Source organism: Vicugna pacos, chromosome 20 (genome assembly GCF_048564905.1).
Source record: "Vicugna pacos chromosome 20, VicPac4, whole genome shotgun sequence".
NCBI classification, from domain to species: Eukaryota; Metazoa; Chordata; class Mammalia; order Artiodactyla; family Camelidae; genus Vicugna; species Vicugna pacos.
Genome location: NC_133006.1, coordinates 7,440,928 through 7,585,106, shown reverse-complemented (window position 1 = coordinate 7,585,106; position 144,179 = coordinate 7,440,928). Strand labels below are relative to the sequence as shown.

The following is a 144,179-nucleotide window of genomic DNA, read 5'->3' as shown; positions in this document are numbered from 1 at the left end:
CTGTGTTTACTATCAAACATCCTGAGACTAAGTCACTGTAGGTGGACCCTTGGCAGGGGCTGGATCCAGTCTGTCTTTGTATCTGTAGGTTCTGAATCTGCAGATTCAACCAAGCACTGATGGTGCAGACCTGCAGATAACCGAGGGTGTCCTATGGGACTTGAGCATCCGCAAACTTTGGTATCTGTGGCGGGTCCCGGAACCAATCCCCTGCAGATGCGGAGGGAGGACTGAACATTGTTTGATCTGAGAGGGTTAAGTCCTGCTGCCAGAAATACCTCTACAGTAGCAGAATTGCTAGCATTCAGGTCACCCATTTGGATCAAGCACTGCTTCCAACTGGCTGCTAATAAAAGGCATGCAGGTTGGAACGGGGAGATGGAGGGGTTCTGGAGAAAGGGCTCTCATTAGCACACTTGGAGCACAACTTTGAAAGAAGAGCAGAGCTCTGTGACTGAGACGCAGGAGGACAGTTGGATGGCCCAGTACACAGAACCGTATTTGTAGAAGGCTAGAGACACCGTAGAGCTCGGCCATGCCGGCAGGAGGGTAACCTGGAGATTATGGGAGGGAGACAGAGCCAGCCATTCAGAGAGGGCACTGGAAAGGGAATTCCTTCGAAAATCACCAGAGAATTATGGCCAACTCACAATCCCATATCTGTGTCAAATTCCCACTTTCCAAAGGGTGTAGATCTCATCTGGAGGCAATCCCTTAATTAGAATGGGGGTGATTAAATTCTAACAAAGAAAGAGGGACATTTGAATAGGAATCGGTGGGAACTGACATTGAGGCGCTAATGTCACCGTGTCCCCTGAGTTCGTTCAGGCTTTTAAAATAGCCTTGACTTTTGCATACTTCAACTTCATATGTAAGTATCAACATGAGGCTGATTTGCTTGGAACTACTACTGTACGAGTTAAACATGATGTTTGCCAAGCATAGCGAAGTGAAAGAATAATACAAGTCAGTGCGTGAGTCAGGGCCAAGCAGATGTAGAAGTAAGGTGACCTGGGCTTAAGGAATCAGGTAGACCAGAGGCTGAATCCTAATTCCACCCCTCAGTAGCTTTGTCAATATCCGCAAGTTGTTTAGCCTGTTTGAGTCTCAGTTTCCTTGTCTGTAAAACAGGTAAAATTGGATCTACTCGCAGGGTCAAAATACCTATGAATTGCCCAGAAGAGTGCTCAGTAAAATGGCAACTGTTCTTAAATAATGGAAACAATATTGATACTATAAAATAATATTGATAATATTTAATCGTCATAATAATGGATTATTATTTTTGTTGCAACTGCCACTATAGACAGTAGAGGCAACAGGTGTTGCAAGAAAGTATAAAGTTCTGGGAACTTCCGCACTCTGGGACACTTTCACAAAAAACACAAGGTTTGTGCTGACTTCTGAAGGTTGAGTGGGTTACATGTAAGCAGACAGGGTTCTGTGAACGGGGTTGGGTGGTGGGGAGCATCATTCCACTCAAGGGAGAGCGGTGTGAGTGTCGTGCAGACAGAAGCATCTCCGGTGTGATTGAGAGATGGGGAGCACACTGATGTCGTAAGGACTCCATTTTAGGGAGACCTGGGTAATAAAGGAGGAAAAGGTAAAGGGGGACCTAATTGAAGGTGATCTTGTGGATCTGCCAGCCCTTGGGCGTTTCTCTGTGGGTAACTGATAAATGGGCTGAATTATAAATAGTGAACCAGTGTCAACCAGAAGAGAGATGCATGGTCAGAATCTGGAGGGTTGTCCCCATGGCTGACATTTTAAACAGGCCCTCAAGGACGTAGCCTACATAATTAGGCAAAGCGTCTCTCTGGAGCAAGAGAATGGAGAGTTTTCTATTCCTCACTAAGCAGACCACACTTGAAGTAGGGGGGCACGTCCTCAAAAGAGTGAACATAATGACTTATCATAACCCAGAAGGGAAACGAATCTGGAGAAGATTATACATATATGCATACGTATAACTGAATCACATTGCTGTACACCTGAAACTAGAACAACACTGTAAACCAACTATACTTCAATTTAAAAAAAAAAGAGTGAACATAATAACTAAAAAGTTAGAAACTTTTGTCATTAATGAAAAAGTCTGGGTACTGCCAAAGAAAAAGCTCATAGACACTTCTGATAGCTGAGTGAAGCCTTTTTTCTTTTTCTTCTTATAATCATATAGCAAAATGCAAGGGAGTCCAGCTTTGAGACTAAACAGGGTCTCAAAATAAAAAAGAGAAATATTTAAAATATTTTTACTGTATTATATAACATCAATATTCTATTCTATATTGACTATAGCTTATGGTGTAGTGTATCATAGTACTTCAGCTCTGTGTTTATTCTTCAAATGACTATTTAAAGTTAAAACAAAAATCCAGTTAGACAATGTTTTAGTTGTTTTGATGTAGGCCAGGCATTCCTGTGTTTGGGAACAAGCAAGAGGAATTTTCTGGCAACATGGTCCAAAGCTATCTGAGTCTGTTTGTAAACTCTGTCCTTCAAGAATGCAAGGCATTTAGAAACGTGGATCTTTCTGATCTGTGGAATGTGACAAGCTCTCTGTCCTGCTAGGGATGAGCTAAGCCAATCGCAAAACATCAGTTTTACATATTTTTTTAATTCTATATTTAGAAAAAGATTTTGGCGGGGGTGGGGGAGAAGGTAATTAGGTTTATTTGCTTATCTATTTATTTTAATGGCGGTCCTGGGGATGGAACCCAGGACCTTGTGCGCGCTAGGCACCCACTCCACCACTGAGCTAGACCCTTCCCCCAGTGCTGTATGTTTAGTTTGGGGCAAAGAACACTCAGGAAGACCATGTTAGCACATGTTCAAGTAATTAACAAGCAGTCATGTGGAAAAGGAGAAACTTACTCTTTGTGGTGTCACAGGGCAGAACTAGTTCTGTGGGTTAAAGATAAACAAAAGCCAATTTTACCTTTACCTGAGAAATATTTGATAGCGTTGGCTGAAAATAGCTTAGCTTACTTCATGAAGACGGAAATACTCAAGCGCTCTGTGGACGATCAGGAGTTCGTGAGGCAAGAAGATAACCATTAACTCAGGGATTTTCATTCAGTCTTTACATTACCATCCCTGAGGATTTTTTTAAAGCTACACTGACACCAGAATCCTACCCCAGATCAATTTACCAGAAACTCTGGTGGTAAAGCATGGAAGCAGCAGGGCTGTGAATCACTACATTAGCTGAGTCCCAATGGTCCCTACCCTGCCTGTGAAATTAATTAGGAGAGCGCCATGAAGAATGGTTGTCAGCATGGCCAGTCTTGGGATGGTATGTGGAATGGATTGAGGATAGTCCAGTTTAGAAGCAAGCAAGACAAGGAGGGGCTGCGATGAGACCAGCTGCGAGGTAATAAAACTTCTACAATAAACATTCAGTGCTTTTATAATCAGAAAAGCAAGTTATTTTGAATTAGCAATAATATTTTTTAAAAAATGAAAATTTGAGAGTTTTCCAGCCTCATATTCAGCCCCTCCTGTGCCCCAGCTCTACCCCCCATATATGTATATATATTTCTCTTCAGGCTGCTATCAATTTCCTCAGGTTTCCAGGAACATGTTAAATAGTGACCTATCTGCACAATTTTCAGTCCTTGAGGACTTGAAATCAATCTGTTAGAATAACTTTCCTCTCTTCTTTGCTGAGTGAAATCACGCTTACCTCCAAGACCTTGCTCAAGCATCCCCTCCTCAGATTTTTCTGAATTCCTCCCAATTCATTCTCTATTCTATTTCTATAATATTTTGAACATTGTCCAAAAGCTGCATTTATCACGTTGCATTTTAGTTACTTTTGGTTATGTTCTCTCCCTAAATTTTTCTGCCGGCTCCTCTGAGCAGTGGAGAGATTTAAAAGGTGGAATCGAAACTCAGCTCTCACCTGGACAGAGGCTACACTACTTCGAAAATAATATTAATGTGGCCTTATTCATTTCTACCGGTTGGTAAGGAGACGCTTACATACATACAGTAAATTCTACTGAACATACAATGGTTATCAATCTCTAGTGCTTCCCTGTAAGAACCCAAGAAAGGTCCCACCTAAAGTGATAGTCACGGCCAACACAATGTTCCAGACGTCTCATATAATTCTTGTTCTGTGCCGCTCGGGCTATTCAAGGTATGTCAGTGCTCTCTTTTCAGACCTTTATGTCTGCATTTAAAAATAGACTTATTCAAACTGATGGTTGTCGGAGGGGAAGGGAGGTAGGGAGCGATAAATTAGGAGTTTGGGATTAACAGGTACACACTACTGTATATAAAATAGATAAACAACAAGGAGCTACTGACTTTATTATTTTTGTAGCTTTTGTGGTAAGAGCACTTAACATGAGATCTGCCCTCTTGACACTGTTATTAACTACAGACAAAGTGTTATAATGTACGTCTCTAGAACTGTTTTATGTTTGCTTCTTTTGTGTTATTAGGTTGCAGTAAAATATGATTGAAAGTGAAATAACATTTTTCATCCATCAGATTTGGCGAGAATTGTAAAGACTGATAATATCCATCATGGATAACGGTGAGGGGAAATTTGTATTATCATACACTCTAGGGGACAGTGATTTTTAAAAAATGTAGTCCTGTAGCCTGAATTGCTCACATGGGGCTGTCACAGGAATCCCAAGGGCGTCCCACCTCAGTTTTCAGTCTGCTTTGGTCCTCTCCCATCTGCGCTGGCAAATCTCAGAAAGAGGAATTCCTTCCCTAGGTGATTCCTTGGTAAAGACTCAGTGTGTGAGGGAACATGGTTTCCAAGTGAGCATCTGACTGGCTCACCTTCCTTCCTCCAGGCCCGCATTGCCCTGCATCTGTTAGAAACGTGGTAAGAACTGTCAGGGGTGTCCCCTCTCTCTTGCTTAATGCAACACTCCCATTTTCTTGACATTTTTTCCATTGACCTTGAATTATATTCATAGAAGTGAAACCAGCTTGACACTGATTTTGCCTCCGCTGAATGAGAGAGGCCTCTCTTTGCACTGATGTGTTTTCATGTGTTAAGTGAGAGGCACAACAGGGTCCACATGACCCAGTATCCTCATTGACCCAATCCAGCTGTGATCCTGAGTGTCAATTTCACTTCCCACATTCTTTGAAGTTTCATTATTACCAATACAATAGTTTAGTTTACTTACATAATGAGATTAACACTGCGGTAATGATTCTGAGCAAAATAAATATAAAAAATTACAGAGCGTTCTTTTTTGGTTTATAAAATTCAATTTTATCTAAAAATAGACCCTGCACAGTGCAAAAATCACATTATTCTAACTTTTATCCTCTGGCTACTGTTTGCATGGGATAGCTTTTTCCCATCCTAGCCCTTTCAGACTCTCTGTGTCTTTGTGTCTAAAGTGAGTCTCTTATCAGGTAAAAGATAGACTCAAAGATGTATTGTACAACATCAGGTATATCGCCAATATTTTGTCAATGGAAAGTAACCTTTAAAAATTGTATAAAGCTTATTTTTTTAAATGTTACAAATAAAAAATAAAGTGAGTTCTCAGAGACAGCTTAAAGATGAATTATGAGAGGTTTTTCTTTTGTGAGCTAGTCTTCCTGTCTGTACCTTTTTATTGGCGTATTTAATCCATTTACAGTTAAAGTAAATATCGACAAGGAAGGATTTACAGTTGCAAAAAATAATACTACATTGCAGGTTTTATATTTTGGGCCTCATTTACATATTTGTTGTCAGTCTTTGAAATTTGCCTGGTTAACTCTCACAAAATTTTTGATGGGATGACTATTTAAAAATTTTTTTTGTTTTTAATTTTTGAGAAATATATAAAAGATCCTAATTATTTTATGTAACTGAAATGTTAAACCCATTCAAAACAACACCTTGCTTTCCCCTCCTCTCAGACCCTGGTAACCACTATTCCACTCTCTGCTACTGTATGTTTGACCATTTTATTATACTTCTCATATGTATGGAATCATGCAGTATTTATCCTTCTGTGACTGACTTACCACACTTAACATAATATCCTCAGTATTCATCCATGTTGTCACATAGGGCAAGATTTCCTTCCTTTTTAAGGCTAAATAATGTTCCACTGTATGTTTATACCACATTTTCTTTATCCTTTAATCTGTTGATTGGATATTTAGATTATTTCTACATCTTGGCTATCGTGAGCAATTCTGCAAAAAATACGCGAATGCAATTTCTTTTCAAGGTCCTGATTTCAATTGCTTTGGGTAAATACCCAGAAATAGGATTGCTGGATCATATTTTTAATTTGAAGGGGAGACTTTTTATTATTTTCCATAGTGACTGCTCCATTTTACACTCCCCAAAACCATTTTACATTCCCAACAATACTGTACTGGGCTCCAACTTCTCCACAACTTCACCAATATTTGTTTACCTTTTGCTTTTTTTCATAATAGCCAATCTGATAAATGTGAGGTGATATTGTGGTTTTGACTTGTGTTTCCCTCATGATTAGTGATGTTGAATTTCTTTTCATATGCCTGCTGGCCATTTGTATGTCTTCTTTGGAGAAACATCTAGCCAGCAATCAGGCATGAAAAAGAAAGAAAAGTGACACTCTTTTAATCCTTGATGCTACCCATTTTTAATTTATTGATTAATTTTTTGCTATTGTTTTGAAAGAGTTTTTTTATACATTTTAGATATTAACCCCTTATATGGTTAATATACCAGATCATATACTATATATACACCAGATTATGGTTTGCAAGTGTTTTCTTCTGTTCTGTAAATTATCTTTTCACTCTGCAATTGCTTCTTTTGCTGGGCAGGAGCTTTTTCATTTGACGTAGTCTCATTTCTCTATTTTTTTTTTTTTGCCATCGTTTCCCATGCTTTTGATGTTATAGCCAATAAATCCAAGACTAATATTATGATTCATATGCTTCTCCTAGGAGTTTTCAGTTTTAAATATTGACTTTAAGTCTTTAATCCACTTTGAGTTGATTTTTATGTATCATGTCAGATCAAATTTCAATGACTCATTTGCATGTGGATATTAATTTTTCCCATCACCAGTTTTTGGAAGGGGCTATCCTTTCTCCACTGTATATTCTTGTCACCTTTGTTGAAGATCAGTTCAGTGTATATACTTGCTTTATTTTGGGCTCTCTGTTCTATTGTATTGGTTTCTGTCTTTATATTAACGCTATACTGTTTTAATTACCATAACTTTATCATAGGTTTTGAAATGAGGAAGTGTGAGGCCTCCAGCTTTGTTCTTCTCTCTCAAAGTTGTTTTGATTATTCAGGGTAATCTGTAGTTCCATAGAAGTTTCAGAATTACTTTTTCTGTTTCTGAGAAAAATGCCATTAGGTGTTTGATAGAGTTTGCACTGAACCTGTACATATCTTTGTGTAGTAGGGCCATCTTAAGAATTTCATGAACACAGGGTGTCTTTCCATCGAATTGTGCTTTCTTTAATTTCGCTCATCAATATTTTGTAGTTTTTAGTGTACATGTCTTTCATCTTCTTTCATCTTAAATTTATTCCCAAGTATTTCATTCTTTCGATGCTTTGTAGACGGGACTTTTTAATTGCCTTTTCAGATAATTCATTGTTAGTGTATAGAAACAACTGATTTTTTATGTTGATATTTATCCTGCAACTTTATAGAACTCAGTTATTAGTTCTAATAGGTTTTTTTTTTTTCTATTTTTGGATCATGTCATCTACAGAGATAATGTTACACGTTCCTATTTGATTTAGATGCCTTTTATTTCTTTTTCTTGCCTAACTGCTCTAGCAAATCGGGGATATCAGCTCTAATGAATTACTAATGTGGTAATGAATTCAATAGTACATTAAAAAGGATCATACACCATGGCAAGTTTAATTTATCCCTGATATAAAAGGATGGTTCAACATGTGAAAATCAATTAATGTGATATACCTCATTAACAGAATGAAGGATAAAAAACATGATTATCTCAATAGTAAAAGCATTTGGCAAAGTTTGACAAACTTTTGTGATAAAGGGCCTCTTATCTTGACATAATAAAAGCTATGTATGAAAGACTGTATATGAGTATATATCAGACTCAATGGTGAAAAACTGAAATCTTTTCCTCTAAGATCTGGAGCAAAAAAGTATGCTCACTCTTGCCACTTCTGTTCAGAAAAGTATTGGAAGTCCTAGTCAGGGTAATCAGGCAAGAAAAAGAAAGAAAAATGACACTCTTTTGCACCTTGAGCATGGTATGATGAAGGAAATGATATCTGTTATACTAAAAATATTATCATGTCAGCAATAATTCAGAACATTTAAAAATTTATTTTGCTCAATAATGAGCATGTTAGACTTTTATTTTAAACTATGTGTTCTACTGAGTTTGATGTATGTACAAAATACCAATGTAGATAACTAAATTATGATGTGATAATTCTGGCAATTCAGTTTGGCAGTGGATTTTACACCCATTGGTTTTATGATATTATTTGAAACTACATCCCCGAGATTTTTGTTGTACATGTTAGAAATACATTATTTAAGGTTCGATTGTATCAAAAATATTCTTATGACAATGAACTAACTTAGAATTCCTTTATGTGGAAATATTTTGATGTGATTGGCAATACAATGGATGGATAGAAAATATATTTACCTCACTGCGTAAATGTTTTAATGATTTTTTTCCAAGTTTTATTAGTCTGAAAATTTTTATTAGATTATCCCACTTATTCGTCCTGATGTTGCAGTGCAATTATATTTCTTTCTTTGCTTCCACCAAGGATACTGCAAAAGATTCCCCTCGATTAAATATTTATTAGTCATTGGTTTCTTTGCTGTTGGGTGTTTGCACCACGTGTCCCTCTGAAATAAGACACCACTAACTTCATTGGCAGTTTGGCCAAGCTTTTACTGCAGCTTTTATGCAACAGCCAAAAATTCTCTTCAATTAATTGCAGTTCTTAAAAGGAGTTTTAATTGCTGTATATAATCCATGCATTGTCTACTGTGAGAGCCCTGCACAAATTTAGCAAAGCTAATGTGACTAATGACACACATTAAAAGCTTTCTCTTTATGACATGCTTAGTTCTGGGAGCCATAATCCTGGAAATGTTACAGAGATGAGTAAGCCTTTCCACGTCATGTTAACCACAGGCTAGGCTCTCTTGAACATTTTTAACATGGGATAGTTTTAGGACATGGGATAGTATTGATTTTGTTGGTAATAAATATTATATCCTATGTGTAGTGTTATAATCTACTTATTATATATCTGTTGCCAGTGTCATAAAATAGAGATTAAAATGCCTGAGAGAGTTTACCCACCACTGAGTAATTTATGGCTTTCTTTAATCTAGTTAATCCCTTCTGCCTTCTTTCCCCTTGTAAATTTGAGATAATAATACTCATTAATGCTTACAGACTGTGCTTTGGGACACTCAAACGAAAGAGGTTATTAAATGTATAGACTATTTTACAGACATAATTTAATTAACCATCACTTCACTTCTTGGGTTAAGTGTCTCTAATGATTTCTTTGTGAATGTGGAATCTAAGAAATGAAGAGGGTAAGTGATGTGCTGAAAATAATATTGTAAATTAGGAATGTGCTGGAAATATAGGTTAACGATTATAAAACCAACTAATCTAAATCCGAATGGAATCAAATTCAAACCAGAGAAATTCCCTATGTGACAGATTTGGTAAATCTGATAAAGAATGCCACTTTAATGCATTAAACAAGAGTATTATAAAACATTTTTTCTGAAGTTTCCGTACTTGATATTCACTGCTATTGTGGGTGTGCTAAAATCTATGAAAATTCTAGAGCTAGAATGAGACAGTGATTGGAGTATGGCGTTAAAATGAAAATGCTGTAGGTGCTAATTTGAGCCGTGAGTATTAAGACCCAATGTCAGTTCCTTTGGTGAGAGATACTAGTTTTATAAATCCTGAGTGAAAACATTTGTTCGCTAGAATTTTCATCCCCTGCACTTCTTGAGAGTCCAGAACTCTTTCTCTAACTTTATTTGGTACATATTTTGCAGTATCTCTTAGGTGTGATGTTAGTTCTCTATTGCTATTGTAACAAATTTTCACAAACTCTGGCTTAAAGGAACACAACCTTACTGCCTTACGTGTCTGGGGCTCAGGAGTCCAAAATGGATCTCACTGGCCTAAAATCAAGGTGTCAGCTGGTTCCTTCTGGAGGTTCTAAGGGGAGAATCCTATTTTCTTGCCTTTTCCAGCTTCTAGAAGCTACCTACTTTCATTGGTCTGTGGTCTACTTCCATCTTCAAGTCCAGCCATAGCCAGTCTAGTCTTTCTTATGCTGCCATCTCTCTGGTTCTTCTGATCTTGTCTCCCTCTTAGACCTATTGTAACCCTGTGATCACCCCCCCTTATATCTAGGATATATCTCTGCATCTCAAGCCCAGATGATTATCAACCTTGGTCCCATTCGATACCTTCATGCTTCTTTGTCATGTCATGTAGCGTATTTCCTGGTTCTGGGAATTAGAACACAGACGTTTTTGGAAGGCCACTATTCTACCTACCAGAGATGTTAAGAATGAAAGTTTCTCAAATGAGTAGTGGGTATAGGAAAAATTGCCATAAATGACCATATTCACCCCAAATTCTAACTTCTTTTTAGTATACCCAAATATCATCTTAATTACTTCCACAACCTTTTTTTTTTTAATAAAAGCTTTTGTATCTGAAGTATCTTTTTCTTACGGTTAATGAAAATGGAAATATTCCTGGTTGATAATTATGTGAAAACATACAATAAATTAAATCATGTAACTGTATGTGACTAGTAACAATGTAAACACACAGAATTTGGAATGCAGGGCAATGAGAACAGACATTCAATCCAGGAGAAATGCTTCTGGGCATTTAAAAAAGAAAACACAGCCTTATCATAATGGTAAATAGTCCCTTTTTCATAAATTCATATTTGAATGTGTTCACACCTTGTTTATGCTCCTTGAAGATTTTGTTCTTCTTTTTTTCTCCTAATCAAGAAATCTCTTCATTAAAGCGAGAGAGAATCTTTGTGGCAGGCAATTATATGATCATTTTCATTGTAAATATCATTTGTATCCGATGGCTATTCAAAAATATTGACTTAAATACATGCATTTCCAAAGGAATTTGCCAACTTCTTCTTGAAATACGGGTTCTTTCCTTATTGTTTGTTGAAGACACCATTCTTCCCCCAGTCGCTCAACATTATCATTTAAAATTTAATTTCCTTTTTCCAGATATCAAATTCTGCTGTTTTTCTTCAGAAATAATATTCTCATTGTTGCCTACGAGAAATCCTGATCAATCCATACTAAGCTTACTGTAAGAACATATTTTAAGGATTAGTCCACATTGATTTTTTTTTTTGAAAGTTAAAGAAAAAAAAATCAGCTCACATTTACTTTCCAAATGCTTTGAAATGTAAAACTCATTTAGTTCCCACCTTGACCCTATGAGTACTATTTTAACCTCATTTCACAAGTGTAAAAACTGAAACACGTGGAAGGTAAATAACTTGCCCAGGTTTGGTGAAATGTAAGCAGTAAAGCCATAATTCACAATCACACAGCCTGGGCTGAGAGCTTCCTCCAGCCGGCTCACTTTGCTGCCGGGAAAGTTTTATGAGAGGCAGATCGACTCCATTTGTGCCTGGGGGGAAGGGTGGGGAGTGGTTTGCATGACCCACCCTGCTAATTCTAAGGTGCTCTCACTCTGACAGATTCCACAGGGAACTGGAGGGCATGTCTGACAGCCAAGGGCGTGAGAGCCTCCATTCCCAAAGGAGGAAAGAGGAGGAACAAGTCTTCCCACCCTCAGGCAGAAACTCCCTGAGTCCTGTTTCTTGAGTCCTGCTGAGCTAGACAACGCAGGCCAGGTGCCCCGACAGCACCTCTCACATCGTGCTGTTCTCCAGCCTGAGCAACTAAAGCGACTTTGTCACGCTTGCAGGAACAAGCCCAAACCACTCCATCTGGCACTGAAGCTCTTTTTGTTCAGCTTCACTGTGTCCATCTCATCTTCCGTGTCTTCCAAATACACATTTTCTAATCCTGAAATCTCAGACTCATCCTTGACGCCTTTCTCTAACTTTTTTTTAATTGAAGTACAGTCAGTTACAATGTGTCAATTTATGGTGTGCAGCATCATGTCCCAGTCATATATAGAGATATGTATATTCGTTTTCATGTTCTTTTTCATGAAAGGTTATTACAAGATACTGAATATCGTTCCCTGTGCTGTTCAGGAGAAATTGGTTTTTTATCTATTTTTATATGTAGTAGTTAATATTTGCAAATCTCGAACTCCCAAATTTGCTCTAACATGTTATAGCTAATCTTTGAGCAAATCCCACTGACTCTGACTTCAAACCTTATCCCAAATCCAATTATTTCTCAACACCTTCCCTGCCACTACCCTCGACCACACAACTAGCCTGCCTTGTCTGGACCACTGACGTAGCCGTCTAACTGGTCTAGCTGCTTCCGCCCTTACCTTTCTACAGAACCTTCCAAACGCTGCAGTCCAAACATCCCTTTAATATAAACTACTCCTCTGCTAAACTCCCTCTGTTATCTCTTTTTATCACATTGGATAAAAATCCAAAGGCTTTACCAGAATGTGCAAAGCCTTATGTTATCTGGCTCCAGAAATTTCTCTGACTTTATCTCTTTCCTCTCTCACACTTGATCACTTTGTATTAGCCACTTGGGACCTAGAATTGTTAGTAGATGTGCATTTTGAGTAACTTCTGAAAATTCAGTATCACTCCTTGGAGCATTAAGATCACATAAGATGGAAACCTTGGATTTTATATAAAAATATTGGTTGCAATTCCTGGGTAAAAACAATCGTCATTATAGTTGAAGTTGCAGTCTTTGAAGAAATGCATTTTTTTTATGCACTTGTCTGTTTGAAAAACAAAATAAAAGGGATTAAAATCACTCTTATATTCTCTTACGGGTTTTCAAAAAATTAACTTTAGCTAGATATAACGTTCCACTAATAAAGACCATAACACGAGAGATGTAACTAACTTGACATTTTCTAAAGGGAGAGAATTTACGGACATAAGATCTGGCCCTGATTTATCTTTTAATATACTTATCCAATTCCAATTTTGATAATACCTAGCAAAAAGCAGACCTGCAAGGTAAGTCCTCCTTTTCCCTTTTTGAAGTAATAAGAGCAGATTTTACTTTACCTTCTATTCAAACACACATTTCAGGAAAGTCTCCACAATGAAATTTTTATGAGTATTTAAAAGCTAAATTTGATTTTCATGTTAAACAAACTAGCATAAAACTGAATAAATAAGTGTCTTCCGATAAACTTTTCTTATTTAAAATTGGCTGGGTTCTTGCCACCAGTATCTAATATAAAACTGAAACTATAGAAGTATTAAATGATAAGCTGGGATAATTTTTTAAAATTACGGTACAATATACATAATAGAAATGTTACCATTTTAACCATTTTTAAGTGGACAATTTAGTGGAAATAAAGGCATTCACATTGTTGTGAAACCCACGCCACTATCCATTTCCAGAGTTTTTTTATTATCTCAAACTGAAACTCTGTACCCACTAGAGAGGAACTCCCCACCGGGCCTCCCCAAGCCACTGGCAACCACTGTTCTATTTTCTGTCTCTATGAATTTCACTGTTCTAGGAACCACAGACAAAGAGAATATTATGTAATATTTGCCCTTTTGTGTCTGGCTTATTTCACTTAGCACAATGTTGTCAGGGTTCATCTGTGTGGTACCAGGTACCAGGAATTCATTACATTTTTATGCTGAATGGTTCCATTATATGTATACCACACTTGGTTTATCCATTTATCTGTTGGAAGACATTCGAGTTTTCTCCACTGTTTGGCTATTGTGACTAATATTCCCTGCTTTCAGTTCCTTTGTGTATACCCCTAGAAGCGGGGTTGCTGGATTTTTACGGTAATTCTCTGTTTTGTTTTTAAAGAACCTTCCTTCCTGGTTCCTACAGCAGCTGCATCATTTTATATTCCCACCAACAATGCACAGTGGTTCCAGTTTCTTCGCATTCTCTCTAACACTTCTTATTTTCTGAGTTTTTTTTTTTTCTTTTCAGTCGTCATCCTAATTGGCCTGGGAATAATTCTTTCTTAATCTCAGAAATGAAGTGGCCCTTTCCAAATATGATACAAAAACAAGACAAAACAAAAAGAGAAGTCAGGAAATAATATACTGATGAATTGGACCACTCAAAAATAAAAAATTTTTAAATTCCAACATGGCCGAAATCACCGTAAGAAAAATCAGCCTAAAGATGAACTAGAAAATAAGTGCAAATTTCAGGCAAAGAGTTAATTCCCCTGATATAGAAAAAAAAGCCCCTTCAACTAATTAAGAAAATAATTAACAACCAATGAAAAAGTGGACGAAGGAGATAATTAAAAATTATCAGAATAAGAAAATGCAGATAGATCTTAAATATATGAAAAGACCGTATGAGTCTTAGATTATCATCTTCAAGATGGACTGATGGTATCTCCTGCATTGGGCTAAAGATTCAATAGTAAGTACTCAATAAATAAATTTCATATATTTTAATTAATAATCCAATCTAAAAGGAGAGCAAAAAAAGTCCACTTAGGACTGAGACATAAGGGAAAGTAGTTTTTAACTCTGAATTCAGCTAAGAAATTTAATTTCTTTAGACCCAAGATCTAACAGACAACCAACCAGCCTAAGGTATGAAAATAGAAGCCAAGTATTGAATTAGATTAAGTCAAGTTAGTCTCAGTATAGTAGTCATTTATGAAGAGACACTTCAAAAAGAATACAGGGGAGTTTTTCAACCAAACATCTATGTTTGAGGAGAAATCATGAAACTTTTTGGGTACTCGTAATAGAAAATTGTCAAAGGCAGTACTATAAAAATCTCTTTCAATGCCCTCATCAAAGGTTGAAGTCACCAATCACATTATTTATATACCTGAAGATTTCTAAAAGTCTTCATTCACTCTGAAAAATGTGGCTTTAGTGAGTCTATTTGTGTGTAACTCTAAGATGCCTCATTAAATTTGAGAACGATTCTTCCTTGAGCAATACTCCTCGACAAGGAAAATCTATTTAAAGTTCATGAACATTTGAAATGGGAGGTATTTAGTTGTCATGTTTCATACCAGGAGACTGAATGATCAAGAGAATTTATGTAGCAGCCCTTCGAATCTTACCCCTCAAGCTGTCGGCGAGGAAGAAATTTCCCTCTATCCTTCTACGTTCTTTTGACAGATGCAAGAATGAAATTGACATGAGACGTTAACAACGGAAAATCAAAGAGAAGTTTAGTAACATGTATACATGGGACAGAGCAGGAAGACGAGCTCTCCAAAATGAACTAAAACCTTCACCTACATGTCATCTTCAGCTAAAGACAAAAGAGGATGTTGGGGGTAATGTTTGGGGACTTCAAAGGGGAGGGAGGCAATTCACACAGAGATAAAATGTTTCCTAAACAAATGTTTGCTGGGCCAGGCAGGGCTAATCGGGTGCAGAGTGGACTCTGATCTTCGAGTCCTGCCAAGTTTCTCTCACCACGCCTAGCCCATGCTCTTTCCAGATAGCTCTGGTAGTAAGTCTATTCTGGAAACCGGCACTTTATCTAAATTCTTTTATGCAGTTAAGGGGGAGGGGACTAGAAAAATGTCCTGAGTCTTGTTTTTTAAAACAGCCTAAATTAATCCTCATGCCAAAGAGACACATTTTGGGGAGGCGGATTTTCCTTCCATATAGAAACATTATTTAATGAGTAATTAATATTCATCTAAAGGTATGCAGAAAACTAAAGTTAATGAACTCAAAAAATTCTTTTCTACAGTGGATATTAACTTTGTCCCAACTTCTATTAATAAATGTAATTTACTCCCTATTATATATTGAACGTCTTCCGGGTACCAAATGCAGTTCTTGGTGTTTTGAGATAGAATAGTGAACAAATGTGAAGAAATCCCTGCCCTTGAAAAGGCTACGTGATAATGGGAAGAGACCACAAAAAATCATAAAAACAATTAAACAAAAATATAACACAATATGTAAATGAACAACAAATAAAAGGGTAAAAGGGACTAGATAGTCACCGGGGGACGTTCTCTTGTGTAGAGCATTTGCAAAAGACCTCACTAAGGAATTCATGCGTCGTAAACCACATGGACGCTGAGAAAAGGATGTTCCAGCCGGACGGAGTGGTGAGTGCTGTGGCCCTTCAGTGGGTCTGTGTGTGACATCTATGAGTAACAGCAGGGAGGACCTTGTGTGTGTAGAACAGTGAGCAAGCGGGGAAAGTCAATGGCAATGAGATCAGGGAGGTAGCCAGAGGGAAATCTGTGCAGGACTTTGCAGGTTGTTGTAAGGATTTTGGATGCTACTCTGAGTAGGATTGTTACCGAATTACTCAGGTCCCAGCCCAGGCTGAGACCCCCTGTCCCGGGTCAGGGAGGCTCTTTTTCCGACTGGATTTGGAAATAATGAAACCAACTGCAGAGACCGTACCAGTACAAGCTTTATTCAATGGCCAGAGAATGCAGAAGCAGGAACTTAGTCTGCAAATTAACTTGGCAACCCAATCTGAGCAGAGACACCAGAAGAGGGTTGAGGTACAGGGAGGGAACTGGGAAGAGTGGGAGGAATATTCATGAGTTACTGAGAACAGGGATGTGGTGTGGACCCAGAACTGATGCAACTCTCCTTTTCCATCCTTGTAAGGGCTTTTCCAGTTGTCATGGCAATCGTCAACTGTCATGGCGCTGGTGGGTGTGTCATTTGCCACTGTAGATTACCGTGGGTGTTTAAATAGTTTCAAGGTCTACTGGAAGTCAAATCCTCCGCCATCTTGGGCCTAGTTGGTTCTAACCAATTAGGTTAGATTTTTGTTTTTCTCTTTGCTGCTGCCTCCTGAAACTTGGGTAAGAGTAATTGGCTTCTAATGAAGGAAGAGGCAGGGGTACAACCCTGGGGCAACCGCCCTGGAAACATGATGAGATGTCATTGGATAGTTTTATGGTGAAGAATGATAATGTCAGATATATTTTTGAAATTTCACTCTGGCTGCTCTGTAAGAATAGACATCTGGGGGCCAAGGTAAGGAGAACAAACAAGAGGCTCTTCCAAGAATGAAGGTGATGGTCTCTTTCTCCTCATACAGCCATTAGATGCCTGGATGGTCATTCTTGCTGAAAACAATTGCAGCTGCTGAAGAACACACAATGTGAAAATGTGACAGAAACTGCTGGATATCTCCTAATATTTACTATCTTCTTTTCTGGTAACAGAACCCTGGTTATTAGTTCGACACATTGATGAGGAGATCCTATACCTCCCCACTTCTCGTAGTCAGGCCAAGTCACAAAGTTCTGGGTAATAATAAGTCAGTCGAAATTTCATGTGAAAACTCCCAGTGAAACTCCTTGAAGGAAGGGAGCGACCTCTTTGCTATGCTATCTTCTCTCCGTGCTCCACAAAGTGCAGACAGGTGCCTGGGGTTGGAGCAGATTTCTTAGATTAGTACCAGGAACAGCGGGATGGAAGGCAGCAGGTCCCAGATGACTACAGAACCTCCTGGAAGTTTCTATCTTGTTCATGTCATTGCTTGTGTATTCCTATTAAATAAAGCAGAAGCTAAGCTTAGCAAACATAGGAGCAAAGGGGAGAGCAGATTAATGAGTTTTGGAGGCTTCTGCAATAGACCAAGTAAGAAATGACCAGGATTCAGCAGGAGTTGAAAAATAATAGGTAGTGAGATTCAGGATAGATAAAGGATGATCCAATAGGATTTGTTGGTGGATTGAATGCAGGTTGTTATTATAAAGGAAGACATCAAGCATGCATCTGTATTTTTAGCTGAAATAAAAAGGAATGGAATCAGTATTTACGGATTTGGGAAAGATTGCAAGTGGGACAAGGTGTTTTGTTTTGTTGTGTTTTTGAAGGGCAAACCTAACCAAGACTTAATTCGGGGGATGTTCGTTTTAGATACTATCATATTTCCAAATTGAAATATGGCAGGGGCATCCGATAAATGATTCTGCAGTTCAGGGAAAAGGACTGGGTTGGAGATAAAATTACGGACTCATCAGAGATCACCTAAGGAATATATACGGATAAAGAAGAGGTAGAAAGACTAGGTGATGAGCAACGATGTTTATAAATCCAAGAGATGAGGATGATCCAGCAAAGAAAACTCAGAAGGAACAGCCAATGAGGTGTCTTGGAGGCCAAAGGGAGTGGGGTAAGGGGTCGTGTTTCAAGAACAGAGTGATCAGCTGTGACAAACACTGCTGATGGATCCCACTGAATGCAAATCAAGAAGTGACCACTGGACTCGGTGACATGAGTGCCATGCAAGATTTTGAAAGAGCTGTTCATGTTAAGTGGGTGGGGATGGAGAAGACCTCACCAGAATGGAGTCAAGAAAGGGTGAGAAGTTAGACATTAGAGACTTCCTGTATAAATAACTCTTTTTAGAAGCTTTGTTGTAAAGAAGAGCAGAAAAGTGAGAAAGTAGCTTTTAATTTTTTTTTCATTTTCTTTTAGGTGAGAAATACTATAACATGTTCATACATTCATGGGAAAGATGCAATAGAGAGAATTAGTGAAATGGAGAAGCAAAAGAGAGGAAGCCATGTCCTGCCGTGGAGCAGGTGATGGGGAACGGAGTCTGGTGCACACGTGGAAGGACTGGCCTTTCCCAGGAGTCAGGTTAGAGCGTGATTTCCTGTTTAGGTTTTTATATGTGGTTGCTGGAATGTCAGGACATTTTCTTCTGATTTCTTCAGTTTTCTCAGTAAAGCAGAAGACAAAGTCTTTAGCTGAGAGTGATGTTAGGAGCTTGGGGACAGAAGAGAAGATGGGAAAGAGTCAGGAAGAACAGGGGAAGAGGGAATTGAACAGGGGAAGGGCAGTAGGAGGGAGCCGCTGGAAGTCAGTGACATAAATGGAAACTGGGTCCAGTCAGCATGGTGGTGAGTTTTTCTCCAGCCATAGTCTCTCCGCCGGTGTAAGTGCAGAAGAGATAGAGGGCTATATTCACCCAGGACTGGGCACTTGGCTAGGAGAATACACTGGAGGGAAAGAGGGTCATGGAAATCAAGAGTTTATATAAGGGGATGGTCGTCATGATGAACCTTGAATCCAAGTCAGGTAGGAGAGGGGTGAACTGCAGGAGGCAAAGAGGAGGGAGAAGATGTTAGAGCTGGTGAACTGAAGGCCCATGGGTGTAAGGTTTTAGATATCCAAAGTCTAGTAGGAACAAACAGAAGAATGAAGGCAGTGATCGGAGTGTGATATTTGAAATTAACATTACAGAGAGGCTGTCACCGTGGGTAATGGCAAAGTCTACGGTATGACCATGGGCGCGGTTCTTGATGTAGGTTGCAGGCTAAGATTATTGGAGGGGAGATTAAAAAACAAAAACAACAACAATGACAACAAAAACTAGTGACCAGGGTATGTTGGGAAGGTGACCTATGCGGGCACCACACTCACCAGGACTCGGAGAGCTAACCGTATTAAGGATTCTCTAGAGCTTAACATCTCCAGACTTCCTAGGCACCCGGATTCCTTGAAGACTCTAGGAAAGATTTGGATGAGAGCAGCAAAGAGAGAGATAATAGGTGGCCAGACTACTCCTGTACCCTGTCAGCTGAGCTGTGTCTTAGCTATGTGAGTGTCCCAGAACCCTGGATGATCCTCTGTTGGGTATAATATTGATATATATTTTACCCTTTTTTATTAAGTGCTCACCAGGCACCAGGCACCAGGCACCAAAGAAAGAAAGGTGACTAAGGATGGCACAGTTTCTGGTATTAAGGAAATCCGTCTAATGGGGGGCCAGACATGAAAACAATTGGTAATGCAGTGAAAAGGCATTTCAGCCACCCGTGGCATAGTGACAGCAAGAAACTAGGATAGGGGTAGGTTTCTGAAATGAAATCATTCTGAATCATACACAAGTCATCCCTGGATGCAGTTCAACACTGGATCCAGCCTACTTTGATTGTCTCAAAAATAGCTAATGAGTACTGCATAAAAGCGCACAAAGTGCAGAGAAGATACAATGGTATCAGGTTGAAATCTTGGCTTTATATTGAATTATATTGTGGGAGCTCATGTCATAGGTGACATTCCCTATCGTTAATTTTTTTTTTTCTCCCAGACATTTAATTTAGGTAGCCCACGGAAGTTCTGTTTCGCTAGGGGCAAAGTTGTTCTTTCATGTTACATCAAATTGTCTGAGTCATGTAAGCATTTGTTTAAAATATAAAACCAGAGCTTCAAGTAAGAAAAATACCAGAGGAAAACAAAACCGGGTACTGAAGTCACAACACACCAAGTGTTATCTCTCCGAACATATTCACAGAATTTTCTATGAGAACTTTAAACAGGCTCAGTGTCAGCGGGATAGCATGTTCTTTGTTGTTTTGGGAGACTTTTTCAATCAAATAATAGTCTTTATCAAAATGACTTATAATGCCACCTGATGGTTGGAACTTACTTCTTAATAATTATCATCCCATGCTAGTGAGTAACCAATACAAAAAAAAAAAAACTGTATAAAAAAAGAACTTACTCTGCCCCTGGGGTTATGCTTCACTTTTCTGTCGGACGTTTAATACAATATCATAGCTTATTGAAAGGAAAACCAGTATTTTTTAGTTCTTTAATTTATAGTAATAATTTGCCTGAATAATTCTTCAGCCAAAGAGGTAACAATGTATGTCAACATTCACTTCATCATATTTAAATTGAGACTAAAAATAGTATTTATCTCATGAGGTAATAGTGAAGATTATATAATACGTTGTAGAAAGGTATGAAAAATGCTCGATAAATGTTTGCTAACATTATTACTACCCTTGCCATCCAAATTATTGTACTGATGACACAGCTATTTTATTTTGAATCATTACAGTTACAAGTGAACAGAACCCAAGCAATGGCTGGATAAACACACAGTGACGTTTAATTGAATTTACAGAGTGGGAGGAGTAACATAAGGGCTGGAAAGGCGTTGAGCTGCAGAAGACAATGAGATGAAGCCCAGGAGAGCCATCAAAATTCTCTTTCCATTACTCTTGTTTATTTCTGCACATCTGCATCAGTTTTCCATTTCCGCATGATGGCTTTCTCTGCTTCTCCTCTTTAACAGGAAATGGCGTTGCCACAGCCCCCGAGTTTCCATGTGGCGGTTCCAGTCCCACACTCTGACTAACTAGCAACTCTCAAGACCATTTCTAAATAGGAGAGAAAGTGTGATCAGTCCAGCCTGGTTCAGTAAACTCTTCCTGACCTTGTCAGCATCGAGGACCTGACACAATTCCAAGATGGCTGTCTCCTCACCCCCAGGATGCTTGGCAAGTTTCCAGAGGAAGGACCATTACTGTTAGCAATGCCAAAAAGTCATGCTGTGTCCTACTCTTGATTTCTGAGCCAGTATGTGTCTTCCTTGCCATATATCCAAAGATGTCCCACCCCCAAGTCAACTGTCTGATGCATAACGACCAACACTTGACTACTCCATAGCTGGGGAAAACCTGAAGTCACACTTGTCCCTTCACCCAGACGCACACCCTCGGGACTGTATCAGGAGTCTTTAGGACAGAACCAACTCAGACTAACTTAAAACTAAAAGGGAAATTTATTAGATCAAGTTATTTGTTCTAGACTCTAGATTCAGACTCAACACACTTCAGAGTTTAAACAATTTTCCAGTACGTCTATCTCTACGTTTACTGCTTCCCTCCAAATGTAACCTTGGTATCCCCTACTATAGTTGGATTTCCTTCGTGTGTCTGGGGAAGATGAGTCACTGTTAGATTCTTAGTGTATTTCCTAGTTTTCTCTCCATTATTTAAATATAGAATCCAAGGGGAGACTCATGAATGATCTTGTTCTTGTCATAAGCTCACCCAGGACCAGTTGGTCTATTTAAGGAAAATGGAGTTCAGCCCATGGCCAAGCCTGCATCACATGTTTAGTTCTGAGCCTGGGCATACAGGTGAGGGGAGGGACATACTCTATGACTGACAGTTCTCCCCGGAACCTCAAGTGTGGGGGAAAAATGGCTCCACAAAGGCAGATATGCTGATAAGATATTTTCCAATCCATTCATATATTCCAACCTTAGCTGCCCATCATTCACATTATGACCAAGTATTAAACATCTTCACCTAACGTGCTGTAATTATTTCAAATGTCACACTAGGGGGAGAGTGAGGAGGTGCTGGGGTTCTCCATCCCATGAGGTCCAAAAGGGCTAGGAAAAATACAGGTTTCCAAAAAACGGGGTGCTGGTTGGACCAAAACATCTGAAGGACTTTCAATAAATTAAATTTGTCTCAGTGAAACTCATTCTTTCTCTAGTTCATTTTCAATCTGTCCAGGGATGGATTCTCACCCCCTGGTATACTGTGACCTGAAGTTACAGCCTTCATCATGGCCAGCGTTTCTGGTAAACAATGGTGGGGGAAAAACAGAAGGGATCTTTCATGAAATAAATGTTGATCTTTTCCTTGTGCAGTGCTCTTTGAGTCCTCCCCAAGAGGAGCACGAGGAAGGCTCCCCTGTGTGGGGGTGTGTGTGGCCACACACGTAGGTATGCAATCACCACTTCCTTCCTAGCTCTGAGAGTCACTCAAGTGATACTTGTTTTTATGGGTCACTGTTCCTCAGAGTTTCACCCTCCCATTGCCCTGAAACTTCCTGGGCTGTCTTTTGACTTCATTCTGGGGGATGGGGTGGGGGCGCTCAAATTGCTAAGAAACATTCCCACAAGACACTGCCAATCAGGACACTCTCCAAACCCTATTTTTACCATGAATGCTCCCCGCCTGTGATTATGAGCTGGGACCAGTGCTCGGCACCCCCAGCACCCCTTTTCTCTGCTGGCTGAGCTCAGCCACAGACCATGGGTGGGTAACAGAGGGATGAGGTAGGAGCATTTCTTACCGTGACCCGGTCCTGACCCTTCCTCCTGACTGCCTAATGTAGTGATGGAATGAGATGTAGTGATTACAATGAAATGCAAAGATTATTACTTCCGGGAACAAATGATTACTTCCGAGAACAAATATTAGAAGACTGCTTTAAAAACATGGGGAGTGGGGAGGGGCAGATTTGATATATAGACACCCAATATTTCAATTCTGTACTTTTTAAATCATTGCATCAATTTTACCCGTAGGACCTGGTGTTTCCACCTCCTGCAGCTCATGTGATTCATGATTAATTTTTTTTGTCACGATCTCAAATATTTTAAATCATTGACCCAGGTTTTCTTCATGCGCTTATAGGTGAATGGAGGTCTGGAGCGTATCCTGTGTTAAAACTAAACATCTCAAAGTGCAAACAACACACTTTCACGTATGTTGTTATATGCTACTGTTTCCACTAACATTCCATCTTTGATAAGCTTTCAGCCCAAGAGCCAACAGATAATAGCTCAGTCAAATGCTTCATTGTAATGGTGTGGACCATCATGTTCTCCCTTTGGGATGGGAACCCCCCCCAACCCCCCGCCGGGACATGACCCTTTCCTGACAGCAAGTTCCACTCTCTATGAGGGTCTATTATTCTCAGCCCTTCACCTGATACTAAAATAGATCTTTGGTTAGAATTCTGTAGATGGCAAGTAACCAGCTTGCATTTACAAATGGAGGAGGGGGAGGTACAGTATGAGGGTGGGTGGGATCTCTCGCAAGCCCAGGGACAGGACGGCACTGCAGCCCACAACAGAATCTGGACCTCGGAAGTGGAAAGCCGCGAAGACTCACTTCCCCCTTTTGTCTGTACTCTGCCCTGTGCTTCCGTGTCCTCATCCTCTTTGCAAGCTCATTCTCTTTGTTTTCACGTGACTAAGTATGGCTACACACAGACTGATTTTACAGCTCCGGACACATGCTGGAGTTGTCTCTAAGTTTGAAGAGAAGCTCAGATTGGCTTAATTTAGGACAAACGCCTTCCCCTAGTCCACAGGTCGGGCTAGCTGGAAACCTAATGGAGGAGGGGGATGTGTATTTTGAAACATCAGACGATCTTTCCAGGATGCGGTCCTAAAGGTGAACCATCAGAATGGAATTTCGCCATGTGGCGAATAAGCCCATGTTTTTATCCTAATTCATCTGCGAGCTTGTCTGGACTTTGATGTTTGAAATAGGTGTGGAATGTCTGGGGTAATGATAACCATAGCAGTATCAGACTTTTGTATGATAATTGCAGGCTTTCTAAGCTACCTAACATCTCTTTGAGGTTGGTCAGTATCATTATAATTATGCCAGATTTAGGGGTGTGAATTTGGAGACACAGGAATTTAAGATGCCATGCTGAGGGGTCAGGACAAACCCAGGATGTGAATGAAAATCAGAAGGCGCTATAACTTGGGCTCGTAAACTTCGGTAATGTTACTGGATTTCAATCTCTGTTCCATCTGGATTTCTGTTTTCTTTTCACCATTTCTCATTCCCGGTGCTCTCATGTCCCAGTTGATTTTCATAATAGATTTTTTTTTAAATTAAAAAACCTATTCTTTGTGCAATAACAAATAGCAATGTCGTCTGTCTACAGCAATAGTATCCTATATGGTTTTGCAATTTTTTTTCTTGGGTGAACATTGACCCTTGACTCCTTTTTTTCCAACTAATAATCATAATGATGGTGGGTTTTATTTTGCTTATGTTTGTAAGCAGGATTGGAGCCTGCAGGGATATCTGCTTAAATGAAGTGTAGTCTATTTAAAATAGCTTTCTGTTTAACCCCCACTGGGGAAATATATTTTCTGTTGGAGTATGGTGGGTGGCGAAGGCAGAACATGACACTGTTCAAAAACATGTCTGTTTGTGTTTAAATACGAGTAACTCCACTCTAATGAGGAGAGCAGGGGTCAAAAGATCAGTTTTGGTATTTGAAGTTTAATACTGAGCCATAGAGAAGTCAGGTCCTTGAAGCTCGCAGTCTCTTCCATGTGTCCTTTTAAAATCTGTATCAGCTGAATTTTTAGAAGAGGGAACGTCAGCTATAGAAGTGGGTAAGAGACAAAAGGCAGAGCGTGCAGGCATCACTTGGAAGAGTTAAAGGGAGGATGCTGCCAGGTGTAATACTGCATCCATTCTCTCCTTCATCCTTTGTATGTTTTTTTGCGACCCTACCAAGCACTAGGGCTGCAGGGATGTACTGAAACCGTTGGATGCTTGTCCTCTGGGAAATAGAGGAATTGAGCTTTTGCATAAATAAACTTAAAATTATAATTATGATCATTTTTAGGAAGAAGAACCACATGAAGATTGATCAACCTAGAACTGATCTGGTCTGAGAAGCCAGGAAAGTTTCCCTGTGGAAGGAAGGGCTGCATTTAACTCTGGAGGAAGCGTTCATAGTAGACTCTTCATCCATGCACGAGGATGCTTATTGCAAAATGGTGAAGGGTGGAAAAATATGGTACTTCAGGTATAAATTCTCATCAGTAGGGAAATGCCACATCTGTAATATAGGATTACCCCGCTCACAAAGGGATATCATGCACCCACTAAAAGAATCAGTGAGAGCTTTGCTTTTGGACGTAGAGGGATTTCCATGAAGTAATATTGAGCCAGGATAACAAACGAACAAACATGCATTAAAAAACAAAACAAAACAAAACAAAACACTGGAGTCATTCTAGAGAGTGATTTCATCAAGGGAAGCAGAGGGGAAGTCAGGGGAAGACACTGAGCTTTCTAGGCAGAAGGATCAGCATGTGCAAATGCCCTGAGGAAGAAGAGAATCTGGGGAAACAGATGTCTGACAGGAGGTTGATGGGGCTGGAGCTCAGAAAGTGAGGGCAGGGGGTGCAGGATGAAGGGAGGTGAAGATGCCAGATGTTTAGAGAAGTAGACAGGCCAGACCACGCAACAGACCATGTTAAGGACTTCGTTGTTATCATTCAGTACCTGGTTTACACCTTGGAACTATTCTGTCATCACACAGTGGTTTCAGCCATCGCTGGGCTGGTTCTGCATTGCTATGTACACATTAGAATCTAAGACACCATGCCTGCTACAAGGAATTACTCATTACAACCTGGTTTTCCAATTCACGTACCCCTCCTGACCACCCTGCTTTTTCCATGAAAGGGTATAATCTGGTTCTGTACAGCTCAACTCTTAGACTCAATATCCCTCTATGTTTTTGAACAAATAAGGTTAATAAGGTTAATATCTCCTCCTTATACTAATATAAATGGAAAATTATTGACAAAATAACTTATTATATATACGTATTTTTAAAAAGTAATGTCATGCCCTAATTTATAATCTAAGTACAAGCAATTCTTTAAAAAAATACTGCTTTAGTATGTAAATATTCATCTGTAAATATTCGCACACAATTCTACGAGGAAACATGAAAAAGCTATCAGACATTGGACCTGCGGTGGCCAAGGAAGGTGGGTATGTTTTATCGGTAACTTGGATGCGGTTTTGCCAGTTCTGCGATGTACAAAATAAAGAATAATTCTTGGCATATATCTCCATTAAGCAAAATACATTGTCACTAGAGTCCTACAGTGCAATGTATACTAAAACTGTATTTTTAGTTTAAAAAAAATTAGAAGTAGAAAAAATTAACTTACTTGCAAAAAATTCTTGTATGCGTATGTGGAAGAGAGAAACTCTAGTCTTACATAATTATTAATGGGTTTTTCACCCTCATGTCTGCCAAGACTGCTGTTACTTGCACAAGACAGGGGGTAATTTTCCATTGTGCAGGACACGTTACAGGACATATGTCATCCAGGTCCTTGCCCACCAAATGCCAGGAGAGCCCTCAGTCATTGGAACAGTTTCCAAATGTCCCCTGTGGGTTGGTGTTCCAGTGAGAACCACCAATGTGATTGGAAGACAAGTCACTGGGAAGATTAAATGATACCAGAAGACGTCAGTAAGAGCCCTGAAAATCAATGAAAGGGATGTTACAAGGTCACAAATTTTGGCAGAGAAGTAGTAAAGGGATTAAGGCTTGTGCATTTTTAAAGAGCGCCCAACCGTCAAAGCCAGAATTAGACAATATGGAAATAGAGATGGGTGTTGGGTGATGGATCCCGCAGAGACGCAGAAAGGAACAAGAGGGCGTCACAGGCTGGAGAGCCACTGAGCAGGGGTGGGCAAGGTGTAAAGCACAAATAAATACGAAGCTTCTGGGAGGCAGTGAGATAGGACTGCAGACATCCCCAAACAGACCTTGCAGAAAAGGCAGCTGGGGTTGGCAGTCTTCTCCCACCCCTCCTCGTCCTGTCTCTCTCTCACTGTTTTGATTACACAAGTACAAATTCTATCCCAGATCTCAGCAGACCTCTGTGAAATCCAGTCCAGGTAGTGAGTGACTCTGAGGATACCTCGCATGATCGCTACTGCTGTTCTGCTAAGTAACTCATGCAACGCAGGACAGCCACGGGGGCCCGTGATGATGTGAATAGCATTGGTGACAAAGGCTGTGACATATCGCCACTCTAAACTGCCCTTGCAGGTGGCTGTTTATATTCATCCATAACAATGAAAAATAGCTAACAAATGACTTCTCAGAAGTTAGGTGAAGCATTTTAAAAGATATTAAACTGGACAATTTTCATTTGCTTTAGCAAATACTTGTAACAAAACACTTAAAAAAAAAGCGGTAGCTATAATAATCAGTAAATAGTACTTTATATCTAATATTTTTCTGTCAGCATCACTCCATGTTCTGCCGCGCTGCCTAATTCCATGATGATACGTTTTCCCAGTAAATACTGGCAAGATTTTTAAACTTATTTCTGTGCGTCATGAAACTTATTATTTTCACACTTGACCTGCCCAAGAGGAAGAGAAGAGAAAAATACACTCATGACAGGATAGGATGTAATGCGTTTAGCTATTTAAAAATAAAAGATGATGGTTTTCTGCATTTTTAATTACCATTTGATTTCTCTTTACTTCATTTCCTAAAATAATTTGTTGCAATTATCTAACCTTTTGTGGATACTTCTAGATTAAAAAATAATTACACAGCAATACACTGTAATTTTGAGGAATGGAGGAAGCACGAAGTAGAATAATGTGTTTCCCATCCTTCTAAAGGAATTTCGTGATGCAAAAAAACCCCAGAAAAACAATTATTCATCTACATATGTACCTAATTATATTTAATTACATTTGTTTCTACACCTCTTTTCATAAGGAATCACACTATCTTTTTTGGACTTCAAATTATATTTAAGCTGTTCCGTCTTTATACACACGTGCAGCACACACACATGAGAATCAAAGATGCAGATAAACCTAGAAATTCCAAGGCATATCTACTATCTTTTATTAATTTTTCCATCCATGCCCTGATCAGTGCCTGACATGGTGCCTTTCCTACCCAAAATTCTCAATTAATGTGTGTTGAATTAATGACACTTACATAACACTTTACGTAACAACTTAAATGTGGCAGAGAGAGAAAATGATTATGAGGTTCATTTCAATAATTTCTACAGTACTTGTACATGAAATATCATAAGACAATTAAACTAATGCAATGATTCATCCAGCAGTAGGTTTTTCCAACACTCATAGGAATATTGCTTCTTAATTTCCCCTAAAGTATCTGGGGAAAATGTTGACAAAAACATCTAGCTTTTTATTGTTAGCTGTGACATTCTTTCTGTATCAGTGGCTTTATCTGCCTGGAAGCCATTACCTTGAAGTGTATTAAAATGTTTATTTTAAAGCTCTTGAAAGATCCAGAAGCTTAGGGCTCCTTTTGTGTACAAATAATGACTGAGACCCTACGGTAACCCATTGAAATAGCTTGTCATTTTTCTAAGAAGTTTTGAAGAAACACGTCTGTCAAAAGCAAAATAAACAATCAGGAAAAAAAAATGTCACTAAGAATACAATTTTCTTCTTTTCCAATAAACTTTAGTTGCTTTTTCTCTTCTAGGATTTCTGTATCTTTTATCTTTATGTGTATTTTTGTGCATCTGTATATAACTGTGTGCGTCTATTTCATATGCAGGTTGTTATCTCAATTAATTTGTAAGTGCTTTGAGGATTGACAAAAAAGTACCTGATGCTGCTTTTGGGAGAGTTTTTAAAAAATTTTTGGGGGTGGGGCAGGTAATTAGATTTACTTGTTTACTTTGGAGGAGGTAGAGGGGATGGAACCTGGGACCTCATGCATGCTAGGCATGCACTCCACCACTTAGCTGCACTCTCCCCTCCATAAGGCTGATTTGAATCTCTTTGTGTAATCGCACTCTATATAGGAAAACCGAGAGCTGATGAATGTAATTTAACATTTCCACTACTTCGTTCTTGGACTTCAGCCTGAATTCTGTAGAATGGGGTAAATAAGGAGTGAAGGCTGACTTGAGGTTTGATCAATAGATACTCTTGGGAGCCTCTTAACATGAGTGCAATCTTGTTACTTTTTATGTACTATTTATAAAATTCTTCTTTTGGTTCCTGTTTTCAATCTAATCTATCTGTTTAATGGGAGGAGGGTGTAGCTCAAGTGGTAGAGTGCATGCTTAGCAAGCATGAGGTCCTCGGTTCAAACCTCAGCATCTCCACTGAAAAACCAAATAAATAAATAAAGCTAGTTACCCCCCCCCCGAAAAAAAATTTGAAAAGGAAAAAAGAAATCATGGAGTTGAGAATTTATTGGGCAGTTTTCATATGAAAAGACAGGTTTATGTGTGCTTTCCCATATCTGGACTTAGTTCCTTACCACTATTCTTTCTGTCCTTTGCCATTTTCCTTCCACAATCTTTCTCTGAGTGCCTATAGATTTAGAGAGGTCCCCAATATCTTAAAACTAAATTTCCTGTGACCCTGTTCCTGCCTCTTCCTACCTTCACATCCATGGTTATCTTATTTTTTTCCTTCCCTCCACTGATAACTTTTAGTGGCTTGAAACTCCGCCTGTTTCTTATTTCTTTGCCTTTGACGTCCACATCCAATCTGATTCCCAAATCATACTGATTTTCAGTCTCATTGGCTGTTGAACTGGTCTCCTTTCCTTTTTCACTGCCTCACCCTTGTCAAACTTTTCACACCCCAGCTCTTTCGAGAATTTATCCAAATGAAATCGTCTGTTAGATTAGGCATTATTTCACCATCAGTAGAGACAGGTCTGTGTTTTTCAATGTAGCCATCAGGGCTCTTCACAATCTGAGCTTCAGTATAATGATAGTGGCCACTTACTGTGGTCTTAGCACTCGACATGCCATGATACGGGTTTTACAGATACTATTTCCAGTTCGTAATTCTCACAACAGTCCTAGGCAGTAAATAACATTGCTCTCACCCTATAGGGGAGGAAACCTCTCTAAACTTTATTCCTAAACTTACCTTCCAACACATCCCGCCATGCCCATGGCCACATGTGACAACGGATGTGTATGGTCCCAGAATTCCCTTTTACCTTCTCACGTCTAGCCTTGAACTCTGTTCTTTCAGCGTCTAGTTATACATCAACTTCCCTCTCCTGCCGAGCCTGTTCCATCCATCAGGACCCAATTCAAATTCCAGCCGCTCTGTGAAGTTCAGGACTCCCCAGTGATCTCAGCAGTTCGTCAGTTCTTCCTCTTACCTGGTTCAGCACGGAGGGCCTTTCCACTGAAAATTCCTGGCTTGTACTATTATCTTCCCTTTCCTGGGCCCGCTTCCTCTCGCCTCACCTAACTTGTAGGCTCCTTAAGGTATCAGGTCAATTTTACATATTCTCTCATCGCGTGAAGGATGGAAAGCCCTGAGCATTAACGCCTTTAATGGATTCTTCCTCTTACTCATATTTTCCTCTCTTTTATTTGCTTTGAATAATTAACATTTTAGTAGATATCCTTCCTGGCGATTTCACTTGATTTATGCATGAATGCATATCTTAGTAAAATTCAACTTCCCACGGGCCCATTTTAATTTGTTTAGTTTACATATTCTGGCTTAAAAAATACGATAAGTGTGTATTTACAGAAGCTGTTTCAGAATGCTCATAAATATTGCTCTTTTAATCCAGCATTATTTCTGAACACCAGAAAGTGAGGATCCACACAGAGAACACAAATTGAATCAGCCAGAGGACTGCAGGCCAAAAACGAAGACCAGAGCTGCAAAAACGTTAAAAGTTGAGACATGGAACTTAGTAAAAACAAGAAGAAAAGTGAAGTGTGTAAAACCAGAAAAGTCTCCACATGCTGCTGAAAAAAGGAAACTACAGATCACAGACACCACGGTCTGGAAGTTTAGCTATGCGCTGCGCCGGGAATTACTTCTACTTCCTACCTTTGACCTTTGCTCTGTTTCAGTGTGAAGCATATGTAAATTTCATTCTCCAAAGGCTACTCATCAGGCAGGGGCTAACTCAAATCTCAAAGGTTAACATTTGCCCCAAGTGTTTTATTCTGGGCCAAATAGCTATAAAAGTCACTTAAAAAATCAGTTCCAGGGATAAGGGTATATAGCTCAAGTGGTACGGCGCATGCTCAACACCCAGGAGGTCCCGGGTTCAATTCCCAGGGACCTCCTCCAAGCAGAACTCAATGAGAAAATCTTGTCACCCGCCTCCTCACAAAACAATGCAAGCAAAAGTCAATTCCAGCTTTGGGTAATAGAGACATCAAGCCAGAAGTTTAACATATGCTTCTTCCTTCTTCCCCGTACGTGTTTCCTTCTTCCCCGTACGAGGTTGCATTTTTAACGTTTGCTGCAAATGGCTGTATCTTGGAAGACCCCGTGATTATACAATTACTAGAAACAGTTAAAACAGAGTTACTGCGATGCAGACAAGAAAATGTAAAATGAGTTTTATTAATTGCTGCAGTTACTTTGTATTAAAACCAATTCCATACCATTGCTCCATTGCACCCCGCCTGGAGTGACCTGCTTTTCGCGCCGGCACTCCTATTTCAAATAGCGCCTTTTCACCGCAAGCCACTAGCCAGGGCAATCGAAAGTCGGTCCCACATCTTTGATGATGTTTAAAATTCTTTCTTATAAACAGGTAAATTCACAAGCACTTTCTTCCCGCCCTTCCGCCTCCCGCTGTCTTCCAATCCTGGACACACTCGGACGGGGGGCTAAGAAGCCGCACTGCCGGCAGCGAGGGGAATTACCGCCCGGGAGCCGAGTCCGCCCCCTCCCTGGGGGTGGCCCCACCCTGGCTCTCACCCCGCCGCCCCCCGCCTCCCCCGAGCACATTCCAGAGCTGCGGATGCGCGGGGGATGGGAGCCGGACGCCGCTCCTCCGAGCTCACCCCCGGCCCAGGTGAGCGCGGCCGTCCTCCGGCTCTGCTCGCCCGGCCGGGATGTCGGGACTTGCAACTGCCGGGGCGCCCCGAGGGCGGACAGGAAAGAAAGGCTTTCTCCTTGGCTGGTGGAGGGTTGGGTGTCTGAGTTCAGACAGGTTCCGGGGCGCTGGCTGGCTGCGCGGGCTTTGGAGCGACACGACTCCGGACCTGTTGCGGCCGGTCCCCACCCCGCCCTCGCTGGGCTCGGCACCTGGGCCCGGGAGGAGGCGCGGCCCGGGCGGGACCGAGCTGCCCTCCGCCGCCCGCCGCGCGCAGGTGACTCCCCACCTCCCTCGCCCTCCGCTTCCTGGGCGGCGAACCGTCGGCGCGGGCGCGGCTGCGCGCGGCTCGGGGCGCTCCCCGCGGTAAGTGGGGGGCCCGGCTCCCCTCCCCTCCGGGCAGGCGGGGGGCGCGGGCCGCGACCCCCCGGGGGCGGCGGGGAGGGGGCGGCGCGGACCTCCCGCGGGCGCACGCGGGGATCGGACTGGCGCATGGCAGGGTTCGGTTCCTCTTTCTCATCTGCTTCTCTTCCCTCAGCGGGTAGTTGAGAGTGAGCTGGAAAGTTTGGAAAGTTCCGTCTCGGGCGGGCTGGGTTCGCGTCCCCGAGGGACCGGCGCCGCCCGCGGTGGACGTTTGATCAGCTTCCTTTCTGCTTGCGGGTCGGCGGTGGGGAGGGTCTGGGGGGGCTTCCCGGGAGGAAGTGCGGCTGGACGGGGAGGGGAGCGCGGGGAAAAGGCGGGAGCCGCGGGTGCACCCGGCGTTTAGATCCTTCAGATCCCGCGTGGGGGAGGGAACTCCAAAAGGAAAATCAACGCCGACCTGAACGCACTCTCCTGTTGGTATCCGATCCCGCATCTGCCCCCAGATTAGTGCTTTTCCAGCTTCAATCCCCCTGTGCCTGAGTCTGTGACCTTGGTGAGGTCGCCAAGTCACTCTGGTTCCTGTCAGACTTATAGAACCACTGCTCCGGATTGCGGAGGCTTTGAAAGGAGAGGAGATGGCTCCTGGGAAGTCACATGGAGACCTTAGCCCATGCTCTGTCGTGTTGGGAGAACTGTTACCTGCCTAAGTGGGAAAGCAGACACTGCCTGTGTCACTTGTTGGAATCACGGGTGTAAAGAGACAGTGATGCTTTATAGGGAGGAGGCTGGAGGTGGTGGTGGGACCGCGGGACCGCGCGTTGGCTGTGCACGGAGGCATGAGCTTTTAAATCACAAATGTTAGCCACTATCTATAAAAATGAGCCAAAAAGAAGTTTCTATGTTCAAGGAACTGTGTTCAGTATCTTGTAATAACCTTTAATGAAATAGAACGTGAAAACGAATATATGTATGTCTATGCATGACTGGGACATTGTGTTGTACACCGGAGATTGACACATTGTCACTGACGGTGCTTCAGTTAAAAAAAAATAAATAAATAAAGTACATTACAGCATCTCAGGCCCAGTGGAGATAAGAGCACAGGAGGCCAGAACTTTAAGAAAGAGCCGCGCTGGTGGTGAGCAGTCAAGGCGAGACGTTGGTGTCCAACAGGCTTCTTTCCAGAACCCCCCTTTTGTTAGGCAGTCTTTTTTGGAGGTAATTAGGTTTATTCATTTTTAGAGGCGGAACTGGGGATTGAACCCAGGACCTCACTGCATGCTAAGCATGCGCTCTACCACTTGAGCTACACCCTCCCCCATCTCCAGAATCCCCAGTGATAGACATTCTGCCAGGTTCCTGGCAGGCACCTCCCCTCTTTACCTTTCTCACCCCTTGACACATGCGAGGGCCCTGGGGAAATCCATGATGGAGGCTGAGTCAGTGCTGACAAGAATTAGGAAAGGGAACTGCGATGAATGGGACTTAGAAGAGAAAACTGGTCTTTCTTGGTTTTTCCAAAATAACCAAAGAGTGAGATGGTTGGGGGTGGGGAGGGTCTTCGTACTGCTTGATTTCTCACTTTCTTCTTACACTTTCTTGGAATGATAGAGACTCCCACACCTTCCAGTTTTAAATTCCACCCCTTGCTTCTGGGCTGACAGTACACGTGGTGTCCACACCCGGGAAAGGTGCTGGCTGTACCGGCAGAGTCTGCCCTCGAGGGTGGGTGGATCCTGGCACATTCTAGGTCCCAGATGCTTCTGAGTTGATTGTGGGAAGCACCACCAGTTGAACAACTGCTGAAAGGGATCACGGAGGGTGATGGAGGCAAACCACACCTCTGATGCTGACTCCGTGATGTCTTCCCTGATTACTCTCTGCAGCGCATTACTTTAACTGTAACTGATGGAACTCTTTGGGACGGGGTAATTCATTAATCATTCTTTCCCCTTAGAGTCTGTGGTGGAGGTTTTCTTGATTGTGACTTACCCAGGCTCCCTGTGTCACGTTCAATTCCATTGTACAGCTGTGAGTTTCCAAGACATAATGAACATCCTTCAGGTTTGGAGAATCATGTGTTGAAAATGTGATCCCAGTAATCAGGCCTCTTCTAGAATGTAAATCTGGTTGGAGGAGCCCTTTGGAAAAGGCTCCACTTAGCTGCACTTAACTAATTATTTGTAAGATTACGAGTTGTCCCTGCTCAGCTAGTTAGGTAAGTTTGCATGTCTCTCCCCCTGGAACTTGCCGAATAGGGGCGTTGCAGGGATGTTTCACAACTTCGCCGAGTCTGTTAAACACAACGTGTAAACTGAACTTTTGTTCGCTGAATGGTTTCTGATTTGGAAGTGGAATGCATTTTAGCACTTTGTGGGTGAATTTGTCATTTGAAAATCAGAATACGTTCCCCCACTCCATGCCCACCTTGGGAACAGAATTCTCAGTGATACCTTTTAAGGATCCCATGGGTTAAATTTGATACAAGGAGGGTCCAAGCTCCATCAATCATTAAATCCACCAACATTTCACTGAGAGAATGTGAGGGAGCCTTCAGGCAGCCCTTCCTTCCCCTGGGGTGAGCCGGTGGCCTTTGGCACTGTTTCGAGGTACCCATCCCAGCCCACAAGAGTAGAGTAGGGCTCCCATGGGGACTGGCACAGCCAGTGGTGGGAGACTGGGTGCTGTGGGCTCCTGACATGGGAGATGGGGGAAAGCTCCAGTTGAAGGGGTGTATGTGGAGGTGAACTTGAGCTAGAGCAAGTTTGCTCCAGGGAAGGAAGGTTTATTAAGGAGTCAGGAGGTTTGCATTGACAGGAGGTAGGCGCAGAGGATCAGGGAGGCCAAAGATGTTTTCAGCAGCTATGATGTGAGGAAGATGGGCAGGTTGGGAGAAATGATGGAATAAGGAATATTCAACCCACTGGGCGCATGTCTGGTAGGAAGTACTTCAACACATGATCATGACTGATGTGAGGAACCTTTTCCTCTGGGGACATCTAATGACTACCCAGTGTGTGTTTCGTCTTATTTTCACGCTGTCCTTAGGAGTGAGGCCAGATGTCCCCTAGAGGCTCATGCCGTTTATCTTTTGAGCTATGTGTCAGACAGTTTGTAGATTGCACCCATCCTTGGGGAAGGTCAGGTCGTACTGGCGTAGGGTCCAGTGTAACCCCCATGTTACTGGCCTATTTGAAGGAGTTTCTACAAAAGCTGTGTAGTCATGATGTTTAAAGGTGCTAACTTTGTCTGGTGCCCTCGCCACTCATTAAACGTACTCGTGTTGACTGTTACACACCCAGCAATGCGTTCTCCTCTGGGAATATGAGGGTAGCAAGGTTTTGTTCTCGGATCTCCGGATGCTCACAGTCAGGGACCTGATAATAATTATAAACACAAACAGATATTAATGGCTCCAATCCCTTTACTTAGTATTTCCTTCCTGCTCTCTGAAGGTCCCAGCAGGGATTGTATATGTTCATTAAGCACTTTGTGAAATCGCACCCTAGCGGACCTGAGTCATGGGCGATTTCGGACAAAGTATTTCAATTCTCTTGGCTTCTCAGGTCTTCCACTGGCGCTGGGAAGGGTCTGGGGCATGATCACCCCAGTACACCTCGTTCTGCTCTCAAGTTCTGTGTGATCGCTTCTTATTGACGGTAACTCAGGTGTCCCTCAGGTATCACAGGAATCTCGTTATTTCCACTTCCATTGTCAGATTTTCATTTCAAAGGCTTTTAGTTCTCTGTTTATTAGCAGGTGGCTTCTCCGATTGTATAAGCATGACTCACTTGGGGAAGAAAAAGCAGTTTTCAAAGCACTAGAAAGAGGCTTCTTCCACCTCCTTGGCTGTAACAGAGTCAGTCGCCGTGGGACGTCTGTCTGGGCTGTCATTTACACACACGCACAAGCAGTGACGGCTTTACTTCTAGACAGCACGTTGCTCCAAATATACCCACTCCCATCTGACTCATGCAACAGCTGTTTCCTGATGTTTTTTGAAAAATGTATTTTTTTTCAAATAAAGGTAACTTCTGAATTATTTCTTGGAAAAAAATGAAATAAAGCTAAGGTGTTTTCAGCGTAAGGAACTGTTGACAGTGTTCCCTGATAATTTCGGGTCTTTTTTTTTTTTTTTTGCCGTCTCTACCCTTCCTTTGCTTTCTAATCTCTTACGGTCCCTTGAACCTTTTTGTCGAATCTTAGCATTTCTGGCTTCTTTTTGTCCCTTCTTGTTCCTTCTCCTCCCTTTCTTTCTTTTCCTCAGTTTTCTCTTCAGGTCTTTACTCCTCCTTCTCATCCTTTCTTTTCTCTTCCTACCTCACCTTTCTTTTCTCTGCCCTTCCCTCCCATTCCCTGCTTCTGTTTGCTTGTCTGTTTCTCCATCTTTTCACTTACTTATCTGTTTATCTTTCTTCATTTCTATCTGTCATCTCACCCTCTCAGTCTGGGTCTCTATCTTGGTACAGTATAAATTTCTAAAAATCTGTAAAATCCAATTATATAAAAAATTAAACATATTACAAGAGGAATTTCATTCTCTAGTAGCCAAAATGTATTATCAGTAAAATGACCGGCTACCCTTTAATGCTACATACAAAATTTAACAATACGTTTCTAGCATTTTGTGCATTTGAAAAAATGCGTTCTTTGCCTTCCCAGTGGGACACGGGCACAATGGTCATGTGATTAAAACTAAAGGTTTGCCTTCTTTGGCATATCCTATAATTTTCATCTTTTCTTTGGTTATATTCCATTTATTAGATAAGCATTTTATCACTACCGTGGAGACTTTCATGTATCTATTTTTCCAAAAACTTGTAAGTTCAAGTTGGAATAAAATATTCAAATAAAATCACAAATAAGCCAGTAAAAAGAGGGAAATGATGTCACCGAGACTATGTATTGACATGCTGACAGACTTCCTGGGCAGTGAGTTGACATATTTATTAATTGATGGAGTAAAGACTGGATTGAGGAGATGGTGAAGTAGAGAGACTCCCAGCTCGCCCTCTCCCACAAACACACCAAAATTACATCTACAAAGCCACTGAGTTGCACAGAACAGCTACTGAACTCTGGCAGAGCGTCTCTTGTTTTGAAATACAGGAGGATTCTCACAAAATCCGATAAACAACAAGTCTACACTGACTACAGTATAAATATAAACTGACTATACTTCAACAAAAATATATATACAAAAGAATCAAAGGGATTGTTAAGTACCAGCCACATCTATGGGGAGAAGCCAAGGCTAAGAGAGGAGCCCTGACTTTGAGATCATTTGGAAGTCTGAGCAGAAGAGGAGTGGGGAGAGCAAGGTTTCCACACCTGCACAGACGCACACGCACACACACACGTTATGCAGAGCAGAACATCACCAGTGAGGCTCGGGACCCCATGTGGCCACACCTTCCTCTTCTCCCTCCTTGTTACACTGACCCAAAGGACAAAGAGAAACAAAACAGAGAGCTGCCAGGTGCATTTTCTGGTTCAGGTCTGGTCTAGGGGGCTGTGAGAAGAGCTTTATAAATATCAGCTTTGTCATTGGAGTCTCCCGGGTTAGAACCACGGTCAGAGGCATGAAAGCCGTTAGGAAGAGAGATCACAGGGGACCCAGATTCCTGACCACGTGTAATCCACAAAACCTGCCAGTCCGTTTCACAAAGCCAGCAGCATTTTACCCATTAAAAAAATGTCCTTCTTTCTCTCTGCCTTACTGACTCATTTCCACGTGTGCGAGGCTATAGACAAGTGAAAGGAAGGAGCCAGTGGAGAAGCTTATTTAGAAAACAATAAAAGGTCTGAACTAGTGTGGATTTGCTTTCCAACCAGTTTTTGGGGAGGAGTTTCTGGGAAAAAAATAAAAGAGAAGCCCTTTCTTTCAACTGTAATATAGTGATCTTAGCAGACTTGATTAAATGACTTCTGAGGGAAAAGACTGATAAAAGACTGCTGGACATTGTGTTAGAGGTTCTGATTTTTTTTAATATGCCTTTTTACACAAATTAGAACTACTATTGTTCCAGGTGAGATACATTATTAACATTTTACATTTTTGGCATTTTTAATTAAATAAATTTTTGTGTCTGATTTCACAATTTCCACATCATTACTATTTTTAAGCCCGTCCTTTTTAACAGTCTGAGATTGCTTTTTTGCCACTCGATATTTATAGCACCTTGACTTTTGAGAGCTGTTCCCCAACATACCTGTGCAAAATACATTTTTCTGAAGACATTTTATTTACAAACTTTCACTTTTCATAGACGAAGTACACTGTTTTCCTTAAATGTGTTTGGAGAGCCACTTTTATAGTTCACATTGGAACACATAATTATGTTTTCTTACAGCCCCTGTCGCTCTGTAAATGTCAACATGTACCAAGATGGACCTTTTATTGTCTTAAATGGACCCGAAAGGTGGGACAGGAAGGCATATAACAAGGGTTCAATATTTCTCTCTAGGTGACCCGCGTCGCTTGTGGTGTTTCCATCTGAATACATCATCTGTGCTATGAATTCTCCTAATGTTCAAAAACTGAGGTTGAAGGACCCTCAGCCTCAATTCCTGCAGGATCAGGGAATTGAGGGTGAGTGTTGTGAAGTGGGGGGAGAGGCAAGGCAAACAAGTTGGGGGGATGGATGGTTGGAGAGACAGAAATTGATTCCTAGTTATTTCTCCTTTGTCTTTACATGGGGAGGGAAGAACGGAACATAGATCCTGACGTGGGTGGACTGTAAGACAACAGACCTTATCCAAGACAGCGGTGGTGCGGGCTAACCGAAAGCGCAGGGGCACTGATGCATTAGAATGCACCTGCTTGGTGGTCTTCCAGGAGCATCTCCTCCAGTGAGGGGGGTACAGGCAGTGGCAGGTAAACAGGTACCTTGGCTATTTTACATTATGATAAGTGCTATAAGTTATTCTAAATAAAGAATTAAGGATGGCAGAGGGGATGGATTCTTCTTAAAATGGGCAGCCTGGAAGACTTCTCTGTGGTGGTGACATATGAGAAGATAGGAGTGAGAAGGAGGAGCATTTCAGGCGGGTGAAACAGCGAGTGCCAGAACAGGAGAATGACGTAGGTACACATTTCAAAACACGAATCTTTTTTTGAAACTAGCTTATTTATTTATTTATTTATTTATTTATTTATTTATTTATTTTTAATCCAAGCTCCGTCAGTGGCAGTGTGTCAATTTCTGGTGTACTGCACAATGTCCCAGTCATGCATAGACAAACGTAGTTTCATCTTCATGTTCTTTTCCATTAAAGGTTATTAACAAGATACTGAACATCGTTCCCTGTGCTACACAGAAGAAACTTGTAAAAAATCTGTTTTTATATATAGCGGCTAACATTTGTAAATCTCAAACTCCCAAATTTATCCCTTTCCACCCCCTTTCCCCGGTGAGCATAAGATTGTTTACTATGTCTGTGAGTCTGCAGAACACACATCTTGGGGAGAATCCCCGAGCGACACTTGATAACACCCCCAGTCTTCTGACAGTGTGCCCATTTGTAATTAGTGTTTCTGGTTTTTGACAGAGATCTATGGATTTATCATCTGTTTACTTTCACAGTGCTCGGCAGGTTTGTAATAATTCTTTTCAAAGTGCTTTACAAATAGATAATATTTTGTATTCTCAAAAACTAACCTCCATTAACATAAATGTGTGCTTCAACCTTAAAAAGTTCTGCGCGGGTATTAGCACTGTTTAAAAAGTGTATATTTCATACTTTAATCAGCTCTCATTGTGTTCCGGTAACTTATTAGGGCAGGATATGAATAGCCTATCACTTAACAGTTATGCACATCCTGAGCGTTAATGAATGTGCTTGGCAGAGGCAGTCGGCTCCATCGCAGAACTCCCGGGCCAGGGGAGAAGGTGGGGAGTAAGCCCTTTAAGTGATGGATGAGATGTGATAACGTGCCCTGAAGTGCAGTGGGCAGTCCCTGCTCCAAGTCTGGTCCTGGCCCCTGAGAGTTGGGGCTGACCCTGTGTCTGCCGAACCAACTTACTAAGACCTCATCAACTACGTGTAGTTTTTGTTTTTTGTTTTTCTTTCCTTTCCGTTATGGTCCCAGTAACCATAAGGCTGTATTTTCTGGACATTTTGTCCTTGTTCATGTGTTGCTCTATAAGAATGATTAAGCTCTTTTATATGCAGGGCTTTGAATGACCTGTTACAGTCAACTTAATCCATGAATGAAAAAAGAGGAAGATATTAAAAAAAAAAACTGTTGGGGTACTTCGTTTATCAACTTCCTTTTTCCCCAATGCAATGCAAACCAGACATATTAATTGATAAACATTTGGCAAATACGGAAACATGTAAAGTTTTTAAAAAATCACCTACAGAACCACCACTCCAAGACAACCACTCTCATTTCTATGTGTTTCCTTTTGGCTTCGGATGGATTTTCATTGATTATAGCTTTGCTCTTATGTAGTTTGGTAGCCTGCTTGTTGTCTGTAGAACATCCTACCTAACAGAAGAATGTTTTTGCATGCTATTAAAACTGCTAGAAGGGAAGAGTGGTAGACTGCCTGCTTAGCACACACAAGGTCCTGGGTTCAGTCCTCCACAAATAAATAAATAAACCTAGTTACCTCCCCCCCAAAAATTAAAAAAAAAATTAAAAAGTAACTAAAAAGAACTACTAGAGACATCCCCTGACTTTTGGGGTTTTTTTTGTTTGTTTATTTATCCGGCGTTTGCAGATGGGTGTGTATAATGTTGTTTATTTAGCTTCCAAAAAATGAAGCTGAACTCTGAAGGCTGACTCAGGAGAATCCAGGAAGAGAAAGCTTAGGCAGGTCTTTGTCAATCCTGAGTAAAAAAAAGCTTCCCTAAGCACCCTTCTACTTCCAAGCAAAGTTAGTGCACTTGTGGGAATCTGAGATCTTTCCAGCGGCAAAAATAAACACTGCGTTAGAATTTGAAAGCTACGGGTGCTCCGGAACCCAGCTGGTCCCATGTTGTAGGACTCTGTCCAAAAATAAGTTCTCTGCTTGATTATGTGCGGAAAGAGCGTGCTCAGTAAGAAAGTAAAAGAGAAATAGGGCCTTATTACTAAATAAGACCCCTCCCTGTGTTACTCGCTAACCATCGCTAGCAGTTTTTATGATAGGTGTAGAGTAAGGCTTTTGTCTCATCTAGACTTGATAGACACCCTTGGCCATCAGGACTGTTACTTTACCTGTGTTCCTGGTGGGGAACATGGGGTTTAGAGCTTGGAAACAACATGACTGAGCGGGGCTTACAAGCAAGATGTGCCGGAACCGAAGTCCAGACTGGGCCATCTTTCCCACTCTGTCAGTGAGCCAACCTGTGATTTGTCATTTGCCCTTAAAATAACTCAACTTCCCCATTCCGCGTAACTGAAGACTCCTTTTACAGGTCACCCTTACTGTTCCCTTTAGACCGCATATTCCAATTTTTCAACTATTCTTTGGGGCACACTCTGCCCCCAGACCTTACTCAATCCAGTAATTGTATAGCTAGTTTTATAATGTGAATTCAAAACTTTAAATTTATTGTATGGGGTTTAATCATGTTCATGTTGATTAATTATTTCATCACTCTGAGATAACTGGGAATATTGATTCTGGCGTCTTCTTTATGCTGTTGTTCAGTTCTGCAGGCTGAATCAATGCCTTTTCTATTTATTCACCCAAGTAGTCGTTAAACACATTGATCAGGACCCGGCCAAGACGGAGCCCTTTGGCACAGCATGAGTTACAGCCCATCAAGATGACCTGTTCCATTCACTGGCGTTCCTGGAGTAGTAATATCATGATAAAACATAGTTCAGGAATAGTTTAGATGCTGGTCAAAGAGTAATTTGCTTTAATTTCACCTGCATTTGAAGCCACGCATGGAAATACGCCTCTGCAGTCAGACTGTTGAGTATATGTTCTCTCCATTAAGGGTTTATCTTTTTTCCTACAAATTTCTCTACAAGAGTTACCCAGTACATCCTTCCAGATGGTCGTGAATGATTATGTTTTAATGTCATTAATGTAAACGGATGGCCTTTATATATTCTTACATTTTGAACTACAGTTTAGACTGGGGATGTACATATATTGAAGAGCAGCCGATAGAAACAAACCCTGGAATTATTTTGCTATGAAAGTGATCCCCCCATCCTCTAACTAAAGGAGATTAAGGGAACTGAAACATTATTAGACTTTGGGCAAATGTCATTTTCATTTGGGATTTATAAAATGAGTTGGAGCTGGGTAGTTTGGTCCTTTTCATGAATTTGATAAAGATGGGTGATTCTGTTGGTGACCCGTGCGTGGAGATGAGACATTGATCCCCACCCTCTGTGACTGACTGTACCACCGATGCATGTAGCCCTTCGCTTGCTTTGACCCGTACTACTGGGCCATTTTGTTATATGTTACTACGAAGCTAGCTTAAAATCTTTTAATAAGATTGGATGCCGAAATTAGGTATCAGATTGCCATTGGCAGCTTGAGTATTACAGTCAATTTTTAATTTAATAGTAGCTTCTTTAATGTTTTAATTGTCACCTTAAATTTCTGGTAATTGAAGTTAAACATAATCTTGGCAGCTAAGAATTTGAAGAAAATTTGATTATGATTTTCCATTGTGCACCATACCCCATGGTTTTATAAGACAGTGATGTTCTGAAACATCTTTCATTAAACACTTTCTCACCTTCTTTAAGTAGATGTTTTGATGTATATCATCAAGTCAGTCCTCCCGCCACTAAAAAAGTGATTTGAGGCATTCTTTTCTCAATATTTGAAAGACTGTAAAATGTTCCTTAATGAAATTTGCTAGCCATTGAAGTTATGTCAGAGAACTGGTTTTATAATAGCATATAAACCAGAAAAAAAGACATTTGAAATTACTTACGAATTGTACATTAATTTTTTACTAAATTCCTTTGTTTTACATTTTTTAAGGTTTACAACAAAGACAATCTTATGTGTCTGTATATTAGCTTCCTAGTGCTGTGATAACAAAATACCACCTATTTTGGCTTAAAACAATAGAATTTATTCCCTCAAAGATCTAGAGGCTAATAGTCTGAAATCGAGGTCTCCTCAGGACTACGTTTTCTCTGAAGGCTCTAGGGGAGAGTCTGTCTGTGATTTTCTCTTAGGTCTGGTGTTCCCAGAAATCATGGGTATTCCAGTCTCTGCCTCTCTACTCACTTGGAGTTCTTCCTATGCATTTATGTCTTGTCTCTCCTTTAAGGACAGTCTTACTGGACTAGGACCCACTCTAATAGAATATGACTTCATCTTAAGTTGACTACTTGTGCAAAGAAGAGCTTTTTCCAAATAAGATCACATTCACTGGTACTGAGGGTTTGGACTTGAACATATTTCGTTGAAAGGCACGGTTGAACCCATAACATCATTTAGTAGTTGAATAAAAACAGCCTACGACAGAAGTTGGGAATAAGAACTCGGAGACCTTGGTGACTCTGACCTTTTTGGTATTATCTTTCAGTCAGAGTCCTGATGTGGGGCCATCTGCTTGCATAAGAAGCCATCATAACCTCAGACAGTCATTTAAGAAGGCTGTAACTTCTCCTTGGAGTCTTTTCCCACTGACCAGGCCTTTTCATCGAATCTTCTTTGATCAGAAACCATAAACAAATTGAGACTAGGTTTGGCTGCTTGCTTAATACTGCAGTTGCCAAAACAGGGAATGACATTGCAAATGGGATGACAGAAAACACTAGCTTTTTTTGAATCCTAAAAGACTCTGTGACCAAATGTTTTTGTATCTTTAAAGTAATTATACTGTAACAGATTGTTAACATGTAAAAGAGCAATAATAGAATAAGGATGATTATGGTAAAGGCTAAACACTGTAAGGGCATGGACTTATTTATTCCTTAGAATGACCTAATGCCATGAACAGGGCTGTCAGCCTTCTCTCTGCAGGTGACCAAGCTGAGACTTGTGGACGTTGGGGTCCTTTGTCCAAAGAGCTTCACAATAATTGGGGAAGCAGGCTTTGAACCTCCCAGTGTGACCCTGCACACAGCTGTCACCCTCCCTGCTATACGATCTTTTTGTTTTTTGTTTTCTATTCAAGGCCTGTTCTCACCCATACAATTTGTTTTGAGATGATTGTAGATTCACTTGCAGTTGAGATTGTAGATTCCTTGTATCCTTACCCAAGTTCCCTCAGTGGTAGCATCGTGCAAAACTGTAATTCTCTATCACACCCAGGACATTGATATTGACACTGTCAAGATTCAGAACGTTTCCATCACCGGGAAAATCGCTCTTGTTTACAGCCACGTCCACCCATCTCCTACCCCATCCTTTATTTACCTCCCGGCATCCACCAATCTGATCTTTTTTTTTTTAAAGCTGTAATCGGCTTACCATGTTAGTTTCAGGTGTCCAGACAAGTGATTCAGTTATACATATATGTACCTATATATTTTTTTCTTTTCAGATTCTTTTTCATTATATATTATTACAAGCAATTGAATGGAACTCCCCGTGCTCTACCGTAGGTCCTTGTTTATCTATTTTATATGTAGTAATGTGTGTTAATTCCTGACACATGATCATTTTTATAATTTTGTCATGTCAAGAATATTATATAAAGAAGACTTGGAGAAATGAAATCATGCAGCGTGTCATCTTTGGGGGTTGGTGTTTTTCACTCAGAGATCCACCCAGGTTGGTGCAGGCGTCAGAAGGTGGTTCACTGTGGTGCTGACGTGTTCCCTGGTATGCGTGTACCGCAGTTTGTTTAATATTCACCTGATTAAAGGACTTGGAGTTGTTTCCAGTTGGGAGCTATTGTGAATATAGCTGCTGTGAACATTCACGTACAAGTTTTTGCATGAAGATAAATTTTCATTTCTCTGGGTTCAGTCCCAGGAGTGTGGTTGTTGCCCCGTGTGTTAATTGCATAGTCTGCATAAGTGCGTAGCGTTAATTGCATTTAGTTTTGTAAGTGAACTGCCAGACTGTTTTTCAGAGTGGCCCAAGAATTGAAATCTATTTTTTTCACATTTTATTTTTTATTGTTTCGGGTGTTTTTTTGGGGGCGGGGAGGGGTAGGTAATTAGGTTTATTTATTTATTTACTTATTTATTTTTAAATGGAGGTGCTGGGGATTGAACCCAAGACCTCGTGCATGCTAAGCATGCCCTCTATCACTCAGGTATACCCTCCTTCCAAGAAATCTAGGTTTGTTTGTTTTTTTATGTTGTCTATATCTTTTGTATTTTCAAATTTAACCTTTGGAACTTATACTGTCTGCAAATGACCCTAAAAATTTGATATCAAATGCGGTACGTAGTGGTTTTGAGGCCAGGGTTTGAATCACGTACTTTACAAGGCTGTTTTTCTGAATGGGTCACTTAACTGGCAGGTGGCCTAGCGGTCTGCTCAGCTTTTGTATCATGGCGACATTTTCTTTTTCTCTCCTCATTAACTCTATCCTGTATGTTAAAAGAACACCCTTCCTGGGGCTTTTAATGGTTATTCGGCAAGCCATGCGTTTTTGCATGTTTAAAGGCACACCCAATTAATTTTGTTCTCCAGTGAATCCCTTCAAATGTTCAGTGGTTGAACCCTTGAAAGTGCTGTAGTAAGTCTGTAGCTAAACACAGGTATTATTTTATTGTAGCCGCCATTTATGTGGGTATAATTACCTCATTCTCCATTCATTAAAATTTGTTTGTAGACAGTTCCTTCACAGGTACCCCTTGTAAAAAAGCTCTTGTAATAAATGAATTATCACTAGGGCAATGGTTGAAGAGAGCCTCTCCAGTGGAATAGATCAAGTGTGTTTATTTCTTATCTTTTTTTTTTATTAAGTATTTTTTTTTTTTTGGTGTGTGTGTGTGAGGAGGGGAAGTAACTAGATTTATTTATTTATTGACTCTTTAAGCGGAGGTACTGGGGATTGAACCCAGGACCTCGTGTGTGCTAAGTACACACTCTAACACGGACCTATATCCTCCCCCTCTATTTCTTATCTTAACTCTTGTACATAAAATCTCAGCTTCAGTGCTGTTGCATTTTTTCCTACGATGTGTTTTTCTGCATCATATTGGATTAGTCCTATAGTGGTTCACTTTTTTTTTTCTCATTTTCAATTGTTTTTCTTTCCTCCACAATTAACGCTTCCTCAGTGTCTTCATGGATTTATTTTGCTTTCATCATCCTAGTGACCTCTGTTTTCTCCAGCTTACACATAGTTCAGGAATGAATTTCATTTCTTTGCAAAGTACATATTTGCATCGGTAAAGCTCAGAAGTGGATATGGTTTTTTAAAGCACCCTAGGCAATTTAATTTCCAAATAAGTCATAGGCGCTTAGCATAGCATGCTACAGGAATTCAAAAGTTAAATTTAAAAAATTTTTAGGATTTTGATGAGCGATCAGCAGTTACCTCCCGTTTTTCACAATCACCAATAATCGATGTGATTTTCATGTGATTGCTGGATTTTTGTCCCTTCGTGGGCTGGGATTATCTGATTAAACCCACACCTCACTGAACCTTAGGAGGTATGTTTTCATTAAATGGATTGAACCTGCCAAGCAAATAAAAACCTTATTTCTTTGCTAAAAATGAGCGTTAAGTGCAAAAACATGTGTTTGATGAACATCGGAAAGGTCATTAATTAGTGGTATGATGTCATGCATGAGAGGTGAGCGTAGGAGTTGAACTTGATGAAGACTTCTCAGCCTTGGCACTATTTATGTTTTGGACCAGATAATTCCTTTCTGTAGGTGGCTGTCCTCGGCACTGAAGTCTGGCAGCTTCTACACACTCCATGCCGGTAACATACCTCCCCACAATCTTCATCTATAATTAAAAACACCCCCAGACATTTGTCTTGCTTGAGGTGGTGGTGGGATCAAGTTTCCCCTGCTGAGAATCACTGGACTTGAACAAAATGTCATTAGCAAACAGGTGGCACCTTATGCATCAATTGAGAAATTTATGAAAGTTTCTGCACTGGACCTCTGGTGTGTGTCAAGAGATTCATTTTAGTTAGGTAATGAAAGAAACAAATTTTACTTCTTCATACCATGTCTCTCACACTAGCAGACAGCCTGGTATTTCTTCCTCCTCCTGCCCATGGAGGAGTGAGAGCGTGTTACCCCAAATCTCCACCATAATACCATTTGGGGCGGGAAGACTGCGTTGCTCAGAATGCAAATGCCGCATTTCCTTTCCTTCATGAGTCCTGTCTAGGATTAGTGACTCTCGTTACATCTTTTCAGGTAAGGATGTAATCAATGGTGATGGCTTCCTGGGTTACCCTCCCAAAACAGGCTTGACTTTTCATAGTCCTGAGACCCAAAAGGCTGAGTTAAATGGAAAGTTGTAAATTGGGGGGGGGGGGCTGCTGTCAGAGATGTTTTTGGTCAAATCAGCCTTTCAGTGCCTCTAGTACATCACAGAGTTGTACTTGGTTTGAATCCACCCAGTGGAGACCGTGACTTCAAAAGACTGCAAAGTCCCTGATTTGATTGAAATAAGATCCAGTCCAGTATCCCACGCAGTGAATGAATGAGAGAATGAATAACAACTTTGTGGGCGTTGTGAGGGGTGGGGCGTGAGCTTGGCTAGGCAGATTTTGAGTCCCAAGAGAAATCCGAATTGCCTTTGAGGTCCTCCATTGCCTTATCACCTCTGTGCTGTCAAGCCATCAAACCTCAGGAGTTCGTGCTTTGAACCATCACTTGAATGTCCTTGTCACGTCCTCACTGGGAGTTTGAACACCGAAATGCTCTTCTGGCTGCTTGTTTCCCCTTCACTCCCCTGACACCGACAGACTGATTGTTTTAAACGCAAGTTTTGTTGAACACAAAAATCTCCAGTGTCCCTCCATGCCTGGCGCCATTTTATCTGTTCAACTTTACCTCCTCCCCCTAATGAAAGGATCCTGATTTCCAGTAGACCAAGGTTTTTCTTTTTGTTTTAATTAACTCCTTATGTCCAAATCCATTCCTGCTCTGTGCTCTTGCTTATGTTTTACATTCTTAGGTGGGGTGAAAATATTCCTTCTTGCCTCCTTACCATATTCCTAGTCATCACCCCAGGTTCAGATGAACCCCACCTCCTGCCCATCACTCTTATTCTATATTGATCTTTACTTGCATTTATTCTGAAGGCATTGACCACACACAGTACTCATCTTGACCCTTAGCAATATATGTGTTTGTTCAAAGGCGTAACAGACAGTTTCATGTGTTCGTTTTTGTCTCCTCATCTCATTAATATTTCATCAGTATATATGCCTAACAATTACTCGGTAAAGATTTGTATTAATGGCTGGCCAGGCATTGGTTTTATTCTAATTCAATTTTAACATATTTTGACACCCAAATCAAAAAGGCTTATAGAAACTGATCCTACCATCTGTAATCCCAGATTAAAGTTCAGAAGGATGGACTGTCGGGATGTCACAGAATGAAGATGGGTTTTCTGCCTGAAAAACTAAATTTAGAGGTACATTGGAAAAACAATATCAACTAGCAAGCAGTCTGTAGAAAGAAATCTGTTTGGCTGGTTTGTGATGGATATATGAATTATGGGATTAGTCATGCCACTCTGGATTTGAAATGTATGTGATATTGAGCTACTGGGAGTGAAAATGAGTCAAAGTAAAAATGACAATTGACATGGATTATAAAACATCTGATTACAGCATTCTAACGGATCTTGATTTCCTTTTTTTTAAACACCCAGATACCGCCCGTCACTGCGCGAATGGACTTTTGAAAGTGCTGTTGTCAGAGATTTGCCAGCATGGAGACCTCATCAATGCTTTCGTCACTGAATGACGAGTGTAAATCAGACAATTACATTGAACCTCACTACAAGGAATGGTATCGAGTGGCCGTTGACACGCTGATTGAACACGGGTTGGATGCGTACCAGGAATTTCTTGCCAAGGAACGAGTGTCAGACTTTCTAGCTGAGGAAGAGATTAATTATATTTTGAAAAATGTCCAGAAAGTGACGCCAAGTACAGCATATGGCCCTGATAATTCCTGCGACGATACCTCCTCTTCGGGAACTTACTGGCCCATCGAGTCGGACGTGGAAGCTCCGAACCTTGACTTAGGTTGGCCGTGTGTGATGCCCGGACTCTCGGGGGGCACCCACATTGACCTCCTCTTCCATCCACCTAGAGCACAGCTACTTACAATTAAGGAGACGATTCGGAAGATGATAAAAGAAGCCAGAAAGGTAACATTTCTATTTCTAAATGAAAACTTTGAAACATCTGGAAGCACCAGAGTAGTGTATCAGATATATATGTATATGTATGTTAATGAAAGGGTCTTTATGTGCGTGGACCATGCCAATCACTTTCAGGAAATATACCTCTGGATACGTGCGAAGGTGGTACTTCCCTTGTTTTGCAAATATCTGAGAGGGTGGGGTTGGGCCCCTGCTGCACATGGAGAATTTCCTTCTCCTTGTAATGTACGTCCACCTGAGAGATCTTCATGTATGAAAGTTGAGATGTGTGGACTGGGAAGGAGATAATGATGTGTTCATAGTGTAAATCACTTAAATTTTCCTTAATCTCTGAAAGGAAGTATGTTGTTGGTAAATCTGGTAAAAATTTCTCGGTTCTCAGCAGGACTGAGCCCTAATTCTCGCTCTGGATATATATAAATAAACCATGAACCATAGGTTATAAATAAACCATAGGTTACTTATTTTCCTCCTGAGTTGTGTGGAAACAGTATAAAATCAGGCATGAGAGTGTAAAATTCTGGAGGATGTTCTGGAGGTGCTCAGCATCTGAGGGACTCGGCACTCTTCGTTAAATATTTATGTGGGTTGATAAACCTCAGACATTCTGTTTTAGAGCTCAGATAAATCTGCAGAAATGTCCTTTTAGTCAATCTAGTAGGTCCTTTGGAAACTACAACCAAATATCCCGGGCTGTTTATTGAGTTTTAAAATGGATGAAGACAGTTACGATTGTTCACTATGAAGTGTCTATTTCTTCATTACAGAAACGACACAGTATAGAAATTTAGATCCAAAAGGGAACTTAGGATGCACGCATACACGGCATTGCTTTCTTTCATGTCAACAAGACACAGAGGTGCTGGGAAAAGCATGCTTTTATGAAGTACAGACATATTGGACCCTTGAAACCCACATGGACACACAAGTTTGCAAGACAGATAACTAAGAGCCCCCCATTGTAGTTTGTGTCACCTAGGATTACAGGACAAAGGTCAAATGCAGGCTTTGCAAAAAGTAAGGTGTTCCCCCACCCTCAGCCTCTTGAGCTCAAATACCCTGACTTTTTACTTTTTAGCCTTGTTAACTCCTTTAGCAGGATTCCATTAACGGAAGCACTAATCTATTCCAGTTGTTAAAAATTAGTTATGGAGTCAGGCACCCTGGTAGGAGTCCAAGCTTTAATTGAACACATTGAACTGTCAGTTCGGTTTTCTGAACTGAACCATGAGAATTTGAAAAACCGGGCCATCCTACGCTCTGTGAACAGACTTTACAGCTGGATTTTGTAAAACAAGAGAGCAAAAGTCAAGACAATACATGAGTCCCTGTAAAGATGAAACAACAAACGTCCAGCACTAACGTGTGCAGATTTCTGTTTGGGGAGCCGCGTTCCTGAATGACCGACCATGTTAAGTGAAAAGTACACCAGCGAAGCTTCGCGTTTGCATTTGAACCGTGGTGAGCCTGGTCGTTGGCTTAGTCAACTTGCACCATAGCTCGCTTCCTGTGGGACACTGCGTTTCCGTGATGCAAAATGAAATTCAGGACCTGCATGAGGTCGTGGGCTCCTGTTCACCGGAAACTGAACATTAGCCATGACCTTCTGATGTTTTTTTTTTTTTTTCTACCTAATGTGGCAGCGCTTTATTTAGGGAGCCTCTAAAACTCGTATCCTGCACCTGATCGTTGTCTGCTAGGAACTCCCACTTGAATTAGCGAGTTGAAGAACTCAAAGTCCGGGCTGTAAAACCGTATTATCATCTTTTGCTTCTCTTTCACAAAACCCAAGTGGCATAAAATCAGAAAGAGTTTTCCCTTTATGCATCCTCAGGGTACGTACAGTCCCTTGTATGTCCATATCCAAGGTGAATTCAAAGAAAGAGAATTAGTTGAACTTTATAAATTGGGTATGTTTGAAATTCAATATAAATCATAACAGATAACTTAGTGGTTTGGTTTTGTTTTTTCCAAAAGCATTGGAGAAGGTGTTCGTTTCTAACCAGGTGCAATAAATACTGAGGTCAAACGGGCTATAAATGCCTGGGGTGTATATTCCTCAAGTATTTTAGAAATTGCTTCCTATGTCACTATGTTTGTTGGAAGATTTTTGAAGGCTCCAGCACTCCAGGGAAGAAAAAGTTACTGACCCCATTTTTACAAAATTTGAGACTATTCAGCTCACAACCGAGCAAGGTTTTGCAGAAAATGTTAAAATAGGAAGAACAAATATTATTATGAAATGCCAGCTTAGGGGAAGACATTGCCTTTTTAACTTTCTCTCTGCTGTTTGTGACTATTATTCACTCAGCAGATAAGTCCGGGTCTTATAAACCTTCGGAATCAATGGAAGCTTATTTTGATGATAAACTTCCTGTTCTTGAACAATCTTCAGAGGACAGATTCTCTTTCTTGGCCAATCAGTTACCATGGCATTGTAAAGAGGATGATCTCTTTTCTTTTCATAAAGGGCTTGGATAATGTTCGTTTTAATGGCTAGGGTAAAGATTCCCGCCTCCACGTTTCGCAGGGAGAGTCGTTTGTCAATCCACATTGTGGAACTCTTTGGAGAGATGAGGTCCTAACAAGCAGCGCTATAGGAACCAGCAAAGAAGAACCCAGGAGACCGTCTCAGAGAAGAATTTAAATTCGTTTTCCACTGTTGTGTTCGCAGTTGAGATAAGGTGCCTATGAAATTAAATGTCATATAGTGGAAAAATCTTAAAATATTGAAAAGAATCCAAAAGCAATCTTCTTAGCGATCCAGACATTTGAAGTCTGATCATAACCAGCAAATTCCCCTTCCAGGCCTCTGGGAGAGGAAATAAAAGTGGTACGCCGTCTCAGCTCTCTTGATTGGAAATACTTTGTTTTTGAATTTCACTGATGTATATGCATTTACTTACCTAGAGTCATATAATCTTTATAGTATTTCAAAAGTCCATGGATTTATTTTTATTTATTCATTTTGTTTTTTGCCAGTTGTCACTTAGAAGTTGTTTACACTTTTTAATTTTTTTTCTTTTGTTTCCTTTCTCTCCCCCCCCCCCTTTTGTATATTTGCTTATTTGGTTATTTCAGAATTTTCTTTTAGGAAAACCCAATTACAGGTAACATGTTGTGTACTAAAAGCAGATTTTATTTTTATTTACTGGCTCTTTTTCTAAGCTCTTTCTAGTTTTCACTATGTGGTTGACATAATTACATTTAGTTCAACTTTATAAGTCTGATAACATCTAACAAGACTTTTCCCAGGCAATTATTTATCTCTCAAGAGGTGTTCCCAAGATGATATATGCATTTATTCCTAATTAGTGTGAATACCTCTTATGAAAGGAGCCTTTCTAATTACTTGAAAAAGTCATCTTTCATTAAAGGCATTTTTCTTCTAGCCACTCAGAGATAGATATCCATGAAGTAATAGTTTCTGATAGTCCTGAATATGGAAGTTTTTAACCAGAATGCTGTTTGCCTCTCTGCTTCCTAATTCTAGGCTGGCTTCTTCTCTGAGAGGTGACTGAACTCTTGTGAAATACGTAGTCGGGGAGACACAGAAGCAAAAGTCTAGTGAGAATTAGGGCGCACTACTTCCTGAGGTGCTCTGTCCCGCATCTTCTGCACTTAGGTCTTGGTTCCTCCCGAGTTACCATTCCTGGGTGTGGCTGTTATGGCCCAGGGCGTTCTTAGTAATACAAAGAAACATTAACTACCAGTTGGTCCCATGGCGGCAAAGGGAAGGTGAACTGATGGTGGGGACTCTTCCTGGGATGTGACTTGTGTTATAAAAGTAGGACTAGATCTGGAGTGGGTGGGGGATAGCTCAGTGGTTAGAGCGCATGCTTAGCATGCACGAGATCCAGGGTTCAATCCCCAGTCCCTCCATTAAAATAACCAACTAAATAAATACACCTAATTACCTCCCCCCAGCCAAGAAAAACAAAAAAGACCCCACAAACAAAATAAATCAAATATTAAAAAAGGCATATCTAGAACGTTAGAAAAAGTTTTTAAAAAAGTAATACGATACAAGAGGCTTGATCGCTAACTAGTTATGGATTGAACTAGTCATTATACCTCCCCGGGCATCTTCATTTATTTAATGAAAGATATGAGGCAAAACCTTTTGTGTTGTTTAAACCTCGTGTACCTACCCAGATCTCTAATAGTGCTTACCAACTCAAGATGATTGCAACATCACAGACTCCTCGCTGAATGAGTTCACCGTGCGAATAACATTTATCCCGTCACAGCGTGTCACCTTCACCGCCAGTGCTTGCAAGCGTATCCCTGGCAGCTGAGTGAAATAAATGTGTGTGTCCGTCAGTGCCTTTATTAGACTGGGGTTCTCTCCCTCCTGATCATCCCAATTTTTAGCAAGAATTTCCTCTCTGCACCCTCCCTATTCCCACGCTCACTGTGAATATTTCATTCATTGAGTCAAAATTAGTTTCTTCCAGGAAAGAGCTTTTGCTTCGTCAGATTCAGTGCCATTAGTATCCTGTGACGTTAATTTGAATACCTCTTCTTTGAATCAAATGCTTTATATGTATATACGTGTGTGTGTGTGTGAGAGAGAAAGAGACAGTGAGAGAGAGAAAGAGAGAAATCTTGTTAAAAATTGTGTTCAAATTGCAGTGACTTCGCCACGTTCCCTGTGACCCTGTCTGTATGTGCATACTCTTCCTATGCCAAATTCCTGACGCTCTCCAGAGATGACACGGTCCACATTCTCCTCATCCATCCCCTGCTTCTGTCTCCCACCACTGCCGATAACGCTGGTGATTTACGGGCTAGGAAAGAGGAAAGAACCTTAATTGCAAAATGGGTTTTTGAGCTTCCTTGACTGACTTCATAACTTACACAGGCAAAAAGCTGCAGCCTCAGTTTTTTGTTTGTTTGTTTTCTATTAGTTTTGAATTGCCCAACTTCAGATAATGCTCTTTTTCAAAGAGGCTTCTTGAGATGACAGGAAGGCTGTGAACCCTGGAGCCAGTGAAGGCGGGGTTGAATCCCAACTCAAACAGCTGTTTCTGTAAGACGTTACATTGCAGTCTCTCTGAGCTTTAGTTTTTGCGTCTGTAACGTGGAGATGCTCATAGTCCTAGCATCCTTGTGAGAACGGAATAAAGTGGCTGACTCTGTTGAGACAACAAGGACCTCTCCTCCTCCTGTTTCCTCTTCCTTCACCTCCTTCTCCTCTTGCTACATTATTCCTGACCTTTATTTGGTTAAAAAAAAAATCCATCAGCCTGTATTTTGGCATCTCTGTGATTTCTTCTTTAAAAGTGAGAGCCATGACTAACCAAGTCCAGTCTCTAACAAGACAGCATCTTACCAGGAGTGCCCGCTCGGGTTATTAGCTGTTGGTGAAATGTCTGTTTCCCGGAAAGACTCAGACACATTTCTGAAGGTTCTTGGTGATTATGCACACTGCATTAGAGAGCAACCCAGCGTTTCCCCAATGTTATGGCTTAAAAGGTTCAAAGTGGGAAAATATTGATTCCACAAAAAGTATGTACATTTGAAAACAGCACCTACTGTGAAGACAGCTTAGATACATATTTTATGCTCAATATGTGCAGTAAAGGCATCTTTTTTTATGCACAGCTATTAAGAGTTGAAAAAGTTCTTGGGATGGGGGTATTGCTCAGTGGTAGAGTGTGTGCTTAGCATCCACAAGGTCCTGGGTTCAATTCCCAGTACCCCCTCCGGATAAATAAGCCTAATTACACCTCCCCTCCCCCCAAGAAAAACTAAAAAAAAATTTAAATAATACCTAAATTTCACTGAGATAGAATTTAACGATCTTGCAAACTCAGATGCCTTTAGGACCAAGCCAGAAAAATAAATCTGCAGAGGAGAAAGGGCAGATGGTATTCTGATAGGGAGCCGGGGAATCATGAATGAGGGGAACCAGGCTTGGCTCTGCAGGCATTCTTGTTTAAAATGTTACAAATAAAATGTAGCTTGCATCTGAGTGAGGTGATAAGCTTAGAACCTCAGGTCCTCATTGACGTATCTTATCAAAAGTCAACTTTCATGAGGTTAAAGGGATGTAATCTTTCTTTTGCTTATCTGTCCTCCTAAAGAGATAGGACATGTGTTGGAGGGTTGCTTTTTTGAGGCTTTTTGAGATGGTCTATCACACCAGGCTGACATTTTTTATTGAAAGGATTCTCTTGCAGTTGCCACAGATTCATCATGCAGTGTATCCTTTTATAACAGTTATTCACGTCTTAGTCATTCTTCAGATTACCTTGAGAAAATTGGTTGGATTGTATCATCAGGACTGGAGCTAGCATCTGACTTTGAGCAGTGCATTCACATTATGTAAGCTACTGAGAGCAACGTGTACTGTTACTGTTACATGTCACATCCCGTTAAGCATTTTACATGCATTACCTTACATTGACCTTCGCAACACCCCTGTGAAATAGGTATTTTTATTATCTGTATTTTACTGATGAATAGTCTTGCTTTCTTGTGACAGGTACGCTCAGTCAGTGGTAATGGTCCAAAAGGATCATGATCGTAAAGTATCCATGGCTGCGTATTCCCAAGTGGGGGTGTTATGGGTCTGGGATGGAGACCAGTTGGTGGAGATGTGGAAGCAGCAGTTTCTCCGTGGGCCGGGCACAGGGCCGTTTGGGGGGCTACTGTTACAAGTCAGAAATGACATACCCGGAACTGACAGGAGGTTATGATCCGTTAATGGGGGGTAGCACCTAGAATGTGGACTAGGTCAGGAGGCATTGGAAAGAATTGGGTTCTCTGAGTTCAAATAGAGGAGAACTTCGAAGACATAAGAGAAGGGCGGTCAGTGAGGTTGTCCTTTGGCCTCTGCTAGGTTCAACGCTGACTGGCTCAGCGTGACTGCGGCCATCCTTAACAGGCGAAGAGTAGGGCGGGCAACTCATTCATTCAGCAAATATGTGTTTGATGTCTGCTGCATGTCAGGTATAGTTCTCAATTCTGAGAATACATAGGAGAATAAAGGAGCAACGAAACCCTGACTTTGGGGGAGGGGGTAGCTCAGTGGTAGAGTGCATGCTTAAGATGCTCAAAGTCCTGGGTTCAATCCCCAGGACCTCCTCTAAAAATAAAGCTAATTACCTCCTCTACCCCCACCCCAAATAAAGAAATATATATATATATAATTTGAAAAGCTCCTGACTGTGAATGGCAGTTCTATACAAGTAGGGAGATATAGCTAGTAAGTGTAATAAATGAGGAATACTATGGAGAAAAACAAAGCAAAACACAGGAATGGTCAGGTAAGGAGGACTGAGAGTGGTGGTGGCTGTTTGCTCCATGATTTTATTATTTTTTTAATTCTAATTGTTTATTGACGTATAGTCAGTCTACAATGTTGTGTCAATCCCTGGTATCCAGCATCATGTTTCAATCATACATATACATACATATATTCCTTTTCAGATTCTTTTTCATGACAGGTTACTCCAAGAGATTGAATAGAGTTCCCTGTGCTGTGCAGTAGGACCTTGTTGTTTATCTATTTTATGTGTAGTAGTTAGTATCTGCAAATCTCGAGCTCCCAATTTATCTCTTCCCACCCCTTTCCCTTCCTGGTAACCACAAGTTTGTTTTCTAGGTCTGTGAGTCTGTTTCTGTTTTGTAAATAAGTTCATCTGTGCCATTTTTTTTAGATTCCACATAATTGACATCATATGGGATTTTTCTTTCTCTTTCTGGCTGACTTCACTGAGAATGATGATCTCCAGGTCCATCCGTATTGCTGCAATGGCATTATTTTATTATTTTTAATCACTGAGCAGTATTCCATTGTATAAAATATACCACAGCTTCTTTATCCAGCCATCTGTCGTTGGACGTTTAGATTGTTTCCATGTCTTGGCTATCATATATAGTAATGTTATGAACATTGTGGTGCATGTATGTTTTCCAAGTAGGGTTCCCTTCAGATACATGCCCAGAATATTTTAAATTGGGTGCTCAGCGTAGGCCTGGTTAAGACAGTGATGTTGGAATCAAGGTTTGAGGAAAGAAGGAATGAGCTAGGTGTCCATTTGCGGGCGGAGCACATGAGGCATAGGATGAGCTTCAGGGCAGGAACAGCCCTTCTCGTGTGTGAGAGGGACAGTAAGGATGCCAGGCACAGAAAGCAAAGGGGAGGTGAGTAGGTGAGTTCAGAGGGGCACCATGGAGGCCAGACCACGGAGGTCCTCGTGGACTGTTTTAAGGACTTTGGCTTACGCTCTGTGTAAAATGGGGAGCCACTGGGGAATTTTGGGCAAAAGAATGACATGATTGATTTGAAGTATGCTGTATTTTGAAAGCAGCCCTCTGGCTGCAGTCTTGGACATTGACTGTCTGGGTTCAAGAACAGGCATTTCAGAGCCTATTAAAATAATTCAAATGTGAGCTGATACTGATCGCCAGGGTGGTAGTAGCAGTGATGGTCTGATCTGGGGTACATTTTGAAGGCAGTAAAATGTGGGCTGTGAAGTAAGTGGAAGAATATAAAATCACTGCAACACTGCTGGCCTGAGCCACCGGGGTGATGGCCTCGTCCTTTGAAGGTGGCCTCAGAGTCATCAGAGATGGAGTCAGGAAGCGGGCAGAGACCCGGGCACAGAGACCTTTAGGTTGTCACTTTGACCGCAGCCCTGAGATGGTTGACGGGTGACCCCAGCCACCAAGACCTACGCACCTGTCTGAATAGAGCCTAGGGTTCACACTGGACTCTACATACAGATCGGCTGGACTTGGAGGTAACCCTGACCCTCAGGGCAGAGGTGAGGGATAGCCTTGGAAGTACCTGGCAAAGATTCAGACACGAAGGAGGAGCTAAACAGAGAGTGTGTTAAGAAGACTGGCTGATGGGCCAGGACCTGGTAAAGCAGGAAGTTCCACCACCTGCAGACAAGCAGAACCTCCCGCCCCCATTTGCCAGTCATGTGACAGAAGACCAGAACTTGGGAAAGGGTCCCTTGGGACGTCAGCTTTCTTCAGAGCTCACTTTGGATCATAAGTTTTGAGGCGTAGGAGGTGTACGGTGGACAGCGTGGCTCTTCAGACAACAGGGGATGCGGAGGGAGTAGAGTGGGGCCGGGAAAAGGAAGGCAGGGAGAGACTGAGATCCAGTTGTGAAGGTCCTTCAGTCCAGGTTTGCAGATAAAGACGGTGAAAGTCACGAGGTGTTTCTGAGTAAGTCAGTGATACCACCACCTTGGATGCTGGACAGATTAACATTTTGTCAGTTAGTGCAAACATAGAGGGAAATACAAAACAGGTCATAACATAAACTGGGTAATACTCACCTACGGCTAACAGAAACCTGGGGCTCACTGAATTCAGTACAAAGCAAGACGTCTTCCCGAAGTGAGAATATACCTTTAATTTCCTGCTGGAAGAGAAAACTCAACCTGTGTCTTAAGGTGATTTGGTGGAGGGGTGGGGGGTCTTAAAGCTACTTTTAAAATGTCTTAATTATCTGATTTTAAGTCAATAAAATTTATTTCTGTGCAAAAGTTTCAAGTATATGCACGTAGTTTAATGTTATATATACTTACGGAAGCCCTGCTGTGCTCAAGACACTCTGTTCGGTCGTACAAGTGGGAAGAGAAACGCTTCAAGTGGTTTAGAGTCTGATGTTTGGGGGAGGTGTTAAAAGATTCCTGGGAGATGTATAGATAAGATGTTGGGGGCGTCTGGACACTATGTGCTGACCTATGTACTACAAAGGGTCTGGATTTTTTTTTCCCACCTGTTTCCTCTTTAAGCATCAGAGTGTTATAGAGATACTTGCTGAAGTTTCAAAGTAGAAACATTTTGAGGTAGATACATAAAACATTTATAGGCAAACCAGTTTGACAAATATATGTGATAAAGGTTTATTTTTTCTGACCACTGGTACATAGATTCCTTATGGAAAATATGGGAAAGCAGACAGGAAGGGGTTAAGGAAATAAAATTTAGACACTGTCTTCCTTGTAAGAGAAACACAGATATAGAGAAAACCATATGCACGTGTGTGTGCGCGCGCGCGTGCATTTTAATACCTTATATCCATCTCTGAAATGGAATGTTCCTATGTGAAATACTTGAGATCATCCTGGTGATTATGTATAAAAATGTGCCTCCTGCTTTTTCCACTTGGAATTTTTCCCATAATAAAATACCTGATGTCCTGGGCTGATAAGCCAGGGCATAAAACAGGGGCGGGGGGAGCCACCTGCTCTGGGTGCAGGTAATAAGGAAGTTCACTGTCTCTCGGGAATTTGAAGACAATGATCAGACTGAGTGAAGCGCAGCCTGCTTTTTATGACACCACGTGCTGGCGACTGTCAGTTAAGTCACACCAGTGATAATGTTTTTGTTCTCACCAGGGTAGCCCCTGCTGAGGGCAGGGCGGATCCCTGCTCCCTCCACCTGTCCCCTCCCCTCCTCCCACCCCTTGGCACACCAGCCCTGCTGATCTAAGTGTCAGGTTCATATTCTTTTAGAAACAAAGAAAGCCTCATAACTGTTTTTACATGATTATTAGCTACTCAATAATTACCCTTGAAGCAGAAAAATCAGTAAGTATCCTTTTTTTCCCCCCCACAAACCAAAACTTTCCACTGGGCTGTATTAATGTCTTATTAATCATCACCTATCAATTTCCCCTCCAAGAATTCAAGCACATATTTTGAACAAGTAAATAAATGTGAAAATGGAGAAACACTGCCATTTGGCTAAATATCAATCCAATACGGGCTACTGGAAAATCCATAACTGCGAAAAAAAAATTCAGTATCTGAGTCATCCCGTGTAGTCATGATCAAGCCTGCTGTAATTTGAAAACAGTTACCAAAAATAAAAGGAAAAAGAAAAAAAAAAAGAATCTAGGGTTTGTAACCAGGTAGTGTTTTTACAAATGAGCAAGTTGGAAATTGAGAAAGTCCAAAAAGCCATCACCCCCATGAGCAGTAACTCTCAGGACAGAGAGAAAGCATTCAGGCATCTTGATTTCCATCCCCGGACTCTTGGATCATGTCCGTTCCTTCTCTACTGGGAAGGACTATGTTTGTTAATGACATTAATCATATCTGGCGTTTATTGACTGGGACGCACCAGGCAGTGTTCTAAGCTCTTCTTATGTACTAATATTTGTATTCACAACAGCTCTCTGAGATCGATAGCTTCTGTTACCTCCTTGCAGAGGTGAAGAGAACAGGTTAAATAATTATACTAGGATTTAGAGTAGGAAAAGCAGTTGCCTGTGCTGGACCCGAGGCAGCGCACCCAGACGGAGCACTTAACCATCGGTGAGGTCAGTATGGCCTCCCATAGACCTTCCCTGCTGTCCCCGGGCAAACCGCTGAATTCTCACCACGCTTTTGTGCAGGTCCTGTTACACTGGGGTCCTCACGATCTGCCTGATGGTAGAGTGCAGGACAAGCCCGGTGTATGTGGGGCTCCTGTTGCAGGAGGCTCCACCTGCATCCTTACCTCTCTGCTTCCTCTCCTTCCGACGCCCCCGCCCGGCACCTGATGCTGCGGAGTCATTGAACTGCCATCGTCTGGGTCTTCTTCCTTGCCAGCCTCTTCCTTCTTAATTTGGTTATTATTAACATGGTTATTCCCCTCCTTGGATCATCTTGTCCCAAATTCTTTGCCTCCCATTCATCTTTAAAAATCTATGTTCAATTTTACTTGTTAGGTTGGGCTCTGATCAGTTCCTTTGCTGGTTTCTGATAAGTCGCCCCTATAATACTGTCACCTTCGTACTTGTCCTTGGATTTTAGGTGAGATAGTGTCTCCATTCTGTCAAAGGGCCCAGGGATTCTTTTCCCGTTCTCTCTCTCTCTTTTTTCTTTTTAAATTACGTTGTTGGTTTAAAATTGATTTCTAAGAACTTCTATGTCATGTATGAATTCCTTGTCAGATACATGCCTTGCAAATATCTTCTGCGGTTTCCTTTTTCACTCTGACGTTTATTTGAATAAACGGGAGTTCTTAATTTTAACGTAGCCTGCTTTTTTAATCTTTTATTTTAAGGTTAGCTCTTTCGGGTTTTCCTGGAAGAAATATTTGCCTTCCCTAAGATCGAGAAGATGTTCTCCTTTACTAGATTTTAGAAGTTTTTATTTCATTGTTCATATTTGGGTTTGCCAGTCCTTCTGGGACTGATTTATGGGTATGATATGGGGGTCAGGGTCCATTTTAATTTTTTGTAGAAATACTGTCTAGGTGACTCAGCACCGTTTATTGGAAAGATCATCCCTTCCACGCTGTACTGCAGCGCCGCTGATGTTATAACTCAAGTGACCACCTACATGTTAGTGAATTTCTCACTGCGTTTTGTTCCATTGATCAATTTCCTGTCCCTGCTCCAAGACCACACTGTTGTCATTTTTATGGCTGTATAGGGACCATCTCTACTTGGTGGTGTAAGTCCTCTAGAATATTGGCCTTCAATATTGCCTTGGTTGTTCTAAATCCTTTGCTTTTCTGTAGGAATTGTAGAATTCTCTTGTCATTTTCCAAAAAAAAATAAAAATCTGAGCTTTTGACTGGGATTACACTGCATCTGTAGAACTGTTTGAACAGAACTGCACTTTACAATATTGAATCTTCCGTTTCATGAACAAAGAATGTTCTTTCTTTAATTATGATTACTTTCTTTCAGTGAGATTTTGTATTTTCTCTGTGTAGAGCTTTCACGTCATTTGCTATGTTAATGATTATTTGTTCTTTTTTATCCTATTAGAAATGATATTTTAAAAACTTTTTGTTCTGTTTTTTTCTCTTTTGCTAGTACATGGAAATACAATGTAATTTTTTTGTGTTTTGACTTTGGATCCAAAGGCTTGATAAATTCACTTATTAATTCCAATAGTTCACGTATAGCTGATTTGGAGTTTTTTAGCTATTTCATATCTGTAAGTAATGCTAGTTTTCTCTTTTTCAATCCATGTAACTTTTTTTATTTTTTGATTATTTTATTATATGGCTAGGTCTTCCATTACAATGTTGAATATAGCATGAATGTAAACAGTCCTTGCAACTTTTTAACACAAACTATTGCAGTTGTGAAGTTCAGCTGGCTTTTATTATTACTTATTTAAAGATAATGTATCTTTTTATACGTCTGCTCTTAAGACTTTCTTTTCATTTGTCATTTTCAGTGGCTTTAATATAATGTAACTAGGTGAGTTCTTACTTTTCTCTTTTTTTCTCCTTGACATAGGAGTGCTTCTTGAATCTGTGTCTTAATGTCTTTCTGCTGTTTTTGAACTATCTCTGCTAACATCTCTTCAAATGTTGATTCTTCCTATTTAATTTCTGCTCCCCCTAAGCATCCTAATTACAGATAAATATGTATTTTTTTTAATTTAAACACATCCTGTATATATTTCACATTCATTTTTGTGTTTTCCATAATGTTCTCCCTCTGTATTTCATCCTGGATATTTTCCACAGAGGTATCTTTAAGTCACTAATCCTTTCTTTGAGCATTATTTAATATTAAACTCAACTGTTAAATTCTCAGTTTTGGTATTGGTATTTTTCAGCCATATAATTCTTTTCATCTTTTTTTTTTTACATATATAGCTTTTATTAGGTTGAGATTCTTTCAATGTAAAATGGAAAAAGGACAGTCTCTTCAACAAATGAGAAAATGGTATCAACATGCAAAAGATGAAATTGAACCCACCTTACACCATATATAAAAATAGACTAAACATGAACTAAAGACATAACAATTGAGAAACAGCACTGTAAAACTGCTAGAAGAAAATACAGGGGGAAAGAGACTGATCTTGGCAATGATTTCATGGATATGACACCAAAAGCAAAGCCAACAAAAACGAAATAGACAAGGGGGACTCCCTCAAGCCAGAGAGCTTCTGCACAACAAAGGAAACAGTCAACAGACTGACAAAGACAACCTACAGAATGGGAGAAGATATTTGCAAACCGTATGTGTTGTAGGGGGTTAATACCTAAAATATATAAGTAACTCTTAACAACTTAAGAGCAAAATAAACAACTCAACTAAAAATGGGCAAACAACTTTAACATACATTTCTCCAAAGAAGAAACACAAATTGCCAACAGATATATTTATGAAAAGATGCTTAACATCATTAATTGTCAGGAAAATGCAAGTCAAATTTACAAGGAAATATGATACCATATAACCTATTAGAATGACTATTTTAAAAAAGATAAATATTGGCAAGGAAGTGGAGAAATCGAGATCCTTCTGCACTGTTGGTGGGAACGCAGAATGGTGGAGCCACTATAGAAAGCAGTATGGGGGTTCTTCGAAAGAATTGAAAATAGAGTTAACCTATGATCTTCAGCCATACAATTCTTGAATGCCTCAATAATAGATATTTTTAAGTCTGTTTCTGATAATACCAGTATCTGGATCACCTATAAAGTGATTATCTGTGTTTTGTTTTTTGTTTTGTTTTGCTCTTGATGTTTGGTCATTTGGTGCTGTCCTCTCACGTGTCTGGAATTTTTTGATTGAATGCTGAATGTTTAGTACAAAATGTTGCAGAGGTAGTAGTTCCATTAGAGAGGACTTAGTTTTCTTTAGGGTGACAGTTACAGTAAGGGTAGATTAATTTATTCCGTACAGGGATTGAGCTAAAAGGATGACATTTACAGAATAGTGGTCTGTCTCCAGTTTCCACTGACTTCTAGGGTAGCTCTTCTGGGATGTCACTGGAGGTGTCTACAGGAGCCTCTTTTTCGTGGAAGAATCCGAACTCTGGCTTTTATCTTCCTAGTGTGATTGCCAAAGACTTTCTTAAGCTCCTTCCCCTCTGATCAACTTTCTTCTCTTTGGTTTCTCATCCTTTAACTCAGCGAGCAACTGAAGACTTGGCAAACATCTCGAGGGCAGTAACTGCGTAGAATCAGGAGTCCACTCTATTGGGATTCCCTTTTGTCTGTGATTAGGTGTCTTAAAGTCCTTTCTGCCTTGGTGGTGCTGGACTCCAGTTTTTTTTTTTTTTTCCTTCATCCATCTGAAATTGACAGAAGCTCATCACCCCAGCTTACTGACCTGTTCTCAGCGCCTTGCTCTGAACTGGCAAATGTGAGAAAAAAAAAAATGTTAGGTGAGAAGGTGGCAGGAAACAATTGTCTTGCCTCCTTGTTTGTCCTTTATCTATGATCTTGGCTCCACGAATCCTCACCGCCTTCCTTTTTTTTTTTCCCCAGCCCTGACTGTTTCCAGTAAGAAAGTTGATCTAATGCAGGCCATCATAGTCTTGTATTAGAGGAATTTCTTTCATTTAGTTCTGGACAAATTAGAATGATTAAATACCACAAAATCTTCACATGAAGAAGAATCTAAGGAAAAAAAAATTACACATCTTAGATATCTATCAATGGAGTTAAAAATAAAGAATAAGCTATCACTCTTTTAATGCTTAGAAAAAATTATTGAAAAGGTCTGTCTACTATTGAAATATAGATATCGCTCATTCAGTGACTCAGTTAAAGGCTATTTTTATTTTACCCTTATTTTAAGAGTTTCCAACATTTTTATAGATGAGAAGCGTCCTGCATTTTATGTTTCTTCCTCATCCCTTTTCCAACATTTCTCCATGCATTACACACCATCAGACTCATTCCGTCAACCATTATCTTCATCAGGTTGTGTCTCCCTGAGCTACAAGTAATAAAATCGTTGTGTTTAAAATATGACTTAAAAATAGTATACATGTGAGAATACATTTATGTATAGATATTCTGTCTATGTAAGGGGAGGTGTTCATGTTTGCATGTTTTATGTGTACATACTTTTCAGTTCCATATGTTTAAAAATCTTAGAGATCTCCAAGTTCTTATTACACACTTATAAATATTTAACTCTATGGGAAATTTAATAAGGTTTAATTGCTCCTAGGTTTAAGGCCTTAAAAAAAAACCTGTGTGTTTTTTTAAAATGGTATTGTAAATATTATAAATATCACATATGGCAAAATATGATTTAGTAATAAAGTTTACATATAAACTTTTTGTATATAAAACTTTTATGTTTTACCTAATTCAGTTAAAGTTAATTTTTAAACAAAAGTATATAATACCATTATGTATTCAAAACATCAAGATGAAAATGAATAGCCTTAAGTGATAACAAATACAAGAATTTTATAGCATTAAATTCATCAAAGTTGTATTCTAGAAAGCATAGGTTTGGGAAAATGTAGGGTTAATTTTTTTCAAATGTATTTTTACTTCCTCTTTTTTTCAAAAAACATCTTCCACATTCAAACAATAAACATGTTCACTGAGCCGAGCACATACTGGCCTTTTTCTGAGTTACATTTCCAATAGTTTATCTCCATTAACAATCCAATTTGAAAAACCAGTCAGCTCATTTCTAAGATAAAAGGTTGTCAGAGTAGACCCATTTGATTCCATCAACAGCGTTTTTTAGGATTTATTTACATAGCTTCACAGTAGCAAAGTCGTAGGAGCTCAAAGTCCCACATTTCTCAGAGCTTAGATTCACGTTAATGTATTACGTCCACACTGTTTTGTTTTTAAGGATGAGATCAAAGAAACTAGAGCCGAAACAATTATTTAAAAATAACACTTCGGGAAATGAGACCCAAAGAATACACGCATTGATGAATGAATTTCACACATGAAATTCTCCAGTCCACCCTAGAAGTAGAAAGTCTAGGTTGTTGGTGGCGGTGTCGTTTCCCGGTAACTGCTGAAGATTATGACAGCCTGTGTGACATCATATTCAGCTGTGGAGTCATCACCATCAGAAGAAACAGCGATAGGAGAATTTTTAAGATGACACATGTTTATTACAGAGCTCAGCATTTAAAACTGTTGAAACATCTTTACTTTCCTTGAAGGCCAGGAGCTGCTTCCTGAATGAAGGTTCCCCGAGGTTCCCTTCCTGACTGGGGACATGCTAGGTAAATCCCTTTCCACTTCCAGTGTTTCCACCTTAAAAGCCTGATTTCAGCGATCCGCTCTTCTGATCTGTTTTCTTTAGAGAAAAAATAAATCTGTGCTCTTAAACCCCCTCCCTGCAGTTCTGTTCCTTTGATTTCTGTCTTTATTTTGCATTTGGGGTTATCGCCCTCTGCTTTGCAGTTACAACGCTGAGTCAGTTGCCTGCCTCCGTCTTGTACTATTCTTTCTCTCTCACTTTTTGATCATTATATGTCCTTAGGAAGTAGTTTCCATACAGTGTCTCTGCTTCTTATTTCTCTTTCCTCTCAACCCTGCAGTCTGGGTCTCTCTTCCATTCCTCTCTCACCCGGTGCCTCCCTGGCCACTGTTGTACACGTGGTCAGGACACGCCAGCCACCCATCAGCAACCCCCATCTCTTCCTCTTCTCTGTAAGCTCCGTTCACCTCGCCTTCTCTCCCCAGTGGTTTCTAGGACATCTCTCTTCCTTCTTTTCCTATCCTTCGAATTCCTGGCACTTTATGTCCTTTGGTAGCTCTCTGTCCATCTGCTGAAAGGAAATGTTTACACTTTTTTTTTTTTTTGAGGCAGAGGAGGAGTAATTGGGTTTATTTATTTCTCTATGTATTTATGTAATGGCAGTACTGGGGTTTGCACCCAGGACCTCAGCATGCTAGGCACGTGCTCCACCACTGAGCTGCACCCCACCCCCTACAAGGTTTTGATCCTTGGTTCTATTCTCTCTGCATTTTATTCCTTACCTCCCCCTTTCCACTTCCACACCTACTGCTCTTTACAACTCCGGTGTGGCCGTGGCTTCTGAACGTTGCCCTTTGGTTCTAGTTGACTGACGGTCCACCATCTTTACCAACATGGCTCGCCGGACTTTCAAATGCAGTTATGTCCAAAACAGTAGCTGGCAGCTTATGAAACTCACTGAAGGTTTTCTCCCGTCTTCTCTCTCTGTTAAAGGCATCATCACTTCCTTAGATATCCGGGCCCCAGCACCTTGGAATCACACGTGATTCAGCCCTCTGGCATCTTGCACCTTCAGTTTTGTCAGCGGGCTCTGAGTCTTGGACTCCTGGCCACGTCTACCTCCTCCTCATTCCCTCCATTGCTGCCACCCAAGTTCTGCTCTCGACTTTTCATGGTTAATGGCAACGGTCCCTTTAACGCCTCTGGCTACAGTGTCAATTCTGGCTTTCTCCAGTCTTCCTCCAGTCACTTGCCAGAAGGATCGATGAGTGTGTTACCCTTTTCTGATAACGAACCTTTGTATTTTTGCCACCACGTTTTAGGAGTAATCTGCTGTGCAGCAGTAGATAACTGTTGTAGGAAGCCTGATTTCTGCTAGTGAGATGAGATCACTCCTGAGAATTCTTTTGACCAGCTCCTTGACACAGTCTATTCGTATTGCAGTTCATTGTTAATACATTTTATCGTTGATGTATTAGGGCAAATTTTTACAAGTCTACACTGTTTAGTGAACTCGGTAAATACATCAGCGCTTAAAATACGACCCAAATTTCTATCAGTTCAGTAACTGAACACTTTATACCTTGGGAGAAACCTAGCTAGATGTTTCCCATCACCTGGTGGTTCTTAAAAGGCATTCTCAGCATCCTAAGTGTCACATGTCCCACTCTGATTTATGTCCAACCTCTGTGGACCAGTTAAAATATCATGATTCTACTAAATCAAGTGGCGTGCAGAGCCAATTGCTAAGTCAGACCTAAAGTCAAATATCTGAAGAAAGTGATTGGAGATGGAAAATGATTCTTTTATAAAAACTTTCTAAAATTTAGCATCTAGAATTCTCCTTTGCTCATATTTATATGAAGAGACACATAAAAGGAGTCTCCAAGGAGTCCTTTGCAGGGCACACGTGCATGTATGTGAAGCCTCAATCTTTCTTCCTGGAGGCTTCCCACTTGTCTCCATTTCGGAAGTGATTTGATGTTCTAATTACTTTAAGTGTTACAAGTGCTAAAAGATAATTGGTTTCTTGTCACCTCCCTTTAACCTGAATCAGTATGTTTTATGGTGGTCGGAGAACAGTACCCTTTAATTATTCCAAGAAGGAAACTGTTCTTTACCATTTGAACGTTTATATATGTCTGTTAATTTAGGGGTTAATTTAAGGGTGAGAGAGAAGAGCTCTTTCTAGGCTCATATTTAATAGCGTGTCTCTTGCATTTTAATTACAAAAGCGCTGTAGTATATGTCAACAGTGGCCTGGGGTGACTGTGGTGTCTGTTGATTTAAGTGACTCTCCTAATGTTCTGTATCTAAATTCAGGAGGCAGTACAGTAGCTCTGTCCCGAATTTACAAGCTCCAGGCCATACGAAAGCTTTTTTTTTTTCCCTTCCTGGTAGAATAGTGGTCAGATGGTTCATGTTGTCTGTTTGGATTCTGATGAGTCTGTTGGTTTTGTTTAGGATGACGGTCATAGGTAAATGGGGGGAAATATAACCTACTTTCCGTAACTTAACATATGTGTGTGATGTCTGCCAATAAAAAAAACACACCTGCCAAAAATGTGAAAAATGCATTATATTTTATGCAGGTGACTTATACTGGAGGGAACATGGTTGAAGAGATTTTAATTAAGAATATGTGGCATCTTAGGGGACCTAAGAAACAACTCTACAGGGCTCTGCCTCAGCCATCTGGTGTTTGAATGAACATTTTTGTTTTTTATTGAAATAGGATACAAAGCCCATTTCTTAAGAGTTCAGTGGATGGCATATTAGAAAGGGTAGCAGACCCTTGGAATTTAGGATGCTAATGGAGCATGGCTTTATTTGGCCAGAAAAGTCTTAGAAATCATCGATCTGATATTGTACCACTTCACAAAGAAACTTCAGAATATGCCAATGTATGTGACTGCTCAGGGCGGGGTTATGAACGTGGACTTGGGATCCAGATGGCATGGCTTTGAATCTCAGCTCGACCACTGAGCTTTTCCTATGCGTTAGGTATGACGCTACGTCTCGAAAAGAGGTTTCCGTTCCATCCTCGAAAGCACTGTGGCGGTGGGTTTTATTTTCCCATTTTTCAGATAAAAAGACTGAGGTTTTCAAGAAGTTAAGAAACTTGACCCAGGTTAGCACGGTTGTTCCAAAGACTGGAACCTAATGATTGCCAGGGCGTTTACAGGTACCGTGGACCAGTCTGTGTTCTGGCTTTGACTTCCTCAGGCAATATGTCTTCCAGCACGACTGTTGAATTTTAACACACGCTCACGTGTCAAGGCATCCCATATTCTGAAAATAAGCATTTGAAGTTCATGTTCATAGTAAACACCCAGCTCAATATAGAATCTCAGTAAGACTGTATCAGGTTGACAGTGTTGCTCTCCGTTATGCAAAATTGTGTGTTGTTATCCTCTTGAAACCAGTACGGTGAAATCCTGGTACCAGTAAGATCAACAATCGTCTCATCCCCTGAGACCATTATGTTAAAGGATTTCTTGTCATTGGAAAGAAGATATAACACATTATACACCCACTTGAAAGAAGTTGAAAATGTTGCGATGACACAGCGTTGGCATGATGTTGAAAGATAGGCAAATAACTTATGTAGGTTCTTATAAAAATAGCATTTGCTTCCTTGATTTAGTCCCTGAATATCGGACATAAAGAAAAGAAATAACAGTTGCTGGCTGAAATTAGGCTGTTTGGCACTAAGTTCTACCTTGGAATGACTTTGAAGAGAAGTCAGTATTTTACAGTCAGATGATGGTTTAAATTAATTGAGCCCTTTCCCTCGGACAGGTCAATGATGTTTAGTGACAGGTGTGTCATTGGTGTGGCAGGTAGCCGACTTGACAGACTGTGTTTCCTTCCAGGAGTCCCTCCACTGCCTCCCTTTCCAGTCTTCAGAGGTCAGCTGTCTCCCCATCCCTGGGTCTTGCTTAGGGAGGTTAAGACTGACTTCATTTCCATTCATGATTTGCGAATTTGCCACCATCTTCCTGAATCACTTTCAGCACAGTTGTTTCTTATTTCATCTACCTCTTGGCAAAGGGAGTGTCTTATTGGATCAGACACTGTGTTTTATACCTCTCTGCTTTGCTTCTGACGTTGACATCCAGCTGCCTGTTGTGACATAGAGTAACTGTTCCACAAAGTTGCCCCTCCCAAATGGAAGACTGTACCCCCGAGAGCCCCCCATGTTCTGTTCCAGAGCTCTGAATCTATCAATCATGAATTCACTTTTGGTAGTTCTAGATCACACATCCATTGTTTTGAGCAACTTCCAGAGGTAGACATTTCCTAAATCCAGTATCTCCTATATGGGATTTCTTCTCATCTGTGGCTCCATTAGCAGGAATTGTCTGGGTCTCCCGTGGTTTCAGCCTTCAGTTCTAGTGCGATCATATATATTCTCTCTGAGAATTCTAATTAATTTGTCGGGAGGCCACGTGCCCTGTTTAATCCTTACAGCCGTCTTGTTTTCGACCATTTCCAAACCTTTGGTATGTGCTGTGAGATAAAAGAACTGTAGAATTCTGGGCAAACCTCCTTTATGTTGTATAAGAGTCAGACTGCTCTTTTCACTTTATTTCTAGTTCTCTACTAGCGTGCTCCAAAATCTTATATACATAGAACCTGCAGCTCACTTGGGAGAAAAAAACAAGTCTCATTAAGATAGAATTTTTCAAGGAGTACAATTTCCCATATTTGTTCTGTCTACGCACAAGAATCCTGAGGGGTCCTTCAGCGTCAGCCTTGAGGACAAAACAAAATGATTTATTCAGAATGACTGAACTCCAGGGTGAAATATTATATAGTCTGATTTCATAAATACTTAAAACAAATAAGTTTTGATAATCAAACAGAACTAGTCTCACTTATAAGAACACAGCACAATAGCGAGGTAGATAAAAGATAATAAAAAATAACGTGAAATAATTTTGGTGGTTTTATTTGTAGATTTTTTTCCCTATGTATATGTTTCTCTATATTTCAATAAATGGGTTAACATCCCACATACTGCTTTGAACCTGGCTTATTTTTACTACTGCTTTCCATTATATGGATGCACTGTAGCTGTAATGCCGTATGATTTATTGGGCATGCCAGCTGTTTACAATGTATGTAGTCACCGAGGGTGCAGAGGTGAACATGCAAATGTACGTCTCTACATTTGAGTGCCATCTGTCCTGGGAATTGGTTTGGTGGGTAAAAGGATGTGTTTGGTACCTATTAGCTGTAAAGAACATCACCAGATTGTCACCTAGGAAAGTTGTCTCAATTTCCACCGCCCCTGAGATTTTCCCTCACCACCTGCCAACGTGGAGTGTTTGTCAGTCACTTCAATGTTTTTTGACAGGATGACAGGGAAAACATGCCAGTGAATTCACAGCACTGTCTGTTACTGGGTTTTTGTACCACGTCTCATAGGTCTATTGGCCACATGTATTGGTTTTAACCATTTTTCTTTGGCGGGTAATAGTCTTTTCGTATTTCCTAACTCCATCCATGTAATAACACTGCTCTTTCTCAGCTGTTCTAAAATCCTCTTCACCTAACAGCATCTTAGATATATTTTAACTCGTTCTTCCTTCGTTCTATTGTCCATTCTTTTCTAACTGGTCCATTTTTATATTCTGGCAGAATATTTCACTTTCAGTGACTCTTTTCTTTGAATTTTTCTATGAACTTACATTTTGTTTTCTGGGCAAATATTAGAACCATTGTTCTATGTGCTTACAGATCACACATGTATAGGGTAAGTTCTAAAAGTCACTTCCCAGCTCCTCCTCACTAAGGAATGAGTCTCACCCCTTGTCCGGTGTGACTGGGAGAGAGTCATTAGACTGAAACTTTCCTGGGCGCCCTGGATGGTTATTGATCCCCACCCCATTTGGCCAAAGTATTTTTAGCTTCTTATTTTAAGGCTCTTATGAGTAATCTCAAAGAGTTTAATGTCTTCTTTTTTTAATTGTTCAGTGTTCAATGGTTAAGTCATGAGTCAATGTTCTTACAAAAATCCTAAGTGAAAGACTGCTTCTCTCTCTTCTAAGATGCTCTGCAGACAAGCTGGTCTTCTCAGTTCTGTGATGGTGTTAGGGAGTGATGGTCCGTCCTTACCCAGGCAGTTACCAACAGCATGTCCACCTGAGCAAACAAAACTTCTCCAAAAGCAGTGAGTCGCTTGTCTTCCAAAAGTCCGAGGGCCCCCTACTGAATGAATGCACAAGTGCTGCCATTTCTACCTAGAAGTACTGTTGTCCAAAGGTTAAGTATTGTTCTAACCTCGCTTCTTGCCTCCTGGCTCCTGTGACAAGATAAACACTCCTCCGCTGTGCCCTGCCCTCTCCTCCAGCCTGGATTTACTACCTCTTTAGGTTCGGCAGAGAAAGAGCCCAGTGTATTTTTTTTTAACTTAAAATAAACAAATGGATCTGACCCCACCTCTGCCCATTCCAGTCTGCAGTGTTTGTTCTGTGGGTGGCCGAAAGAGATGGTTTGTTGACTGACAAATGTCTGACTGTTGAGACCTTAGACTAAGAGATTCAGAGAGCAAGCCAGCCGACGACCTGAGCACTAGAACTGTGAGTGAGGCCGGGAAAGAGTGAGAACCAGGGTGGGGCTCCGGATCCAGGAGTCTCCCAAGGGCCGACTTGGGCAGGGTGCCAGGGGGAGGCCAAGACCGACTTCTGGAGAAGCCAAGCAGTAGAAAGAAGCAAAGACAACATCCATCCAAGGGAACAGGGAAAGAGGGGAAAAGAGATGAGAAAATCAGAGGGAGGGAAGGAAAAGAGGAAGGGGAGGGAAGGGGGTGGGAGGGAGGGAGGGAGGGGAGATGAATGACCTGTAGGGAAAAGGAAGACCCTTCTGGAGAGGCATGGAAAAGCCCCCTGAGGCAGGAGCCCGGGGGGAAGTTAGCAGACACAGATCTGAGGAGCAGCTGCCGGCCACCGCCAATGTCACGGAGTTTCCTCAGAGTCAAGTTCTGTGCTTCCACCCAAAGTAAGAGGGAGGGATGGAGGAAAGGGCATGGTCAGCCCAGCATGGTTATTTGAGAAAATAGGAGGCTGGAGGGCAGCTTGAGTCACTGCTGGCACCACCCCTGCCTCCCACAGCTGCATCCCCGCTGACCGGAGCCAGCAGGGATCCCTGCTCAGAAAACAGGTCCCCTTCCTCATTCCAAGATGAAGCTCTCCGTGTGTGTGTCATTGTGCCAAAAGGACTAAACGAAGAATCAGAAACCTTTGTTTCAAATGACCCTCCTGTCTCCTCTTTACTGAGTACTGGAAATTCCATTTAAATGGAATCTTCAAACGACCACGAATTACAGAGACTCTGGTTCAATTTGGAAATGCACTAGCTCATTTATACTGTTAAGAGCAGATCGAAGTACCAGTAATCCGTGACACTGACCCCATGGGCTGAATTAAGCTGGCGCCGCCTTACCTATTTTATCATTTTAAAATTTAAATTTAAAAAAACCAACTTTTTTTCTAGACTTAGAACTCAATCTAGTATATAGTACATAGTCAAAGCAAGACAAGATATTTACTATTCCCACAGCTAATAGGCGATTTTAAAAACACGATGATTTTAGAAAATAAATTTACGGTTGGGGGGAGGGGTGGGTGGAGAGGGATAAACTGGGAGGCTGAGATTTGCAGATACTACTACGTGTAAAATAGATACACAACAAGGTCCTACTGTGGAGCGCAGGGAACTGTATCCAACAGCTTGTTACAGCCTGTGATGAGAAAGAATGTGAAAAGGAATATATATGCATAACTGAGCCACTATCCTGCACACCAGAAATTAACACAGCATTGTAAATTGACTATATGTCAATTAAAAACATGACGATTTGATAGAATGATCTTTAAAATCTGGTAAAAATATGACTAAATAGCAACCCACTGAAATAGCCTTTCAGGTGTAAGTATTACACTGTCTCTTCCAACCAATGTGTATATATGAACCTTTTTGATTAGACGTTATTTTTGGTTCTATTAAAATTCATTCTCTTTTATCAAGTGCTCATTTCCATTTTATTCTATTATTGTAATATGTTTAGGGTAAACAGGACCATCAAACGTAAAGCCCATTACAGTTACGTGGAGAAAACCTACTTTTTACTACGCACTGTGTGCCCCTTTCTAGGCGGTGCCTTCTCTTCAGTGCTGGTTAATGGTAAAAAACAAATGTTAGAAACGTATTTCAGCCTTTTTTTGTTTCTTTAGTAGAGGAAAGCCATTATCTAAATTAGTCTTAGAGAGTATAATTTTATTTGCTGATCTCAGTCGTTGGGAGATGTTCTCACAGAAAACAAGCAGACGACTCCGAAGCGTTGTTGAACATGGCTGAAATCCACATGTGGCTGGTGATTCCGAGGGACGTCAGTGGCTGTTCCGCTGGCTCCACGCTGTTCTCGTTAGGTCCTTGCTCTCTTTCCTCCCACTTGATCTTGACTTTCAACATCGATCCCTAACATCTCCTTAGCTTGCAGCATGAGGAGCGAATGTCGCGAGATGGAGGAAGCAGAAGAGAAGTCTTGGTGATGTTTTCATAGAGAATGTTTGATGACGTTTTGTTGTTGTTGTTGTTTTGTTTGTTTGTTTGTTTAAGAAGCATAGAATCTCAGAGTTTGAAGGTACTTCAGAGGTCGGAATTGATCTAATTCATGCCTTTGCTCAACGAATGAATTTCTTCTATTCTATGCAGGATTCCAGTTACACACTGGACCAGACTTCAGAGAATGTATTAGGGTTTGGAGGAATCTCAGAAAAGAGACTTAATGATGTAGCTATTATGTTGACATATTTAGTTTGAGTCTCTATGTGATTTTTTTTCAAAGGAATGGGATTAAACAGCTGTGACATAGAATCGGTCATGAAAGAAAATCCACTTGAGGGGTAAAAAAAAAAAATTACTATTACTTATTTAAGGCTCTTCTTTACCAAAATTTGGAAGAAGGAAAATTAAGTGGGATGACACTTGGGAAATACAAGGCAGCTGTTTTTACCACATTTAGTGACCAAATGGAAATCACTGCCTTCTTGAGATTTCATGAAAACAACAAAAAGAAAAACAAAAACAAAAACAAACAAACAAAAAATGCCTAGCAAGTGCTGGCGAAGATGCTGGTAAAAGACATTCTGCTAATTGCAGTCAGTGATTTCATTCACTTTCCATTTCCTTTTATCCTCATCCCACTTTATTTTTTTCCCCTCCATTTCTTTATTGGAAACTAAGCAATGTCTTTCCTGAGCCATTCTCCATACACTTTTGCAGTCTGGTTCCTGACCTGACAAGATGCTTTCATTTTGAGAAATATCCCTAAATGTTCCTACAGTTCAGCCACCAAAGAGAAGAGCCCGTTTAAAGACTGAAACTTTGTCTTACTTAAATATTCTATGGATTTTTAGTATGGATGAGCATTGGATTTATTCTGATGACTTGATTTTTAATTTTTAAGTGACTGAGATTGATTTTTCAAATAACTGCTTTTCAGCTATACTTGTTTAGAAAAAAAATCTAGCCATAATTTTCATATCCCATATAATTCATGCATGTACTGGAAACCATCCCCAGTGGGTTTATATACATTTTTTTTCCTTCTAGTTTTACTGAGATAGAATTGACAGACAGTACTGTGTAAGTTCAAGGTGTACAGCATCATGATTTGACTTACATACATCATGAAATGATGACTGCAGGAAGTTTAGTGAACATCCATCATCTCATACAGATACCAAATTAAATAGAAAATAATTTTTCCTTGTGATGAGAATTCTTAGGATTTACTCTCTTGACAACTCTCATATGTAACACACAGCAGTGTTAATTATATTTATCACGTACATTACATCCCTGGTGCTTGTTTATCTTATAACTGGAAGTTTGTTCCTTTTCACTATCATCATCCAGTTCTCCTCCAGCCCCCGACCTCTGGTAACAACAAATCTGATCTCTTTTTCTTTGAGTTTGTTTTTGAAGTATAATCAACCTCCAACACTATGTTAGTTCCTGGTCTACAACATAGCGATTCGATATTACTATACATTTCAAAATGATGACCAAGATGATTCTAGTTACCATCTGTCACCATGCAAAGATATTATGTAGTTATTGACTATATTCCCCACACTGTGCATTTCATACCTGTGACTCATTTATTTTATAACTTGAAGTTTGTACCTCTCAATCTTCCTATCTATTTCTTTCCTTCCCCCAACGCCCTCCCCTCTGACAACCACCTGTTTGTTCTCTGTATCTATGACTCTTTCTGTTTGGTTATGTTTGTTCATTTGTTTTCTTTTTTAGAGTCTACATATAAGTGAATGTGTCTTTCTCTGCCTGACTTACTTCACTTAACATAATACCCTCTGGGTCCATCTATGTTATCACAAATGGCAAGATTTCGTTCTTTGTTATGGCTGAGTAATATTCCAGTGTGTGTGTGTGTGTGTGTGTGTGTGTGTGTGTGTGTGTGTGTGTGTGTGTGTGTCTGCACGTGTGCGGGTGTGCGCGTCATATCTCCTTGATCCATTCATCTGTTGATGGTCACTTAGGTTGCTTCCATATCTTGGTGGTTGTAAATAACACTGCAATGAACATAGGGTTGCGTATATCTTTTTGAATTGTCCTTTTTATATTCGTTGGATAAATACCCTAGGAGTCGGGATTGCTAGATCGTATGGCAGTTCTATTTTTAATTTTTTGAGAAATCTCCATACTCTTGTCCATAGTGGTTGCCCCAGTTTACATTCCCACCAATTGTGCAGGAGGGTTCCCTTTTCTCCATATCCTCGCCAACGCTTGTTAACTTGTTTTCTTTTTGATAATAGCCATTCTGGCAGGTGTAAGGTGGCTTTTATGTACATTTGGAATAAAACCTCTTACATTAAGATTCTATTCTGTAATGGTTTCAGACATAGCTCTAGATATATTATAGAGACAAAGTAGAATTTAATACTAGCTTAGCCCCAGGATATTATAGAGCTTGTCAGAACTTTTAGACAAGATTCAGCACAAAGGATAGAGTTGTATTTCAAGAATACAACGTTGCATCAAACTATTCCTCATCTCTCACTATCAGTGAAGCACTAACCATGCATCTGGGATCAAACTGGATGCTACCAGAAGAGACGGCTGCCATGTTCTGGAGCCCCCATCTTCCCCTGATTCAGGCAGGAGGCTGGCTTCAGATATCAGGACGGTAGAGTACTGAACTAGAAGAAACTCATTTCTAGACATAGCTTCATCAATTACTGTGTGGTTTTAAATAACTATCTCAGTTTCCTTGATCCTTAGTATTTTGTTGCTGATGTCACTGGTGTGAAAGTCTACTCGTCTCTAACGGAGTTTTGAGAAACGGGATTCATATTAACACCTTCCACGGTGCAAGTGTTCTTATTCCCAACTTACTGGGATCCATGCTTTCTACATTTACTCCCTGTGCCAATATATTTCGGGACATCCTTCATTTGAATAGCAAGCTGATGACCTTTAGGGATCTTCCCGTGATTTAATACAGGTGTATACATACTCCATCTGCTACAGCACACCTCCGTCCCAGAACTGAGTAAATTTTAAATGAAAAGTACCCCGAGAGATTTCTGAGACAGTGCTTGACTTCGAAAATCACAGGGATTTTTTTTTAGGAACTCAAAATAAGAAATGTAAATATTCATTTAAAAATGTTTGCCTGTTTACTGTTTGAAAATAACTCTCCTTGATGCTACAGAGAAACAGCATGAATAATTTCGTAAATTTTGTTGAGTGATATTGTTAAGTTGATGGGGATACAGAACGGCTGAGCTACGTTCCCCACCCTCCAGTGGTTAATTACTCCCTTGAAAGTGATCAGTAAGCCACAAGGCTGGTGAAATAAATGCTCTGCTAAATGTGTTCAAACTGTAGCTGGAGCATAGATTAGGCTGCAGTGTATTTAGGCTCAGGGAATGGGCAAAGGCTTTGTGAAAGAGGTTTGCAGGAAAGCTAGGCCTTGGGAGATGAGTTGGATTTTCAGAGAGAAAGAGAAAGTGGGGACTTTAGACAAAATGAACTACACAAACATGATCTGAAAGAAGGTGAAAGAACATGGCTATCAGAGCGGGATGCACAGACTATGCAGTGAGATGAGAAACTAAGAAGAGAAGTCACTCAGATGGTGATAGACCTTGAATGCTTCTGAATGCCATTTGATTCTACAAATTATGTATTTAAAAAACATTTTTAGTGAAATATGGTTGATTTGTAATGTTGGGTTCACGTTTACAGGAAAGTGATTTGGTTATACATATACATGCATATATTTCTTTTCTTTCAGATTCTTTTGCATCATAGGTTACTACAAGAAATCGAATAGAGTGCCCTGTGCTAGACAGTAGGCCCTTGTTGTTTATCTGTTTTATAAGATTCTGTAAATTACGTAGTTTTAAACAGTTAGTCTGAATGATAGAATGGAAATTTGTAAAACTGGAGGCCAGAGCATTTTCCTGAATCCTAGACCCTGACCACCCGCAACCTGAAAGGGTTTCCACCCAGCTTTGTCAGAGATGGCTGAAACGCAACAGACCCAAAGCCAACCTCCGTCTTTCCAACCTCACTGACAACGCAAACCACTCAGTCACCCACTCCAGAAATCCGGAAGTTATCTGCACGTCTACTCCCAGCTAATAGTCGCATTTTATTTTTGCCACCTGCTTCCTAGGTGTCCCTGACACCTGGCCTCCTTTTGACATCTCTGAGCACGTTATCCTCCACCCGCACCCCTCCCAGACCTGTTTTCCACCTTTCCCGGCCCTTCTTGGGTTTTCAGGGGCTGACGCTGTAGACTGCATCACTGGGCTCCCTTGCCGCCTGCCTTCCCGATCAGGAGAGGATGTCCAGGTCGAGGTGCCAGCAGGGGAGCAAAGACCAGAAGGAGAGAAGTTCATTCGCTGTTTGTTTCCTCCCTCGTTCTGTCCCTGCTTGAGTGACAGGCTTCTGTCTCTGTAGTCGGTTCCCTTCATTGTGCCCATGCTTCTGTAAATAGTCTTTTCCTAAATTTCTCAACACTGAAAACTCTTCGGGAAATTTTTCTTGCCGGAACTCTGGATGCTATAATCTCCTTTGCCAATCAGGTTCTGGACCTTGGCAACAGATTTCTAGCTGGTGTTTCTTTCTGGGTTTAGAAAACGTGCTTCACACTGCTTTGGAGAGCTGGCTTTTCTGAACATGTGATGTTGTGACAGTTTGTAAAAGAGGAGAGTATTCTATATGACAATTATACAGCAGGCACATTACGTAACTAATATCTCAGGTTTGTAAAAATATGCATATACCAAGTTGAAAGGAAAATGCCATCGTCCCCAGCATAATTGTGAAATGATTGCAATTTTTCTTTTCTTTGTCTGTTTTTTTGTCATTTTTCCCCTGGAGGTAGAGAAAACCAAGACAATCTCTCTTCCTCTCTCCCTCTCTCAGCCTGTGTGTGTGAGCATAATTGTGAAAAATACTTTACACATTTTTTCATGTCCTAAGAATACTGCAAACAACTTGTTTGTTTACTTTCTGATCCAGATGCTAGAATTGAAAGAAATGCCCCTGAATTTTACTTAGGAAGCCTGAGTTCAGTGTATAAAAGGACACTTAAACAGAAAGTCTAAAAAAAACAGGGAGATGATCTTTTTATCATCTGAATAATTAACCTATCTGAAAAAGGGAGGCTGGGAATCCTTTCTAGATGCCCAGGAATTTGAATTTAACTTGAAATTAATATGTTATTGACAACATTCCCTCCTGTCAGATGTTTAAATTTACAAGAGCATTTTGCATAACTCTTTTCTGCACTCCTCCCAGACAACAGGTTACTCTGGTCCCCTTATCTGTTGGCCGACTTTCTGTTACCTTTGATTAGCTCAATAATAAAACCTTAAGACTAGATTTCTTGTTGAACTGCTTCACATTTTTAATGAGCTGGATAATTTTTCTTCTATGATTATCTGAATATTTGATGCTTATCTGGTGTACTTTATTTTTTTTTCTTCTTTTTTTTTTTCGCCATTTGATCTATTTCCAAAAATGAAGTCTCAATAAAACCTAAATTACAGGCATATTTAAACTGTTTCAAAAGTATTTCATTTGCCCAAGTTGAAACTCTTAACTTGAATTTTGTTAGAATGAAAGTACCTTTTTAAATGTTATTTGTGTCCTTATAAATAAAGATAAAATTATTTGTCTTTGGAAATACTTGAAGTTTAAATGACTTTTAAAATGCTGTTTTATAGGTTTGGTATAGGAATTACTAAATTGAATGTACTACTTCAAGAGAATTTTTATATAGTTTTTGTCCACTTTTGTCTTCATCTCATTTTGTTCCCGTTTCTTTAATCATTAACTTCTGTTTTGACTGTATTTATAGCTTTACTAGCTGCTTAAGAATATATTTATATGAAATATATTTTATTTTTCAAATGATAGATTTATGTAGAGTATTAATCAAGGGTGATATATAAGGACAGGGAGGAACTTCCTTCATTTTACAGATAAACCAGTTTGGATTAATTTAAGGCAAATGGTTGAAATAAATGTGATTAGTTCAGCTTTTGATAAAGGCAGTTTCACTTTGAGACAACCTCAATTTTCAGATGTAAAATAATTAATAAACAGAAACTGACTTCCAAGCTAGAATTCTGCCAGATTTCTTCTTTAGAATCTAATGAAGGAAAATAAATAAATTATACCTTAGAATTTTCCCAGCAGAAAAAGTAAAGATTTTCACTGTGGGATTTTAATTGTATTAATGAAGACTTCACAATAAAATACTTGCTAATACAGTAGGGAATCTGCATCTTGTTGCTGTAGCCCAGCTGAAAAACATGTGCTCTTTTGTGTCTGTGTTTTGTTTATTTATATAGAATGAGTATCATTAGATGTTCATGATATTTAAGAAACCTGGAGTGTGTGGAAGAGGATACATTGTTTTCAATGTAGTTTGATGGTCCTCAGAAAATTAAACACTTTCCCCTGCCTCTTAGCTTTTAGAATGACTGTTCCCTACCACCAAATGTGTGCCACTTTTCGAGTTTCAGGCATCAAAGTGAAAAATAATACACAATTCTCAGAAGCGAGTGGTGAAAAAAATTATCCGAGAGAAAAGAGAGTCATCAAATAAACTGGGGGTTAAGTACATATCATTTTACTCTAGGGTAAAGACAGGAATGAGTTAACATTAAATACAGAAACACTGTTGCAGTATTTCATGACATTTATGTAACTCCTTGATATTCAAGTAGAAATGACTATTGCATAGGTAAGACCTGTGGTCTTTTTGCCAAGCAGTACGTTTGATTTTTTTATGTCAGGTTGATTGTTTATAGCTGACATTGAAGAGAAACAATTATTGCTCGAGTAAAGAATGTTTTGTTCTGTTTTGTTGTAATGGTTTTAATTATTGGGCAATATTTTGTTAAAGTCAGCATTATAAATTGAGAAACGAATGGAAAATGAGAAACACTTTACTCATCTCCTTAAATTAAGGATTACTATAAAATTTTGTTCAGCTATAACAAAAATGTCCATTCTTCAGGCTATGTTATCACCCACACTTTTATTTATAATAGCAACTATTTAATGATCATTTCTGTGTGCTCATAATGCTTGCCATCCTCTATCGTGGACCACATACTAAGGACTTGTTACACATCATCTCAATTTTCCCAGCAAACCTATAGGGTACAAGTTACTGACCTGGTTTTATAGACGAGAAATCTGAGGCTCAGAGAGGTTAATTTCCTTCTAGTTCACCTAGCTAGAAAGTGGCAGATCCCAGGTTCAGAAAGATGTGTAGAGACAGACATTTCTGGAAGAAAAGGAAACACTGAAGACTGATTTAGGAGAAACGAGCACAAAAATAGGAAAATTTAGCAACGATGAGGTCTGAGTTAAAAAGACAAAAATAGACAAGGATGAGAAGAAGGAATAAGATGGATGGAGTGGAAGTTTAGTTTCTTGATTACTTGTCATTTGCTCTGGAAACTTTGAAACATATAAAAGAAGAGAGAATAAAATAATGAATCCTCATGTACCCACCGCCCTGTTTCAGTGATTACCAACTTGTGGTCAGTTTTGTCTCCTGCATAAACCTCGCTGCTGCTGAATTATGTTAAAAGCAAATCACATATGACACATTGGTTCATTTCATCTGTAACTGTTTCAGTATAATTCTCTAAAAAATAAGGGCTTTCTTTTTTTACAAGACATAAATGATCAAACCTAAAAAAATTCATTAATATTAGATATCTCGTCAATATTGAAATTTCCCTGTTACATAATGTCTTTTGACAGTTGTTGAATATTGCTGGAAAAATGTCTCAAAAACTTGCCAAAATGTCAACCTCAAGTTTACGTTAGAAAAACATTTCAGTCAGGCTCTCAGTGTTACACTGCAGTAACTCTTTTAATTTCCTGTTGACTTCATACTTTATTATTTATCTGTGCTCCATCTTTTTCATACCCATGCGAGCCCAAAGTGTGAGCCTTCACTGACCATAGCCCCAGAGGAAAGCTTGACCTCCAACCATGAAGTATATGCTAAGAGCATCCAGTGACCATCACCTGATCTGTTTCCCTTCCTCCCTTTTAACAACACACTGCACTCCATTCAAACACTTCTTTTCGTTACCACCCATTCTCTCCTTCCCTTCACTCTCAGCACATCTGTAGAACCTAATTCTAAGGGAAGCTCTTCCTCTGGTGTCCATCCCATCCCATTCTGACACCACTGAGATCACGTACCATTAACTGTATTACATCTTCCTTATTTAATTCTTTTGGTGTCCACCCTGCTTTTCCTGTATGCCTGCAAATGCTTAATTTTCAATGGTTAACAAAAAAGAAAAAAAAAAGACGTGGATGGATGAATGCATAGATAAATAGACAGAAAAAACAAAGAGCTTGGTCATAATTTTATTATAGCAGATGTCACATTGATCTATGGTTCTAGGAACAAACCTCTCATAAAACTATGTGCTCCATGAGAGCACACTTCAGGGAGCCACTGAATTTCAATACAAATCTATTGCATACCTGATGTAGTTCAGTGATCCCTACTTTGGGAGCTGAGAGTAACAGTAAATGCATTCAAGTTACGTGGAGTTCATTATGGAAAGATCTAACTAACCCAATACTTACAAGACATCTATTCAGAAAGATCAGGTATGTTTTAGCCTAACAAAATCATTTTACAGCCTTGTGAAAACTTCTCTAAGTAAAACCTCTATGTTAGACTAAAACATATTGGTATTCAGAGTGTAAGGCTGAAACTTACCAAACAATATTATAGTGCATACTGTATGTTGCATATAAAATTTCACATGAAATGGACACGTTTACTTAGGCTGTAGAAAGCTAAGGAGCAAAAAGCATTTATTCTTAATACCAGGCTCTCTTTTTTTCTGAAATCCATTTAGTACATTGCTTTCAACAAGCATTACTGACCCAGAAACTATCTATTTCCTAAGTGGATATTTTTCTTGATTTCCCTTACTCAATTCTTAAGCATTCTCTAGTTGTGTTGAATTTTATTATAAATACAGTTATTAAAGAGCTCTGTTGATTTTTTTTTAATTTGAACTCCTTATTAGCTTTTCTTCTGTTGGGAAAAAAAAATAAATCCTTCTGTATATATGCAGGTAATTTCTAACGAAGTCTGAATCCTTTCAAATAATGCTTAGTATTTTGAAGCATAAAAGGTATAATATTCATCTTTTCAATTTTGAGGGTGATAATGACCTTTCCAAGGCTGCAGAATATTAACCCAAGGTATACTTACGTTTCATTCAGTATCTAGGTCCTCTAAAAGCATACTGCTAATAGTGTTCTATCCTAATGGATTACAATGGGAAAAAAAAACAATATAGATTTCAGAATTAAAGTTCTGAAGATGGTGAAACATATTTCTAAGGAAATGCAAGTAATTCCATGTCAGCATTGTGGTAAACATTTTCTATCAAATCGATCGTGCTTTTCATTTTTTTTATCACTGCCTCACATTTAAAAAAATGATTTCACTGCATTTATAAGCATAATATTACAATAAAAATGCTCTTTAGTCAATAAGGTTCCATAGAATTTAGATATTTTCAATATGAATGTTGCTATCAGATACATTTCCCAAGATACTATTTTGTTCAGGTGTTTTCTATTTCAAGGTTTATATGGCTCTCAAGGTCAAGTCTAACCATGTGTCACATTTTCAAGATCCTTTGTAATCTGTATAAATCCTAAGTAAGTTTGTTCCCTACTCTTAAGTGGGATGATTTTTGTGTTTAACTTTACATTAATTCGATAAACATTTATTAAAATATTACTGTTATCTTCATTCTTATCTGTGCCTCTGTGTCTGCAATGCTAGCCTTCCAGCTTCAGGGGCTAAAAAATAATATTTATTCATTATTTAAGGCTTATCCATGAAGCCCTGTTAGTCTGTTTCATTCTGCTGGGTACCCACTCCTAAGAACCACGTACATACAGAACATCTTTTTTTTTTCCTTTCTCAAATTACTGTTACAGTGTGTTACTTAACAGCTCTAGTGTCCTCTTCAAAATGGCCTTAAATTGTGTCATGAATATGATGTTATCATAAATTTATTATCAGGTGACATTATTTTAATTCAGTGTGTCTGGGTCACTTCAGGAAAATTTACTACTATGAGAAAGATAAGTAGAAACTGATATCCTTGAGTCAAGGTCTCTGAAACTATTAAAAGATGCAAATTTCACTCAGATCTTAAAAGTGATCCAGAATATCTTTCTAAGACATGTCTAAGTCTCCCATTGCTGATGAATGCATTCATTTCTTTACTTTTTCCTTTATCAAACAGGAATAAAACACTAATTAATGAAGAAGAGAAGTATTTTAAAAGTATATAATATAGTAGTTTAGTGAATATTACCTAGTGTAACTGGTTTCGGCAATGACTTATAAAGTCCTTTAAGGTACCTTCTGAAAATCCTTATACTAATGAGGCATTATCACTTTCATTCCATTATATATAGTCATTGTGGTTACTTCTACAGCACAGGGCAATTTAGTTAACTAGCTGGGAATGTGATACCTTCAGATCAGGTTTGGTATTCCTCATTTCTAATGATCATTCCTTTCCAGAAATGTAACCCACTGTTCAGGAAAAAAAAAAAAAGCTACATTTTATTTTGCCTTTCTTGGTACAGCTGAAATTTTCTCTAGACTTTACATAATTTTCCAAGATCTCTACTGGAGGTGCTGGAAAGTAGAACTCCTGATGTTACCTGACTCAGTTGACATCGGGTAAGCTTGTCAAAGATGTGTGATCTGGCCTCCTGAACTCTGCTGCGCTGTATTGTCTGTCACGCAGGAGAGAATGCCACTTGTTGTATATTTGATGTGCTAGAACCATCCATTGGCTGAGTGACTTCAGTTACTTTTTACAAACAGAAACCTTTATTTATTCTGGAAATGTGTTTTTGTCTATTTCCAAAGTCCCAAGAAATTGGTTATTTGAGACTATCTGGCAAATTAGAAATAAATTCTTAGGGGGAGGGTAGAGCTCAGCAGTAGGGTGCACGCTTAGCATGCACAAGGTCCTGGGTTCAATCCCCAGTGCCTCCATTAAAAAATAAATACATTAATAAATCTAATTACACCCCCCACCAAAAAATAAAATAAAATAAATTCTTTAGATAGGCTGATTAGTTTTTTTAAACAAATACCATGTTGTAGAATAGTTTCTTTGTTTTTAAAAAATTCCTTTCTGGATTCCTCAAAAGACTAGGAATTGACTTACTGTATGACCCAGGAATCCCGCTCCTGGGCATATATCCAGAACAAACCCTACTTCAGAATGACACCTGCACCCCAATGTTCATAGCAACACTATTTACAACAGCCAAGACATGGAAACAGCCTAAATGTCCACCAACAGATGACTGGATAAAGAAGAGGTGGTATGTTTATACAATGGAATACTATTCAGCCATAAAAACTGACAACATAACACCATTTGCAGCAACATGGATGTTCCTGGAGAATGTCATTCTAAGTGAAGTAAGCCAGAAAGAGAAAGAAAAATACCATATGAGATTCCTCATATGTGGAATCTGAAAAAAAAAACATAAATACAAAACAGAAACAGACTCACAGACATAGAATACAAACTTGTGGTTGCCAAGGGGGTGAGGGGTGAGAAGGGAGAGACTGGGAGTTCAGAATGTAGAATAGATAAACAAGATTACACTGTATAGCACAGGGAAATATATACAAGATCTTGTGGTAGCTCACAGAGAAAAAAAAAGTGACAATGACTACATGTATGTTCATGTATAACTGGAAAATTGTGGTCTACACTGGAATTTGACACAACATTGTAAAATGACTATAACTCAATAAGAAAAGTTTTAAAAATTAATTAATTAATTAAAAATAAATAAAAATTCCTTTCTGGTTAAAAAAAATTAGTGCCAGCCTGCTCCAGACATATATTTTTAAAGTTATCTTGTAAAATAAGTTTATTATATGGACATTTTTATGTCTTTATCTCAATGTCCTTACCATTCATTACTGCATAGTAAAATGCATTAATTAATAATTTGTGATTGTGATTCAAAGGTGTTTCGTGTGTTCAGTTTCATAGAGTATGTATGAGACACAGGTGAGGTTGTTATCACTCGGTCCTTCCTTCTTCCAGCACCTCATTGCCCATTTATAAATAAGGAAAGGATCATGGCAAGCCATTGGAATGATTGAAATTGTTCATCCTAAAGAAAATCTGACTGAGTATGTGTTTCGCTGGTAGTTTGAAGAGTGTCATCAATTGTATAATTTGAGTGTGGTCCGGTGTCTTCTTTGAGCATCCTGTTGAAGTAAATCAAGCTGAGCTTCTCTATTATCCATGCCTTTCTTCATCTTCTAACACATTTGCCACATATCCATTCCATGATCCTGCCTGCATTGTCACGTGTCTATCCCCAGGGCACTTCATTCCCTCTCATTTCTTTGACAGTGTTTGCTCCTTGGTCTCCATCGCTCTTTCCAGCACCACTCTTGTCTCAATTGCTGGCAATTTCAACAGACAAGAGATGCTTCCAAAGACCAATTCCTTTCCCATCTCTCCTCCCGCCATCTTGTCCTACATGTATCTGAGCCATTGACTCCCAGTCATGTCCTTGATAGCATCCCAGTCTATGGCTGCAGATCCTGTATCCCCATCTGACCGCTTGTATTTATACTTCTGGTACCTCTGCTGCCTGCTAGTGCCCAATGTTCCTTTATTTACTTGCTTATTTTTAACTTCCTCCTGTGGAAATTTTCAGAAGTTGAGAGAGTGGTATAGAACACTCATGTACCACCAGCTAGCTTCAACAGTTATCGATTGGTTGCCAACTCTGGTTCGCCTTTTATAATGTGAAGTAAATATAAGGGGACATACAATTTTATCTGTAACCTGTATTAGAATGTATATTTAAAAGATAAGACATGTCTATAAATTTTTATTTAAAATTCACATTTCCGCTCTCCAGCCATGAACCTTTGGCCAAGTTACTCTCTGAATCACTTTCCTTATCAACAAAACAGACTAATTCCTGCCCAGCCAGCTTGTGGTGGGACTTAGATGGGCTGATAAAGAAAAACTGACACACAGCACTGTCTTTCTTATCTTTTTATGATTATATTACTGTCAGTGTTAAAATTCCTTCATAGTTAACTGTCCTTTGGCGCCAGCAAGACCTCACATTCATTGATCCTACCCCCATTTCACTGCCTCAGCATCCACCACATCCTCTCTTCTCTCTTCACCTAATTTCAATGCCGTGGTCAATCATTTGAGCCATTCCACCCTACACCCACCCTCAGTGCTCCTTCCTTCTCTCACTTCGTCATACTCTTCTGGCCAGAACTGCATCCACGGTCAAACCAAATTCTTTGCCTGATCCGTGTCAGGAGCACTGCACAACCACATGGACCGGTCTCATTTTAAATTTATGATCCAGTGAGTCCTGAATGCTGCTCTGCACACACACAGATGCTCTGCACACCTGTCCCCTTTTCTATCATCCTAGGTGACAGCTTCATGCCCGTTCCTCACACCTCGAACATGTCTTCCATAATCCAGGACCTTCTCACTGAAGACCTTGCCTTCTGCCTCACTGAGAAAATGGAAGCGTTCAGAGGAGAATTCCCATCACTCCATGACCACATCTGCCCTTCCACCTGCATCTGCACCCTCATACCTGGCTTTCTGCCTTGGTGGCAGAGATGATCTTCCACTGGGTTTTATTCCCTGTGCCCTAATGACTTTATTTTTGCACTCGATCCTATTTTCATTGCCCACTCACAGACCTTCCTCTAGAAATTCCTTATTTCCCCGTCCCACCTCCCACCATCATTAATTTCCACTCTTTCCTGGAACATTTTCTTAGCGTTCAGTCCTGCTCTTATTTCTTTCACCTTAAAACAAAAAATACAACTTCTCTTGTCTCAGCTTTACCCGCAGCTACTGCTCTGTTTCTCTGCTTCTGATTGTAGCCGAACTACTCAACAAGGGTCACCTGTCCCTGCTATTTCTAGTCTCTGTCCTCTCAATCGCTCTTAAACCCCTGCCCCCCGTAAAGCTTTTGCTCTCACCACTCCACTAAAACTCCACCATGGATCTCATCAATAACCTGTATATTCCTAATCTGATGCCTGCTTAATCCCAATGTCACTTGGCCTTGCAGTAGGGTATGGCACTCTTGAGGACACCCTTCTTCTTGACACATTGTCTTCACTTGGCTTCCAGGATGCCCACTTCTCTTAGTCTTCCCTTGCTGGCACCTCCTCTTGTATTAGACCTTCTTACTATTCATCCAGTCTCTCTTGATGGCTTGGATTTAATGGTCATCTCTACACTATGACACCCAGTTGATATCTCTGGCCTAGACCTCAATGTTCCACTTGGATATCTAGGACCCTCAAACTTAACTTGTCTTCTAAATCTTTTACCTAAAATTCGGTACAGCTGCACCCTCACCTGTTTCAGTTGATGACCACTCTTCAGGTTGGTGAGCCCCCAAATCTTCGAGTCATCCTCTTTTCCCCCTCTTCCTCACATTCCCACATTCAGTCCATCCAGAAGTCCTTCTGGCTTAAAATATCCAGTGTTGGCCACTTCTCAGCATCACTGATGGTGACTGGTACCAGGAACATGCCTGTCCTAACCACCATCACCTCCCACTGGAATTGCTCCAGTAGTTCTAGTTGGCCTCCCTGTTTCCACCCTGCCTCCCAGCCTTAAAGTCTGTTCTTAATACAATAGCCAGAACAATCCTTTCTTAGACATAAATCAGACCATAGTATTAACTCAATAATAAGCCTCAACACTCATAACCTTATTCAAGGGGAGAAAAAAACCCCAAAGGCTTTAAAATGCCTTCAAGGTGCTGTGATTCCCATCTCCCTTTCTCATTTTATTTCTACCCCTGCTGTTCCTTGAACGTGACGTTGTGTCTTAGCTTTGCTAGTTCCCTCTGCCTGGAACACCATTTCTCAAAATATCCATCTTGCTGGTTTCCTCAATTTCTTTTATGTTATTGCTCAAAGGACATTTTCTCAGCATCTCAGAGACCCACCCTGAAAACTACAAACCCCTGCTTCTCAATTTCCGGGGACCTACAATCCCCCTTGTGCTGCTCCATTTTTTCCCCCAATAAAAATCATCTTATAGCTTAGCACATAACGTATCTATTCTCTGTTTTGCTTGTGGTTTCTTCCCCCATTAGAATGTAAGCTTCACAAAGGGTAGGGGTTCTGTGCTGCTTGTCTAGCGCATAGTAGGTGGTCAGTTGAATAGATTTCCCCTGCTTTCAGCATCATTTCCCTCCCCTTGCTTCTCAGTCAATAATGGTTCTGTTTCCCACAGTTAACTTGGACTCTCTCCATTTTAGGGGATATTAATTTGATATCCTTGAGATATCTCCCCTGCATTTACCTTTTTAATCATATCTCCCTTTTGTCCATTTTTTTCCCTTTTACTTGTTCTGTCTGGTAAGCTAATTTTAGGCATATGGATTTAATTTTCTGGTCTTCAAGTCTTATACCTTTTCTTATCTTTGGTCCTTTCTTGGCTATATTTCTATTTCTAGAACATTTTTTTTTCTCTGCCCTAGTTCTCCAAGACTTTCATTCTTAAGAACTAGTTCCAGAAGTCTTGCTTTTCCCTGGAAAGGTTTCCCATGAAAAACTGTAGTCCTGATTTCCACTTGCTACCAGCCATCCCCTCCATCGACCCGACAGGAAACCCTGATCACCAAGATTTGGATTCACGCTTCACTCAACCTTCTACTGAAGTGCAGCTTCCCTTTGACTTAAAGCTGGTCGGCAGTTACTTGGTGTAACAGATCTGTATACCGTCCTTTGTTTATTTTCAATATCCTTTTTTATCTTCTATTTTAGAAAACTGCACGAATATTTGTGTATACATTTATATACGCTATGTATTGAATTATTTTCTATTGAATTCGGTTTTTGCTGAAAGCAAGCAATTTCTAGATCTTTCTCTATGGGGTGTCTAACATTGTTTCCTATTTTCTCTTTAACAGGTCATTGCTTTAGTGATGGATATATTCACAGATGTGGACATTTTCAAAGAAATAGTGGAGGCATCAACTCGAGGGATCTCTGTATACATTCTGCTTGATGAGTCCAACTTTAATCATTTCCTAAGTATGACTGAGAAACAGGGCTGTCAAGTTCAGCGACTCAGGGTAAGAATTTCCTGGTTTTTTTTTTGTTTTTTTTTTTCCCAAGGATCTTATCTCAGTCCAATCTAGGGCATGTGAAGCTATGTTACTGCAAATATATATCGGATACTTAAGGTGATCCCAGAAATGTCCCCTTGTACCTTTTGGAATGTGACCTCACCATCTTTATGATGGTTTTACACGATGCTTTACTTGATGGTGGGGCACTTAAGCTTCTGAATCAACTTTGCTGCTGGTCATAATTAATGCTTCGGTTTTGCATGTCCAGCCTTGAAGCCGCTGGCTTGAGTGATTCTTTCATTCAGCGGGCATGACTCACTGCAATCATCTGGCACAGTGTTTTCAGTTACATCTGAGTCTTTTAAAGGAGGCTGGATTATTTTGACATCGGGCGACTAAAACCTGCAAGAACTTCTTGCAGTAGGATCCTAAGTGACTTACAAATCCATTCTGTGTAAATGTAAAGTAGTATTTCCTATTTAAGGTATGTTAAAATACATATGTAAGTCACTGTTTTCCTTGAGTACTACTTTTTTGGGTGGTGTTTTAAAATTCGCCCTTCACTATGTTGTTGTTGTCGTTGCCTGGTTTTAAAAACTATTTCATGTATACTTTTTGGTGACTAATTTTTTTATATTGACACATATCTTGCTTCTCAGAATATCCCCTTTCTAGCCATAATTTTGACTTTGTATTTACATACTGTTCTAGAACATTCGAGTGCGGACAGTAAAAGGCCAAGATTATCTTTCAAAAACTGGAGCAAAATTTCATGGAAAACTGGAACAGAAATTTTTGCTCATTGACTGCCAGAAAGTTATGTACGGTTCCTACAGGTAAGATCATGGCGTTGACGTCCAGCATCACCAGTCATTTCTAGAATTTTTTAGTTTCAAATTTTGATGTCATCTGTTTAGTTATTTCTTACAAAATAAAAGAAAAACCCTTGCATGGAAGCTTGGAGCCTAGAGTTTCAGTTGTGGCTGTGGCTGTGAAGAACATTAAGTCATTGGACAAGTCACAGAACTTCCTGGGGCTTCAAGTTCTTCCTCCCAAAATAAGGGAGTTGACTAATATCTCAGCTTTCCTACAGCTCTAAAATGCAAGAAGTGTTGCTGTTCCTTATGAAAGCAGTATGAACCATAATAATTGTTCATAAAAATAGAAGTGGTTTATCACCTTGAAGAACCAGTCTAATGGACTACTCTGATTTATTATTATTAAGGATCTGATAATTATCAGATTGTCATCATGGTACTGCTGAAAAACCATTTAAGAGTCCAACTGTTAAAAATGCCATGGTGGACAGTAGACAAGGTTATTCAGCCCCAGATCTACTCTCTGGCATCTTTCCAAGCCACCCCGGCTGGCATGTATCCATTCTCCTCTAGCTTGGCTCTTAGGTTTCATTCCCAGACTCTTACCCCTTATTGGACTGATCTGCAAGGCAGTTGTTTTTATCGCCATTTGATAAGTGATGAAACTTAAGTTCCAGAGGCTTTAGTCACTTGTCCAAGACATCACAGCTAACAGCCAGAGGCAGTCCAGGACTGGCGCAGTCTGGGTCCAGCTGGCTCCAAAGTATGATGCAGCCCCAATTCTCCCTTATCCATTCCAGGCATCAATCCTGAATGGAACACACAGTAGGGCTATATCAACAGGCAGCCAATAACACCAATAAACATGTGAACCGCTGGGTCATCAGAGCAGAGCAGACTCACCACTAAAGACAGTGGGAAGAGATGTGGATGTGAACAGGATGTGAAGGGGAACTCTGGCCTCTTCTCTTAAGAACTTAAAAAGCCCACAAGAAGGAGGCAACACGTTGAAGGCGCTGGTCGTGGGCGAGTTACCTAACTTGGCTGCACTTGAGATTGCTCCTCTGTAAAAGGAACCTAATCATCCATCTTACCTCGTGTCCTTGTCGTGAGAATGAAGTGTCAGAGGCTACGTTTTAGCTGAAAACATCAGCTCACTTTCCCTTCAAGCTCCTGGACCCTTTTCTGAACATCTTTTTTGGAGTTTTAAAGGAGAGCTTGTTTGGAGCAGAAATTACAACTCGTGCTCGAAGTGAATGAGCTCTTTTAAAGACTCATTATATGTGTGTCTATTTGTTCAGACCCACTTGGTTTTAGAGATGTTTTCACTGCAAGTTTAATTAAAACGGGAGCTCACTTGACTTACTGGATGGTGTTTATTAGTTTAAGCTCATCATAATGAGTGCTTTCTAGGTTGATTATTTAACTTGACTTCTAAGATGATCTTCAACAATAAATTCATGCCGACTTTGTTTTGCTATCACTGGGTATTAGCAGGTGCTGTCTGTTTAGGTGCCTGTAACAGGGCTACTTGAAGACTGGTGCTGGGAAAAACAAAGAAGCAAACAAACGAACAGCAACAAAAACTCTTTATCTTTCTATCTAGATCATAAGCCAGAGGCAAAATGTGAGTCATTATTTATGAAAGTGAATACGGCTTTCCTAGGACCTCAGATGATTAAAATGCATCAAAACGATGGTCTAACGACTCTACCTTCCTTATTATTTCATGTTAATTTCAAATAGATTTCTTTAAATTAATTGAGGGTTGTCAGCCCTTGTCATTTTTGTCTTTTTCTGACTGATTATCAGGGACCTTTTTTTATTGTTAACAAATGTCATAACAGGAGCTGGTGGAACCGTTGTGACCCCGTCTTTGTAGAAACTGGTTCAAATTTTACTTCCTTTTGGTTGAGAATAGCCTTCATCTCTCCTATTCTGTTATTGCAATTGCTTTATCCGTAGGCAGATTCAGAATGCCACCTTCTTTTTTCTTCCCCCCCACGTTTGGTATCCCCTTTATTGAGGTGTAATTGGCATACAATAAACTACACCTATTTAATGAGTGCAGTTTGGTAAGTTTTGACCAATGAAACCATGATCACCATCTAGATGATAACCACAGGCATTTCCCACCCCACAAGTTTTCTCTGTCACTTTGCGATGCCTCCCTCTGCCTCCACCCTTTCTTGCACCTGCTGACAATGGCTGATCTGCTCAGAGCGCCTTCTTCTTTACTTCAGATTTCTGTGCCATAAAATGTCTTCATATTCTAAACTCCCAGCATTGCTAGAAAGGTCTGCTGTCTGTTTTCACCACGTCACACACAGTGATAGCTCAAGCATCCTAAAGACAGCTTTATTCAGAAAACACAACAGGTGTTTTGTCACTTCCTGATACTAACAATGAAGGGATAAAAACACATACATTTCTGTCAATGTGTGTAAGTCAAATTTTGAATTGGATATCCGCATTTGAAATTGTCATATGAAAACCTGGAAGATATTTAGTGAAGTATTGACCACACATTTGACTGAGAGAGACTGTGATAAGCTTATTTTTTTTAAACCTTGTGCTCTCTCTGCTTTGCTTTCCAGATTTCCTCTACTAGTTCATTAAACTCCTCTATAGCTTCTGACTTCCACTAAACATAAATGGTTTTCTGAGTTCAGCCAAAACATGGCCATCATTGCTTCCTTCCTTTTCCCATGTGTTTCTTCTTCCACGCAAATTGTCCTCCCACACTTCTCAAGTCTGAACTTCTGGGTAGCTAGTCTCTGTCAAAATCCTGCTAAACTCTCACTGTCTTTGGGGCTGTTCTCATCTTTGATAGTTGATTCTTCATCCTTTAGTTGTTTCTAACAAATCTGGCGCTCACAGCTTCAGTTGGGTTGAAAATTCCTCTAGCAATTCACTTGTGTACCATTTCTTTAAAGTCGCCCTGGTGACCCACACATCCGTGCATAAAGAGTACCTAGAAATATCCTTCTTGGACCATGCATTCAGTAAGTATTCTAGAAAAAACTGAAGCATCTCAGAATAAGAAGATTCTTAAGTTGTATGTACTTTAGATTACTACGCTGCACATTAAAAAAAAAAAATTTTCCATCTGCCTTTGTGTCTTCCCTGCATAAACAGTAAGCTCCTTCATGATGGAGAATGTCTCTGCCTCCTTTTTCTTTAAGATTCACCTCTGTTATGTCAAGTACACTATTTGAGATATCGCATATTAGCAATTGCTTTCTCAGCTCAGTGGCTCTGTATGTTATAGTCTCAAGATTTTCTAAAATAAGATTTAAAATTATACATGGAGCTTCAAGATAACTGTCACCTCTAAACTCTTAGGAAACAGATTAGAAGTTCCACAAAGCACTAGAAAGTCATGATAAACTTCAGTTTCCTGGAAATGGTATTCTGTGCGGAAAGATCTTAATTGGCATTCTGACTGGCGCGGACTGTGAGCACTCAATTTACTGTGTACACTGAGTGAAGTGAGGTATGACCTTTAGAGGTGGAGGCTGCTGCCGACAGATCCTGTCTCTGTTTACAACCCCCGGCAGCCGGAACTACACTCACACGTAAGCCGCAGGGATGAGACACGTGCATTGGCACAGACTGCCTTGCAGCGTGACATGTTAGGACCGACCACAAGGAACTGGAGCAACCATGCTGTTGGTATCCTCATTCTGGACATGAGGAAACTGAGGTCCGGGCTGGTGTGGAATTGACAGCTCTGCAGAAGTCAAGTCTCCCAACTTTTCCTCTGATACTAGCTTGCCCTGCACCCTGCCAAGATGCTGTATATCAAATGTCATTTTTTTCACTCCATAAAATCTTAGGAGGCAGAGAGTCAAAATATACAGCAGACTTTTCTTTACTTTTCTGGAAAGTAGAGTAAGAAATTACGAATGGATTCAAAGCCAGGACTTGAGTTGCTTTGTCATTTAAAATATAGCTGTGGAGGTGGGGAGATATATGCATTGCAAGGAAGACTGAAGATGTTCTAAATTATGGTAGCCAAGGAAAATCAACAAAAAATATTCTTTTGTTAACCTTAAATGGCACATTGTTCTTAGTAACCATATATTGTAGCCATATATTGTCAGCAAAATTTAAATGTGCCTTTTTTTTTTTTTTTTTGCAGCTACATGTGGTCATTTGAAAAAGCTCACCTCAGCATGGTTCAGATAATCACAGGGCAACTTGTGGAGTGCTTTGATGAAGAGTTTAGGACTCTGTATGCCAGGTCCTGCGTCCCCAGTCCGTTTGCTCAGGAGGAGTCAGCAAGGGTGAAACAGAGCAAAGCGCTCTGGGAGAATGGTACTTACCAGCGTTCAGTGTCTTCCTTGGCTTCCGTTTCCAGCCAAAGAAACCTTTTCGGTAGACAAGACAAAATCCACAAACTCGATTCTAGTTACTTCAAAAACAGAGGCATCTATACTCTCAATGAGCACGACAAATACCATAACATAAGAAATCATGGCTACAAACCTCACTTCGTGCCAAACTTTAACGGTCCAAATCCAGTCGGCCAGCATCGACCCAACCAGATGATCAGTGAGAACTGGAAGAGGCACAGCTACGCGGGGGAGCAGCCAGAAGCGGCGCCGTACCTGCTGCTGAACAGGGCGCTGACCCGGGCCGCCAACGCGCCCGGCCACCGGCAGCGGCCCCCGGACAGCCCGAGCGCGGCGTCCTCGGCGCGGGGCGGCTGCGCGGGCCGCCAGCGCGCGCCCGCCCAGAGCTTCGCGGACCGGCTGGCCCAGCGGAAGACGACGAACCTCGCCGAGAGGAATTGCAGCGTGCGGAGGTCCTTCAACGGCACGGACAACCACATCCGCTTTCTGCAGCAGCGCATGCCGACCCTGGAGCACACCACCAAGTCGTTCCTGCGGAACTGGAGGATCGAGTCCTACCTAAACGATCACTCGGAGGCGGCCCCCGAGGCCAACGGGTCGGCTCTGGGCGACCGGTTGGAGGGCTACGAGGGCCCCGAGAATGCGAAAGCCAGCGCCCTGTACGCGCACTCCCGCCTCCGCTCCTCTTTTGTGTTTAAACCGACGCTACCCGAGCAGCAGGAGGTCAGCAGCTGCACGACGGACTCCTCGAATTCAACTGTCGTTGGTTCCCAGGGCAGTGACACACCGAAGGCGGCCCCCGACACCCCGACAGGGGCGCAGCATCCGCCGGACAAGCCCGCGCTGGACTCCACCCCCAAGCTCGCGCCGCAGCCGGAGGCGCCGAAAATGCACGCGTTGCCGGTTCCCGAAAGCCAGCCAGCGGGCGCGAACCCAGCTGCAAACGGCCCGACGGAGCCAAACAGCTATTTGTATACAACCTTGTGTGTGAATAAGCAGACAGAAAATCTCAAGGGCCAACCAAATGAGAATCTGCTGAAAAGGCGAAGTTTCCCGTTCTTTGACCACTCAAAAGCCAATTTTGATCATGGAAGTAGTAAGCATTATGTATATAGTACACTTACCAGAAATCGAGTTAGGCAACCAGAAAAACCCAAAGAGGAGTTGCTAAAAAGCTCGAAAAGCATGCACAATGTGACCCAGAGGGTGGAAGAGGAGGACGAGGAGGAGGTGATGGAGAGAGACCCTCCCATCGGCGCTAATACCAAGTCAGTTTCCATTGCTGCTTTGAATGACGTGAACAAAGAGGAACCTAACAAAGAACTCACTTCCAGGAAAGAAGTGAAGGGCTCCCCAAGTTTTTTGAAAAAGGGGTCTCAGAAGTTAAGGTCACTGCTTAGCCTTGCCCCAGAAAAGAAAGAAAATCTCTCCAAAAATAAAGCCCCTGCCTTTTATAGAATGTGTAGTAGTTCTGACACTTTAGTTTCTGAGGTTGAAGAGAATCAAAAACAAAAAAAATCAGAACCCAAAATGGATGTGTCTCCTAGAAGAAAGCGTTCCTCCTCATCCAACTCTCCAGGCAGCATCCACAAGAGTAAAGAAGATGTAGCGGTTCGTTCATCTCAGGGGATGCATTCTCCATCCGATCAAAGTAACAAGATCATACCTTCTGCAGGTCCAGTTGAAAATAAGTTCTCGGAAAGAGCAGGAGATGCCTCTGCCCCGAGATTCAACACCGAGCAGATCCAATACCGAGATTCGAAGGAGATGAAAGCAGTTGTTGTGCCAGAAAGAAAACCAGCTTCTTCTCCAAGGCCAAAGCCCAATGATGAGCTTCTGAAATCGCATTCCATGGACCGGCGCGTTTACAGTCGTTTTGAGCCCTTTTGTAAGATTGAAAGCGCCATTCAGCCCACAAGCAACATGCCGAAGACTGGGACACCCCGCCCGGAGGTGAAACCCACAACGGTGCCCAACAGCTACGGCAGGTCCAGCCCAATGCTTAATTACAACACTGGTGTTTACCACGCGTATCAGCCAAATGAAAACAAGTTTCGAGGACTAATGCAGAAGTTTGGCAATTTCATACACAAAAATAAATGAAATGCTGTCATTACAAATAGACTTCAAAGTACAAAGAAGAATGTGGCTATAAATATTTGTCCTAGGAACATTCTGGATTTTTGAACATGCTAATAAATTTCTATGGGGGCAGAACTTGGGGTATGATGTATATGTTTACCAACTTACTAATGTACAGTAAAGTTATTGTTACGTGTGATAAAGTTAGTTATGCTTAATTACACTATAGATGGAATATCTATGAACACATGACTTTCAATTGGTAATGGTGAGATAAATTGTTTTCTTCAGACTGAAGATCTTCTTAAGTCTTAAATGGAAACTAGGGGAGAGATGGTGTGTGGGTTTTAACCATTCATTCCAAAGTCTTTCGTTTAAAAAAAAAGACAAAGGATCATAACATGATTAGTGGCCCTTTATAATACGTCCTTATGCAGTTTTTAGATATTCAAATTATGAGAAAATAGGACAAAGCCTTTGTGGTTTTTAATTAACTTTAAATTCTAGAGGATAACTTGTTATATTTCATTAGTGTTTTATTAATTTTTCTGTGGAGCATATACAGCTGGGTTTGGCAGCAATAGTACCATTTAAACCATACAGCTCAGCACATTTTTTCTGTTACCTGAACTGTTTGCAAAGTTTCAGCCTCAGGGTGTACAAATCCATCAGAGAAATTTATTTGCAGGATGTTCTTATTATTTCTGAACCAAAGGAGCCTGTACTCCATTCACTCATCAGCTGCTGAATTTTCATAGTCAAACTTGTAGCAAGCCAGCAGGACTTTGGAAATCCTGAATTATTCCTCTCCTTTTTCTAATATAAGGAAAATTGCAGAAATGCATAATTTTTTTTATCTTGAATTAGTTTGACAGTGCTTAGGTGTTTTGCTTGCAAGAGTCTTTGCTCTTTTGTATACTGTGCCAAATACAGATGGATGCCTACTATTTCCATGAGAGTACCATGATGAAAAATGAGACATGGTACCTGGAATGGTTCTTCCATGACCCTGGGGCCTGGTTGAAAGTCTGAAACCTTTCTGTATCTGAATTTGATGATGATATTCAGTTCATAACCTTTCTTAGAGTAATGAAATAAAAGCTCCAAATCCGTGACAGAGACTTTAACTTGGCCTTACTTCATCTACAAAGAACACGATTCAAGAAGCAATGCATCATTCGAGAAGCAGAAGCTGTTTCTACAACACTTTAAATATATTATTTAACTCCAAGTTGCTATCTGGGGCAGTGTGTTGTTTAAAAATTCAAGATTTAGTCAAATATTAATATTTATGCCATTATTAGCTAATTAAAATAATGGCGCTAAAATATGTCATTAAAATAATTTCCGTAGTATTTTAAAACCATGATAAGTGACAGAATAAAGTGACAGCAGGAAAAAGAAAACCTAACATTCATAGACCAGGTCCTGAGCCAGAATCTAAACTCCCCACGACAATATTTTGTGGGTATCACTGTCCTCATTACTTACAGGTGGTGATTGAGGTGATAATTGAGACATTAAGACTCAGAGAGGTAAAGCCCCAAGCCACATAACCAATAGATGGTGGTGCTATAGTGTCTATAACTTTGTCACATCAGATTGCCTCCCAAATGTGTTCAACCTACCCACCCAAACCATTGAGAATTAAATTTCCCAACTCAACAGCAATCCACCAAGAACTGTTTAGTCCAACTCCACCAGGCAACAAAGGACACACAGGACTTAAAATAACCTTAGAGGGTGAGACTGCTTTCTGAATGAAACCTAGGAAGCCACTTTTAACTGCTAGGCAGCCATTTTGGTCCCCTTCCGGTTGACCTTCAACGAGAGGAAGGGAAAAGGAACCGGAAGTGAACCTGCCTGGAACCTGCTTCTGTGCCGGAGAAAGATGTCTGCTAGGTTGGGAACTAAGCAGGAAGTGGAACCCAGTGTTAAATACATTATGTCATTAGGTACTCACGATCACCCTGTGAAGTACCTCCTTTTTGTAAATGAGAAAACTAAGCCTCAAAGAAGTTCCATAACTTTCCAAGAGCTGGACAGCGCTTAATTGGTAGAAAGGGGATTTGAACAGGAAAGTTTGTATTCTTCATACCATATCATACTATACCTTGCTGGCTTCTACTCTGCTATGCTTGAGGAACTGCCTTTGAAAGGACTTGTCTCTCTCTTTTGCTCTCAAATGTTTATAAGAGTTGCAGAAATAATACAAGGAACCATACAGCCATAGCATTTCGTATGCACAAATCCAGAGTATAGCACTCAATTTCACTATAAAAGTAGGTTTTAAAACTCCCGTTCAACGTAGAGAATTTCCAAGTACTACAGTGTTGAGTTTGCTTATTTTGGAAAGCTGACTAGAATAGACTTGAGATTCTGTATCTTTCCTAATAATTTAATACCATAAAAATAAAGCATTAAGAGAGAACAGTCATTTTTCACAGGAAAGGTAGCCCAGCATATTTACAAAATATTTGAATTTTTTTTTTTTTTTTTTTTACAAAATGGCCTTTGGAATGTGTATTTCCTTATAATCAAATAAAGAATTCAGTTGCAATAAGAAAAATGTTTCTGGTTGTTGGGATGTTAATTTTTAGAGTCATCTGGAAATTGTATGATCTTCATAGATTAGTATCAGATTATTTAACAAACATTAGAATTGAGGTCTAGTGAGTGAAAGAGATTTTTCAATTTGCTCTTCAAAAAATTCGCTTCTGTGATTCTGGACCATAATCCTTTACCCGCTTATCGAAGGCAGAACCCAGAGTTAATCAAACCAGAATGACTGTAGTATTACCCACCCTTTGTTATTGTTAGATGAGGCATATTCCAGAGCTAAGGGGATAACGGGCCAATTGTCATTAGGCAGCTGTGAAATTGTAAGTCCTGAAATTTAGAGTAATGCGATGGAATGACGTAAAGCTGAAATACATGAAGACTAGAGTTTTAATCATGCTTGATTACATGTAGAAGCCTACTGCCCTTTTGTACAGCAGCTGCCATCATTTCTGGAAACATCAGTAGCTTTTAAGTAGTTCCTGAGCTCCTCCCATCCCTGCAGGAGCTGGAAGGGCATCCCTCTGAACACAGCAAATTTTTCTTGGATTATTTTCCTTTTTCTTTCTTTCTTTTTTTTTTCCTCCAGAAACTTCTATGTCAGCATCTATATATAGTAACTTTTCAAATTTTCTGTGTCTGAGAAACTGCAGGATTTAAACTGAGCAAGTGCATAATGCCTCACTTAATTTACTCAAGAGTTTTGAGTTTTGAGCAGACACTCCCAAACTTCATGGATATAATCATTTCCGGCAATATATTTTCTTTTCCTCCCCATATTAATATTGGTGGGAAGCTAATGTCACTTAGATGTATTTTCATAGTAAAGTGTGGTATGGCAATTTTTACTCTACATAGTACATTAGTTTGTAAGCAGAACTCAAGAAATTAGGTACGGTTTCAAAGTAGCTCTTGGCAGATAGTTTCCGAAGTGTTTAAGTGCCTGTATCCCGAACACACTGGCATCCTTTTATTTCAGGGATTGGGATTAGCCATAATCTACATTTGTGGAAGCAAATATCTGAGTTAATCAAGATAGTATCTGTGGTGATTCAGATAAGCAAAGAGGAAGGTTGAACTCTGGCTGTACTCAAATACTACTTTCTTCAAGATTATCCAGTTACTCAGCTTCTGTTTCACAGATATTTGTCTTTGGTGCATATCTGCTGAATTTTAATGTGCTGATGGCTAAGGGATATAATGTACAATCACTGTTTCACTTTATGTGTGACAATGTGTGATGCTGTTTAATAAAAAATTTATCATAACATTCATTTTGGTTCTAGAATATTTAAAACGAAAGAGATGAAATTCTAAACCAAAGAGAGTCAACTTTTTATATATGTGCAATGTTAGCAAATAAATATTCTTCCAAATTAACTTTTGTTGTTACATCTAATAAATGAACATTAAATAATTTTATACAAAATCAATATATCGTAAGTTGTTTATTTTTTATCTTCATACCCTGGATTTCTCCATCGAAGCTCATGTTTTTTGCTTAGTTACTATATCATGAATTTAGATTTTTACACATTTTTGAGTATTTCTTGTGAATTTTGAACTCACCTCTTATATACTTAGTTTTTTGATTAACAATGATATTTCATATAATAATTTATCCATATTTGACATCCAATGACAATCCTCTTCCCTTAATAATATAATTCCCTTTATTTCTACCTCTACTGGAATGTAGTAGTTATTTTAAATAACTTGTGATCTTGAAAAATAGAGAATATTTTGTTAAAATATTGATAGCTGCCTTTTGTAGAATTTTGTAACATTTTGTTTGAGTAAATATTCTGAAAGTGCATTTGTATTACATCAATTAGTGACATTAAACAAACCCAGAGTTTGAAAATTATTTAAAACTCAAAATGCATTTCCTTAGGGAAAAAAGATGCCCCTTATTTCACAGATTTAAGATGCAGTTGAAACACTGTGTATGGGGAATTAAATAGTGACCTTTTAAAAACAAATGTGATTTTTAAGTAGGTAAGTATAATTTTCAATAGTTCAATAAAAATAAATTTTTGCTTTTTTTTTTTACCTTCACCCAAAATATCAATGCTTGAGAAAATTCTAGTTCAGTGGGATAGTACTGGACACAGATAAGGTTTTACTTTGGGGGCCATCCGAAAGGAAACTTAGGAATAGGTTCAGTTGGTTTGAGGAGTCGAAGACCACCCTGAGGTAACTGAACTAGAAGAAGCCAGAAGGGCATTAAAAGAAGCAAGTTCGTATCCTGGCTGGGGAGAAGAATTATGCAAGGTAGACTTAAAACCAGAAATGAGAGATGTGGAGAGGAAGGCTTTTGAGTCAACAAAGACATGTCTAATTGGACATTTCTCCCATACTAGTCTGTTGTAACAATCTGGATCATTTATTCATTCAACACTCATGCTGGGAACCTACGTTGTTGCAGGTGTGTAGGTTACGGTAGGCTTTTTTGATGTAAGAGAAAAGACTGTCTGGATAATCAGAAGCTGCAGCAGGTTTGCATGAGTGTGTTGAGAATCGCCCCAACCAGCAGCAGCATTGCGTGTGCTCCTTGAAGTCTATTTATCTAAACTTGTGCCTTGATGTACTAGTGCCCAGCAAAACCTCCTGTCAGATAATCATTGTATGTCTGAGTCTACTCATTTTCTTACCTGTAGTGTATAAATGTATGATCCATTAATATCCATATGTGAATATGTGCATTTTATAACTATCTGAATAGGCATTTGTATTAAAAGGCACAGGTGGGTTCATGTGGCTGAAGTCCTAGTTTTAATTTCAGCCACGTTGACCGTAGGATCTGGGCATCTTTAGAGATCCAGGAGAGTTGCCTTCTAAGGACATTTGTTTTTGATAGAAAGAAAGCCCCTTAATGAAGAATGAATCGTAAAGGGCAAGAGCAGGTCTGCTGAAATTCAGTTCAAAGGCAACTAGCCCACAAGGGAAGGAGATGGTGAGTGTTAGTCATTGAGGTGGTCGATCAATGTAGGTCGATCAACACGGGAAGACACGGAGAACGGCTTCTGTGAGTTCTCCGTGGATGGTGCATGGAGACAGTCAGGTGTCAGGGACCTGCCCTGGGCATCCTCACCACGGCCTCCCATTTTCAACAGCAGCCTCTCTGCCAGTGCTTCAAGATTATAGCAACAAAGAAACTCTTTGCAGAGAGACAATGAGAACAGTCACTACTGTTGGTGTATTGTACCAGTAATGGCAGTGTGACCACAGTGGGCCAAAGCAGGGAAGAGCAGACACCATGAGGTGGCCAGGTTGGTGAATCTCTGTAGGAACTCCTAGAAAGTGGGAAATCGGGGTGCTGAGATGCCACCAGATCAGGTTCAGATGGGAATTTACCGTTCCCTCATTCGTACTGAGTTAGAATGGCTTAGGAAATGCACGTCGTATCAGTCACATATCCACAACAGAACACAAAATGTTTGTGACGAGATTCTAAAGAATCAATTTGACAGAATGCTCTCCGCTATTTCACTTTTATTAAAAAGAGTAAAAACAACAACAGGGACCTACTGTAGAGCACAGGGAACTGTATTCAGTGTCTTATAATAACTTATCATGGAAAAGAATCTGAAAATAATATATATATATAATACATGTATACACACACACACACATATGTATAACTGAATCACTTTGCTGTACACCTGAAACTAACACAACATTGTAAATCATCTATACTTCAACAATAAAAATTTTTGTGTATATATATATATATATATATTTACTGAAGTAGAGTCAGTTTACAATGTTGTGTCAATTTCTGGTGTACAGCACAGTGCTTCAGTCATATACGTACATACATACATTCATTTCCAGATTCTTTTCCATTATGGATCACTACAAGATACTGAATATAGTTCCCTGTGCTGTACAGTAGAAACTTGTTTATCTGTTTTATCCATAGTAGTCAGTATCTGCGAATCTCAAACTCCCAATTTATCCCTTCCCACCCCCTTCCCTCCCCTAGTAACCATAAGTTTGTTTCCTTTGTCTGTGAGTCTGTTTCTGTTTTGTAAGTAAGTTCGTCTTTTTTACAATTTTTTAGAGAAACAAAGTCCTTTCTGTTTTTGTTTATTGGTGTATTTTTGGTTTATTTGTCTGGTTGTTTTACAAACTACCAAAATTTATTTTAGTTAACTACTAAGGCTTAAATAAATCAGTTAATCACTAAATTAAAATAAGTATTCTAAATAATGAGAGTCTACCATTAAGCTCAAAATGAGAAGTGTTTCCATAAATGGGGAGTGTGAAATATTTGAAGTCTGGTTTTTTTTCCTCCGCCAAGCAGAATATAACATTGCTTCTATAAAGACAGAAGAGGAGGGAGGGGATAGCTCAGTAGTAGAGCGCAGTGCCTAGCGTGTACGAGGTCCTGGGTTCAATTCCCAGTACCTCCATTAAAAAAATAATAATAACAAGAATAAATAAATGAACATAGTCAATCCCCCCAAAAAAGAAAATTCGATTACATATTTGCTAAGTCAAGTATGAAAAAATATTTACTGAACTTTGCAAGGCATTTCTAGAATATGTTTTATGTGATTCAAAAGTCAAACAGTTTTTATTGCATCAAGTGTTTTTACAGTGCTTGTCATAGACAAGGGACTGTAAGGGCTAATCTCATTTGCTTTCCAGGGGAAAAAACCTGAGAGATGTATTTTGCATTCTAATCATAAGAAGAAAGACATTGTTTTAAAACAAAACTAGATAAAAATAGAAGCAGAGAGCAAGTGGAAAGCTGACTGTTACAACTGTCTTCTGACAAACCACTTTTTGACGGCGAACGTCTCAGTCCTTGATATCCTTCATATTAAATGAAAATGGCAATATTTTGTATGCAAATACTAAACACACCTACTTTGTAATCTGAGTCCCCTTGAAAGAAAAGCACAGGCAAATATTAGCATAGTAGAATTACCATTCCTCTAGCATTGTTTTGAATACTTGTTGCTTGGCTAAAGTCAGTAATAACTTTCAAATTCTTAGTAGTTCTCTCCAGTGAACCCAAAGTTTGACAAAGAGGTTGATTTCCAAATGCTGGGAATTAAAACTTAAAATACGTGAAGGTCAAATACACTTTTAAATGTCATCTAGCTTACAATGATTTTGTGTGAGCTCTGAGAAATATAAAAACAGAGGTCAGAGACTGGCTAGAACAGAGTGACTTGGAGGCAGAGCAGGCCATCTGCGGGGGCTGCTCCCAGCTCCATCTTGTCTTCACATGGTCCAGCACTGCCTCTCTTTGACATGCACAGAGTGACAACTGTTGGAACAGACAAAATGAGAGATTATCATTTACTCTTATTAGAATCCTAAATGCAATGGTTTAAGAAATTGTAAGATCTCAATGTTTGATGAAACTGGTAAGTTGGTTGTAAGTTATCTTTATTTCAGATCAGGGAATCCTAAGAATGTTTGGGATCCTGGCAGACCATCTACCACGATAACAAAGTACCTCAATTTTACGGCAAAACCCATGTTTACAGTGTGGTGATGGGGCTTGAGTCTTACACACTCTGAATTACGGATTTTAGATTAGTTACACATTTTTCTACACTGGGCTCCATGTTGATTCACCCAAATTCATACTAGTTTTTCTTCCCACAATGTTAAGCAGCGTGTAGTCACAAAAACCATTATTTTTTCAATTACTTGACAAATCATTTTTCTTCTCTACACCTAGAAATTATTTGTCTTCATATCTCCCTAAGTCAAAGTAATTAAAGAGATAAGATGAGTTGGGGTTTTAATTCAATATGCATATAATATTAATTAATTTTTATGTATTATTAACTAATGCATAATATTAAGTTACCTAGCATACATCAAATACTGTCTTCCACATGATGGAGTACAAGCCTCAAGGATTATAGACCCATTTGTGGAAATTATGTAAACACTTAAGAACAATTACAGAAGGCTAGAAACTATAACACAATGTGTTAAGTTTATACATTCATCTTTGTGAATCCTTTTGGTTCTTAAATGTACTCCCAAATGTTATATTGTCACTTTTTTTATTTTTATATGGCTTGTTAATATCAAAAAAAACTTAGTGGTACTCAGGTGTTCATTACTTCGTACATTCATTTGATCAGTTAAAGTAGGTCTGATATCACTTTAACTGTTTGCACGTGTGGAGGCATTGGTCATGATGGAAAAAAATTGTTTTGACTTTTTGAGAGAATTGCAAACATATACACACCTGGGCGGATATTTTAATGAATGCTCATCATTCACCACTTGTCCTGAACATCCATCAACCCACGGATAAACCTTGACTTTCGCCATTTCATATTATTTTGGAGCAATATCAGATATCACGTCTGTGTCCTCATTACGTATCACTAAAATGTAAGGATTTACTTCTAAAGTAACAACAATGTTATTGTCAATTACTCCTTAATATCATCAACGATCCCAAATGTGTTTCTTTGTGTCATTCATGATCACCATGTGCATTTCACTCAGAAGGGCTATCCCTAACGTACGCGGACTGGCTCAGTATTAGATGTGGGAAATCTATAACATCATTTCTTTTCTTGTAATTTTTATTTTTTATTGAATATAGTTAACTTACAATGTGTTAATTTTTATTTTGTTGTACATAGTGATGCATATATGTATATATATTCCTTTTGATAATAGGCCATCACAAGATGTTGAATACAGTTCCCTGTACTATACAGTAGGACCTTGTTTTTTATCTATTTTATATACAGTAGTTTGTATTTGCAAATCCAGGACTCCTAATTTATCCCTTCCCACTCCCTTTCCCTTCTAAAGTGACATTCTCTGGGTTGCTTTAAATGTAGAATCAAGTTTTCCTTCATTTTGCAAATAAAAAAGAAGAGAAAGTGATATCTTTCCAGATTTTTCATCCTTCTCCAAAGGTGCACGTCCTGAACAATTTACTACTCACGGACTTGTCATCCTTTTCCTACCACCGAGACCCTCATATATCAATGTAATTACAGTGCCTGTTGCCTTGGACCATTTATGTGTTTATTCACTGAAATTAAATGTCTGTTATTTGCTAGATACCTATGGTGCACACATCATCCCTTCCCCCCAGGAGCACAATTTAGTGAGCAAAGAGTCGCAAATAAGCAATTAATATCCTATGTGAGAAGCCACAGTGGAGAGACTGATGCCAGTGAGGGAGAGTGGAGAATCTACTTTAGGCAGAGAAGAAGCAGGTACAGAGAAAGAAATGGATAAAAGGTCTGGTATTTTTTCTAAAACAATGGAGAGATTTGTGTGGTTTGATCTCAGTGTTTATGAGGGTGAAAATAAGGAGCAGTGGATGTCAGAAAAGAAGCTTTCGAGCCAAATGATAAGAAACCCTATGTGCCAAGCTAAAGTCTACAGTTTATCTTGGAAGCAGTGAGAATATCTTTGAAGGCTCTTAAGTTTGGAATGACCTTTACAAGTTTGTTTGTTTTTTTTTTGTAAAAGCTAATCACAGGAAGCGATACTAAAAATGCATTAGGAGGAAACAGAGATGGAGAGTCCAACTTAGAAGCTACTGCAGCCGTCTAAGAACATTTTAATGGGTGATGAAGTAATGCAGTGATATTGGGGGATGAATAAGAGGAAACAAAATGGATAAATATTTTGGAATTGGAATAAAAAAGTGATAACCAAATACATGATTTTTATTAGAGGGATGAGTTTTGATAATTTCCGGTTTTTAAGCTTGGAAGGCTGCAGAGACTCCTTGCTTGAGATCAGGTGTCTAGAAGAAGGGGCAGGCTTGGGGTGTGTTTGTATGTTGGGGGTGGGGGGCAAAGAGTGATGAGTCATTTGCGTTGTGTTATGGTTCAGATGTCCGGGAGGCACCAGGTTATAGGCAGCCATTAATGGTGTGTGTCTGGGGCTCAGGGGAGAAGAGTGAGACAGATGAGAAAATAATCTGCATCGAAGTGGATAATTGAAGTGGATAATTGAAGTGGATAATTACTCTGAGTCAGAGTGTCCAGGGAGAGATAGAAAGAAGAGAAGAGAGAGAGAAGAGAGAGAGGAAAAAAAGAGTAAAAACGCTGTGATTTTAGCCTTATTTTTTTCCACTAGTCACCACAAAATAAATGAAGCTACTCTACTGAAAATACATTTATTTTGCTATTTATTATGTGTTTTAAATAGTGAGACTTTTCCAGAGAACTTTCTTGAAAACCTCTGCTTTAAATCCAAGATGCTGGCTGTGTAGCTTACACACTTCCACATTTATGACGAGGCTGTAAATGTGTCTAACACACACCCAGATTTCTCACAACCGTAAAACTGTCTTGGGCTGAATGTAACGACCAGGGAAGCTTTTGATAACTCCCTAAGCATGCCCTCTCTTGAATTTCTCTTTATCCGGGTGATCGCACATGATGGAAACGCAGACTCAACAGTGAAGTCTTTTCACAAAGGATCTCATCTCTCCGGATATGACTTGCCAAGTAACATTATTATATTTCAAAATAGGACCAGACCTGGACTGAGTGATGACAGCGGAATTGTAAAGAAAGATCTGAGACCTAGAGCTAGAAGCTAGAATCACTTCTAATGAGACATGGGGAGAGTCCAGCTACTCCAGCCGGAAAGATGAGTATATTGGAGGTGGAACAAGAGGCCACAAGACACAGTCCAAAACAGAGCTCACCATTCCACAGCGCTAATGAGGACTATGAAGAGGTCCCCAAAGGTTGGTGTGGGAAGTGTGTAGAGTGCTGATTTGCCTGGGAGTCGTCGGTGTAGACAGTTACCGCTGGCTACGGGGACTGACTGCTGACAGTTTCAGGAAGAAATTCCAGTCAATGTTGGGACTTATTAAAGCAACTAAGTTCTTTTAAAACTGGAGGTCTTTGGTGGGCAGCCAGCAAAAATCTGGGTTCAGAAAACCAAAGAGGAGTGTGATGACTGGATCTGAGAAATGAGGCGGAGTGCAGTTTTACTGTTTGGATTCTATATTTTATTCCTTGTGCCTTCTCGGGTTTTTTAAAATAATATTTTTACTGAAGTACAGTCAGTTTACAATGTTGTGTCAGTTTCTGGTGTGCAGCACAGTGCTTCAGACGTGTAGGAACATACATACGTTCTTCAATAAGGCAGCATGTGAGATGTTGGCAACCACTCTGTACCACATCCAGGGCTTGGCTGAGATGCAGTGCTCATGCTTACACCTGGGGGGATGTTGGATGCCTCGTACAACACTCCTGCTTCTCTTGGTCCCCCCTCCCCTCTTTCCTGCCCCGCCATATTTCATCCTCATACAAATACACAGATTTTTGCATGCTGGTGAAAAGTGGCCCATTTAATGGCTTCCTCTCTTACTGATCTTGTGACTAATCAAACCACCCTTGCAGAGCAGCTAAAAAGGAGGGTGGTCAGAAGCACATCCTTGGGTGGACATCCTATCTGCAGTGGTAAGAGGTGGAAAGAGGAGAAGAGGAGTATATGTGGTTCACTGCTTCCTGGAAGTAGAGGCTTGGTTTGATGACTAGAGAAAGCAGAATCGGCCAACATGGTGAGTCAGATTGGCAGTGAGCGCCATGACACTGACCCTCAAAGGGTTGATCTGGAGTGATCTGAATATCCCTGACTAGGCTGACTTGAGTTTGTTAAGGAGAGAACTTGGAGCGGGTATGGCCACGTATAAACTGTTCTCTAATTTAGTCAAAAGCATCACATAAGTAGACAGGACCTGAAAGTATCCAGAGAAGGCATTGATGGCCAACATTCTACTTAAATCAATGATTTATGTGTTTGCTCTCGGCCCTCTTGGCACATATGTCAGGTTTTTTACTTTTGTGAGGAACTGACTGAGCCCAGAGGTCCTCAAACTTTAATGTGCCTCTAAATCTCTTGGAGAGCTCATGAAACCATAGATTTCTGGCTCTTACTGCTAGAGTTTCTGAGTCAGTAGGTAGGAAATGGGGTCTAAAAACATGTGTTTCTAAGTCCCCAGATGATGTCCGTGCTGCTAGCCTAGGGATCACAATATGAGAGCCACTGAATGCTAAATTTCTCAGTGCTTTGTGAAAATTCTTAAGCCTCAATAATTTCAGGAAAGTTTCCATTACCAGAATTTAATACTGAAATCACAGTGTTTCATATATTCTACAGAAAGAAAACATTAAAACTTGTTTCTTTAGGAATGATTTGCCTCCTTCACCTCATTGCCATCTGTAAAACCTTCACACACACACACACACACACACACACACACACATATACACACACTTCCTGGGACCTACCTATATTTGATAAACGACTTTATGTGAGAGAAAAATCATGCTTCCTCCATCTTCAGACTTCAATAATTTTCCACTAAAAATGTTCCCTCTTCAACTTGTGCCAAGTTAGCTACTACCCACCCAAGCCAAATAAGTAGGTTTGCTTACTCAGCTCTGAGAGACATTTATATTTGTATCTATTCAGACGAGAAGGGTCATATTTACATGACTTTTCCATATTGGGGCAAATGTTATTTACCTTTGTGCTAATGTATGTTATTTTTGATGACTAATGTTTGACATTGGATTGGAAATTATATAATCCATATTATTTATAGATCATCAAAACGTAACTTAATTTGCCAATTGAAAATGTTTTGTTTTGTTTTTTCTGTTTTACTCTATTCAGTGACAAGGGAGCTCATCTGCTCTTGCTCTGGAGTTCTCTGACTGTCCTCATCTCGATCTGGCTGCCTTACAGAACGAAAGACATCGTCAAATAGCCTGGTCATCAAATGTGAATTCTGAAATTTTTTTTTTGAAACTGCAAACATCAATGATAATTTTAATAAATTTGAGTGGAAACCAATAAGGTACTCTTCACAAAAATCTCATTTTCAAAAATAGTGATAGAATGAACTATTTTAGCCAATTAAACTAGCCCACTCCTCACTTCTTGACTCAATGTCATATAATAACAGTGAACGGATATTGAGTAATTGTGTTGACACCATTATAAGACTTAACACGTTAGAATCAGAGTTTTACAACATACCATTGGTTGATATAGTCTATTCAGATTAAATTTAAATAACTGATGAATGATGAGATATACCTGACTACATCTTGCTATTTTGAACGAGGTAAAAAATTAAAATAAAAATGAAAATCACTTGGGGGGAGGGTATAGCTCAGGGTAGAGCGCATGCCTAGCAGGCACAGAGTCCTGGGTTCAGTCCTCAGTATCTCCATTAAAAATAAATTAATAATAAACAAAACCTAAACAAAGAAAGGGAAACACCCCAAAAGTGGTGATTCTGTGCTTTGTTAAGAATGGAGAGAGGATATCAAAGATTCATGAGCTTGGTAGACTCATCCTGAATGGGCAATTACTCACTTATAAAAAATAAAGTCCAGTTATTTCATATTTTATCGTCATTAATTATCTGTTCAGAAATGTCTGCCCCAGCGGTCAAGAGGTCCAAGATAGGGACAGCTGCACAACAGATCCACACTGATTATAATAGTATTAATAACTAGTATATATTGAGTACTTATAATATGTAGAGGTCTTAAATGCATTATTTCAACTGATCCTCACAGAAATTTTAGTAGCTAAATTCTGCTATCCTCTGTATTTACCCAGTGATGAAACCGAAGCTTACAGAACTTTCCAAATGATCTCAAAGGACAAGAAGCTAGTAAATGGTAGAATCAGATTTGAACTGAAACAATTAGCTTTCAAAGCCTGTAAAAGAAAAGAAAAAAAAAACTACGTTTTAGAACTGGCTCATCTTTCATTAGATGAATTGATCGTGATTCTAAATGCATTGCATGGCCATTAGTGTTTTAACCACAAAATCTGCTCAGGCCAGATTTAGTACCATTAATTTGAACAGAGAGTCATCTAACCGCTTCAGCAAAATTAATTTGAGGCACTGTGAATACAAAATATTATGATTTCTAGAACAGTGCTCTGCCTATCCGAAATGTTTAGTGAGTATTAGAGACAGGGAAGATGGAGGGGAATGTGCTTGGATGCCGTGGGTGTACCTGGAAGGAAGATAATATAGAAAACCCTGTTCGGATTGGGCACTCTCTCCAATGCTCCTAGCACTGCATCTCAGACCTTCCTTGCCTTGGAAATGTGAGTTCTTTTCAAATCTAACCTTACTTCTCCCTGAAGAACCCCTTCTCTGTAGCTACCCTCTCCTAGAGAAAATACGTTCTCCTCTCCACTTCATGTGTATCTCATCTTTGTCTTTGCAAGTGATAAAAGCAAATCAGACATCAAAAGTGGATGGGTTTGGGGGGTTTTTTTTTGGTTTTATTTATTTTTATTTTTATTTATTTATTTATTTATTTTATTGGGTTATAGTCAGTTTACGATGTTGCATCACTTTCCAGTGTAGAGCACAATTTTTCAGTTATACATGAACATGGGCAGGTTTCCACTGGTTTAACACAAGAAACCACGTGGCACATAAGAGCCTCTGTGTGCCTGTCAAACAAACGCACACATTTTTCCTTCTAATGTACATTTTCACAAGTGAATGTATTATTCAATTCAAGCTGATAATTTTTCACTAATCCTCTCTAGCAGGAAATGAAAATACCTTTTTAAGATTCAGTATCTGACTTCAAAGAGTTTACAATGCATGGAACCAGCAGAATGACCCAAGTAAATACACAGCAATGATTAAAAAAAAAAAAAAAGCAACAAGAGGCATGTAGACAAAATACTAAAAGGAATAATGTTATAAATTTTACTCTAAGCACTGTGTTTGCTGCATCCCACAAATTTTGAAAAGTTCTGTTTTCATTTTTAGTTTATTTTAAAATTTCTCTTAGGATCTCTTCTCTGACTCATGTGTTATTTAGAAGCGTATTGTGTAATCCTGAACTATTTAGGGATTTCCCAGTTATCTGTCTGTCATTGAGTTCTAGTTCAGTTCCATTGTAGCCTGAGAGCAGACGTTGTGTAATTTCTCTTATTTTACATTTGTTAAAGTGTGTTTCACGGCCCAGACTCTGGTCTACCTTGGTGAATGTTCCATGTGAACTTGCTACAAATTGTGCGTTCTGTTGTTGGGAAGTCATCTAGACGTGTCAATTCTATCCAGTTAATCAGTGGTGGTGTCCAGCTCACCTCTGTCCTTAATGATTTTCTGCCTGCTGAATCTGTCTGTTTCTGATGGAGAAGTTTTGAAGTCTCAAATTACAATAGTGGATTCACCTGTTTTGCTTGTGGTTCTATCAGTTTTTGCCTCATGTAGTTTGATTCTTTGTTAGGTTCATACACACTAAGCATTGCTGTTTTCTTAGAAAACTGACTTCTTGAACATGGTGTAATGCCCCTCCTTTATCCCCAGTAACTCTCCTTACTTTGAAGTCTGGTCCGTCTTAAAACAGGGGTTCATCCTCCCAACACTTCATTTCACTCTGCTCTATTCTTGTTTGTATAGTTTCTGGGGACAAATTGGATGTAACTTTATTTTTGTTCTTCTATAGATAACGTTTTGTTGTTTTTTTTTTTTTCCTGGCGTTTTTTTCAGAATGTTTTTCCTTCAACTTTGATTTTCTCTAATTTGAAGATCGTATGCTGAGGTGTAGCTTTATTGATATTGCTCCTGCTTGGGGTTTTTCTGAGCTGCCTGAATCTCGGGTTGGGTTTCTGACTTGAATTTTGCCAAATGTTCAGTCTTCATGGGTTCAGATAGTTTTTCTGTTCCTGTCTCCCATTATTCTACTTCCGAGATTTTCACTATGCATATGCTATACCTTCTGTATTTGTCCCACAGTCCTTGGGTATCCTGTTTCAGTTTTTATAGTCCTAATTTTCTTTCCTTTTCGGTTTTCTAGGAGTCTATCGCGAGATCCTCTAGGTCAGCGATCCCTTCCTCAGCTGTGTCCGGCCTGCTAATAAGTCCGTCAGAGACATTCCTCCTTCTGTTACAGTGCTTTTTTTTTATCTCCAGCATTTCTACTTGATTCCTTTTTTAAGATTTCCATCCCCCTGTTTACATCGCCCATCTGTTCTTGAATGCTGGGACGGTTGATCCCTTAGAGCCCTCTGCATATTAATCACGGTAGCTTTAAAGGCTCAGGCTGATGGTTTCAAGGTCCCCGCCACGTCTGGTATGACGCTTGCTCAATTTTTTCACACTGTGTTTTTTGCCTTTTCGTACGCCTGGCAATTTTTTTCTTCCTAGGAGACATGGGGTATTGGGGAAAAGGAACTGGGGTAAATAGACCTTTAGCCATGTGGGGTTAAGGTGTGTGTGTTGGGGGGGGGGCGTTCTACAGTCCTGAGATCAGCTTTGAGGGTTTCAGTGAGCCTATGCCTCTGGACAGTGAACTTCACAAGTATTTCTCAGTTTTTACCCCCCTAAAGTGAGACAGGATGGCTAGAGTGGTCCGAATTTGGGTGAATCTCTGACCCAGGTTTTTTTAGGCTCTGATAATACCCTAGCAGGTTAGACTCTGGGGACCTCATTTGTCCCGAGAGCAAATCTCCCCATACTATGGCCCCACCATCCCCCCTCCCCCAACCCCAGCCTGGTGCCTGGGTCCCCCTGGGGTTTCTAACCCTCACAGGCCTTCACACTGAGGCTCCAACAATCCTGCAATTCCAGTCCAGGTTTTCCTACTCCGGCCCTGGTTTCCATGGTGATCTCTGCTCCAGGAAGGCGGGACTTCCGGTGTTCACCTTCCGGTGCCGCTCCAGTCTTGTGGGGAGGGGTTTCCCCAGTGTCTTCCTCTGTCTTACAGATTCAAGAGAGTTTGTGATTTTTCGGTCTGTACAGCTTTTCACCTGTTATTAGGATGGCGTGGCAACTTCTTACCTCCTTGCAAATGAAACTGGAAATAGGACGCACAGCTTTAATTTTTAGTGAGTTACTCTGCCCTTTATAATTTTCTAATACATAGGTCTTTTCTTCTCACCTAGGGAAAAACAAAAAAACAAAACAAAAAAGCAACAAAAAAACCCTTGTCTTTCTTACTTCCCCACTGAAAGTAAACACTAGCCTATTAAAAGCAGTGCTCTTCCAAGATGTGTCATTTACCTCTACAGCCAAGTCACAAAAATAGATCTCCTGAAATCCAACATAATTGGAGGATGAAATCTTCCAGAATGGGCAGCCATGACATAAATGCAGATTAAGTGTTTCAGTCCAAAGATCCTAATACCACTGACCATGATCGTAGCATGTGACCCTGATTATGAATGAGTTCATTCATAAGTCAGTGTATCGTCACAATACTAATGAGCGTTTTGCCTCTGCGCCCCAGTCTATGGTGAGGCAGAGTCGAAGCATCTCTGCAAAGATTTAAGAACAGTGTCCCTTAATCCCTCGTGCCCCTCCTTGTACCCTCTAACATATACGAAACAGCATCCTTGAAAAGTAGTATTATGAACCACTATGGTGAATGGTGAAAAAAAAGACAAGACTGTGCAATTATCTTAAATCATTATATCTAAAACTTAACTGTTGTTAAAGTGCAAATAAAATAGTATTATATAGGTATTTCAAAGCTGATCTCAAAATGAATATTGAATATTAAAATGTTGCCCTGAGATAATCATTCTGATGAGGTAATTTTTTTCCCCATTTATTTAATGGATTGAATCTTTTGCCACTCTTTCTCCCTTCTGAAACCAGGAAGGGATCTTTTTTTCCCCCACTTTACTGGCAATTAACTGAATGTATAATTTTGAGTAATCATTTGTAATTATTTCTTGGGCATGGTCCCATACCTTTCATCCAATTCCAAAAACCTAGCATATGTGCTGTGCTTTTGAAGTTAGATTCGAAGTAGACGTGTTTATAACATGGGGACTGGCAAACATTCCACTCGAAATAGAATCAGAACGTCACTGCACCATGCAGATGTCAGCAAAGCAAAACACGCTCCTGCTAAATTCAGCAGCACACCATTTCGCAGAAGTGGTAGCAGTCACCTTCTGCCAAACCTCCCTGCAACGGTCGAGATAGAAAAGATGCCTGAAGAGTCATTAAAATGTGATTTCCGAGGGGAGGGTATAGCTCAATTGGTAGAGCACATGCTTAGTGTGCACAAGGTCCTGGGTTCAAACCCCTGGACATCCTCTGAAAATAAATAAATAAATAAACTTAATTACCTACCCCCCCACCAAAAAATCTAATTTAAAAAAATGTGATTTCCTTCCTGTGCCTGAGATTCTCTGAATTCTATAACACCCAAAATTATAACAACAGAGTAGAGTTGTTAAGACATGATCTCTTGGATCAATCAGACTTAGATTTTATTTTAGTTTCACTACTTGCTTTTAGGGTAAACTTGGGTAAGTTACTGAATTCTCTGATCTTTAGCTTCTAACCCCTGTAAATGGGGTCAACAACATTTTTCTATAAAGGGTCAGATAGTAAATATTTAGGCGTTGTTGGCCATGGGGTCAAGGTGGCAACTACTCGGTTCTGACTTATAAAGCAAAATGGATGGGGCTCTGTTCCAATGAAACTTCATTTATGAGTATGCAATGTAAATTTCACATAATTTTCACATGTCAGAAAATATTCTTCCTTATTATGTCTCAAACACTTAAACATTTTAAAGCCATTCTTAGTTCATGGGCCACACAAAAACAGATGACAGGCCAGACTCTTGGGCCATAGTTTGCCAAATCTTGATCTATAAAATGGAAACAATTTTATTAGCTCCCTTGTGGAGTTCTGATGAAGAATGAAACAGATAATGAAGGCAAAATTCTTAGCACTATTTTGGCCTTTACAATTTTTTTTTCAAGTACGTGTGGTTTGTATAGACATTCAGGGAGTTAATATATATTGTTCAACCCTGTTGTTATTCAGAATAGATTTGTGTACCTGTTTGGGAAGTAGCTTTAGAGATTGCACTAGGCCCTCCAACTTGCTGAGAACTTGGCAGCGGGAGCCAGCAGGAGGGAGGCCACAAATGTACCAGCTGAAGTCAAATTGCTTAGCTGGGTAGCAGCCCCTTGGTGTTACAGGACTTGGGTAATTCCAGGTTTCAGGCAGGCCAGGAGCAACGCTGAGGAAATCCAATTTAGTAGGTTGAACAAAGTAGCAGGGGTCATACACAACAAGAAATGTTCATATCACTGAGTCACCAATACCAAGTTTCCTCATTCAGAATTAGTCAGGTGAACAGAGAGTTACAGCAAGGATGCAAATCCAGTGGGGATCTACACGCTACACCCGAAAATGAGGTGTCAGACAAAGCAGACAGAGATGGATGTCAGCTCTGGCGATGCATATTTGAGTTTCCTGTGCTCAACCGGGAGCCCTGCCTGCCAAGTTTACAGCAATAAAACTCATTCCAAGGGTGGAAAATATTGGTCTCGATAAAAAATACATAGGCCAAGCAGGGCCCTGGCATTTGCACATACAATATCTCATTAAATCTCTACTCAACAGTGTGTATCACTCGCATTTTTATAGACAGTAAATGGGAGAGCCAGACATGGTCTATCAAGATCTAAATTCCATTCTCTACTATAGCATTAAAGAGGGATTCATTTTTAATTCCTAAATGTCCCTGTTAGCTCTCTCTCTTAAGCTTTGATAACCTAGTAGAAGGTTGGCCAGCAGAGCTGAGCTGGTTCAACAGGAGAATCTAGGATAAAGGTAATGCTGTATTCAGACTCACCTGGATTTTCTTGTTTTCTAACAATCTATTCCCCTGGTTAGGAAACTTCCATGGTTGCAAAAACTGTAGGGTGTTACCTGCCAATTCCTACTTCTCTATAAATATGCAAAGAATTACAGTCACAGGTAGCTTTATCAAGAAGCTGATGAATCATGGCTTGGAGCTCTTTCCATAGTGGATGTGGAGAGGTGCTGGGAGCATGGCATCCTGCCCAGCTTGGGTACCACCCTCTGTACCATGATGGTGTTCCTGGAGCTGAGGACAGACCAACAGGCTGCCAGCTTTACCCCTAATAGTTAGATCTCTGCCTGGTGGACCTCATCATGCATCTGGACCTCATCCTTGACTTAAAGACAAAGGAATTGATTTAGAGTCTGCTCCATTGCCCCTTGCTCAGATGTTACCATGACCAGGCTTCATGGCTACATCAGACCCTACACACCAATAGCCTGGTGAGGGCTGGCACAGGGAGGATGTGGCCGAACTGGACCAGCAGCTGCCACCGTAGTTCTCTGTTGACTTGCCTCCAGGCAAGAAGCACCTTCCGAGCAGACATAGCGTCATCAGTAAAGAAATGGAGCACAGAGGGACACTTCTGAATCAATCATTTGTAAAAACACACCCGACTTCCCATCAACTATGCCAGGGTAGCACTTGAATATTACTCTCCTGTTCTCTTTTTAGCAAATAATATTATAAAATCGTTGTCCTGGGAAGAGGCAGTCAAAGAATATGCACAGGAAATGAAGTGTTTGACAGCTGTATTGGGTTATCAATTAGCAATACTGACACATTATTTTTTCTGTATTTTCTGATGCTTGGTGGTTTAACTTTTAAGGATTTGTTAAGATTTCTTATCCATAATAAATATGTACTTTTATTCCTTATATTTATTCATACTTATACAATCTTTTCCTTAAGGGGGGAGGTCCCAAAATTGAATATGCTTCAGGTATCACAAAAATGGAATCAAGCCTGAGTCCAAGGGTGAGGTCCCTGTTTAGCATGGAGTGGTGCCCAACCCAAGACGGCTTCTCTGATGCATAGACATTGTGTCTACTCCATTGCAAATTCTTTTTTTTTGGGGGGGTGGGGAATAATTAAGTTTATTTATTTATTTATTTACCTGGTGGAGGTACTGGGGATTGAACCCAGGACCTCATGCATGCTAGGCATGCACTCTACCACTAAGCTGTACCCTCCCCCTCAAATTCTTTCATTTTTCCACCATAAATATTTTTTTTCCTCACTCTGTCCATTGCTAGTGATGTGTTTGTGTTTGTTGCCCATGTATTCCTTGCCTTGGTCAGAAATGAGTCAGAAATGGGCAATGTTGAACTTGCCTGTGGAAAGCATTTTACTGGCTGTGGCCATGGGCAAATTATGTGATCTCTCAATATCTAAGTTTTAAGAATCTATTCTATGGCTTGTACTGAGCGTCAAATGAAATTATGCTGCAGTGGTTTCTGGCTTGCAGGAGGATTTCAGTGTTAGCTGATTGAATGTTTATCGATCGACATCATTTTTGTTTTAAACAGATCTGTGAAAGGCAGGGACTAGATTTGATGTCTCACTCTTTGGATATTTACATTGGTGCCAAAATCTTCACAGTCGGGGTCCTTGACAGGTGAAAACAATAAGACAATAAAAATAGGTGGGAGCTGTGTTTGATGAGAGTGAAATGTGCTCACTGAGTGACGTGTGGCGCTAAAGTGGTCCAGCCACTGGTTGAACCCTTTACCCAAGAGAGTACCAAACACGTAGAATTCAGAAGTAACTTCCCAGAATGTTTATCCTTCGATGGTGTCTACTTTGACAGGGTTCCGACAAACACAATCCCATACGTAGTGTACGAGGTTCACTGTGTCTAAAACTAAATCCGACTCACCTCATAGAGATCCACTCGGTTCTGCTCGGCTCCTTTGGTGAGAAGGCAAGAGGAGCTGATGTACATTCTGTCAGTACCATCTCAGTGCATAAGATAACACAGTGAAACTGGCAGCCTGACAGGCATCCTGCAGGAATAAATGCAAGTAATTTTGAGTTCCGGAGAAGAAAATTATTTTATAAATTCAAGATAGCCTTATATCTCATTTCCTTCCCGATGCTTTGTTAAAACAGAGTTTGAAATAGAAAAGAACAAAGAAGACCAGCCCTGTACTGTATACAGTAGAAGTAATGTTCAGTTTTATTTTCTTTAAAATTATCGGTCTGAATTCAGTTAATGATGAAAAAAAAAAAACACATTCTTTTTGAGTGGTCGTGTAAAACTCCCAAATGAGATTCATACAAAATAAACAAATGTCACAGTACTAGTGATAATCTGCATGTCATTTGTTTGAATACTTTTTTCTGTAATGCATAACCAGTTAAAATATATTTTAGTAGATCGAATGAACATATCCATCTCTTTAAAAGTTATGCATCTTCTAATAGTTGTGTAATTTGCCACACAGTTTCTCCAGTAAATTAAAGAATATGAAGAGACAGAGTTATCATATTTTAATGACATAGATGAAAGTGTACACATAGCAACCAAACACAAGAAAACCAAGCCAATATTCCATTGCTAAAAAGACACTGAAAACGTTTTACTCACTGGGCATTTTCACATTCATTTTTACAAACAGCAATTCAATTTCCAAAGGCAGAGATAATAATTTCTTAGAAATATGGACTAAAGTGGTCATACACCATTTAAAATAATTTATCTAGTTCCTTTCTCTGCAGAGTTCATATTTGATATTCATAATTAGGTCTCTAAGAATCAATCAGGGAAACTATCTCACTGAAGTTAATTTTCTAAATTTAGTAAGTCTGCAATTCTGTAACTGTGGTATGGCTCAAAAGTGAGAGATCTCCAGATGGTTCTCATATGACTAAATTTTGAGAAACAATTGTAATAACTACAGTAACTCTCAGACTTGAGCAATTACACACCATGATTTCTTCTTTTCTCTCATTTTTTTTTCAACTTTGTTGAGGTACAGTTGACAAATATAATTGTAAGATAAAGTGTACAATGTGATGATTTGATATACATGTATATTATGGAAGAATTCCCCCATCAAATTAATAAACACATCCATAATCTCTCAATTTTACCTAAAAGCTCTTGCTGATTTAGCTCATCCATCGCTTGGCTCTAAATGGAAACTGTGTGCAGCAATGAGTTTGACTTTTTATTTGACTCTTTTAGATTCCACATATAAGTGATACCATGCAGTACATGTCTTTCTCTGACTTGTTTCACTTAGCATAACGCCCTCACGTTTCATCCATGTTGTCACAAATGACAGATTTCCTTCTTTTCAATGTTGAATATTATTCTATCATGCATATACCAAATTTTCTTTATCCATTCATCTGAAGAAGGATGCTTAGATTGTTCATATACCTTGGCTATTGTGAATAATGCTGCTATGAACATGAGAGTATAAATATCTTGTCAAGATGATTTCGTTTCCTTTGGGTATATACCCCGAAGTGGAATCACAGGATTATACAGGAATTCTATTTATAATTTCCTGAGGAACCATCATATTGTTTTCTATAGTGATTGTACCAGTTTACATTCCCACCAACAGTGTACACTTGTTCCTTATTTTTTCCACATCTTCTCAGCATTTGTATTGTTTGATATGCATTTCTGCAATGAAGAGTGATGTTGAGCACTTTTCTCTGTGCCTGATGGCCATTTGATTGTCTTCTTTGAAAAAAAAAAGTCTCTCTTCAGATCTTTTGCTTCCAAATAATCCAATAAAAATTGGGTTATTTGTATTTTTGCTATTGAATTCTGTGAGTTCTTTGTATATGTTGGATACTAATCCCTAATCAGATTGGCAGTTTGCCAAAATTTTCTCCATTCCATAGGCTGCCTTTTCATTGTGTTGATGGTTTCTTTTGCTGTGCAAAAGTTTTTTAGTTTAATGTGGTCCCACTTGTTTATTTTTGCTTTTGTTGCCTTTGCTTTTTGTATAAAATCCAAAAAAAAAAAATGTTACCAAGAAGAATGTCAAGGAGTTTACCCCACTATATTTTCTTATAGAAGTTTTACAGTTTCAGGTCTTACCTGTATGTCTTTAATTCATTTTGAGTTAATTATTTTACATGTAGACAACCAATTTTCCCAGCGGTATTTATTACAGAGGCTTTCCTCTCATTGTGTGTTCTTTGTGCCTCTGTCAAAGATTAGTTACCCATACATTGTGTGTTAATTTGGGGGCTTGATCCTGTTCCATTGGTCTCTTTGTCTGTTTTTATGCCAGAATCATACTGTTCAGATTACAGTAGCTTGAAATACAGCTTGAAATTAGGACATGTGATGCCTCCAGCTTTGTTCTTCTTTCTCAAGATTTCTTTGACTATTTGGAGTCTTTTGTGGTTCCATACAAATGTTAGGACTTCTTTTTTTTTTTTTTTCTTTTTCCTATTTCTGTAAAAAATGCCATTGGAATTTTGATAGGAATTGCGTTGAATCAATAGATCGCTTTGGTAGTATGACCATTTTATCAATATTAATTCTCCCAATTCTTGAACATGAAATATCTTTCCATTTATTTGTGTCTTCTTTAATTTCTTTTATATATATATATATATATATATATATATATATATATATATATATATATATTTTATTGAAGTCTAGCCAGTTTACAATGTTGTGTCGATTTTGGTATATAGCACAATGCTTCAGTCGTATAGGAACATGCATATATTCGTTTTCATATTCTTTTTCACTGTAAGTACTACCAGATATTAAATATAGCTTCCTGTGCTCTACAGTATGAACTTGTTGTTTATTGGATTTTGTGAAAATCCTCCTGTATTTTAAAGTGAGAGACACTCTGCCAGAGCTCAGTGGTGTTCTGTGCAATTCAGTGGGTTTGTAGATGTAATTCTTGGTGTATTTGGGGGAGAGGGTGAGCTGTGAGTCTCTTTTCTCCGCCACCTTGGCTCCGCCTCTTTAATTTCCTTCGCGAATGCCTTATAGGTATCAATGTGCAAATCTTTCACCTCCTTGATTAAATGTATTTCTAAGTATTTTTTTCTCTTTGATGCTATGGTAAGTGGTTCTGACAGTTTGTTGTTGATATACAGAAACACAACTGACTTTTCAATATTGATTGTAGGCTGATTAGAAACTGGACCCTCAGGCAGCAGATGCGAAAGTGTGTAGTTAATTAAGCCCCTTTCAGGGAGAAACTGGGAAGTGGGCATTTTTTGCCCGTTTCCTCTGCACTGGCCCCAGGTGTATGGGGGCATGTGTGGGAGAGTGTTCAGGTGTGCAGGAGGCCCATCCGTCAAGTGGCAGCCAGCAAAGCTGGGGTGTTAGATGTGTGTACAAGCATCTTGTAGGGAGATAACGGTGACTTGGCTTTATTATTGGAGCAGGCTGCAGGGAAAGGCGGGAGACGTAGCCATTGCCTTCCTGGTTACTGGGGACAATGGCACGCAGCCCCCAGATGCCTGCTGAATTAGAAACCTGGCCCTTATCCAGCACCTTTAAAAGTATCTAGATAAACCCCTTCCGGGAGAAGACTGGGAGATGGGTGTTTATTACCCGCTCTCTCTGTACTGAGCCCTCAGGGATGGAGAGTCAGGCATCCAGTATGTACGCTCCTTTGTTTGCTGTGGGATTTGGGGATTAAGCCTTGCTGGCTACCAGGGCGGGGCAATCTGGGGACCCACCCCTTAGGGAGCAGCCTTAAAGGCGAGGGAGGGTGCAGTTGGGTGTTCGAGCTCCTTCCAGAGAGATACTGGTGACTTGGAGCAGGCTGCAGGGGGAAGGCAGAGGTGGCCCTTGGCTCCCCAGGGCTCTGGGAAGGATCTTAGCCTGCCCCCAAAGCCCACTAAGTTAGAAGCCTGGCCCTCAGGCAGCAGCTTTTAAAGTATGAAGCTCTTTCCCAGAAGGACTGAGAGAAGGACAGTACACCTGCTCCCTGAGCCCTGGAGGCGTAGCTGGGGCAGGCGCTGGTTCACCGTGAGGAACTGCCTCTTTATTTGCTATGATCTTGTGGGGGTCTCAAGCCTTCTCAGTAGCCAAAGCTAGGTGTTTGGGGAACCCTTCCCTTTGGTGACAGTCTGAAAAGTTGGGGGTGATAATTGTGGAATCCACATACTTTGTTCTTCAGGGAGAATCTGGGATTTGGAGAGTCCCTCCCAATTATAGAGCGCTGTGTCTAGGAGGGGGCGTGGCTTAAAGCAAGAATGTCTCAGCCTTTCTTGGCTGTTCCGATGTGGGTTTTTTTCCCTCACCTGTCTTATGTATAGGAGTGGCTCAGCTAGTTCGTAGACTGTTCTGTGTGTCGCCGCACATTCAGTGCGTCCGTGGGCGGAGGGGAGTCCAGGCGTCTTCCCTCGCTCATATTGCATTTGACAATAAAGAATGTCTACTTTTCCCTTGTAAGTTAGCAGCCACGGTATATCACTTATTTTATAGACTTTGTTCCAACAGTGTGGGAAAAGAGTTACAACACAGGCATAATCTTGTAAGAAACAGACACGTGAGAATTACTGCAGCGAATATGCAGAAAGCCCGCCTCCACGCGAAACGTGCTCCGCAGCACTTGGCAGGGGCTTGCGTTGGATCTGTCGTCTATAGACTGCTCTCTTTAAACCTGTACTTATGAAGGAATAAAAGAAAATCAAAATGATTTCAGTAAGGTTGCTTGTATTCTGATGTGAGTTGGAGATGCTACAGTGGGCGGCATGAAGTGCGGAGGCAAAATGTTTGTCTTGAACCTCGTCTTCTTCCGCAGTTAAAAGTGAAGATGCCACCAAAACAGTTACTCCAAGTTTAGGTCCGTGACGGTAGGTAGCATCACGTGGTCAGCTCAGAAAAGCATATCTTTTCTCAGTGTAGCCAACATGCCGCTCTCGGGGGCTTAGACTGACCTCCGGGGACCCCAGGTAGGATCCCCAACCCTGCAGTCCACTCCAGTGTGAGGCAGGGGAGATAGGGCTGGCAGGAGGCAGTCTGGGACTGTGTTGAACTGATCCTGGGGCAAAGGTCTTTACTATAACCATGATTTGACGCGCTCAGCTCACGGAACCGCCAGTGTCCCCTACTCTGCCTGGCCGCATTTTCCAAATTTCTGTTATTCCCTCTTAACCTCAGTTTCTACTTCACAACCAATTTTCCTACTAGGCTCTGGCCCTACTTAGCTAACCCTTGATTCTGCCAAGGCACCGTGTCCTGTCCTCTTAAATGTAAGTCGCTTCTAGGGGGATAAAAACAAGAAAAATCAATCAGATGACCAGCAAGGCCATTTGCTTCCTAAGTAATTTTTCTGTGGTTGTCAAATCAGGCCCTGGGGGAAGGGACCTGGCTAAGCCGCTGTCTCCCTAGCCCTTTCCATGCTGCAGTTGGTTGTTTTTTGTTTTGTTTTGTTTTTTTGTTTTGTTTTTAATGGAGGTACAGGGATTGAACCCAGGACCTCATACGTGCGTGCTAAGCATGCGCTCTACCACTGAGCTGTCCCCTCCCCCTAGTCAATTGCATTCTTAAGCCCTAGGTGAGCAGGGTCCGCACTCAGCTTTACAATAGAGCTGGTCAAGCCCTTAGGTTTTGTTTCTTGCTGAGATTCCAGCAAGCCTCAGTCCTAGTCCTCTGAGTTAAACACGTGGGAAGATCGTCTGAGTGATCGATCACGGTGAATATCTGGCCCTCCCATCTTCAGTCTTTTTGTGAAGCTCACGGAAAAGACCCCGACCTGATCTCAGAACCTCTTCTAAGCCCGACATCGACTTACAGGTCTTGTTAACTCACTACTGCAGCCAACTACCACGAACACGGAAGAGGAAAAGAATCGTTCATCGTAACGTATTTTCCACGTGAAGAACGTTTATTCAAAGTACTCCTCTTTAAGGAGTTTATAGATCCTTTTTATCTGGTCTTGAAAAATGCCACAGGAATTAGAGAAGATGGACAGGGACAGAGGACCAGATTTTTAATAAAAATGATGTAGTTTAAGGCAATTCAGTAATTAAAAGGCCCTCAGTATAGATCAGAATATTAATTCCCTTTTAAGATCCATCAGAATTAAGGGTGATTCCCTTCTCTGAGCTTAAATGTCAAGAAAATTAGATATAGAAGGGCCGAAAGAGATATCCCGTTCTTTAAATGAATATGACGCTAAGCAGTAGGAATCTATCATAGGACTGCTTCCAGCTGGGACCTGAATTGGGGCTTGTTACTTATGCAGTTACTTCTGACCCTGAGGCAAATGGGAAAAAAAGGATTAAGCAAGGATTAAACATCTTATTTTAAGCTGATAACAACTTAACCTTGATCACATGCAAGAGTTTTGTGATTTTACCACCACCCCTCACATTTTAGGTTATTTATGTTACAGTTTGACATGGTTGGATTAATAGCAATCATACTCCTTACTGTTCTCTGCTTTCCACACTTGTTCTTTGTTCTTAATGTTGTCTTCTACTTTTTCTCCCTTCTGAGGATTTAATTCAGGATTTTAAATAAATCCATTTCCTTTCTTCTCTTAGCATATCAATTATAAGTCTTTTTACACTATTTTTTTTAGTAGTTACCCACGTTTGCAATATACATTTACCACTAATCCAAGTCCACATTCAAATAACACTATCTCCATGCATGGCTTGAAAATTTTCTAATAAAAAAATCATAATGTCTTCCTACCATCACTTGTGTCATCACTTTCAATGATGGAGTAAAAATCAGCCATCTGTTAGATGGAGATGGTTAGTTAATGGATCGTGACAGAAACTTAAGAAACGCTCTGCCCAGTTGAGTTAGACTCATTGTTTCTGCAGAGAGTAGAGGTAAACCTTTATTTCTAAGACTGTGAAAGAGTAGGTACCCTGAGAGATTAACATAAGATAGACAGTGTGCATGTCTTGTGTGAGCACGGCCAAGTAGTAGCAATGAGCTCGACATGTTAGAGATTGGAAGTTTTGTTTGTTTTCTTTTTAAATCAAATTAAATGTATACAGGGATAGTTTTCACACAAAATTTCAAGCGTAGAATTTGACCACTCTGAGTAACGTGTGCACCCTTGCAATTAGGACCACAGTCAAGATACAGAACATTTCTATCACCTTAAAAGGTTCCACTGTGACCTTTGCAGTCAGTACCCACTGCCAGCTCAGGAACTAATGACCTACTTTCTGTCACTAAATATTAGATGTGTCCTTCCCAGAATTTCTAATCAGGTAACGTGTATGAAGCCAATAGTTTAGTACTGAGCATTCACTAGTTATCTCAATAGTGTGAGTTCATATCTTGCTGTATTTAATAGGACAGCACCCTAGTTTAACAATGCTCGCACGTTTGGAGAGTTTGAATCAGTCCCTCTGCCCATAATTGTTTTAAAGGAACTCTGTTACCAATCATTTAAAGAGCACTGAGTAGGTCTCATTCATTCATTTATTCATTCAATAATTCATTCAACACATAGTTCTTAAGCACCTCTCTGTATCAGGCAGTATTTAACTGAGATATAATATGAACAAAGATCAAATAACTCCCTGTCTTTCACTGAGCTTACATCTTCAGGCAGGTAGCTAGACAACAAACGTACCAATAAAATAAAATCGTTAGCTTTTAGAAGGCAGTAAGTGCTATTGAAAAAACAAAGCAGGATAAAAGGAATTGGGAGTAGAAGTGGTGGAGAGAGTGGGATTTTTAAATGGAATAGTCAGGATAATCTACGCTAGCAGGGTGACACTTGAGAAAATCCAGCAGATGAGGAGGTAAGCCATGAGACTATCTGGAAGAAGGTTGTTACAGAAGAAGAAAAAGTTGACACAAAGACTCAGGAAAGAGCCAGAAACCACAACTCGTAAACCCGTTCTGACTTGTAAAATGCAAGAACGTTAACTGGCATACGGCACAAAACTAAGTTCTGACTGTTTGAATGTCAACTAGTCCAGACTCACATATTCATATATTTCAAGATAAAATCATAGACAAACTGATAGAGCAGGACTCATGGCTTCCAAAGACTTCTGCCTGGTTTAGCAACTTCCGTAATTTACAAATTCTCACCCACCTCTGCCTTTTGCCCTCAAACCAATCTGTGGCTAATCCAGCCTTCATATCTCTGACTCGCTCTTGTTGAGACACTTCTGAGACTCTGCCAAGGCAGTACTGTCTCACATTCACCAAGTTTAATGAATCCAGCTTCCTGTGACCAACAGGTTTCGCTGATGCTCTTTGTACGGAGGCTTCCTGAAGCCTGAGGCAGGAAAGTACCTGGAATTTTAAAATGACAAATAGTTCAGTGAGGCTGAAGCTAAGTGAGTGAGGAGAAGTGCAGTGGGAGAGGCAAGAGGTCACATGATGGAGAGTCTTACTGGTCATTTTAAGGATTTGATGTTCCTCTCGGTGACAAGTGAGACCCTGGGAGGTTTTAGGAAGAGATGTGATCCCACCTACTTCATTCTGAAAAGTTTCACTCTAGGTGCTGTGTTAGGAATAGACTGGAGGAGGACCGTCTTGGGAGCAAGTTGAGCAGTTAGGAAGCTATCAAAATAATCAAGGGAAGAGATGTTAGCTTGAACAATATGGTGGCAGTAGAGACACCGAGAAAAGATTGGACTCTGGATATGTTTTGCAAGTGGGGTCAAGGGGATTTACTAATGGATTGGCTGTGGAAATAAGAGAGAAAGAAGAGTCAGGGATGATTCCACAGCAACTCAAAGTGTGAAATTTGCACCTCCTAATTGGCAAAGACTAGCATCCTACAGACTGGCAGAGGAATTTGAGTAATCGAGTTTTGGACGTTGTGATGGACTGAATTCTTATGTTGAGAATTGTGTCTCTTCAAAATTCTTATGTTGAAGCCGTAACTCTCAGTACCTCAGGTTGTGACTATAATTGGAGGTAGGGCCTTTAAAAAAGTAACAGATTAAAATAAAGTAACTAGGGTGGGGCCTTGTCCAATATGACTGGCGTCTTTGTAAGAAGAAGCAATCAGGACCCAGACACACACAGAAGGAGGACCACGTGAAGACACAGGGAGAACACGGCCATCTACAAGCCAAGGAGGGACGCCTCAGAAGAAACTCATTCTGCTAACACTTTGATTTCAGACCTCTAGCTTCTAGATTCATGAGAAAATAAATTTCTGTTGGTCGTTAGGACAGCCCTAGCAAACTAGTACAGAAATCAGTTTTGAGATGTCTAGTAGACATCCAAGTAGAGACGTAATTTCATGCAAGCAATGTACAATGGAGACATAAACTTGGAAGCCATCATCACGTAGGTGGTAGTTAAGGACATTCAACGGTGTGAGATCACCGAGAAAATGAGGGCAGACAAAGAGTAGAAGAGATCCAAACACAAGTCCTAGGAAATCCCCACTTTTAAAGGTGAAGGATAAGATAAAGGGAACAAAGAGTCTCAGCAAAAGAGACTGAACAAAAGAGTGGCCAGTCAAGAAATTAAGTGTGGTGGCCTGGACACCAAGTCAAGAACTTGTTCCCTACACAGAGGAGTAATTAATTATTTCAAATACTCCTGATGAGTCCAGTCGATTGAGGATTGAGAACTGACCACTGTGGTCAACCACGTGGAGGTCACTGGTGACGTCACTGAGATGCAACTGGGGAGGAGGTAAACGTTTGATTGTAGCAGGTGTAAGTGAGGGAGGAACTGATACACATTCATCTTTGTGTGTGTGTGTGTGTGAATATCTGCAAAGAAGAAGGCATGTTGGGTCTGCTAATTATATTTGTTTTGAATAAATAAAAGATTAAACCCAGTTTCCAAGTCTGCAAAGCTAAAGCCCAAACTTTAATGGGTGTGATTTCTCAAGGTACCTTGTGAAGTTCTCAGCTATCTTTCTCAGAAATCTCTCTAAATGCTAATCATGATATGTTTTCTTCCTATCTGATACGCTTTTATAGATACATGTGTAGTACACAGACTCCATCAATGAGATAATCTAAGAATATGCCTCTAAAATTTTACATCTCATGAAGTGCTAATAACCTTTTTCAGAGAGTTATTTTCATTTTTCATTTGAAAGCATAATGGATTTCCTCAGAACATAAAGCATTGTCTTAGATAATTTTAACTGAAGACTTGTTCGTATAAATTAAATTACTAGTAAAACCAATTAATATACTCTTTTCTATCAGAGCACAAAGGCATTATTTTATATAGAGGTATAGCTTTTCAAAAGAAGGCAAACATTATCTACTGGAATATGGAATTTTTCCATAACCCAGTTGACTTAACTGTACGTTAGCATCTAACTATCAATCTAAACAGTATAGTTTTGGCTGATGAAAAGTAGCTTTTTGTTTTAGTTTGTTTTTTAACTTTTTTTCTTAGAAATTGTAATTAACTCAAGAGATGGATGCAAACTGATAACTTTGATATTTAAGGGAGAAATGAGTCTATGTTACTATTTCATTATTATTAGACATTATTCATTTATCTTCAAGTTTACCCTTTCATTTGACATGTTCTTATAGGTGATTTTTTTAGGTCTACCCTGTAGATAAATAGGTAAACCAAACACACATGGTTACCTGCCTCATGGAGCTTATAATCCAATCTAAGAAACAATAACAAGTAGACAAATAAACAATTAAAACTTGTGGTAAGCGCTGTCATGATCATTAAGCATTATGTGATTTCCAAGTTCAAATAATAAAAATGCAATTGCTACTATGAAAAAATTTCATGAAATGAAAACTGTAAAGAAACTATTGTGGCTTACAAAATATGAAAGAGAATATAGCATGATCAAGACAAACCAGAGATGGCAATGAATTTGAGATTTCGATGGAAGGAGGAAGCCATCCAAGCAAAGCAGGGGAGAGAGACGGTGCCTAGCAAAAATCCTGAGTTAGGACAAAAAAATGGTTAGAAAGTGATAAAAGGATGAGGTGACTGGAGCTTAGAAAGAGCACAGGTGGTTTGAAATAAAATGATAGAGAGAGAGAGAAAGATCTTACTTGTCCTGCGGGATTTCTTGCTAGGTATAGAAACACGCCATCTAAGGATTGTAAGCAAAGGAGAACAGTATTTCAGAAAAGGTGGTCTGCTTTCTGTGCAGAGAATGAACAGAAGTGTAGTCAAAGAGATGGGTTGGAAGGCTCCAGAAATATTCTAAAGGAAAAAAAAATGATTGCCTGGAGGAAATGATGGTAGAGGTAAGTAATGGATTGAGCCATTTTTGGAGATAGAATTCAAAGGACTTAGTGGTCAATTAAATATGAGAAATAACACTACGTTAGGAGTTGCAAAATCTTCCAGTGAAGTTTCTCATAATTTGCGTGTCTTTCCAGGGCCTTGTTCTTTTGGCATCTTTCCAAATAAATGAAAGCACTGTTTATGGATGCCGGTGCCTTGATTCTCAGTCATTATTTGCTTACATTCAAAACCCCTTGAAACATAAAGAACAGAATTCAATAGACAACTGACAAATAAGGAGGCATCCAATTAGTCAAAAAGGAAATGAATGCTGAATAGAAACTCTATTGAAAAAAGAAGCAAACCTTCAGAATGCTATTTATTTTTTTCACCCTCAGGAGTGAAATATACTGACAGCTTTAGAACTTATTTGCACGATGCATTCAGCATAATGTCCCAAAGTCATATTCTCTCTATAAACAAGAGTCAGTGTTAAAATTTTCTTCTTGGATTGCAGATGTGTTCCTAATTAAATATTAAGAGGAAGTTAGGTCCGTGCTGTTGTCTTATGATGAGAAATAATATTCCTTACCCACTTAATTTGAATTTCCCTTGAGTTAGCCGAGCACCTAAGTGAAACACTAGAGAAAAGGGTCAGCTTAGTCAATAAAACTGCATTTTGGCTTCTTACTTCGGCATTTTATTTCTACCAAAGTCTGAAAATAATGAATTATTAATTCTCTCCTTTCTCTCCATCTTTCAAAGAAACTAAAATGACACACCCTCACCTAAGAAAGGCATGTGGAATAGGCAGAGCAAATATGACTGTGGCTGTTCTTTTTAGCTGAGTCTTCGAATTTAACTTTTACCCATTTCCAGGGACATCATCTCCCTGGAAACCTGAGAACCACAGGAATGCTCTTTATTTAAACTTTGTAGGATTCTTTTTGTATGTCTAAAACCACGGTGAATCTAGTCTATGTCTTTCTTTTTAAAAGTGGATATGTCATTGAAATTAGTTTTGAATTCATTCTTAATTCATTTTCTATGATCCTTGCACCATTATACAGAGCTGCCGAAGATGCAGGGGATTATAGATGGCAGAGAAATATGTGTTTACTTTAGAAAGCCTGGTGTATATTTCAACTACCAGGAATAGTTTTTGGAGAGAAGTCAAGAAAGGGGGAAAAAATTGATACTGATTGTAGAAATAATTATTCAAATTTTTGTAAAGACAAACATGATCAAGCTATAATGCATTCTTATCCTCCCTAATTTTTAACTTGGCTAGAAAATTTTTAAAAATGCTTTTAAAAGAACAGCCAGAAAACAGGGAATTTGAAAGAATTGATTGGATAGCTTTTCTTTTGGTAAGTTTTTGGAAGGCACCCGTAGCCTTTTGCTGAGGGCTGGTGGGGGGGGGAGGTGGTGGCGGGTAGGGTAGGTAATTACATTCAACTTTTATAAAGCTCTAACTTACAACTTCATACCTCATCATTGCTCTCCAAGGTCATAGAAAGGCAAAATATTTAGAGCTGTGCTGACTGTGATTTCCAATATGGTGTAGAAATTGAGTTGACGATGAGTTTGGAAGGTCAGTCTCACAAGAGGATACCCAGTGGCAGGTCAAGGTGGAATAATGAAAGATGTTCTGTTTTAGCCTTCGTGCAGGCAAACCATGTACATAACCCCAAGCTCCGCAGGGCTCCCTGAGCACTTGGGTAACACGTTAGATTGGAGCAAATCCGTATCAATTTCAACCTAACTGCTTCTTACAATAGCTCTGGTTCCCCGATGTCAGAAGTCAATTTTTTTTTTTATCTTGCAGGTCGCGCAGTTAACAGCAGCAGCTCTGTGGCACCTGTTAGAAACACTAACTCATAGGTCCCAACCCAGTTTCTGAGTCAGAAACTCTGGGGCTCAGGGCTCAGTAATTGGTGTTTGAACAAACCCTCCAAGAGATTCTGATGCAAGTTAAAGAAATAACTACATAGAAATAGCTTTCAACCTTGACAACCTCCAACAGTGATTCATAGATTTCCGCCCTCGGAGATTTTGATTTAATTGTTCTTGGGTGCAATCTGGACATGGAAAGTTTTTAAATCTCCTGAAAGTGCTCAACAGGGGTAGTCAGGAAGATTGAGGTTCTCCAGAGAGCACGACAACTCCACAAGCCCTGTCCCCTAGATCACGTAATCACTCTAATCATTGAAAGAGTAATCGAGTATTTTTACCCACACCACCCTACATAAGCCCACTTTTCATACCCGCTTTGGAAACCATATTGGTGCAAAACCTACACAGCCGATAACTCTTTGAGATGCTGTGTGATGTCTTGCAAACTGGAACATCACAGGCGGCAGCCATTGTCACAGGTCTTCAGAATTCTTTCTGAATCAGTGCTTTCCCTCCCCCCTGGTGCCTTTTTCCATTCAGACCTAATGTGACTCAGCACTGAGTCTATTCTTGGTGTCTGACTTCAAGTGCATTAATAAGTTTTTTTTTCCACGTGGTGGCTTTGTGGCTTTCTGGACTAGAGGGAGTTGCTTTTCAGTTTGTCATCTATTTTTTATCTAGGAAATCTGGCACTAGAAAAAATGATTCATCCTTCTACATTTTTACTTACAATATTAAATTACACCCCAGTGTGTGGTACTGCGACATTATTTTCCTCTTAGAGGTGACTGTCAGCTTTCACATTCTTTGTCTTTGTTAATTCTCTCCAATTTATATATATATATATATAAACACACACACACACACAAAGACAGAGGATTTATATTTTATTATACAGTACAGCATATACAAATTAGAGAGTATGACCAAAGACAAAAAGATGTGAAAACTATATGTTATATGTATATTCAATTGTCCGTGGTTCTATTTGCAAGGCTTGTTTCAGGTTTAGCTTTCAGATAAACCAGGTTTAGCGGTCATTTCTAGAAGCACGTGTAAAATGTCATTTGAGAGAATGATGAAACAGCAGAGATATTTGGAGATGTGATGGGTAAACACGTACAACACAATGCCTCTTCTTTCTCCTCTGAAGTTTCCAGTGGAGGTTTTGAAAGTGTTATAGAAGACCTTTGGTCAGCTGGATGACCGTTTCCCTTAAAAAGTCAGTTCCCTGAAAAAAAAAAAGAGTAATATAATTTAGTGGCTAAGAATGTGGATTGTGGAGCCAAATTATATGAGTGGGACTTTGAAGTCCAGGTTGGTCATTGAATAGCTATGTGACTTTAGATAAAATTGTTTTACTGCCTTTTATTTTTCACCTCTTAATTAGTGATGAAAGTTATATTCTTTCTTATGATAGTCAAATGAATCGAGCCAATTAACATATGTAAAGCACTTAGAACAAGTCTTTTCACATAATAAGACCTCAATAAATCTTACAATGTGTGCAAAGATCTTGCTGCTCTCACGTTCCGTTTCATTAGCTGTAATCACTAATACTATGAGGCTAAACAGATTAGCGATCAGATTGCAATCATTTTTATATCTTTGAAAATTTTAAGACTAAGTACAATAAAAACATCTTGATTTCAACGGATACATGCAGGCTTGGCTTCCTTGTTCTTGCGGAGGGCTACACACTCTGACTTCCTCTGCTCCTTCACTGACTCCCAGATGGTTGCTGTCCTCCGGGGAAGCAGCAGGGAAGGAGAGAGCTGATACAAGTGGACAGCTCTGCCTCTGATTTTAAGCCCTTACGGACAGAGTAATTACTATAATAGAAACTTACATACCAGTGCTAATAACGGAGAATCATCAGTTCAACAAGAGCAGACATTCAAGGTTGAAATTATATCCAAGATGTCAGCCTAATTACGCAGAGTGCTAACAAATGAGAACACATTTTGTGTGTGGCTTATAGCTCATAAAATGTTCTAATAATAATACGTTTTATTTTTAGATTATATTTATATGACATAAATTATTTTCATATATTATTTCATTTAATCCCCCCAAAAGCAATGTGAGGATGGAGGTATATGTAACAGAGCCACAGAATAGGGCAGTGCCGTTGGCAACTCACATCAGTCAAACAAAAATATTGAACAAAAATTCAAAGTTCAAAAGTTTTGTTCAAAAAGTGAACCAAAATATTACATCATAGAGAAAGAGATACAAAGAATTTAGTATCTGATTTTTGAATTGTTCACTAACATTATAAAATAATCAATTTTCAATTAGTCATTAGGACATTGTTTCACTGTTGGAATAGGGAAGTACTACAATTTACATTATTTTCCAGTTGGAAACATGTTCCAAGATAAAACAAATCTCCTAGGTGAATCTTAGCTTTATTTTCCATAGACTTAGATTAGGGAAAAGGGACCAGCTGACCAGGACCGTCATTAGCTGGGACAGGCAAGAAGATGTGGAGATTCACTCCTCCCTTATTAGGAAAAAGCTGCAAGAAGTACACCCTACTTGGCCCTGTACCCTGGGGAGGAACTTTAGTAGCTACACGACACACGAAACCAACCACCGGGCCAAGTGGCTATTCTTCTGTCCAGATCTGGTTAAAGGCAAGGACTGGGCTACACACCCAGTGGTCCATCCAAGAGCCAGAACCACAGCCTCCACTCCGAATACCAGGGACTGACGCCTTCAGCTTTGCCCAAGGGAGCACCGCCATCTTTGATTCTTCATTGTGTCGTTTCGTACCAGGCATTCGATGCATTCGTTTGCTGTGGGTATAAAACAACGTGCAAAACAGCTCACTTTGTACTTATTTTCTATTCCATACTTTTCTGTCCCAGAAATGTGAGGGGTGGGGCCCAGCACTTACTTAAAAGGCCAATAATTTCACAGAAGTTTGGTGCATCCTTCGAGGTGATACCTTCTTGTATCTATTTCTTTCCTTCTTTCTTCCATGCCACTCATATTTATTGAGGACTACTGTACATCAGGTAGAGATTAAATATTCAGATTCTTCCCCTCAAAGAAATGGAAAGTTATTTTACATCATTACCCAACCCCTCCCAGCCCTAACAAAGTCTGATCCATTTCGGCCCATTTTGGTCCAAATTTGGGAAGTCTCCCTTTCTCCATAAGATCTTTTGGGGAATATTTTCTCTGGAGTCACTGCAAGTACACAGCTATCTTCCTCGTCAGCCTTCTTCCTGAGCCCATTAATCACCAGCTGGAAGCTTTCCTAGTTGCTGTGTTTTTAAGACACAGTTTCACTTTATATCTCTCTGAAATGAGTCCCTCCCACTGTTTATCTCTTTGCAGAGAATAGCAAATAGCTCCTTCCTTCACCCTTATTATTCACAGTTTTCTGAACGCAACGGAAGAATGTGGGACTATGCATCTGAGTTCTTCGCTGATGATTTTCATGTGTGCAGATAAAGCTTCTTTTTGTGCATGAAGCAACCACTGCTTGCAGAGAGCTAATCACTCTGAACTTCCTAGCTGCTCTGAACATTTTTTTATTATAAATATTTAACATTTCTAGGAGATAAGATAAGTAGCACCATGTTTTTCATATTTCTTAAGCTGTGTCTGCTTTGTCCCATTGTGAACATTAAAAATGACTTCAGGGAATCCATTTGTTTTCTAGCACATTTTTATTTGGTGATTTCCTCACATAACATTTGTCTTCAAGTCCTTCCAAATTCTCTTTCAGTGCCTGGCTCAGAAGGAGTTGTCTTCCGTTGGTCACGTAGAAGAGTTGAGTATTTGAGATAAAATATATTTGTAATTTAAGGAAGTTTTCTTAAAACATATTTCTCTCTGAGACTTTTCTATTTTAGAGTCCCAAAGCAGTGCTTCTGCTCAATCCACCATATGGATATAGGACATTGTGTCAAGTTGCCCAAATGGATTTTGTCAACACTCTTGCCTGCTATGCTTAGCACCAAATGACTGGACAAAGTAACAGATAATGAGGTCCTAGAGCTGTCAGTCTGTTCACTGGCACCTAAGGTGGGCTCACTGGACCTTGGATTCACGCTGTTGCTCTTGTGAAGAAGAGGGATGACAACACACCATGGCTGTAGGAATAACCAGGGTGAAATAATCCAAAAGAGTGGATGGAAATGGTGCTGTATACAAACACTGAGGCTCCCAAGACATGGAAACAGCCTAAATGTCCATCAACGGATGACTGGATAAAGAAGACGTGGTGTATTTATACAATGGAATACTATGCAGCCATAAAAACTGACATAATGCCATTTGCAGCAACATGGATGCTCCTGGAGAATGTCATTCTAAGTGAAGTAAGCCAGAAAGAGAAAGGAAAATACCATATTAGATTGCTTATATGTGGAATCTAAAAAAAAACAAAAACAACAAAAAAAAAAACAAAGCATAAATACAAAAGAGAAACAGACTCATAGACATAGAATACAAACTTGTGGTTGCCAAGGGGGCGGAGGGTGGGAAGGAATAGATGGGATTTAAAAATTGTAGAATAGATAAACAAGATTATACTGTATAGCACAGGGAAATATATACAAGATCTTATGGTAGATCACAGAGAAAAAAAGGTGACAATTAATATATATATGTTCGTGTATAACTGAAAAATTGTGCTCTACACTGGAATTTGACACAACATTGTAAAATGATTATAAATCAATAAAAAAAAGTTAAGAAAAACAGAAAAACAAAACACCGAGGCGCCATCTCATGAACTGTTGTTGAGTGACAGTCATGGAAACTGTGTGGTCATAAGAGAAGCAGAGATGAGAGATTAAATTTGAGTGGGGTGAAACTTTTATATTGCAGAGAGCTATAGCTTTGCAAAGAAACAACACAAGTTGCATCAAAAATTAAATAGAGAGCCCTGAGACAAATGATGTGGAAAGGGCCTGTAAGACTTCAGCTTGAAAAATATCAACTCCCTTCAGTACCTCTAAGGTTGTGTGTGTGTGTGTGTGTGTGTGTGTGTGTGTGTTTGTGCAGGAGATCTAGCTGACTCTGTTCCTGAAGGTAGTCTGGGCAGGGAATATACGCAAGGTCAAAGCCATTCATCAAAGGCAAATGCATAGTCATTTAATTTGACAAGCACATAAAATTACTCACTGGCTTTTTAGGTACATTTGTGCTTGTGATGCTCGATTCAAACCACATTTGAGGAGGTTGCCGTTGTGGCTTTTGGCTGAAGGCTGCAGGTCAGCCCGTGAACAGTCTCCGTGGTCAGACAAGGTAGGGAGTTGGGCAGAAAGCAACACCTAATGTTCTAGACTTGGCGGCAGGCAAGGAGGACAGGTGGCAGAAACCTCTCATGCTGAAAAGCAGTCTGAAGGGTGACATTGAACGTGGTCACAGAGGCAGGTTTAACAGTCCAATTCCCCAATTCAGCAATGAGACTGAGAACCCAGTGTTCCATAGAACAAGGATCAAAATTCTCAGTTAAAGGTGGTTTGTATGTAGGAAAAAAAAAAAGGCATTGCTATAGATATCAGGTGTTTTATTTCATTGCATACCACGCCAGAGGGAAGGTAATGGAGAAAGTGTCATCTTCTCTATAAGTGAAAATGAATCTGGGGTCCACACCTCCACTAGCATCCCAGTGGTATGGATGTGACACCACAAGTGTGGGGTCTTTAGCATTTTGCAAGTGTAATTGCCTTTATTTTTTTTTAATTTTTTTATTAAAGTTTAGTCAGTTACAATGAGTCAATTTCTGGTGTACAGCATCATGCCCCGGTCATGCATGTACATACATATATTCGTTTTCATATTCTTTTTCATTAAAGGGTATTACAAGATATTGAATATAGTTCCCTGTGCTATACAGACAAAAAAATTGGGTTTTTAATCTATTTTTATATACAGTGGCTAACATTTGCAAATCTCAAACTCCCAAATTTATCCCTTTCCACCTCTTTCCCTCCGGTAACCATAAGTTTGTTTACTATGTCTGTGAATCTGCTTCTGTTTTGTAGATGAGTTCATTAGTGTCTTCTTTTTCCTTTCTTTCTGTTTTTTTTTTTGCCATTAAAATTCAGACAAACAGTAGTACTGATAACAGAAATTTATAGTATCCCGAGAAAAATGTCTGTATTTTAGGACACTGTTAGGGACCTTCTCCTGGGCTTCATGAAGGTGATTCACTTCTTCAGGGACTTTGAAAAGATAACTAAGGAAACCAAAAAGAGAGAAACAAAAGAATCAGCCACTGAGATCTGAAGGAGGAAGGAGGGACGGGGCAGTACAGAAACGTCACAGGGACACACTCTAAGGACCCAGCCACGCAGTCTTTGTTGCGGGGAAGAAGAACTGAAGTCTGGGATGAAGGAAGGTGAGAAGGGGAAATCTAAGGCCAGCGCGGCAGGGATCCATCTTCAGCTCCGGGCAGGTGGTCCTCGGCACCCAGAGAGGCAGAAACAGGTCTGGATCAGTATCTGGCCACTGACTGAAGCCACATCGTTTGCCTTCAGTGTGGCCCCCTTTTGCGTCTGGAGTTTATTTTATTTCCCCCATCACCTGAGGCTAGTTAGGGTTTTACCCACCAGTCCCCTCTTGTTGTTACTTTTCCCCCTCTCCCCTTTATCTGCCAGCCCTTGAGTAGAACCATCTTGAAACCACTTTTAGTTCTTGGTGTTCAAGCGACTTCCAATTCTGCAAGTGTTCTTTCATTTCTGCTCCAAGACGTTGGTTTGAAAACGCAAAAAGGCCACCCAATGCCCTCTCTCGCCTGGACCCCGGGAAGCTCTTGGCTTTTCTCAGACGCGCCTCCCTTCTCCCCTACACGCAGATGCACCCACCACAGTCTCTCCTCAGCCCAAGTGCAGCACCCAGAGACTGGGGACTTCCTTTTTCGGGAACCCCCTTCTGTTCCTGTTGGTGTCCTTTCTCCGGTTCCTCCCCTCCCTCTATCTGTGCTGCCCCCTGGTGGTGATGCACTGCCTTCTTCCTTCCATTCACTTACTTGGGATCTGGTTTCTTAGAAACGACAGTGAGAATCAACAGCAGACAATAGAGACTGTCCAATCGTTACGGACAAACGGCAAACTGCCTGCTTTCACAGACTCCATCTTAAACAATAAACAAAAGACATAAAAGTGTATTTCGTGTTAGATGGAGATCGCTGCTAACAAGGGGAACACCTCAGGTAGGAAAGGGAATATGAGATGTCCAGGAGGTTACATTCTATGGGGTAGGAAGGGTGGCCTCCAACTTTTGGAAGCGAGGAGCCAGCCTGTGGCGGTCAGGAGTCAGCATTCTAGACAGAGGACCGCAGGGGCCAAGGTGGGGGCAAGCGTGGGGTGTTCAAGGAACAGCCAGGAAGCCCGTGTCCTTGGAGAGGCAGCAGCGAGGGTCCAGAGCAGTCAGAGAGGCTGCTAGAGAGGCCAGGGCCCTCTCGGTCACCTCACCACTTTGGCTTTGACTCTGAAGGAAGTGGGCAGGTGCTGGGCAAGGGAAGCACATGACTGTTTTACGCTGTAACAGACCTAGTCGGCTTGCTTCTTAGAGGATGTATTTTGGCCTGGGGATGTGGACAGACTTCCTTAACATTCTGAGACTTCAAAGCCAGGTGCCTCACCAAGACGCTATCCAGATATACCAGTAGGTCAGTGACAAAGGTGGTTTAACCCAGAGCCAGCGAGTAAGACCTGTGGGGTTTGTAGAATAATTGTGCTCCTTAAAGTATTGGAAGAAGATCTGAACATGTAAGCTAAACTTAGGAATTTAAAGAGAATGGATGGACCTGGAGATCTTCATTCCAAGTGAAGTCAGCCAGAAAGAGAAACAAAAATACCATAGGAAAGCACTTACATGGAGTCTAAAAAATGAGACAAATGAACTTATTTACAAAACAGACAGACCCACAGACATCTTAAACAAACTTACAGTTAGTAGGGGAGAAAGGGGTGGTAGGGAGATAACTAGGGAGTTCAGATTTGCAGATACTGCTATATATAAAATAAACAACAAGGTTTACTGTATAACGCAGGGAACTATAGTCAATACCTTGTAATGGTCTATAATGAAAAAGAATATGAAAAGGAATGTATACATACATATATATGTATATATATAAATGAATCACTATGCTGCACACCAGAAATTAACACAACATTGTAAATTGATTATACTTCAATTTTTTAAAAAGGCAAGCAACAGAATTAGAGAAAATTAAAAAAAATTTAAGTTAAAAAACAAAAAAGCAGAATGGATTGTCAAGTCTTAGAATTAATGCGCCACAGTGACATTTCTCAAAGTTTTTGGTCTCTGGACTGCTTCATATTCTTAAAAATTATTGAGAACCCCAGAGAGCCTTTGTTTACGTGGGTTAAATCTCTTGATATGTGCCATAAAGGAAAGCAAGATAGTTTAAAAAATATTTATGTATTTATGTATTTAAAACAACAAGAAACCCATTGTATGTTCATACAAATAACCTATTTTTATGAATGATAACTATGTTTTCTAAATAAAAAGGACTTGTTTTGGCCATTTTGCAAATCTCTGTAATGCCTGGCTTAGAAATTGGTTCATTTCTCATATCCATTTCAGTATTTCATCTGTTGAAATATTATACATGATGCAGCTTCTGGAAAATTACACTGTATACTCATGACCATAAGAGAGAGAAAAACCTAATATCTTTTTCTTACTGTTACTTTTGATTTCGCAGACTTGGTGCAACATATTTAAAATTGAACAATAGAGTATTTCTAATGTTAAATCCTCAGTCCAAGAAAATATTCCAAAAATAAAATAAAATCTGAATCTCTAAATGCATATATAGCCCAGTGTGTGATCTGAGAAAATTTACCAGGAACAGTTAACTCTCAGACATCTAAGACATTCTGCTTAAAAAGTGAATCTTAAAGATAAAAGAAAAAAATGTCATTAGAGAAAGCAAATCAGCTTCACATTGGTCTTAAAAATAGCAACAAAAACAAAGCAAAACTGAAATTTTATGTTAAAAGTAGCCAGCACCATACTGAAGGAGAAATATGAAGATGGTAGACCTCAAGGCTTACTGTAAAGCTACAGCAATCAAGGCAGTGTAGTGTTGGTGAAAGAACAGACTAAAGTGTCAGAGGATGAGAATAGGGTGTCCAGAAGCTGACCCACATAAATACGGTCAACTCATCTCACTAAGAGCAAGGCTGTGCAACCAAGCAATGAGGACCTTCTCAACAAAAGGTATTAGAATAACTGGACACTCACATAAAAAAGCAATCTAGGCACAGAGCAGATGCCCTTTACAATCATTAATTCAAAATTAATCTAGACCTGAAATATAAAACACAAAATTCTGAAAGTCCTAGAAGAGAACACTTCAGGAAACCCACATGACCTTGTTCATGAGGATGGGTTTCTAGATAGGACACCAAAGACATGATCCATGAAAGAAATAATTGACAAACTAGCCTTCATTAAAAGCAAAAACTTATGCTCCGTGAAAGACACTGTCAAGAGACGGATGAGACAACCCACAGATTGGGAGAAAATAATTGCAAAAGACACTTCTTACAAAGGACCGTTATCCAAGATATGCAAGGAACTCTTGACAGTCAGCAATAAGAAAATAAACAACTCAAAGAAAAGTGGACCAAAGGCCTTAACAGACACCTCACCAAATAAGATATACTGGTGACAAAGAAGCATATAAATTTTGGTTTAAATAAATGGATTTTGGCCCTACTTGAATGGCCAAAATCTGGAGCCTGACAGCACCAAATGCTACCTAGGACGTGGAGCAGCAGGCACAATTACTCCTCACTTTGGGGAACACAGGACGGTACAGCCACTGTGAGAGACATGCTGGCAACTCCCTACAAAAGTAAACATACTCTCCCCACAGGGTCCAGCAATCAGGCTCCTTGATATTTCCCCAGAAGTGCTGAAAACTTATGTTCACGAAAACAGCTGCACATGGATGCTTATGGCAGCTTTCTTCATAATTGTCAAAACCTGGAAGCCATCACTATGCCCTTCAGTAGGTAAATGGATAAAGAAACTGGTATTACCAGACAATGGAGTAGTAGTCGCTGCTAAAAAGAAAGGGGCTTAGAAAAGCTT

The 144,179-nt window shown here is 40.0% G+C and overlaps 1 protein-coding gene and 3 long non-coding RNA genes across 8 annotated transcripts; 2 read left to right on the top strand and 2 right to left on the bottom strand.

Annotated features, from left to right (window-relative positions):
- Positions 1 to 32,223: 32,223 nt before the first annotated feature.
- On the top strand, positions 32,224 to 102,846 carry FAM83B (family with sequence similarity 83 member B). 2 transcript variants are annotated; one of them, XM_072944797.1, is made up of 5 exons: positions 32,224 to 32,298; positions 49,414 to 49,917; positions 91,439 to 91,603; positions 92,312 to 92,436; positions 96,563 to 102,846. In XM_072944797.1, the coding sequence occupies exons 2-5, from the start codon at positions 49,474 to 49,476 to the stop codon at positions 98,877 to 98,879; spliced, it is 3,051 nt and encodes a 1,016-aa protein (XP_072800898.1). In that variant the 5' UTR covers positions 32,224 to 32,298; positions 49,414 to 49,473; the 3' UTR covers positions 98,880 to 102,846. The 2 variants fall into 2 exon arrangements, with proteins under 2 accessions (XP_072800898.1, XP_072800897.1); XM_072944796.1 differs by lacking the exon at positions 32,224 to 32,298 and adding an exon at positions 32,308 to 32,685.
- On the top strand, positions 66,725 to 73,284 carry LOC140687571 (uncharacterized). The gene is made up of 2 exons (XR_012061956.1): positions 66,725 to 66,860; positions 72,895 to 73,284. It is a non-coding gene; the product is annotated as an uncharacterized lncRNA (long non-coding RNA).
- Positions 102,847 to 114,124: 11,278 nt separating the features above from the next.
- Positions 114,125 to 116,552, bottom strand: LOC140687669 (uncharacterized). Of its 4 annotated transcripts, none has more exons than XR_012062093.1 (4): positions 116,449 to 116,552; positions 116,227 to 116,326; positions 115,971 to 116,145; positions 114,125 to 115,589 (listed from the first exon to the last, which is right to left on the bottom strand). It is a non-coding gene; the product is annotated as an uncharacterized lncRNA (long non-coding RNA). The 4 variants fall into 4 exon arrangements; XR_012062094.1 differs by having other exon boundaries at positions 116,227 to 116,242; XR_012062092.1 differs by having other exon boundaries at positions 115,971 to 116,326.
- A 1,707-nt stretch (positions 116,553 to 118,259) lies between these two features.
- LOC140687670 (uncharacterized) lies at positions 118,260 to 126,838 on the bottom strand. The gene is made up of 3 exons (XR_012062095.1): positions 126,805 to 126,838; positions 120,939 to 121,065; positions 118,260 to 118,432 (listed from the first exon to the last, which is right to left on the bottom strand). It is a non-coding gene; the product is annotated as an uncharacterized lncRNA (long non-coding RNA).
- Positions 126,839 to 144,179: the final 17,341 nt, after the last annotated feature.

Excerpts from the sequence above, each read along its gene's own strand:
- FAM83B (XM_072944797.1), top strand. The coding sequence starts at position 49,474 with ATGGAGACCTCATCAATGCTTTCGTCACTGAATGACGAGTGTAAATCA. Across the intron at positions 91,604-92,311 it reads GTCAAGTTCAGCGACTCAGG|AACATTCGAGTGCGGACAGT; the intron begins GTAAGAATTTCC and ends ATACTGTTCTAG. Across the intron at positions 92,437-96,562 it reads GTTATGTACGGTTCCTACAG|CTACATGTGGTCATTTGAAA; the intron begins GTAAGATCATGG and ends TTTTTTTTGCAG.